Source organism: Falco cherrug, chromosome 2, assembly GCF_023634085.1.
Source record: "Falco cherrug isolate bFalChe1 chromosome 2, bFalChe1.pri, whole genome shotgun sequence".
Taxonomy (NCBI): Eukaryota; Metazoa; Chordata; class Aves; order Falconiformes; family Falconidae; genus Falco; species Falco cherrug.
In genome coordinates this window covers 75022166-75165929 of record NC_073698.1, presented here as the reverse complement: position 1 = coordinate 75165929, position 143764 = coordinate 75022166, and the positions used below count along the sequence as shown (strand labels likewise).

Sequence of the window (143764 nt, the reverse complement as noted above, 5' to 3'; positions counted from 1 at the left end):
AGTAAGGCAAAGTGTTTCTTATTGTGTAAGACTAACAACGAATAAGAACTCTAGTGAACGGATCCTATACGCTCCTCAAATTTGCCTGATGCACAGCACATGCATTTATTGCAAAACAGGGTTCCCCAGAGCACCTCTCCTTCAGGAGCTGAATGGGCATCTTGGGAATTCAAGCATCTGAATGGACTTCTGATGGAGAGCAAAATACTGCTCCTTCATTTCTGAATGAGGGTGAGAGGGGACTGAAGCCTCTCACACACCAGCTCTTTCAGGGGAAAAAAAAAAACAACAAAACAAATCCAACAATAAAACTACAATCACAGATCAGGCGACTTGCCTGAAACATCCATAGTATAATTGGCTGGATTTTTTCTTTTACATATGCACCTCATAAATGAGGAGGTAGGGCTTGAATCACAGCAGCATGTTAGTGTCCAATCTCTATTGGTTTCAGTGACCATAAAATGCCCAAAGTGTTCTCTGAATTGGGCCTAAGTGACACTAATTCCTGGCTTCCGCCAAATGCCTTTACTGGGGTAACAGCATCTGCAGTTCCCAGAGGGCTCTTGTCACAGCACTAACAAAACTACCAGGCTGCAGCAAGGCTTTTACCACCCCACACCAGCCCTCTCATGCCTCAGCACCACTACTAGTCTCACATAAGGTTTCAAAGGTTCATCTACTGTTCATGCTGTTTCTTCATCCTCTCTAGGCCAGTCCACCCTGCTTCTTGCCTTTGCTGTGCCCATATTCTTTCTTCTCCAGGCTCCTCTTCCAGCCAGCCTCTCCTCATCCAACCCCCCTTCCTGTCCCTCCTACATCCAGGATGTTCTCTCTCCTCCCTCTGCTTCTTCCGGCTCTCTCTTCATCTGGAGCTCCTCTTCATAGGGTCCTTAGAGCTATTTAGCTACTTAGCAGGAACCAGCCACAGCTGCACATTATCCACATCAGCCAACCCACCACCCCTGAAGCCAGCCCACAGCTCTATATTATCAATGTTAATTAACCTGCCTTCATTCCTCTATAATTCCTCTACAGGCTCTTGGGCGTGCGAAGGACAGGCACTGTTTTTAAAAAAGCAGCAAATATCTTATCATTTGAATCACAGCAATCCTTACTTGTCGTTCCCCACAGGTGCCCTGCCAGAGTACCTTTGTTCTGCAGCATGTTGTCTCTTTTTTTTTTTTTTTTTTTTTTTAAGATGCTCCTGCTGCATTTCCTTGTGAAGTTGCTTATGACTGGCATGTCCTTACAAAGAATCCCACCAGTTATTCAGGCTAGTTAGTACCAAGCTAGTTGTATTGATTCTAGCTTTCAGCAGGTACTTCCCCCATGGTAACAGTTTGTAAAACATGTCACAAAGATGTTGTTTTCCATGCTGGATCATGGAGAAGCATCCACAGCATTTGAGCCATGGTTGAGAGCCACATTGTGCCTCTGCTAGGTTGTGACTGAAAATTTCCAGATACTCCTTCCAGTTGGGTGAGCAGGCTTTCAAACTGGACATGGGGGTTTCCTGCTTTAAACCTACACACAAACTCCCCGGAAAGTGAGCAGAGCAGAATATGTCCCATGAGGTCAGTCACAGGGCTCCCCATGTGGAAGGCCAGCATGGTGCTGGGAGAGGAGCACAGCCCACGGGAGGTCCGTCTCCCTCCCTGCCCACCAGGCTGCCGTACCCCTGCGAACACGGGTCACCAGCTCGCACTGCTCGACTACACCCCAGCTCCCCTCCTCAAGCAAGCCCGACAGCGTGGGAGCAGAAATGGTAAAGGCAGGTAGGGATCCTGCTGTGGTGGCGTTAATGATAGGGGTAGACCTTGGACTGCTCTCCCAGTTGTCAGGGGAACACGGCATGGGTTGCTGGCCTGCGAAAACATAAAAGAGCAGCAGCGAGTGGGAGAGGAGGCACCGCCGCCTGCCCTGCGGGCTGACCCTGCTCCCAGCTGCAGCTGAGCATCCCTGCCGCTGCAAGCTCGTCCAAGCGGTGACAAACCCATCCACCGGCATCCAGAGAAAGAGTAAGTTGCTGCCTTTGTTTCAGCTCTAAAAAGAGGTGCGTGTGTGTGTAAATAGCAGAGGAACGTTTAATAGCTTGCGTTTTTATGAATGAGGCCGTTTCTCTTCCAGCAGGATTATTTCCTTGCCAGCAGCTCTGTTGCTGGCAGGTATTTATTTTTGGATTTGTTGTTTTGTAATCACAGTTAAAGTAACAGATTCTGCAAAGTTTGCCTTTCATATGTTGCAATTGTTTATACACTGTATCTGTATGTCTTCGGTAATAATTAATAGCTCCATGAATAATAACCACAAAGAATGGTGGAAATTATTTTGCTCCATTTTGCAAATACTTCTTTAGGCAAATCTTTAAAGGTGACAGAAGTGTTGGCGGGAATTACCCCAGCTGACAGGAGTTGAGACATTTTAATCAGTTAAAATTGCCTTGAGAAGAGCACTGCAAGAGGAGGATCAGGGAAGGAGCAGCTAGGATCTCTGTTTTATTTTGCCATTTAATTTAGTTGTGTTTTAGACCTGTGTTTTATTCTGCCATTTAATTTCTATATAAAGCCGGTGATACAGTAAGGACAAACCAAGGTAAATATACTGCCTCTATAAAGCTATGGAGTCTCAATGGCAATGACGGCATTCATTATCCAAGTGAGTGAATTCGCTATCCAAGTGAGTGAACAGGAGCCAAGACACCCCGAACCTGGAGGCCCCACCCCAGGGTTTCAGTCTCCAGCCGCTTAGTGACCATCAACATTTCCATAACAGCTTTCTGTCACGCAGCTTTCTCCTTTTGCTTTTTTTCCTTAATTTAGGATTTCAACAATAGAAAATGAAGTGTTAAAGTATGCTTTTTATACCATTTTCATTCATGAAGTAAGCATTATGGTTTGGGCTTGGCAAATCTTTAATATAGCGTAATGCTTACCTTGAACGTTTGTCCAGGTCGGGTTAGGAAAGGGAGTAATAAGAAAAAGCTGCAGTCAAACTTTCTTCTTTAAAGTTCACTCAGTATTAAAAGCACACTTTTAGTGCTTTAAAGTGCACTCCAGGGAGCAGTTGGCTTGACATAATAAAATGTGAATTTTTAAAAGTGGTTTTAAAATCAATTTTAGTACCTCAGTGTTCAAGTGCTCAGCTTGTACTGATAACTCTGGTTTTCAGGCAGCGCTGACCACCCACCCTTGGGGCACCTGATTTCCCAGAAGGTGTCCCTTTCTGAGGTCAGATGAATAAACAGGGATTTGATTGCTCACACCTAACAATTACAAAAGGACTTACATGAAAATGTGATGGACTTGTGCGTTTGTGAGCATACAATTTCATGCTTTATGCATGTGCATACACTTGGGTTTCTGAATACCCAGACTTTAAATCACAGGAAGAACAAATCCCCCAACATTGTAACGTTTGGTGCATTCAGAGTCAGCACCGGTACTGAAGGAAATTGTATTTGCTAAAGCTTCTCTTCTACCAAAATAAATAAAATTAGCCTACTGGAAGGCAAAAGGTTAGATTGTTCAAGAAGTAAATGAGGAAGTTATTGAAAAGCACTAATTATAATTCAGAGTAGAGGTAGGATCTTTTCAGAGTGTAACATATAACTGTGTGCCCTGGGGTTTCTCTTTAACACAAAACCAGGGCATGATTTTGTATTCCTGACACCTTCTTGGTACAGGGCTCTCTCATAAGCATCAGGACAAGAGCTCAAGTCAGTAGTACTTCCATTATTTGAAAGCTGCAGAAGGCACGGCAGAGAAATATGAAACAGTCAACAGAATGGAATAGCTGCCTGGTTAGACAGGAACAGGAAGAAACTTATTTTTCTATAATGCCATCCCTCTGAGACACAAAGCACTTCACAACCAGTGAATAGAAAACTGGGACTTGTAGTCATAGGTTGTACTAGCAGGCAGGATGGAGACACACTGCCATAATGGCACTGCTATGCCATAACGGCACTGCTAGAAATAAAATTCTGATACGCCATTTCATTAGATCAGATTTATACCGCTGATTTCAATCCAGTTACACAGGTGTAATGGCAAATCCTGCCTATGGGGCTCGGGCGGGTAAGGTGTGTTTGGTCTGCTGCCGCTTTGTAAAGCTGTGCAGAACGGTGCTCTCTTCCCAAGTAGGTAAAGCTTTATACCACTTTTTTCTCACATTTCATTTATGTAAATGCTTATCCTGGTGCAATTCAAAGGTGAATACCCAGATCCATGTGTCAGTCTTCCTGGACACCATGCACTGTGCACACCTCCAAGCTGGAGTAGCTCCAGGTCTCTTCTGGCAAAGCAAATTCTGCCACTCATCTCAGTCCCCTGCTCTTTATTAGGAAAAGCACAGACCGCATGTGTGAAGCTAGGCATGAAAATGAAGGCCTTACACATGCATCCTTTCTGCTTTCTGAGAGCTGGGAATAACCAGGCCGTGACCTGCCAAGGGTGACCTTCATCCGGGGGAAAAAGGAAGGTATCACCACTCCCAATTCTTTCGCAGGACAAGACTTCCTCCCTTGCCTTGAGTTTTCTCCTATTAATCTGCCTCCCTGCAGTAACGTGTCACAACCTTCCCCACTGCAACGTCTGCCTCTGTAATGGACAGCAGCTTCACATGGGATGGGATGGCTAGACCATTTTGCAGAGGCGTTTTTAGATGTATTGTCTGTCCCAGACTCTATGTATACCTGAATAGCAAAATACCCACACGAGAACATTTTCAAGGGTCTCTGTGTTGTTCAAGTTCAATGCAACAGAATTGACTGTTTTATTTTGCATTTTTATCATTGCTGGGGAGGAATTTATTTCGCTATACTTGACAGCACCACTGCTACAGCACTGGCTGCTCAGCCTAATGACAGCAGTCCATGCTTTTGCTGCACAAGTAAACGTAAATACAATTTTCAAGTTACTGACAACAAGCACGCATCACACTGCAGCCTGGAAGTCTGTAGAACATGGGCTTTTAACACAAAGTTACTTTCCTACATTTAGCTATGAAGTAACTAAGTAAGTATGGTAAATGTTTAAACAGAGAGGTGGAAAGCAAAATACCTCCCTCTCTGCCATCACCCCACTTAGGGAACTCCTAAAACTCCCACAGAGTAGAAAGGTCGTATCCAGCATTTTGCTTCCCTCAAGGCTTGAGCCTCTCTAGGGCTTTCTGGTCAGATAATGTAGCTACTCTGCAGTGAAGACTCAAACTAGACTTATAAAGTGACTGACTCTTTGCATTTTATATAACCCTTTACGTTTTCCTGCAATACTGTATTTTAACACTTGTTTAGTTCAGTGGATGTTAAAAACTAACCTCACCCTTTGTCATGTGCATACCTCTCTGCAAACCAGAGATACCATTACTTTTAGTTACAATTTAACAATAAAAGTTTTTTTCCGGAAGATCCCATAGGATTTCAAGCAAATTGTTAGCATTATCTCTGAGGGGGTGGGGGTGGGAGGGAGAGGGAAGAAGAGTTCCATTTACTCTTTCAAATGCCAAAGAAATTGGTCTTCAAAAGCTTCCAGTTAGTCAGGATGCGAACACAGCACAGCCACCCAACGGTAGCCCTGTGCAGTCCTTAAAAACCCCTTTTTCAACAAACATTTTACAGGTTAGACCAGTATTAAATATCACCAAAAGAGTACACAGAGGAGTACGCAAGCCTGGTGCGTGTTTTGTGCCTTCGCATAAGGGGAGCTTGTCTGCGCTCCTCTTCCCCTGCCTCCCTTTTGAGGTTTCTGCATGGCCGGTGAGTAATGCTTCGGCCCGGTGAGATCAGCCCAGCTGCTGCACCTACCACCTGGCTGCCACCTTCGCTCCGAAATGCGATGTATTTTCTTACACTTCCCTCCCATACCTGCATGCAAACAGGAAAAGAAAGAGGCAATCTTTGTAGTTCTTCTAAACGCTTTTGGCATTGTCCAGCCTTTCATGCTATTTTGATCTAAATTGGGTGGTTTTGGTATTCATCCTGTGTACATTACTCAAGCTGCACAAGATTATATGGATTTAAGCTCCTCTTTGCTTAATACAGCACTTTCACATAGGCACATGTTAACACAAGTGATCAATGAGGGGTTTTAATTAGTTTTTTTTCTGAATAGAGAATGGAAGAAAGCACCCTGTGAAGAAATTAATTGTATAGGCTTGAGACTTCCATTGAATAGGATTAACTTTCCTTGAGACAGTAGCATTCTCACACAACAGCCAAAGGCTTTTTATTGCTTTTTTGCAGTTTCCTTAATACACAGATCTGCAATTAGCAAAAAAAAAAATAAAAAAAAAATTAGTGGAATGATCAAAGCAAATTCAGAAACCTTAAATTACACTATTACTAAATAAGCATTGAAAATCTCCTTTAGGTATCAAAACCTGCAAAGAAAAAGGAGTGGGGATGGAATCTTGTGCTAGAAAACTTTTGGGGTAACATGTAATAATACACCAGGGGTTTCAATGTTGGAAAGAGCATATACATCTAACAGCATGCATGGCTGAAGCAGGCAAACAGGAATAATTTTCTGCTGGTATCTGTGTCTAGTCTGATTTTCACTGGAAAGGCCCCCCACTGAGGACAAAAATGAACAAATGATTTGCTAGATTTAGATCACTCAAAACTGTTTCTTAAGAAGCAGATTGTTGCTACTGTAAGCAAGTAAAATTTCCCTAAAATGATTAGGATTTTTGCTTGCTGCTAAGCAGAAAAATGCAGCTTCTCCCCCCCTACCACACAGATCCCAGCTCCAAAGCAGTGGCTGCTGTACCCCTCCCCAGGCCAGCACTGCAGGCTGGAGGGACCCCGAGACAGCTGCTGGCATCTAGTTTTTCTCCAGTTTTTCAGTGGAAGGAAGAACTAGTTACTGACAAATATTGGATTGTATATAAACCACACAAATCAGGAGCCAAAGCAGAAGCAGAATGAGCGGCTCTCCTACAGAAATGTTGTTCCTTTTCTTTTACTTTCTGTCAAGACATGCTTGTGAAGTTAGCAAAAAAACCTGCCCCAGGTCCTCAGTTTTGTGCTCTTTCTGTATGTTCTGCCCTATTAAAATGCTTGCTGATTTGCTGAGGAAGGCTTCTTACTCCTTTCTTCTTCTTCATTCCCCCATCCCATCTCTGGGCTGCACTTGCCTCTCCTCCACCCAGCCCCTTATCACCACCTTTCCCCCTTCTTCTCTCTACAGCTGCCTCCTTCGCCCACAGCTACCTCCTCCTTCCACCATACAGGCTGCTGTGGTTTCCTCCTCATCTACCTGCGCTTGCTGAGCCTGCGCTCTAGGGTTTAGGTACTGTGTTCAGGTACTCCTAGACATGCTTTACTATAGATCTATGTAGTTGTTACAGAGTTGTTCTTGGCACTTAGAGCTGACCTTTCCTTCCTGCTCTCCAAGTATTCAGCTAAACAGATCTGGTGATAACAAAGAGTCCTCCATCTTGGGTTGATGCAAGAGCTTCCCCTCAATGTCAAGGAAGAATTTTCTAAAGGTGTCTACAAGGAAAACTGGATGGTAGCTTTGGACTTCAGGGAGCTTAAATGCCAGATGAAAATCAAGAAGATGACAGCAGTCACCAAAGCCTTCTTCATGATTAACATCTTCAGGCCAATTAAGAATCTCTTGATCTTGAACATATCCCACTTCCACCTCCCCATTTCCCAGAAAGCTCTTGCAGTGGCAGAGTTTCTATCAATATTTGTCTTGTAATCGCTGAATCTTTGCTTTCTGATACCTGAACTGACATGCCTCTTCAATTAATAGAAAATAAAATCCACACCTCAAAACCCTTCTGAGGTGTTTTGATGCTGTAATTGGCAGGTAACCACTGGGGAAACACTGTCAGCTGTTTGGAGGAGAACCGGATCAACCATCAGTGATTCCCATGGGGTAGTGGTACTCCACCACCGCTCAGCAAAGTTGGGTCACTGCTTACCCAGACTTAATAAAAGATCTCTGCAGCAATACAGTCTAATTTCTATTCAAGGCACTGAGTTATTCTCATACACTGATTTAATGTTTCACTTCGTTCTCAAACACTAAATGCTTACCACATGGTGACTCAGGGCAGCAAGGTGGTGGTGGTGGGATATGACTCAGCAGCTATCTATCTACTAGTTTTACTTGTTTCTCGTCTTTTCTACTTCTAATTGTTTTTCCAAAACTGGACTACGTGAAGATGGAAAGGGAAGGCAAGTAGGCTTTACTTCCAACTTACCTATGCAGGGGGTGCATTTGTTGATGGTTGCAGCTCTAACAAAAACTGACCAGTAACTGATAAAAGGAAATGTTGCAATCACGGTGCATAATTTCAAAACACTGCGTAATTGTTAGCTGACTGTGTGAGACCAATTTAGAAAAAGTATCTGCAGCTGTGTGAAGGGCATGTTATTATATCCCACCTATGCCTCATTTGAGACATGGTTGTTTGGGATGTTAGAAATAATACCACCATGAAGAAACCATGTTGTTAGAATAAACCACCATCTGTTTGTACAAATTACTGCTTTGCTGCATTGGACAAAGAAATGAACCCAAAGTGGTATAACTTCTGCTAGGGGTCACCTTGCAGCCTGGTAGAGCTCTAGATTCTTTTACTTGAAAGTTCAAAGTAAACCTCCAGGAATAGCACAAGACTCCTATAGTGTATACCTGGTTTAGGCTACAGAGCCATTCTGTATTTTAATCAAAATGTATTTATCAATCAGTTCACTGCGACTGGTTAATAAACAAGTTCAATTACTTCTGGTATGAAAATATGTTACCATTTTTATTACTCCAGCCATTTTCAGGGACTAATGAACATAGGGTACAAGGCTGGACAAAAAAGATTGTATAAAAAAAATAGCTGATTGAACAATTATATGGAAATAAAATGCAGACCAGCCCCTTCCTAGCTTGAGCTTCTGTAGATAAAGGAGTTATTCTTTGCATCAGAATAGATACATAAAAGCAAGTAGGTTACCCATCTGTGAGGTAAGAGCATTCAGATAATTTACCAAGTTCAGATCTGAAATACCACTCACATTTCTTGAGTTCAGCAATCTTATAGTATGAACTGGAAAGCTGAAAAATGCATATATGATTTTTACAGGACTGCTATGCCTGCTATGCTATGCAAGGAAATGTTAAATGGCTTATGGAAACAAGTTGTAAAATCCACTGTCAGGCAGATGAATCTTTAAATAGCTATAGATTTTAGAAGTTTTAAGCCATAGATGTTTTATTCATAACTGTATGATAACCTTCCTTTTGCCAAAGTTGGTAGTGTAGTTGAAAAGTAAGACATAGACTAGGTCTGTTGAGCTGTTTTAGAACCGGAATGCTGTCTCTTAGCCATAATCAAGGAAGAAGGCTGCAGAACTAGTTCAAGACATGCATGTTAAATGCATATGATGAGGCTTGCTTAGTATCTAAATATGTACTGGTGATATTGGAAGCCTAGCTAAACTTAATTTGAAAATTAGGGAAGAGAAGAAGGCATATCCACCAATTTTCCCTAGAAAATTGTACAGAAATTCTTGATATTTAGCATGATCTGTTGCACTCTTTGGGTTTCTACAGTTTATATATTAAAATATTTCAGTGAACTCAGTAGATAATCATCTGTATTAAGGGGAGTGGGTAATGCTCAGAGACAGCATGGTGGAAAGATTTATCCCACATCCCAAATACTCCAGTTTTCTGACGACGCTCCATTGTTCTTTGCAAATTTGGAGATGATGGAGAATGCAGACCCACAACAGGCAAGAGAATCATCTCAAATTTTCTTTCAGCTTAATGGCAGTATTACAACAAAAGGCCTTTGTGCATCTCCAAGAGCCCTACTGAAAGCAACTTTGCATTACATGCAATCCAAAATATAAGGAATCTCTTCAAAGGAGGAAGATTTTTAAAAATAACTGAAAAAAAGTTAGCTTTTGCAACTTCAAAAGTACTTCCTGAAAGACAAAGTGTTTATTCCTTGTGTAGCTCACCATGACATCAACACACCAATTAAAAAACCCAAACATTAATAGTTCTATGTTTCAGTCCTTTCCATGATTAAACTCGGATCACCTCATTTTGCTTCATAACAACAAGACGTCATCCTGCAGGTGCATACATTCAGGCCCTGGTTTTCAGACCCATGTTCTTCTTTGATCCTCTTTCTTTTCCCCACATTTTCTACCCTGGGAAAGTCCTGCCCCTGAGCTGCCATGTCTGCGACTTTTGCTTCACATTCTTATCTTCCTTACTGAAACTCAGATTCTTCTGAGCCACCTGTAGAGAGGACAAGCTAAAGACCTGTCCCCAGACTTTTAGTAAGGAGAACCTCTTGCTGAGTTGTGACACCCTTCCTCCTAACAGTGCCTTGACAGCAGTAATAACTCAAAAAAGATTCAACTCAGAGTCATCAAGCTACAGTTAAGTTTTATGTATACTTTAACTTGCCTCTTCCTTGCAAGGCAGCTCCCCCCACCCCTAAAAATTAAAGCCAACCTTTTTCCAAGCCTTAACCAGTGCAGCCAGCAAAGTAGTTTGATTAAGAGCTACGTAATGCACATTCTTCTGTAGATAATTGATAGCTTAAGTAAAGGTGCATTGCAGGCGACTTTGACACTTTACACAATCTGCCACATATACTTCACTGCTCGCATATTATTCAACAGAGCCACACAGAAACTAAATAATGAAAACTGAAGTGATGGGAATGTTTCTTCATTGCAGGGAGCAGAAGAGGATAGCAAGTATTTTTGGAGATAACACTTGCTGGAATGTCAAGATTTAGAACCTGTTTGGATCTTGACGAACAGAGCCCAAATGCTATCAGCTAAGCTAAACTTGAAAGAGAATTTTCTTTGGTTGACTGCAGGAAAGTAGAGAACTAAAGGTTCTCTGCTCTTCAGGTACCGAAAAAAATACGAAAATGTATCAAAAGTTAAAATTAATCAGGATGCATCAAAGTATTTTATTCTAATGTTTTATGATTAAGTCCTCACATTATGTGGAAAAAGCAGTATCACCCCTTTTGAAGCAGGTGGGAGTTTGAAATGCAGCACTGCTTAGACTTCAATTAAAATCTTTTTTACTTAGTTCAAACTCATATCTATGTCTAGGAATTATTCTTGAAAATATTATCCCCAAAACAGATAAATCCAAGTAATTTCATTGAGCTGTGAAACAGTGGTAATATTACAGATTTCTGTTCTATCACAACAGTTAGTCATGGTTAAGGGCTGAAAAAATAAGCGTAGTGTGGAGATTTAGTAATAAGTTTTTCACTGTGATGCATGATTAGATGCTTAGATACTGGAGATCAAATTAATCTAGCAGTAATTATAACAGCTACAGCTTGGATGGGTCTGACCTTTGAGGTTAAACATTAGCTAACAGTTGGACTGGTATTTCTGGTATGTTCCACAACACAGATTAAAGATTTTATTTAAGCACTGAAATAACTGTATCCTTCATTTAAGAGAACAACATGCTAAATACAGGGAGTACATACAGAATTAAATCACGTTTGAGTCAGTTTGCATACATTTACACTATATAGGTATGGCCATAATCTGTCAGACCAAAGATCCATCTAGTCAAGCAGCCATCTCCATCTGCAGCTGTAAGAAGGTGCATAGAGGAGATGTCAAGTAGGTGGACAAGAGGACAAGAACAGGTGACACTTACTGCTACAGATTTGTCTCCAAGTACTTTCAGCACAGGGCCTTCTGTAGCCAGGTGTAGTGCCTGTGTGCATGATAACCACAATGGACTTCTCTTTGTGGAGCTTACCCAGTCCTGCCTTGACTTTGTGAAAACTTTTCACATCCCTAACATGCTTTGCTAAGGATCAGCAAGTCAGCTGTGACCCTACTGGTTTTATTTGAAATGTCTTGATCTTGTTCTTGGAAGAAGCAGTGAAAAACTGATCTTTACCCACCATCTCCATGTTGCTTGTGCTGTTATAGGTCTCAACCACAACCTCTTTTCCCACCTACAGTCCTACCTTACCCAGTCCCACCTTACTTAAAGGGAAACCCTTCCATATCTCATCACTCTTGTTGCTCTCCTCTGAACTCTAGTCCTGTGGTATCCTTTCTGAAACGGTGGGATCTGAACTGCACACAACAGGCAAGTGTCAGCAAGCAACTGATTTATGCAGTAGCTCAACAGCACTGCGTCTTCTTCTCCCATCGTTTTTCTACTACATCTTAACAATTTAATTACTTTTTGACTGCTGTTATGCAACGGACAGATGTTTTCATGCAACTGTCTATCAAAAGCTAAAGATCTCATTCCTTGAAGCTTAAACCAGAAGATTCCACTGTCTATTGATGGAAGACTGAATAACAGACAAAACCAATTTGTGTTTTTATTATAAATATTATTTTCCTGTTTACCTGGAATGTTTCTCCACAACTGCAGGTGTATTGCCATGTTTTCTGAGGTGCTGGAGACATGCATTCTGGACATGGATCAATCTTTTCACACGCTAAGGACCAAACTCTGCCCAGTGCATGCCCTACTACTGCCTTCACTAGGACCTGCCACCTCTGGTCAAAGTTTGGCTCTAATGCCTCTTGGTGCTTCAAAACAATTAGTCAAATCAGACAGACTTTCCAGCATCTTATAATCTGCGTTGAGAAATTACATTCTGCATTGTTGCTTATAGCACCATCTAATAATGCACCAGGAGAACCCTGATGCTCCTGGTAAGATCCAATCCTGCTCTGAAAACCAAAGGCTGATAGCTGAGAATCCAAGAGTCCCCACCAAATATGCTCCCAAACCACCTGAGCTGGAGCATGGCTGGGGTGGAAATTTGCTCCATTGTCATAAGCATGCATGGAGATACCAGGGTAAATGAAGGGGGGCAGAGCAACCAACAAAGCCAGGGTCTATCCTATACTAGTTGTTGTGCAGAGACACAGTGAGATGGTCCTTGGTCCCCAAAACTATAAGCTAAGGCTGGAGCAGGCATAGCTTCATATGGATCAAAAGCAGGTTTTATTGGCGTATCACACAGTTCAGAAGGATACGTGCTACATCTAGCACTGCTTCTGCCCGTAACCACCCTTTCTTTCTTTCCCTTTGTCCAGTATATCTCTCACGGTTCAAAAGCAAGGTTATCACAATCCTTACTAACAGACTGACTCACTTGGTGAAGTGGAGAACAGGGTCATTTGTCACCCCTGTCTCTTGAGAAGTGGACAAAGAGACAGCAGAAAGGAGAAATGAGCAGGAGGAGCCCTGCCCTTACCTTCACACTGGGCAGGCTGCCTGGATAGGGAAGAGGGTGTCCAAGCTGTCCCATAGGCAGATGAAATCATTTAGAGGAAAAGAGGGGTGAAAGAAGAATCCTAAACGTGAGTCAAAATTCATTTTTCTGAATCAGTGTAGCTGTGCTTCCCCTCTAATGTAGGGCAACCAGCAAAACTGCAGTGTGGTTCTGAATAGATGAGACAGATAATGAGTGGGAAAAGCAAAGTAATATTAACTGTTGAGTGGTCTTCAGTAAAATAAAGAAATTTTTTTTCCTCAGTAGGTAAAGCCAAGTGATATAATTCACTGACTAAAAGGAGGAGACACTTGGCAGCTTGGCACCAGTACTAATGAAGCCAGTAGCCTTCTCTGCTTTCTCCTTTTGGCTGGCTCTCATTTTGGCTGGCTTCCTCGGCATACACATCACTGGCAGTTTTGTGAGAAGTCAGAAGAACCATACGCTAATTTTCACCAAGGAAAACACAATTCGCAACTGCAGCTGCTCAGCAGATATCCGTGATTGTGATTACTGCTTGGCAAACTTGATGTGCAATTGCAAAACAGTGCTGCTTTCTACCATGGAAAAAACGACCTACAACAGCCACCTGACCATTTGGTTCACAGACACCTCTGTGCTGGAGATGCTCCTCAACTTCACAAGGGTGCGGGATTTGAAGCTGTCCTTCTGTGGCACCACTCCTCTCCCAGCAGAATACTTGGCCATCTGGGGACTTCGAAAGCTCCGGGTAAACAAAATCAAGGGGCGATTTCCAGAGCAGAGTGTAACCATCTACAGCAGCAGCAATAACGAAAAAGAAAACTCACTTGTGGTGCACAGCAAAGACAGGCAAATGCTTGTATATGTTTCTTTTCTGGATACCTCACTGTTCAATGGATATTCTTTGCTGAAGTCATACAGCGTGGAAAATATCTCTAGTATCACAGAGCACTTTCCCAGCCTGCTGTATTCTGATGTTTTCTCAACCTCAGATAACAACAGCTATGTTGTAACATTTATTTACTGAGTTACTTAACACATTCAGTAGTCAGAGGCATGGCAAACTGCTAAGAGAGAGATGGGACTTCTTTAAGTCTGTCTGGTTTGGCCAGGAGGAGCTGTTACAGTATGGGCAGTTCTGACTGTGATAGCACTCTACAGGGAGGTGTTTAAAGACAGGCTCATCAGACTACTTCAGTAAATGCTTTCTTAAAAAAACAAAGAAAATGCGAAACAACTGTTTTTGAAAGCCTCAGTACAAATTCTATATTGTAAGCTAAGAATATAAATCTGCAGACAAATTGTGTTTTAAGGCTGTGCCTCAGACAGAAAAAGACATAATCATCTACCTCCAGTTGTAGAAACTGAGCCTCCTGGAGAATCAGTCGGGTTAGACGGCAGCTCAGGAGGTCTCCAGTCCAACCCCCTGCCCCAAGCAGGGCCACCTCTGGGATCAGACCAGGCAGCTCAGGGTTTTCTACAGTTGGTCCCCAAACCCCTCAAGGACAGAGCGTGCACAATCTCACTGGACAACCTGTGCCACTGCCTGCCCGTCCTCAGGGGGAAAACTTTTTTCCAACCATTAACCCCAGCTTTCCCTTCTCCAGGCTAAGCAAGCCCAGTTCCCTCACACTTTTCTCAGACACATGCGCCAGACAGACCCTGACCATCTTGGTGGCTCTCCACTGGACTACTTCAGTTGATCCATATCCTTCTTGCACTGGGGGCCCAAACCTGCATGCAGTATTCCGTATGCAGTCACTTAGTAAGTGCCGGACAGGGGGAATAATCCCTTCCCTCTATCTACTGGCTGTGCCCAGTAGATACAGCCCACTGCTGTCAGGTTCAAGGGCTGCAAGGTGATTGCAGTCACTCAGACTGGGAGTGCCGAGTTGTCCTTGCCCTCTGGTACTCCGTCAGAGCTGGGACCCCCCTGCCCGGGCTGGGTGACACAGGCTCTTACAAAAGCAGGGATGGGCTACACAAGCAGCCTCCGACCTCAGCGCACAACCAAAGGTGTGTTTGAGGGATGACCAGGAAGCTGTGCTCTGACAAGCCATGGCACACACCATGGGAAAGCATTGGGCAAGAGGCCACCTAACAAGTGAGACAGCATGCTCACAAGGGTGTTTTTCCCAGGGAAAGGTCTGTCTCTTGCACATCAGGTGTGCCAATTCCTGCAGTTTCCCCAAATGCAGGGAACTTGACTTCAACTTTTTTGATAACGGCAAGCTCTGCTCATGTTCTCCTCTATAAGAAAGGAGAAAGGTCCCATCCAACGACTGTCATGTGATAAGGGAGGTGAGACTTCTGGCAGACACGTAGCAAATAATTTTCAGATGTATTGCAGGAGGAAGATTGCCATCCCTTGAAAAACATACATCAAGACTATTTATATAGCCTGAAGTCAGCTCCTTGCCCATGTCTGTAGGATTTGCATTCTATGAGTTATGATTAAGGCCAGGATCCATCCATATAGTACAATAAAGGCTTTGGAATAGCAAGTCCTAACAGTCTTGCATTGACAGCAAAGGATTGCATGAAACCGGGATAAAATATGTGTGCTGAGGGGAATGGCTGTCAAGATTCTGTGGAACCAATGAATTTGCTTCAATAACTTCAAATAAAGACTTTTTCTATAACTGTAATCAATGATGGAGCCGTTTTCCTAGGAAGCAAAACTTGATTCTTCCGAATACTTACATACATGCACACCTTCCATTACTGTGAGCTTTCCCAATGACATGAACAACGCGGTAACTACTGAATTAATGGGGTCTATTTGCAATTGCAAATTAACAGATTTAAGCACACAGGTGTTTGAAGGCTCAACCGGAGAACTATTAAATCATTACTATAAAACATTAAAAATGTTGTGAAGACAACACCTTTGTCAGCACCTTGGCAACAAACCATGAGCCTTCTCCCCAAATCACAAATACTTCTAGTTGTTGGAAGAAGGGTTCGCCGGAGTCAAGAAGATGCTCAATATAAGTTATGCATCTTGCTCTACTTTATTAGTTTCTAACACTACTTATATAGAACCGATACACATGCATATTCGTAAAGCAGAAATATAACTGGTTAGTAGTCTCTAAACACGTGCGGTTCTCACACCCCTAATTATCATGACTAAAATAAGCATTCTATCCATGTAGCTAATTGTGTTGCTGTGCTTCAGCCTTGTAGTTTGTTACTCCCTATTTTCCCATACCGGTCCCTATCTTTCTTGGCCCTGCAACAGCTTTCCCAGCAGCTGTATCTTGTTACAGCCACGGCCTGTTGGCACAACATAATTACTTGGTCTCAGGATGCAAGAATAGCTCAAGGCTACCTTTCTTGTTAACTCCATCACAGCAACTTCAGTACAATTCTGATTACAGACCTATTCTAATACCAGGCCTGGATTGCACAGATCTTCAGAGATTCTAAGGCCATGCTTCTGCAGCCATTCTTCTACATCTACTGATACCTCTCATGGTTGTATCACAGGTTACAAAACACTTAGGCGCTGGAGCTGGGTTGGCAGAGGTTGGGGGTGCAGGGGTGCAGGGTGGTGTTCTGAGCACATTACATGTCTGGTATGTATTACAGACAGGCAAATAATTCATATTGTCTGCCCAGGAATCCCATGCTCCAACTGTCTGTGCAGGAGCACTAACCTTGCCTTCACACACTGGCTAGTCACTAATCCTGCACAGGATAGTGTTGTTAAAAAGATTAGTAAAATAGAGCTGGCACACACAAATATGTTGATTTCTAAATGTTACCAACTCTCTCTTTAAACTGGGAAAATGAAACCTAAATTATACTCGGTGAAATCACTAACCGAGCTTCTGCTGCCCTCTAGTAAAATACGTGCTGAATAACACAGTACTTCCACATCGCCGTGACAGCAGTGGTTGGCTGCTGTTACTGTTCAAAAGCCACACATGCAGCAGGAACTGAGAATGTACGTATTCTGGCCTGTTGGGAAGAAACCATGACATTAATAACTCCATGGGCTTTCTAACACTGCAAATTACACTTTCAGTTACTTTTGCCACTGTATAAGGTTGACATAAGAGACTTTTTATCCCTGTGCCCAAATAACTCATGCAGAGGTGTTACCTGAATCAGGAAAAAGTCTTCCTCTCAAGTACATGTGCAGCAGAAATCCACGGCACCAACACTGCAGCGATCTATTCAACTCCCCTGCAGCTGACACAGAGAACCATAGATTCTCCCAATTTCAGTGTTATATTGCTTTGCCATATGAAAGTACCGCATTAGGAGCTTGCAGAGTTTCTTCAGAGCAATGTATACAAAACACAAATCACGTATGTTGTGAGTCTTTAGTTCTGTTGGTGCTGGTTTGGTTTTTTTTTTGTCTGCATGTAAACTACACACAGTGGTACATCAAGCATCACTGCAGAAATAAGTATGTGGTTTTGTGAATCTCCTTTAAATCCCAGCACAAGATACTCACACTTGACCACACTCAACACCCTATGCTGTTTGATTATGTATTTACAGCAGTTAATATATATGGTAGTTTAATTCTCCATGTATCAGGTTCAACCTGTATGCGTTCACCAGTCTAACCTTGATGCGTGATTATTGAATATGCCAATCAACAAACTGACAGGATTTTTTTGTATCAGAAAAAAACTGAGACAGGAGCTATAAATTTGCAGTTTTCCTTCCTACTAGTAATTCCAGTGCAACAACACAAAAGTAATGGGATGCTTTCTATGGGAGATCTTGCTGTGCAGCAGCAGGATGCTGCAGAGTCCAGTCAGGCCTTTCATACCCTCTGGGGCAGACTCCCAAAGTCGCCTGGCCCTTCTGATACAGCAGGAAGGCTGAAAAGAGGTCTTAGTCCTTAACACACTTGTATGGGACACCGTCTTATAAAAAGTCAGCAATCTTTTGATATCTCCCAGCAAACTCGCAGTTTTTCCTTTAGTCAACATAGCGGCTAGAAGCTCGACTGACTTCTGAGGACGCCCCCAGCCTAGATGAAACCGAATCCCAGAAAGCCCTCCACATGAAACATACCGCGAAGACCACCACACATGATTTCCCCGCTCCACGCCAGAAGCCAAGATTGCTGCAGGGACGGGAGCGGCTGTCCGGGCCTGGCTGCGCAGCGCAGAGGTGCCAGCCCCGGTTGAGGGGCGGACCCCGGTCGCCGAGGAGATGAGGGGGCTGGGCGCGGCGTGGGCGCTCCCCCTCTCCCCGCAGGCCCGCTGCCAGCGGCCCCGCGATGTTTGTGGAGCGGCGGCGGCTCTCCCCTCCCTCGCACACAGCCGCCCCCGGCCGCCCCGACGGCTCTCCCCTCGCACACAGACACACACACACACAGACACACACACAGACACACACACAGACACACACACAGACACACACACAGACACACACACAGACACACACACAGACACACACACAGACACACACGCACCCCACACCCCACTCGCGCCCCGGTGCACTGCCGCCGGGTGGCGCGCGGCTCCTCCCCCGGCCCAGCTCTCCGCTCGCGCGCTGCGCGGCCACGTGACGCGCGGCACTCGCTCGCGCTGCTCGCTCGACACAAGATGGCGGCAGCCGGGAAAGGAAGAGGGGGAGTGGCGGGAGGCGAGGCGGGCCGCTCTAGCCCGGCCTCTCTACGCTCCCCGCCGCGCACGCGCTATCCTCCGTCCCCGCCACCTCTCTATGGTCGGGCGGCCGCTCGCCGTTGGCGGGCGCGCGGCGGCGGGCGGCGGGCGGTAGGGGGCGCTGTGGCCGCCGGCGCGGCGGTTATCATGCTCGGGGAGCCGGGCCTGGGCCGCGGCGCGGGGTGGCGGGAGCGGGCGGTCCCGGAGCGGCGCGGCGCGGCGCGGGGGGTCGGTGTCCGGCGGGATGTTCCGCAAGGCGCGGAGGGTGAACGTGCGGAAGCGGAACGACTCGGAGGAGGAGGACGAGGAGCGCGACGAGGAGCCGCCTCAGGAGCCGGCGCCGGCGGCCGGGGCGGCGGGGGAAGGGCCCGGCGAGGCCGCCATGGCGCTGGCGGCGGGCCCCGGGCTCCTGCCGCTGCCCGCCGGCTGCGTGCCCCTCGCCCTGCCCGGCAGCCCCGCGGCCTTCGCCTGCGCCGCGAGCTACGGCGCGGCCCTCGGCTTGGGGCTGGGCTTGGTGGGGGGTGACAGGGCAGGCCTGGGGGCTCTGCCGGCGCCCGCTCTCCTGCCGCCGCCGCCGCCGCCGCAGCAGGGCAACGGGCTGCCGGGCGCCGGGCGCGCCAAGGAGAAGAAGCGGCCGCGGGAGAACAAAGAGGTGCCGCGGGCCAGCCTGCTCAGCTTCCAGGACGAGGAAGAGGGTGAGGCGGGGGGCTGCCCGCCCGCGGGCACCGGGCCGCGCCGCCTTCGGCTCGCTGCCTGCAGGGGTGGGCCGGGCCGCCTGCACCGGGCCTCCGCCCGTCGTCTGCGCGTCCCCCGGGGGAGCCGGCACCTGTATTTATTTCGCTGGGCAGCCGGCTGGCCCCGTTGTGACACAGGGGTGACGAGGGGTCGTAGAGGAGGGGGAGAGCCCTGGGGGCGCGGCGCGGGGGGGCCAGGGAGTGCCCGGCCGGCAGCCGCCTTGGGCCCCGCTCCCTGTCTGGGCTCCTGCGGGGCCGGTGGGCTCCCAGCACCGGGGGGATGTCCCGCGGGTTTCATTCCGGTTTAGCGGGGTGGATTGCCTGTGCTTCTGTATGGCTGGTGCCTGACTTGCGCGCCTCGCAGCTGGGTGCCGTGCTGCTCCGGGCGCGGGGTGCAGCCTGGCCTGGCTTCGTGCGGCAGCGGGCGCTGGGCCCAGCGCCTGTGCAGCCCCTGCCGCCCCCCAGGACCAGCGCTGCGGGCCGAGGGGCGGCTTTGTGTCCAGATTGTGCTCGTCTGGTGTGGCTGGTGTTCACAGGTCACGTCTGACTGCCTGTTGTCCACGTGAAGCCACTGGTGTTTTGTTCCAGAGTTGATTTGTCTAGCCGTCCGCAAGGTTTATTACATTAACCTTCACAAATAATGGAAAAAGTGGTTGAGGAGTTTCTGGACCTCAACTTTTTGGAAAAACAGAGTAGTTGTGTTTGTGCAGTGCTTCAGCTAGTAATTCTACTGGATTCCAGCAGGTACTGCACTCGTTGGTTCATTCTCACTCAGACAATCTGGTTATGGCTAATAGCTACTATGTATTAAAATTGATCAAAAACACTCCTCATACTCCAGAGGTAGTTGTGTCTGAAAAGTTCAGGGCGAATAAAATGAGAAGCTCACTTTTCTGATACTTTTTGTCAGTAGGGGAGTTAGTATGCATTTTGAATTTCCTTGGAAAGAATTCTCTTGTAATCACTAGAACTTGGATTCTGAGACTAGTGACTTGAAATCTTTGACAAAGATACTGGAAACATGGGATTACACTATAGACTTAAAACGCAAACACAGATTTCCTGCATGAAACTGATTTTGTCTGTCCTATTTAAGTCTGTAACTTACTGCATACTTTGTGGTAGGTTGTAGTGCTGCAGGCATTTGAACTGGTAGTATGACCAAACCCAGCCATTCCCTTACTCATTAATTGTGTATATGTGTGGCTATGAAAAGACTGTTGACCCAAAATGTTGGGGCTTTGTTTTCTTCCAAATTCATGGTCATAGTGAAGGATCAGCTTGTGTGAGTGTTCAAAAAAAAAAAATACTGCAGTCAGATAAAAGCTGGCTATGTGTGTACGCTTTTGTGTAACTTCTGCCTTGCTTTTCTGTGACAGTGCTGTGGGTGGGATGAATACACTTCAAAATGACCACAGAAGGACAAGGTAGACATGAGTCCACATGAAAGGATATGGGACTGGTTTTGTTGCAACAGTGTAAATGTGAAGTCACAGTAAATTATGTTGGTAGTGGCATTTACTAAGTTCTGTGTACAGTATTAAGAAATGTAATAGGTAAATGTACTTCTTGGCAGGTCTAATGTAATGTTTTCCAACTTCTCTTTTAAAGAAACTGAAGAAGTTTTTAAAGTGAAGAAATCAAGTTACAGCAAAAAGATTGTAAAACAATTGAAGAAAGAATACAAAGAAGATCTTGAAAAATCAAAAGTTAGAACAGAGGTCAATTCTCCAACAGATGGTAACTGCAAAACTAACAGTAACTTTTGTAATGGGAAAGATTAAGCATTGTAAATACAAATTACTTTTTTTTCAAGATGAGTTATTAGTCTTCTGGAGGATTTAGCATTTAGAACTGAAGTAAAGCATGCGTTAAATGTTTTCATTTGAACCTTATAAGTGCTGTTCTGAAGCTAGTAGAGAGTTCTTTGATTCTCCCACATGTGGAAATGAATGTAGAAGCATAAAAATTCTCAGCTGTTTATGTAGTTGTCAGTAGACCTCAGTAGTTTCTGTATTTCGATTCCGTTTGTCAGACAAGTTCCTTCCTATTGAATTAGGAAGGAATAAAGTAAGTTTAGGACTCTGGTGCTTATCTGACAGGATGTCTCCTTGTAACACATTTTCTCTCAAAGGAAGATTTTGGGGTGAGCAGGGTGATGTTCTTTGTTATTAAGTAAATTATGCAACAGCTGCCTGTTTCAAGACTTGGACTTTACAGTAGACATGGTGATTAAGATGACAGGATGAAAGTTGGAGCAGAAGGATATTTCAACAATGTACAGTCCTCTAGAGCTTGGAATAGAGCCTGTGATTTCAGTTTCATTGTACTTCTGCTGTTGCATTTTTTGGAAGCTCATTGGTAAAGCATAATGATTCTTTTTCCAGTTAATTTTTTTTTGGTAGAGTAGTAACCTACAGTGCTGTGAGCACAACCTGAGAGGCTTATGATCTAAAGATTGCAATGGTGTAGCTGAAACATATGAGAGTTGAACATGGTCCCATGCAGAAAATTGCCCTTTTTTAAGTTAATTAAATTAGTCTTTTAAACATCTTACAGATTTTTAAAAGGCTTTGTGTCTGTATCTTAAAAATGCACAAGTTCTTTCTTATTAGAATCTTTGTCACCTGTGCAGTGGTGTGGGGCATGAGCAAAACCAGAAATGATCATTTTTTTTTGGTTAACATTCAGGTGATCTGTGCAATCCTGAATCTTAATTCTTGCTTCTGTCACAAAGATCCTTAAGAAATAGCATTTTGCACATGGCTAGTGTGTGCTTATTTTCTATTTGTCTGTTTTGCAGTCTCTGTAGTTGGTTTGGTTGTGGTGCAAAGACCTCGTGGGTGCTACTGAGTCAGTACTCTGGATTCTGTAAACAAACGATAAAGTCTAAAAACTCAGATATGTGCAGCTTGAATTGGACAGCTGGATTTAACATGCATTTTTTTTACATAATATGTGTACCTGCTGCCTGTATCTGTATGTTGCCCTATATTAGGTGGGTTGCACTCAGTTTGAGAGGAAAATGGAAGAATTCTTTTGAAGTGAGTGTTCTGGTGGAAGGATTTGATGTGACACAGGCAATGCTTTCTAATTACATATGTAAAGGCTCCATGAAGGTTGGATGTATGATTTTAATTACTGAGTTCTGACACTGTTTTTTAATACTTGGCAATATCTAGAATGTTTAGTGGTTGTTGGGGTGTTTGCTTTGTCAAATTTGATTTTGAGAGGCTGTCAGTGACTTAATCACAATGAAGAAAGCCTATTCTACTAGATCTCAAGCAATAAAATTATTGTTTCATATTTTAATTTTATTTTTACTTCAGAGTGATCTTTTTTTTTAAAAAAGAGTAAAATATGGGCTTTGTTTTCTTACCAGTCGAGCCACCACTAGAAAAGTCAGGACAGATTAAGGACATAGGTCAAGAAGATGGGACTGCAAACAGTGAGCATGGTGAAGAAGAAATGGAAGTTGAAAGTGAGAAGGAAGAAGAAAAACCAAAAGCTGGTGGGGCTTTTTCAAGTGCTCTGTCATCACTGAATGTTCTCCGCCCAGGTTGGTTTTTATAATGGATCTGATATGTTAACAAATGCTTTAGCCAGCATTTACAGCAGACTAATGTATTTGAGTGATTAGAAAATACTTTCCAGCAATATGTCCAGCATCGGAGCATCAAGAAACTGGTATTTTCCAAAGCTGTTCAATTTTGCAAGTCTTACGACAGAAAATGTTTTACTACAGAATGCTTCATCTTGATGTCAGAAGGAGGAATTTGTCTCTCAAAGTGGTGGCAAACTTTTAAGAAAATCTAGATTTGGAATAGGTGATTTAACATGAATTTTAAATGCTTTCAGGTAAAATTTGTCTTTAATTCGAATGTCTGTTACCTTGCAGACCTGTATCTCAGATGTTTTTGTATCTCATTTTGTCTCATGAGGTTCTGGTCAGTCCCTGAGGCCAAAGAAATCAGTCTGAGAAACTATTTTTGAAACTGGTTTGCTAAGTGTTAGCTCACTCATGGTAGCCTGCTCCCCAAATAGAAGATGGATGCCCTGGGTCCACAGATGGCCGTATTTCAAGGGAAAAAAAATTCCTAGTTGATTAACCAAATAATTTTTCCTTTTAAGGGGTAATTGCAAAGTGGTGCGGTTTGTACATTATTGCATCTCTAAAGATATTGCTGGCTTGAATAGAGTATGTCATGTCAAGTGTAAAGAGAATCTGAACTTTAACCTTCTGTGCATGCCTAATCAAAATAGTGGTAAAAATTATCCATGATTCAAAAAATTAATTTTGCAGGGATCATTCTTTATATGACTTAGTAAGTTGCATTGGTTTTGTGCTGGGCATTTTAGATCTTTTTAATTAGGTCTGCTTTTCTTGTTTCGCCGTGACTGTACAGTCTTCTCATACTAGCTTTATCTGGTTTGGTGTCCCCTTAATCTCTGAGCTGTCACCATCTGTTGAAATGGCCAATCTTTTTTGCTCCCCCAAAATAAGAAGAGCTGGGAGCAATGGCAGGACAGGAGGTGACAGAGTCAAGAGCCTTGGTTTTTTCCTTCCTTTGCACTAGTCCTCTCTTGTAAATGGCGTCCTTTTCTTTATGAATATTTCCCATAGGAACATCATGTTTTTGCCCTTATGGCATGTGAGCTGCTGGAAACAGAGCCAGACATTTTGGGAAGATCCCAGCTTTGAGGATTTCTGGTTAGAAAGTCTGCACAGGCAGCTTATGAGTTGCTTGCAAACATTTCTGTGAGTGTGGATTTTTTTCCCTCTCACATCTTTCTCAGTTTGCCACGCTACCAAATCATCTTTGCAGAGATGAGTAAATAGAAGTCATAATACCTGTTTTGTTATAGTGGTGGTTTAATGGTGCAAACATCTATCTCTAGGAGAAATTCCAGATGCTGCTTTCATTCATGCCGCTAGGAAAAAGCGTCAAATGGCTCGTGAACTTGGAGACTTTACCCCCGTTGACAGTGAACCAGGTAAAAGCCGCCTTGTTCGAGAAGATGAAAATGATGCCAGTGATGATGAAGATGATGACGAGAAGAGGAGGATAGTTTTTACAGTGAAGGAAAAATCCCAAAGGCAAAAGATTGCTGAGGAAATAGGTAAAACCTTTTTAGGACAGCTGATAAACATTCACATTGTTTTCACTGCAAGCGCTCTCATTCAACGTTTTTAAACAACATGTTTTTCAAACAGGCATAAATCTGGAGTTTTGTTCCTTTTCTCAGGAAAAATGCTGCATAATGGAACCTGCGTATAAAATTTTGAGCACAAACTATATTCTTGTGTTTAGAAGCACACAACTCTACTGAATCTGGTAGAAACTTACACTAAGGATCAATTAGTATTGTTCTAGTACTTGTTTTTTAGGAAGTATATCGTTGTGAAAAGGAAAACATTAGTTCTTTGGTACAGCATTCTTGCTGGTGAGCAGGTAAAATAAATGTTGGAAAAGGAGAATTAGTAAGGCATTAATTAGTAAGATTTTAACATTAGAGGGTTTTACCAGCAGTTAATTGCAGATTTATCCATTGGATTTTAAGTGGAACATCTGTGAGAATGATTCACAGGCTAGCATCCTTCATTCCTTGTGAAGAGGAAAGGAGGATGCACTGAGGTGTTCCCACTGAAGCATATTCTCTCATGTTTTTGAACTCGTGGCCCTTACTATGAATACGTTATCTTCTCCTTTTTGTTACCTGTTTGTTTTAACTTGTATTAAGGTATTGAGGGAAGTGATGATGAAGCACTGGTGGCAGGGGAGCAAGATGAAGAACTCAGTAGATGGGAGCAAGAACAGATACGGAAAGGAATCAACATACCTCAGGCATGTATTTAGTTGTGAATGCTTTTTGGTGTGTTTCTGCATGTATTATCTAAATCCATTACGAACATGAGTAGTTTACAGAAGGCTGTTTCATCTGAGAAGTTCAGTGTGTAACTTCTGACCTCTGATTTTTCTTCAAAGAATGTAAGATTTTAAGTATCTGGGGGTATCTCTTTCATTAGTGTCTCTGTTCTGGGTAGATACTGATAGCAGTGCTGTTAACCAGCATTTATTTGCACCCTGAAACAGCTAGAATAATGCCACCTCAGAGAGACCTCTGTTTTTCTTTATCGTTGGGATTGTAGAGTCTATGTAAACAGTACATGTTTCTTTGTTGTTTCTGTATCTTGTGTTGCAGCATAGACTTGGAATTTGTAGCAGGTTGTACCATGTGTTATTTGTGCATTTATAGTGAAGTTGCCACTCAGTTGAAGAGGATAGTTGGTGGTTGATTTGTTTTGTTAAAGAATATTTCAGCAAAATCACAACCAAAAAACACTGGCTCTAAGAACCTATGTCATCCTATTAAAAATAGTCTTAGCAAAATTTAGTATAGTCCCAAGTATAAATATTTATAATGATACTAAGAATCTGTCCATTTAAGAAGATGCTTCTAAGGGAATTTTTCTTCCACCTTACATGTTGGAAGTTCTGCACTTAAATCCACTTGATACACATTTTCTAAATGTACCTGCCAACCTTTTTCACTTTACAACATTTGAGATGTGAAAGAAAGTAAGTTTCTCTTTTCTTTGAAGTCTAATATGCTAACGCTTGTTTCCTCTTTCATTAGGTTCAACCAAGTCAACCTGCTGAAGTGAATAATCTGTACTACCAGAACACTTACCAGACACTGTCTTATGGTTCATCATATGGCATTCCATACACTTATGCTGCATATGGATCATCGGAAAACAAGTCTCAAAAAACAGATAATACAGTTCCTTTCAAAACTCCCAGTAATGAGATGACTCCTGTTACTATTGATTTGGTAAAGAAACAGCTTAAAGACAGGTAGGACAGACCATCTTTTTAGACTTAAAGACCTGTCCCCTAGCTTTCTGTTCCTCAGGTGTCTTTTAGTCTCGGTGAGCAAACAAGAGTTTCATCGCTGGAAAAGTACTGACTGGCACATCCATTAAAAAAAAATAAATGTCAAAACAAAAGTGAAGATGACATTGACACTTGGTTCGAAAGTCTCCTTGGATTGCTTCTCTGGAAGTGAAGCTTTAAATATGAGGCCATTGATCTTGTTGAAGACAGGTCTGAGTTGCATCTTCTGGACACTGCACAGTCTTATAGTCAAGAATTGAAAGGCCAGTGAGGTGTTTAGCTTGTCAAGTTGCATTCTTTTAAACTGTGGATCAGATATTTCCCCTTCAGTAGATAACGAATTTAAATTTTAGTGTATATAGGGGGTTTTTGGTTTAAACGCTGTAATCTGCTTGTCAGGTACACAAAAGGTCCTACTGAATGAACAACCCAATTGCAGTGAGAAATCATTTATAATGAACAATTTGCACTTTACATGTCTTCAAAATTGGTTTGTATGCCATGTCCTTTGTAGTGTCACAGTCTTTGACAGTGAATGAAGTTAGTAGAGGAATAAGACTGCTTTGTATAAGCTGTAGTTCTGGCCCCCCACACCCCTGACTCGCCCACCAAACCTTTCCTTCCAGTTTTACTTAAGAGCCAGCCTTGCACTATTCTAAGTGCAATCAACTCCTGTAAAAGTTTGTGGGAGTGGGCAGTGCAATGCACTCAGAATAGTCTAGCAAATTAATTTAAACCATTACCCTTAATGTTTATGTAGAGAGAGGAGAAAGTGACAAAGTAAAGTTAGAGAATATGTCTTTTCAGTATTTCCCATATATAGACTTGGTACTTGCACTGTCTGTTTAATATCTCAACGGTCTGAAATATACAGACTTCTGGATGTAAATTTGCTATTTATCCATTGCCCTTCAGGTTGGACTCTATGAAAGAATTGCACAAAGCTAATCGGCAGCAATATGAGAAACATCAGCAAAGCCGAGAGGACTCTACCAAGGCAATTGAAAGATTAGAAGGGTCTTCTGGGGGTATTGGTGAACAGTATAAGTTTTTGCAAGAAATGCGAGGGTATGTCCAAGACTTGCTTGAGTGTTTCAGTGAAAAGGTAAGGATGCAAAAACATTCATCTTTTTAACAAAAAAAAAAAAAAAAAAAAATAGGGACTCTTAGTACATGCCAAACACCACATCTCCCTCTGTTCTTGAAAAAAGTCCCCTGAGAACATATTCATCTAAAGGTTTGGTTATTTGAGGGTTGAAAAGATAACTTTTCGTCATGCTAAACTGGTTATCGGAAACCTCTTTCACAGTGTAAAAGACCACTAACTTTAGATTGCCTAAAAACACTTTAAAAAGCTTATATGTCATTTTTAAAAAAATATATGTCTTTAGGATTTTGGTAGATATTCTGGCATTTCAACTCAGATGCTGCTTTTTACTTGTATTGGATATCAGGTTAACAAAAACAAGGGCTGGATTACAGCATTGCTAATTTCTGGAATGCTTTATGAACACAGTAACAAAGAGTTGTATTTTATGTGTTATTGTAAACTTCCTCCTGCCAGTCAGTTTCACATATTTGGTATTGCTCTGGTGTCTGAAAGAGAGAAGTTTTAAAAAACTGGTGTAGCTGTCTGAAGACACCCAAACTTAAAAATACACTTCTTTCATGTGGTTTGATACTTCTGTATATATCTAACTTGAAACTTAATCTTTGTTTCTTAAGTTATTCATTATGCTTTAATTACTTTGTTGTAAATATAACACGAGCTCCTGAATATATATATTTATTTATATATATATTACATACACACAGGAGCTGTAAAATTAAGATAGCAATACATAGGCTATTTCTTCATTGTCTTTTGACTTGAATACAATAGTATAGTGTCTTCTTCTGTCACAGTTACTTGAGTAGTTGAAACTACTGTTTACCTAGCTTGTTAGGTGCGAGAGAGCATTTGGCTTGCTAATCAGACATTAGTTGTCCAGCATTAGTGGTATTGGAAGAGCCCCATCTTCAGTCTTCTAAGTTGAAGAATAGCTATGTCGTGAACAAACCCAGGAGGTGTGGACCAATTAATTCACCCAGCTAATTGATTAGTTAAAACAATACTGTTCACTGAAGAAGCAGTATTCCTGAGTGTGTTGGAATTAGCTGTTGAGGGGCAGTAAAGGTACTTTTCCTTGCAGCTTTGTTGGTGCTGGTTGCCTAGATGCCTAAATTCCTAGTTAAAGATAACTGTTAATACTCCTTCTCTGAGATAAATTTGTATTTCAGAAGACAAGTTAAATACCTGTATCTCTATTCAATGTTTGGTTTCTAAAGACCTCTTGTTAAATTTCTTTTGTGATAACTATAAGCCATGTCTGGAGGTTGTCTTTGATAGTCCATACTGTCTTGTTCAAATATTTTCTTTAAGCACATTGTTTTAAAATGCACCATTCTGAGTATAAACGAAGCCTTTTATTCTCCCAGGTTTTGTATAAATCAGGAAAACTTAGTGTTAAGTGATAGTCAAAAAAGTTCAGTTCAGTTTGTAGGAAGGTTATTGACTTATCTAGCTATATTAGTAAATAAATCATTTCCAGCTGTTACACAGCAAATTACTGCTGATAATTTAACAGAGAGTCTTGTTAAAGTTGCTTTCTTACAATATACCTTTGCTTTCCTGGTGGTTGGTCTTTTAAGGGTTCTACACCTGGATACCTGCCTCCCCCTTCCCACCCTCCCCATACCCCACCTGCCATGCCAGTCCATTGAACTTCTAAGATGTGACTTTTATCATCTCATGCTTCTTAGGGGCCTTCACAGAGTTTTGCTGTTTTCAGTTGGAGGCTGCTGCAGTACCTGTATGTACAATGAGTTGCAAAATTAGGAGGTGACATGGTCAGTTTAACAGGAGCATTTCATTTATTGTAATGTCCTATATATTCGTCAGTTCTTTGGCCAGATAATCCATTTTGGAATTCAGTGCTTTCAGTGTGACAGAAGTACTATCAAATTCCAAAACAGTAGCCCACAGGACACTGCCAAGGTTTTCTGAAAAGGAGGTGGGAGGAGGGGACAAAATCAAGAATAAAATCAGTCGGGTTTTGTTTAAATCAAATGATTAAATGCAACAGAATGATGAATTCTTGAGTGTAGGGGTAAACTACCTTCAGCTTTTTTGTAGAACCTGTGGCCCTGACAACTTCATATTTAAATTGTGTGTTTTTATAATGCATAATGTACGTAGTTGTTATGATTATAATATACATAAGCATATAAAATGTGTATCCACATGCATAATAACAGTATTGTGTGTGTATATATGTATACACACATACATATATGAACACTTATACTAAATACATATATAAAAGCTAGGTCCCTTCCTATCATTTCAAATATGATGCTTTGGTGCTTTATTTTATTAGAACTAGTCATGGTTATTAGTCAAATTCACATTGGTACTGATCTGAATGAGAAAGTGGTTTGGTGAAGAAGCATTAATAGGTTCACAATATATCTGTCCACTCCGAAAGAGTCCATTCCCCTAGAGTTTTCTGGTATGTCTGTTGACTTAGTTTTGGAGAACAAAAAACATCATCATAAATTATACTTTCTTTCCCCTACCATCTTATTTCTGCACCTATTCACCATGCTCCACCCTTTGTGACACCCAGCCAAGCACAATCATTTTGTTTGTATTCTGTTTTGAAGAGATTCTGAATGTTAGAAACACTTTGATCATTGGTAAGGTGCAGTGGAGAGTATAATGAGGCAGCTATTATGCAAATTTTAGAAACAAGCAATAGAAATGTCAAATTCTCTTATGATTTTTTTTCCATAAATGATAAAACCAATGGAGCAGAAGATGCTTGCATGACTTCCTTCACAAGTAATTAGTGTCAAAATTATGCTTTCTGAGAAGGCTAGAAAGTGTTAACTGTGTCTTTGCATTTTGAATGTAGGAGTATGCAAGGGATCCAGGAAGATTAAATTGTTCCAAGCGTATCTTTGGCAGCACAGTTAGATGAACTGTTATGTTACCTGCAAAAGCAAATTATCAAAACGCACTGTGTATGTCAGAGGGGGACTGTAGGTCCCCTTGACATCTAAATATTTGGAGGGCTTTCCACTTTTCCTCTTACACTGTTTACAGCGGAAGTGAAGGAAAATAAACCCCAAACACTGAATTTAAGGTATTGACTAAACAGAATACAGTGAATGAGGGCTGTAACTTTATAGTAGTCAGTGAAATTGTCACTCATCAACCACAATATTGATTATAGAAGAATAACAGCTTGTAAGTCTTTTGTATTTTAAATGGGAAATATTTTGAGTGGATTCATATATCTGAATACATAGCTGGGTTTTTTTTTAATTCTGAGGAAATTATAGAAAGAACTTCTAGGGGTGGTATGGAAAACTTTCATTTAACTTTTCAGTTTTAGAATTCCCTTTATAGACTTAAGAGAAGCAGCTATATTTTCTATGGTAAACTGCAGTAAAGGTAGTATTTTTAAAATTGTTATTTCTGTTTTCAGTATTTGTCTTAAATCCCAAATACACACTTCCAGCACTGGGATATTCCCTCCTCCTGTTTCTCTCTCCTCTTCTTTTCTCCAAAAGAAAGTTGTACATGTTTTGAGTTGGTGCAGTGTTGCTTTAACTTTAGTACCTGTAGCCCAGTTTATAGCACAAAGAGCTAATACTTCTTTCCTTTTAATATCTCCTGGTACGTGTGTGTCATTCTCAGATAGCTGAAATGGCCCTGTAGCTATAATTTCATAGTCTTACATTTTACTGGAGGAGATTCATTAATAGCTGCTGAGTCACATTCTAAATTACATCAGGAAACAATTTCTGATTTTTGTCTTTTGGTTTGACAATCCTGGATGGTAGGCAGCAATGAAATATTTGATTTAAAAGGTTGGAAGACTTGTGGACTAAGCATATGTCTTGGAGGTAAGGAGGATATGGCTTTAAGTGGTTATACCAAAAGGACTTGCCTTTCCTAAGAGATTGTGAAAAAATTCTGTTTTGCATTTGAGTATTTCTAATAATCTACTTGTCCTGGGAAATTAGTTTTTGCAAAAGTGAGCAGTGAATCTGCTATTTAATGTCAGGAAATTCCTAGTCGTTACAACATCATATTTTTGTTACAGTTTCTACTGAAATTTAGTCCACTTAAAAAAAAAAAAAAAAAAAGTGGCAGGTCTGATGTGACTTAGGTCTGTATCATTCAAAGATTATACTTAGTGCATAACTGACACAGATTATACAATTTTAATGATAGACTAGAGTAACTTTTTACTGATACGAGTTACCTGTTGGTATAATGTGCTTATACAGTGTTTTATTGCATTGTAGTAATAATGTTTCAGCATATGCTAATAAGAGTTTTAGGAAAACAAATACCTGCTGGCTTCAGGAGGTTAGATTCATGCTTTGTTTTTTCAGTGTATACAGTCAGGTTATTTTCTCATTAAAACACAGAATACTGCTGCATTCTTGTTTAAATATAGAGGAAGCAATGAGGTCTGAGAATTGTAAGCATTGTCATGCACTTGGTAGGGAAAGCAAAAGTACTTGAAGTAACATTTCACACTCTCTGAAATGGTTGCCTTATTGTGTAGACTCATTCAATCAACAGAAGTTACTTTCAAAATGCTATTGCAATGGTTGAAAGCTGTCAATGTTAAATGCATGCATTTTCTTCACGTTGAAGTTTTTACTGGTCCAAATGATACAAATGGGTAAAAGGAAACAGTTTGTGCTCATAGAAGTACAGTGACAGCATTATGCTTCGGATTAGTACGGTACCCCAGAAACTAAGCACCTGAAGAATTTGATATTACGTAGTGTGTTGTATTTTTACAGGTGCCTCTGATTAACGAACTTGAATCTGCAATGCACCAGCTGTACAAACAGCGAGCTTCCCGCCTTGTCCAAAGACGACAAGATGATATTAAAGATGAATCTTCGGAGTTTTCAAGCCATTCAAGTCAGTCCATCTTGAAGGTTTTTATTATTCATTAAACAACCTTGTTTACTTTGGCTTAATTTAAATGTAAATGTTTATAAAGTATGACTGTGTTAAAGCTTATCCTTATTCGAGATAGGTGGAAGGAAGCTTGGATAAAAGTTCTCTGATCTGTTTTGTTTTAAACTCAAAGCCCCTCTAACTCTGACTTCATCTTTCCATTCTGTTGCTCCTAACTATATTTTCTCTTTCCTAGCACTGAAAATGTGTGCGTGGTGGCAGTGGTAGTAGGGGTAGTATGTGACTCCCAATTTTTCTCTTTATGTTGGGATTATTTTTTTTTTTTTTAAACCTTGAATCTATAGATTTCTTGTAATATCTACAGTTAACTCTGTAAAAGCCATGAAGTGCTAGGCTAGAGTTGACTTCTATCTAATGCTCTGTTTTGTAGGCAGCATGAGTATTTAATTTCAGCCATTTAACTGCTAGAGCTAAAGAAGAAACTGGTGCCATTGTTAAAAATCAGACTAATAAAGTGACCCTGTATAAAACAGAGCTTAAAATTAGCCAGCTAAAATACCTGCTTACTGTGAGTGTCTGGATGTGGGATTCTCATTGAGGAGTTTTCTTGTGGCGGTTACTCTTCAGTATGTAAAACTTTATAAATGTTAAGTTGGTTGGAAATACACGTTCCTTCACGGTTTATTCGGCATGTCAAAGGACAGGTAAAATGTCATGTTAATAGTAGCTGCTGTTCTGCTTTGGAGAGTTTCCTATCTTTAAAAATGGCTTTCTTGTCTGTCCTATTAATGACATAAAATCCTATAATAAAAGCAATTTCCTACTCTGTCAGTGTGTCGAGAGATGAAGTTTTGTTAATACCATTAGATAGAACTTAGGGAAGGTGATAAAGCATTACGGCATCAGAGCTGGTCATCCCTTTATGGAATGTTTAGCATACATATTCACTTTAGGGCTTTATTTGAAGCCCTAGGCATCACGTCTGGGCCTTGCAGTTTTACCATGAAAATGCTGTTGTGAGAACTAGAAACCTAACATACTAGAAACATATTTCCTAAAAGCAGCTTAGAATTATTATTTTAGACTGGAATTTTAATGGTGAGGTGGGAATAGTTGTCATTGTGAAGGCTGGGTTTTAAAGAGAGATCTTACTGAGTACCCAGGAGTCTAGAGATTGAATTTCACTGTGTCTAGAAATAGTTCAGTTCTGTCCCTCAAATTATCACAGAAACTAGGAGTTGATGCCAGCCTTTGATTTGATGTGTGTTGCAGACATAGACAGTCTGCTTTTCTTCATACAGTGTCTGAACACCAAAGGACTAGAAGTGAATATGTTTATCTGCCAACTTTTGCTTTACTTCTGCATAAAGACAAGTAGCTCAGCTTTGAATAATGTGTTAAAAAATTGCACAAATTATGGCTTCATCTGTTTGTTAAGGCTCTTAGTAGTTCTGGAATAGAATTGGAATGCTGACACAGATCATCATTGATATTTTTAATGATGGATTTGTAAATGGATTTAGTTAGAACATGTAAATTTACTCCTAAAAGTTGGGTAGATTTTTGTTTCAATTTTGATGTTTAGTGGGTGAACTTGAGCATGGCTAACATTCAATCCACTTGTAAAAACTTCACTGAAAAGGATGAATTGGAAACACTGTTGGGTCTGCCTACTGGTTCCTGATCAGCCTCACTGGTTAGCTGTGCTGTTTTCTGTAGTCAGGAGCATCTATAATGAATCACAGCTTAAAAAGAGGAGGGGGCATTATTTCTTCTTCTGTAGATTTTGATGTGTTTTAAACTCTGGGCAATCTAAAGCATACAAACTTAGAAAAGACTGTGACTAGAACTCTGAAATACCATATATTCCTGCTCTGATCACTCTTCTCTGGCTTCTTTTTTGTTAATTTTTTTCTTTCTTTCAAAAGATACATGGTGAATGTGTTTGTTTAAGGAGTGCTTTTTGTCTTGGAACATTCAATTTAAGCAATTTCTGTTAAAATTGTTGAACTTTATATAGTTGGGCACCATTGTGAGAGGGACAAGAGTGAAGTATGGTGAAAACTACTTGAAATTTAGGTGGAGGTTTTTCCAGACTCCACTACTTCCTCTTTTAATCTCTACACTTGTGAATTCAGGCTTCTGTGTGCATCTTTATGAAAACTTCGACTTTCTACTTCAAATTACACTTAGTTTAAAGTCGGTAAAAGGCTCTTATGAAACTGCCTGCAATAGTAATCGTAGATAAGCATTTTAATTTTCATCAATGTAATTTTGCAGATAAAGCACTGATGGCACCAAATCTTGAATCTTTTGGACGAGACAGAGTGATCTATCAGGAACAAGTAAAGCGTCGGACTGCGGAAAGAGAGGCTAGAAGGTAGAGTACTGAGACTTTTTGTCTGTTAGGAGTTTTTGCCTACTTGCAGAATACGGTTGTCCTGTGTGACATACTAATGTAAGTAGCAATGTTTGGACCTTTCCTGCAAAGGCAAGAAAACACCTAAGCTGGTGTGCTGAGCAGGGGTATTCTTACGTATCACAGCTTATCATGCAAGTGTACAAAACACAGCACCATTACATGATACCAATTTAAAACCACTAAAAGTATGGTAAACCCATTCCTTATCTAGTTGGTCTCTGCTGGTTTCTCTACTTCCATTGTTTGAGGCAACTACATAGTGTTTATACTGTTGATCCTTTTCAGAGCGCGTCGTAGACAAGCAAGAGAGCAAACTGGGAAGATGGCAGATCACCTTGAAGGCCTTTCCAGTGACGATGAGGAAACTTCAACAGATATCACGAACTTCAACATGGAGCGAGGTTAGGAAACCTACTGAAGCTTTATGTAACAAAATACAGAAGATTTGTCAGGGGGTGGGGGTTGGGGGAACCAACCTGATCTAAATGCAGCCCTGTCCATATATTTCTCCATACTTTGGAGAAAGTTTAGGAACCGTTCCTTGCTGGATCATCACTGTTACCAAAACAGTCTCTTCAACCAACCTGTTGTGCAGCTTGCAGCTAAGTAAATAGCACATCCTTAGTGAGGTCCTTTTTAATTAATTCAAGCATTCTTCTGCTGGCAAGCAGTAAGCTTTTGCTTCTTCAGTGGATACTAAGTCTTCATTCTCATTTGTAATGTGGTTTATTGTTCTTCAAATATCGTTGTTTTAAATGTGAAATTCTGAAAACCTCAGTGCTTTAGAAACCCTTTTTTGCTTGATAAGAAGCATTTTCTGGAGTTTTGCATAAGCCATCTAGAAATGCAGTGACAAAAGTTCTGTAGACTCTTGCCACAGCCTGGAAAACTTTGCAGATGACGGAACAATGTTGAATGCAAACATTGCGGAAAGACATTGTGGTACTGACTTGATTTGAAATTCATCTCCAGTTTTATGACTGTTTGCTCAAAGTAACCATTATTATGCAATTATGCATAACACTAATTATGCAATAAATGGGGTTGTAGGTTAAGCTAATGCCTCTAAAGCACTGTGAGAACTGCAAGAAACCTGAAATTTGGGGAATTATGGATAGTTTGATGGAACAGTTGTCTTTTACAGCAGCAGCAGTTAAAAGGGAAACAATTCCAGGGATTACTGTGAAAGCAATAGCAAAGAAAGTAAAACATGACTGCAGTAATCCTGTTACCTTCTCATTTTGAACCTGAGTACAGTTATCGTTCTGTCTGATTAAAGATAATTTAATCAGATTAGAAGCAGTGTGGAGAGGGGAGCAGTAACGATCACATACATAGAATTGTTTGTGTTGTATGTAAGGAGGGATTAAACAGTTTTGGACTCTTCCACTAGGGGAATGATGTTGACTTCACAGTATGAGAGCTAGGGGGCATGAAATGAACTGATAGGACAGGTTTAAAATAAACACTTCCCACAGACAGTGGGGGGAATAAATATGCCAAAGTAATAAAAATGCCAAAGTCATTGCTGTAGGTGGTATGAAAGTTCCAAGTATGAACAGATTTAAAAAGCAACTGTCTAGCAGTTGGATCCTTCAGAGTTGTGTTTTCCACACCTTTGGTTGCTGGCTGATTTGCCAAAATTGTGAATGCAGGGAGATTTCTGATAAGCAACTATGTGGGGTTGTTAGGTGCTATAGTTAGTTTTGCTAAGTTAAATTATCTAGATTAAAAATTCACTGTGGCTGAATTGCTTTATGTAACTTGGTACTTTGGTGTGTACAAAAGCCTTTTGTAGGATTTTCATGAGTTTCTGAGTAAGCATCGTATTTCTAAAGGGCTTTTTAAATCATTTGTAGCTCTCATGTTAGTCCAGAATCAGCAGTGAGCTATCTGAAACAGAGGGATGCGCTCTGGACCTACGAACTCTTATTTGTAGCTTCTCTTCTTGATCCCAGTGTGAAAAGTGTGTTTATATGACAGTCTCATGTTCCCTCAGCCCTATCTCTACTTGCTGTGTGTACTAGTTGTATACAGGTTACTGTAACTGAACATGTAAGACTCTGGCTGCAGCAAAAGAAAACTGATTAAAGTGGAACTAACCCCGAGAATTAGAAAAGACAAAAGGGTAAATAATACATAGTTTTAGACTGCATAGAATACTAGTACTGTAAATACAAAAAAAATATAAGGAAGGTGCTAAGGGATCTTAATCGTTGCCCAGTGCTAACAGCTGTGTTATGTTCAGCAGTTTAGCATGGTGTCTGCCAGGACCTGCTCTTTTTGAAGTCCTGATTCAGTTGGCTTATCTGTTGCCCTTCTGTACTTCACTTGGATAAGCAAAATTGTGGGATTATTTGGGTTGGAATAGACCTGGAAATCAGCTGTTCCAGACTCCCATGCAGGGCAAGGCCAGCTTTGAAGTTAGTTCTGCACTGAATACAGCCCAATATATCACCAGTCCAGTGTCTGGTAACTGAGTATCATTGTATGGAACATTTAAAAGGAAGACTTATCATAAAAGAGTATATCGGAGAGTACTCATGCTCATGTTCTTATTGCTTTGTATATTTGAGGCAGAAGTAACAGAAGTAACACCTTTTAAAGGTGATGGTTTTTCGGTTTTGTTTATAGGAGTTAATGCCAGTGAGCATCAAAGTCCATCTTGAAAGAGTTATTACAGGGAATAGGTGATTAACTTGCTACTCTTTTTCTCCTGCACCAGATCGTATATTGAAAGAATCCAGCAAAGTTTTTGAAGATGTTTTGGAAAGCTTTTACTCAATTGATTGTATTAAGTCACAGTTTGAAGCTTGGCGGTCAAAGTACTTTGCTTCCTATAAGGATGCTTATATTGGCCTCTGTTTACCAAAGCTGTTTAACCCTTTAATCAGGCTTCAGCTGCTTATCTGGACTCCTTTGGAGGTAAGATCCTTTGTAAGCAACTTCTATGTCTTCTTCTATATAGTGTTCTTTCACGCTTCTGCAGAGCAATGTAAATTGCACTTTTGTATGCTTCTTGTAAATGCGTGTTCTAGGCACGAAATTTAAAATGGGCACCTCTTTTGGGGTGAAGATTTTCTGGGGAGTTTCTTGACTATTGTGTGTGTTCCCAGCAGGCCAGAGTTCAATTCTGCACATGCTGGTACCTTTTCAGTGAGTGGTATAAACCAAAAAGCCAAACAGTTTCTTATTACGTTTAGGTTTTGAAATACTTAAGAGAAAATTGTGATTTGAGAGATGTAGTTTCTTCAGAAGTGGAACCAAGAAGCTTTTTATCTTACCTACACCTTCATACCCTGCAGAACCCTGGCTGGCAACTTCCAGGTCTTTCTCATAGTACTCATTGTCCAGTTATGAATTAGGGAATGTGGAAAGAGCAGGACAGCATTGTTGCAGCCCAGTATCCCTGGCACATGTTCATTTTCCAGCCTGCATATGTGTGGTGACAGGAGTAGCCATCAGGATAAACTGTTTAGGTAACTTTTGAGTCTTCCAACCATTAAGAGCTCTTGAAAGTATTTCTGCTGCAGTCAGGTGCTTATTTTCACTGTACTGGTAGGAATTTAATTTTTCTGCCATGTTGGCTTCTGGGGAGTGGGTCAAGGCACAGAATGAGTGCAAGTGTATAAGCTTGGTGGTTTTTGGTTGGGTTGGGTTTTTTTGGAAACTAGGCTAGTAAGTCATCTTCCCTGTCAAAACTTAGCTCATCTACAGCACCACCTGCAGATGTGTTAATCTATCCTTTTTTCAGAAGTGTTTTTTTCTTAACTACTAAGAGAATATTTGTAGAAGGGGATCTTCTGTCACCTCTGCTGTGATTGCAGAGGAAGGAAGCATGAGCTTTCTTCGGAGAGCATTCAGAGTATTTAATTTGAATAAATGAGGGAAAAATCTATAAAAGGTGTCCTCACTGAATTTAATTAAAACTGGTTTTGTACATTCTTACCCCATGCTATTTCTATGTGAGTTCCCAGGTTGGCAAAACAAAGCTCAAATTAGTTGCAGACATGTTACAGAAGTCTCAAATCTAATTGTTTTCACTGCTGTGTTACTGGTCCTGTTAAGCATTTTGTAAAGTTAGAAAAATCAGAAGGCATTCATAAAAAGAGGGTTTTAATCCCGAAGGCGTAATTTTGTAATGCAGTACAAATGATCTATGCTCCTCACTTTTACCCTAATCTCTGGGCCTTTATTTCATTTGGGTGTAATTAGAAGTTAAAATCTGTAGGACAACAGCTGCCAAAAAAGTCTTACTTCTACCATTTTCTTTCATTTCTCAATCAATTTCTAGTGGTTGTGTGGTTGTAGAGTTAATTGGTTCATTTGGCTGATTTATGGAAAATTGGCCTTGCCTTCCCATCCTCTCTCAGGTTGTGGGTTGGTTGGGTTGTCCGTATACGCTAATCTGGCCTGTGATGGCATGATTAGTAGTGCCCAGGCAAAGAGGCAGAACATGTTCTTTGCTTCTCGGGAGTCGGGCTTGCTTACGTTTCTGAAGGTGGTAGTATCACTGCTTCAGAAGTAGGGGAGCCAAAGCAGGTGAAGTAATTTTCCCATCCTTGCGTCAGATTAAGATACTGTTTGATCTTAAGGCACTATATCTTGGGGTGGGGTTTTCTTATTATTATTTCTAGTGCAGATGGGTACCTGACACATACACAAAAAGGACTGCATTTTTGAGTTGTTGCTGTGCTCAATTGTTGCCTGCTTAGCATACTTGGTAGAGTGTTTTAAAGTAGTTTTGTTCTGTTTTGTGAGCATATCATACTTGCATATATGATATTTCTTTTTTCTTTTAATGTGTTGACTTCAGATATCTGGTTAGGAATCTAACCTCAATTTTTTTACTAGGGCAAGTGTCGAGACTTTGAGACTATGTTGTGGTTTGAATCATTGCTATTTTATGGCTGTGAAGAACAGGAGCAGGTGAAAGATGATGCTGATATTTCACTGTTGCCTACCATTGTAGAGAGAGTTGTTCTTCCTAAATTAACAGGTATAGTCTTAGAAAGAAAATGGGGGAAAAGGGGGAGGTGTGGAAGCTGATGCTTGTTTGCGCTTTCAGATTTTACTGTTTTGTAAATTATTACTTGACTGTCCTCATACCTGTATTTGAGTATTTGCAAAATGGAGTAATTCTGTAATCTCTTACAGTGATTTCTGAAAATATATGGGATCCTTTTTCTACAACACAAACATCTAGAATGGTAGCAATTGTACAGAAACTAGTAGATGGATATCCTTCAGTGGTGAATGCAGAAAACAAAAATACACAAGTAAGTTGTTTTTTCTTAAATACCTTGCATAAGTTAAGGAATTTGGATATATTTTGAATACACTATATTGGAGAATACAGCATACTTAGTGAGAAGCAAGAAATAGAATTTTGCAATTATTTGATGCTCTGCAGCCTGGTTATGGAGAGTCAAGTATGGTGATAAATTAGGAAGAACTCAGTGAAGTCTCCCAAAATAGATGCTAGAGATAAGAGATACCAAATGTACTAGGACTTGTTGGTCTGCAGTTTCACTTTAAAGGGTCAGCTACAAATAGTCAGGCTTGTCTTTTTTCAGATCTTTGTAACCTTTTCAAATGCATTGCCTTGAAATTGGATTGTTTTACTTGCCTTCTATGAGAACCAATGTCATGAGTTCAGGTGCCATAGCATTGCCTTTAGAATAATGGGAGATAGGCCAAAGTGCCCACATATGGGGAAGTTAGCAAAAGATTAAAAATGACAAAAGCCCTGATGTCACAGAAGCTAATCGTGTAGCCAAGCTTAACCATAAAGTAATTCCATTGCCTTCATTTTTTTTTTATTGACAGCATCAAATTTCAGCTCTGTGCTTAAGTCTGTATGCCTTTCACTGTTAGGGTCACAAATGTTCTTTGTCGCTTTGAAAATCAGTTTCTGAATGATTAACTGCTAAGCAGTGCTCTGGACACTTTAAAAAAGAATTTATCTGTTTCAGATGCTTTTAAAGGCATTGTTGCTAAGAATGAGGAGAACACTAGATGATGATGTATTCATGCCCTTATATCCAAAAAAGTAAGTTTGCTTTCAACTATGGTGTTAGAACTTTATTAGCAAGTCGGTGTCTTCTGTCTGTAGTTAACAGGGTTTTTTTCCCAGTATGGTTCACTGGCTGCATACAGGAGATCTTTCTGTTTTTGCGCTGTGAGGATTTAGCAAAACAAGCAGGATGGAAGGGAATATTTATAGAAATGAACTGTGTGTGGGAAGGAGGAAGCCAGCAAACTCCAGACAGAGGTGGTCTTGGTTGCTCATTAAAGAAATCTCTTACTTTCCAGCATCTTAGAAAACAAGAACTCTGGTCCATATTTGTTTTTCCAACGTCAGTTTTGGTCCTCTGTTAAGGTAAGTCAGTAAATCCATCCGGTAAATCTTTGGTCTAAACAGTGTAGCAATAAAATCCTCTTCAAATTTGTGGAAAGTGGTAGATGGAAATTGCATTAACTTTATTTGAAAGAATTTGTATTAGTATTCCTAGTGTTTGATAATGCACTGTGCCTTCCTCAAAAGATTGCCAAGTGAAAGCGCCGTCATTTTAACATGTATGTTGTGGGTTTAGTTAGCATACTCAACCCAGGATTTTTTAAATGTTGTTGTATTTGTCAGAATGAAATATGCTGCTTTTATTTCACTTATGTGGGAATGAGAGAGCTTGGTTTTTACAGGTTTTTTTTTAATATGTAGTGTGAGAACCTTCATGAAAATAGCTTGGCCTTGTTTGGAATTCTTGCTGCTACTTGTAAATTAAGAGCATTTGTAATCTGGGTTTAATTGAGACGATAAAGAGTGTGAAAGAAAAAGTCTGTGTGGAATGTGCGATACAGAGTTTGCAGAGAAGCTATGACTGCTGTGGTCATAGTTTCTTCACAGCCTTTTACTAATTCCCAGCTAAACAGGAAAGTGTTGATTGAACTGCAATCTCCGTGATCATGCAAACAGAACTGTTATGCAGAATTTTCTATTTAAATTGCAGCAGTGAGGGGGGCTGTATTCCAAATAGGTTTGCAATCACTTAATTTACTTAAAATATTTGGCATGGAATTCCATGCCAAAAGGGGAAAAAAGTCAACTTTTTATATGCTGTTTAGAGCAAAAAATGCACAAAGCTAACTTTTTAAAATTCTGTTGTTAAAAGTGAAACAGATCACTTAGGGCTTGTGTCTCTTAAAAAAGTGAAATTCCTGCTTCTGGCAGTATCTGAGCCTGAGCAGTTTAGACGTATTGCATTCTATTACAGCTGTTTTATTTTAGGGAAACTTTAAAAATAAAGGTCTCTTGCACTAGCAAGTCAGTTATAGCATCACAGACAAGCAGAAATAGAAGCTGGGAGGCAAGTGCTCATTTACTGTTTCCTGATGATCTGCCTTAACAATAAACTGGCTGTGTTCATTTGTACGAGGCTGGCAGCAGTTCTTCACAGGCCATATGCCAGTGGGGAGCAACAGCTGTACAGTTGGCTTAGCCAGCATGCCCCTGACACTTTTCTGTGTCTCTTGAGTCACTGTGCCGTGGAAATAAGGGTATGCCGACAGCATAGCTGGGGGTTTTATTGACAAGGGGGCTGTGAATTTGTCCCCGTATGGCATATGCTAGGCTTCACTTTGCTTCACATTGACATCAAATTTTGAGAACAAGATGGCTTAAAAATTTCTTTATTTTCTGATTTCTTTTGCAAAACATGAGCAGAGATGAGGTGGTTGTGGTTGTTGTATGAGTATTTGTAACACTCTAGGCGGATACTTCATGGATTCTGAATAGTTTTGAAACTCACAAGGCGTATTTCCACTGCTTACCTTGGCCATGCTGTTGCATTTGAAGAGGCTGTAGAGTGTTTAATCAACTTCCTGGTTTTGGTGTGTTTTAAAATGCTTATTTTCCCTGTGTTGTATTTTCAGTTACTGGGAAACTTTCTACAGTGGTATGGAATCCTTTCAAACAAAACTCTCCAGGAACTGTCGATAGATGGTCTGCTAAACAGATACATTCTTATGGCTTTTCAAAACTCTGAGTATGGAGAGGACAGCATTAAAAAAGCTCAAAGTGTAAGTAAAATCAAAAATGTTTAAAATCACTTGTAATCCACAGATTTCAACTGAAGGGAATAATCTAGTTAAAACTTCAGATTATCTATGAAATTTGGCTTTGATATCTCGAAGTTGTAATGTCGGTGAAAAATAGATATTTATTTTATTTTATTTTAATACATATTGTGGTTGTTTGACCCTGGCCGAGTGCCAGGTGCCCACCAAAGATGTTCTGTCACTCACCTCCTCAACCAGACAGGGGAGAGAAAACATAACAAAAGGCTCATGGGTCAAGAGAAGGACAGGGAGATCACTGAGCAATTACCATCACTGGCAAAACGGACTAGACTTGGGGAAAATTAGTTTTAATTTATTACCATTCAAATTGGGGGAAAAAAACCACCTTCCCCCCCACCCCTCCCCTCTTCCCAGGCTTAACTTAATTCTCGATTTCTCTACCTTCTGCCCCAAGTGGTGCAGGAGGATTGGGAATGGGGGTTACAGTCAGTTGTTCCCACATTGTTTCTGCTGCTCCTTCCTTCTCGTGCTCTTCCCCTGCTCCAGCATGGGGTCCCTTGCATGGGAGACAGTTCTCCATGAACTTCTCCAGCCTGAGTCCTTCCCACAGGCTGCAGTCCTTCACACACTGCTCCAGCGTGGGTCCCTTCCACAGGGTGTGGTCTTTCAGGAGCCGACTGCTCCAGTGTGGGTCCCCCATGGGGTCACAAGTCCTGCCAGCAAACCTGCTTCAGCGTGGGTTTCCCACAGGTCACAGTCTCCTTTGGGCATCCACCTGCTCTGGCATGGGGTCCTTCATGGGCTGCAGGTGGAGATCTGCTCCACTGTTGACCTCCATGGGCTGAGGGGACAGCCTGCCTCACCATGGTCTTCACCACGGGCTGCCGGGGAATCTCTGCTCCAGCGCCTGAAGCACCTCCTCCCTTCCTGCTTTTCTTCACTGACCTGGGTGTCTGCAGAGTTGTTGCTCTCACGTAATCTCACTCCTCTCTCTGCTGGCACAGATTTTATTTTTTTCCCCTTCTTAATATGCCATCCCAAAGGTGCCACCACTGGCACTGATGGGCTTGGCCTTGGCCAGGGGTGGGTCCATCTTGGAGCCAGCTGGCATTGGCTCCATCAGACATGGGGGAAGCTTCTGGCATCTACTCACTGAAGCCACCCCTGTAGCCCCCTGCCGCTAACAAAACCTTGCCAAGCAAACCGCTACACATACTAGAGAAGAAGCCCTCTCTGGCTCATAACTGTACATAGTTTAGCTGTAGTTTAGGTTTCAATGTTTTACTGCTTGAATTTTGGGTTATTTTTTTCCTTATGTTTCTCACTGTTTCACTCAGTTGGGCCTTGTCACTGCAATCTTACATGGCAGAAGTCACAAAACATGGTAGATAACAAAAATTTAAAAGCTATGTTGTTTTTAACTTTCTCTTTCCTGTTATGTCTAGGTAATTGCTTGCTTTCCTAAACAGTGGTTTGCTAATTTGAAAGGAGACAAGACTATTTCTCAGCTAGAAAACTTCTGTAGATACCTTGTTCATCTGGCTGATACAATTTATAGGAACAGCATTGGTTGCTCCGATGTAGAGAAAAGAAATGCAAGGTAACTTAGAATTAATGCAGTTGAAATTCTTGTGCCTTGTGTTATTTTGCTGATGCATGCAAACGCGAGTAAATACCTCCATACTACCGCATGTCTTTTGAAACTTGCTTGAATCCAAACTTTAAAAATGTTACAGCATGGTAGGTGGAGAGATTTTTAAGGTGTCTGAAAACAGGAACTGCTGGAAATGTGTAAAACATTCATAAATATATTTTGCAATACTGCTTAGTGTCACTGATTCTGGCAGATTTTGTAGCTACTGGGTTTGGACTGTTCCACCTTGTGAACCTGTTGCCGATTGCTGCATAACGGCTTCTAAATTACAAACTGATTTTGTGTACAGTACAAAAGTTCTGACTTATTTACACAACCAACTAGATGAACTTGTTTTCACCTAGATCGAAGAGTCATTTTACTTGTATCTGGTAACCAGCATAATTAAGAGTTTGGATTAGATGCATAAATGTTCCTGCTGGCCAAGTAACCTGAAATGCTGTGGGTGTATAGTTTTAAGCAGTGATAAACTTGAAAAAAAAAATAATTGTTGCACTGATATGTAGGAGTATAACAAGACTGGAGGATTGTGTATTCCTATGCTGTTGCATGAGAAGGAGGGGTTTTGAGGTCAATAGTTTTGTTGTTCCAGCAAACCTGAAACTTGGAAAGATGAACCCCCTTGCTACCTGCGTTAGTCATTCTTGATAGCTGAAGTTCCTTGAGCCATTACTCTTCAATTATTGAAGCTCTCCAGGGGATTAGATCCTTCTCCCTTTTGTTCTTATGCATAGCACTGAAACAGATACAGAAACTTCCCTTAAACCTTGGCAGAAAAATCTTGGTGAAGAGGTTTGTAATTTTTTTCTGGTATAATTTTTTTTCCAGTTACTATGTTGGTTATTGGACACTTTTCTGCCTTTAGAGTCATTTTTGGCTGTAGCATATGAATCCTGTCCTTTTCAGAGAACACCAAGCTTTGTGCCACACTGGGTTGTGCTCAAACAGCTTTTTATCTGGCCTTAGAACTTTGTGTCCAAAGTATAATAGTGGTGTCACATACCAGTTTAAATTTCCCATGATTCATATTGAAAATAATCTGTTACTCCTTCCTTTCTAAAACCAAAATGCCTAGCCTAGCATGATACTGGAATTGAAATGGAGTCGAGAGAGAATCTGGTAGAGATTAAACTTTCTCTATTTTAGTAGCCTGTTTGTAAATTTGAAAGAACTTTCTTCACCTGCTGAAATAATAACCTTTGTAAACTTTTTATTGGAAGAGAAATATCCAATTAATTCTTTTTTTCATAGTGAGTTCTAATTTGATTTCTATCTCTTGTCCTCCTGCTTTTTCCTGGCATTTAACAAATCTGTTGCCAGTGTGCCCATTGAGCAGATAAAATAAGTGTGCAGCCAAAATGCTGCTACTTATAACTGAAGAATGTCCTGTCTTTTTATATGAAAAGTAGTACAGTTGTTTGAAACAAAATGCATTCATTTCTGCCCAGAGGGAAGTGTATCTTTCCCTGTGTCTGTTGGTGCTCATTTTCTAAATGCTGGATGCTTTTTCGCAGATGAGCTAGGTTCATTTTTAAGATTAATTTTGAACTTCTAGTATTATTTTGTGAAGCTGGTCTAAATTTCACATCCATCCTCCTAGCAAGATACCAAAATTGTTCTTGACAGCCAAAGGAGTACATTCCTCCTAGCAGTTTGTTTGCTCTAATCTTTCTAGATTGACCTGAGTTCTAATGCAGTTCATTGGTGGCAAGCTTCATACCTTTTTAAAGCATGCATTAAAGCATACTTGCTGCCTTGATGATTTTTTTTTTTTTTTGGCTTAAACATCAGTTACCAAGGGAGCCGTGACTCATTGCACAGTACCCTATGTAATCCAAGACTTTTTCGTGAGATTATACTGCAGCTATATTAAACCACATTGTATGATTGATTCCTACTCCCAAAATAATCTTTTCAATTTCAGTACAAAGTTGATAACCAACTTACTTTATCAGACTAAGCAAATGGAGGAGACGATTATGAAGTTATCTGAAACTGATTTGCTATATGGAATCATAATGTGGTCTTCTGTTGAAATATTAATACTTGTACCTGGTGGTTCCATTCCTGTATTGACTTCTTCTCCTTCCTCTCTTTTTAGGGAGCACATAAAGCAGATCATAAAGCTTCTAGCAAGTATCCGAGCACTGGACCATGCTGTGACAGTTGCAAATGATCACAACGTAAAAGAGTTAAAGATTTTAATAGAAGGAAAATAGACTTTTCTGGCAACTCATTTTGAGCTTTAAAATCATTCCTGATGTGTAATTTATGTACATATGTAAAGTTTCTTAAACTGTAAAGTATTGATCTTTGTTTTAATACAAAGTGCATTCTTATATACAACATCCTTTAAAAAAATAAAAAAGACGACTTTGAAAACAAAAATGGAATCCCAAGATTGTCATCTTTCCAGAAATCACATTTTCCTTAAAGTTTCTCAAAATCTTGTTTACAAAACTACTTTGTACCCATGATTAGTAATTATATACTCCTGTTAATTGTTCCATGGTTAACTGGAATGTGTATAAGATATTATGTGTAATACAATGTATGCATATATTTATACCACCATGTTGCTTTCACACTGGATATAGAGATCTTGTACTGTTGGAATAAGCTTTTAATTTGCAAAAAAAACCCACCAAACTTATTTTGACAATAAAATGATCATATTATTGGTCAAAAGGGCTGGCAAAACACTCAAATATGTGAAAGTCGTTTGAACTAAAGAGGAGAGAGACTTTCAGATCGATTCTGATCTTAAAAAGCAGCTGTGCTGCACTTAAATTGGAATAGCTAAAAAATTACTTGCATTCGGAACATGGAGCTCTTAAGACTGTTCTTAGAAGCAAAGCAGAAAGGAAAATGGAAAACTGCTTAATTATTGTTTCTAATACAGGCATACAATGAGAAATTGTGATTATTGTGCAAGTATACATGACAGCACTTCCTAAGCCCCAGACACCTTTCATGCTGTAGGAGTAATAGTTTATCCATGAACCCTGGACCCTCGTTACTTGTGTAAGTTGGTTACATTCACCATTTGTGGGGGTTTTGTTTTGTTTGGTTGGTTGGTTTTTTGGTTGGTTTGTTGGGGTTTTTTTCTTTTTTTATAACTTCATACATGGGAACCTCTTTCTTCTGATCAATATGGCTAAAGCTGTCAAGCAAAATGAAGGTGAAGAAAATTTGATATCCTATTGTTCGAAGTGTTTGTTGAGTAAATATTCAGATGTTACACTTCCCACTAAATACCATCTAAGAATAGTCTTGCAAAGCATTTAATTTGAATGTAAAATAAAAAGAAAACACTTTAAAATCTGGTGATTTATATCAGAATGCTAGTGACTTGATCTTGGGGTCCGAGGCATGGGAACAGCTGTAATAGCCTTGGATCAAGAGCTATTTCCACGTGTGCCCTACTTTTTCGGGGAACTGTAGCAATAAATTGGCATACAGAGTAACAAGAAATTGTATTTTATGCTCATGTCATGTGGTATAAATGAGTATTAAAAATGTACAATTTGTAACTTGCACACTTCATTTGGACACTGAACAATTGTTTTTATGATGTTGGGATTGATGGAGTACATTCAGAAATACCTGCTTTTAAAAATTGTTTCAATAAACTCGTCTGTCAAGGAGCTGTTGCAGTGCAACTTGGTAAGCTTTATTCCTTTAGGGAGGTGGTAAAGGAAATAATATGTGTGCTGGCTGACTGCCTCAATCTGTCAGGAAAAAAAAAATGGATTTGTGGAGTGAACGAAAGTTTACTTGGAAAAGCAATGGGATAAATGTTGGAATTCATATACCTATGTAAAGAATAGTTAAAGATATTTTGAAAGATTATTGTGCTGGTAGTTACGTGATTTAATAGTGACAGATTTGACCTTTTCTGTGCTTAAAATTTTACTGATTTTAGCATTTTGGTAGACTGAAGAGGACACAATCCATGCTACCAACATTTTTAAAAGAGTACTTATTTATGCTCTAGTGACTTAATCATCAGAGATTTTCAAAGTTGTAGAATGACAGCTGAAGGAGGGAGAAGGGAGGGGGTAATCCAAAGTATGCAACACTAGAATTTGCGGTTGTTTTCATGAGGAGGAACATTACTGTACAGACTTCTGCATCTTAATGCATGGCTGTTTTCTAGTCATAGGACCTCCGGGCTGAGGATGCCTAGTTCCAACACTTTTTGCACAGTCTAGCTTGGCTGCTCTTTTCTAGCCTGGCCACTGCAGTATAAAGCTTAGCGAAGGGTAATTGCCTGGCTTTAGGATGAAGTCTTTAACCCAGGCTTTTATGGTACAACAGAGCTACTGCCACTGTTCAGAATAGCTGCTACCTCTGCCACTGTATATGGAGGGAGACGGCGTATATTCTGTGGACAGAATAAAATACGCTGAAGCAGTTCTAAGACCTGTGCTGCTAACTGAAGTTGGTATTACTGGGAACAGGTAATATTACTGCAGGGGTGCAAATGTTCTTTATTTCTAATTTGGATATGTTAAACAATGGAATTCCTTCAGCTGAAATGACTGAAAAGGTTACAAAAATTTAGAAGCCTGTCTGCTCTAATTATATCACCATAAGTGCACGTCACGTGCTGTCAAATTCATTCAAAATCACTGAGTGACTCTGGTGTGGCACCTCAAATGCCAAAGCTTTTCACTGGTTTTTCTACAGTCAGAATTTTGACTGCCACCTAATACTGAAGTGGCAAGGTGGCAGATTAAAAGATTTCAACACTGGAAAATAAGGAAAGTACTTGACCAGGAGGTGTCAGAGTGTGGATTTTCAATTACAAAATTTTTCAAATGCTGGGGGCAATAAAGCTGGAGAGTGCAGGATAAAGGTTGCAGTCAACTCTTCTCTTCTGGTGCCAGGTGCCTCTTGAAAAAGGTGGCCTGTTCACAAAAGGTGGTCAACAGTAATCAGTCTGCTCTGAAAGCCCTCTTCAACCACGCTCTGCTGTGGTGGTGCTGGGCTGGGCTAATAAAACAACAGTGGGGTTTGGTTTGGAAATCATGTTTATTCACACCCTCTACTCTCTCTCTGGGAAGAATGCTTGTAATGAGTCATTCACTCTCTCCCTGGCTGTAGTTCAGGGAGGAGAAAAGCTATAGGTTCAAGCCATTGGCTATCAATCTCAGACTTTGCTTTTTTCTGATAGTGGGTGTATATATACATATACATAGCTACAAAATTTAAATGCAGGTTTGTAACTGCAGTTGCAGTAGGTGTTGCACGCTACTAATGGAGGTCCAGACTAGTGGAGCAACAAAGCCCAAGACGTTCATTATTAGAAATACAGGTATTTTGTTCCACTTCAGATTATGACCAGGACTGCAAGGGAGGGAACGAAGAGACTATCTTCCTTGTAACCTCATTATAAATAAGAGCTACAGAGAATCTTTTTTTCAGGATATGCTGTAGTCATTTTCTTAATTAACTGCTGTGGAAGACCAGCAATTCATACGACACTTGGCCAGTCCTCCCTCTACTGCAATGACACGGTGTGGCTGTGGTGCCTAAGCCCTTGCACGCTTGAGGAGTTTCTCCTTCCTATCCCCGTACGGTGTCACAACTGGAGAACGAGAACATGAAGAGACTTGCAGCAAAGTATACTTACGGGTGATAAGTAATCTAACTTCTTGTTTTGGGCAACACAGTGCCTTTCCTATGTATAAATGGTTAGAATTGTATAGGCACATAAAGACTATGTAAATAACATTTTCCATATTTTACTTATAAACAAAATAACCACTTTCACTTCTACCACTTCACCTGTATCTTATTTATTGATGCAACTTAAATGCTAGTAGCAAAATGATCATACTTTATGTAATTATCTTTAAACATAACTGCTGCTTGGTTGAGGTATAATCTGCGGACAAGTGCTTTAACATTGTTCTCCCACAGTTTACCATGTGCATCTCACTGTTCACCGTCCAAATTAACAAATTATAACATGTTAGAGACTGATGTCCTAGATCATGACGAAATCCCATGTGAGAAGGTACTAACACATTAAGTGGCATCGCAATCCTATTTCTGCTCAGAACTCTACAGGGACTCTTGGGAAAGCCTAATAACCTCTTCAGTAGTTAGGTTGTTTAGGAAAAGGTGTAGAACATGTAAGAAAACATTGCTTGTAAAATTGTTGGTCACAGACATTTTTATGAACAGGATAATACATAAGAGAATTATTACAGTTATTTAATTATTGTAATTATTTTAATATACAGTCATGTAAGATTACAGTTACAGAATTACTTTTACCCGAAAGATCACCAATAGCAAAGGGGAAACCTTGTCCTTCACTAGAAAGAAAAACAAAATTAAATCTGAAATGTGAAATGGAGAAGTGAGGAAAAATTGCGCAGATATAGAGAGCCACATGGTTCCTCTTTCTCCTCCTTTTGGATACATCTAATTTTCTGCAAAAGTTTGCTAATCGGTGGTTCTGCTTTCAGTTCTTCCTAAATTACTGTACAAAAAAGGCATTTTTTCAAAGAAAACCCTAAATATATATACTGGGGGAGGGGATAAGCATCTGCAGTTTTGGTGTAGTGCACAGCTTTGGTAGAACAATGTGGTGAGGTTCATTTTAATAGGCTGAACTGTCCTCTTGTGTGTGGTGGTGCTTAAAAGCAGCATCCCTGACATCATAGGTTTATTGTCCACTGAAAATTAAATGTCATGTGATCAGTGCTCTAAAAGGAAATAATACCTGTGATCTGACCGTTAGGCTTTACCTGTGAAACCACAAGCAAACCATTCGTGCAAGAGTTAGTAGTGGCATGTACAGGAAGGAGAACTGTGAGGAGGCTTCAAAAATGATTGCTAAGGAGGGAGGATGGTTGCGGTTTTTTGAGAAACTCTCTTGCGACGAATAGGATGAATCAGAGTTCAGTGGTTTTGCCCTGCGTGTGGTACTCCAAACATAAAACTTTGGTTGCCTTACAATTGTTAGCTGAATGAGCCTGTCTGCACCATGAAATAACGTAGGATCTTTTGTCCAAGAGTACTTAATTTCTGCATACAATTAAAACCCTTGCCCTAAATATGCAGAAATAAATGAATGGGGATAAAATAATTGCACGGAGATAAACTTAGTAATAGAAGGGTCTGCAGTTTAAGGCTCTGCTCCATACAATGACTGAAGCATATGGTTTTGTTCAAATATGTGAACTGTCCCATTGACTCCACTTACATTACTTCTGTGCTTTACGTGCATAGTTAAATGTTTTCATAGACAATAGACCTGGAGTGAAGCACAGATATATCTCTAAGATTTGGTGCAGTATTTTTGTAATATGCTTAAGCCCAAATTTTCATGGCCTAGATTTCATACAAGTTCTTGAGTATCATCTATTTACTGTCTTGAGATTTTTTTGTGATACTTAGCTAGCAGAAAACATAAAGTGGGATGTAGGTTGCATGACTGTGGGCCTCACGCACCCTGGGGACGTTTGGCTTAAAATCATTGTATTGCACTTAAATTACATATTGCCATTTTACCCAAAAGCTCCCATCAGGATAAGACATTCATTGAACTAGATATACTAGAATTATAATGTACACATGTAGTTACTACCTCAAAGAGCTAGCAGTTCAGAGAACCTGCATCTGCAAACAAGTGGTGGATAGAGCAAACTCAGCTTTAAGGATCTAATGAGCGGTAGGAGTCTGCAGGAGTAAGGCCTACAGTAAGGGCTAGGAAGGATATGCAAACTAAGTATAGTTTCAAAACTTTCATATATTTGCTGTTGGTAATTTAGTGACGTAAAGCACCACAGATGTCCCTGAGAAAATGGTGGTTTGAACACCTAGGGGAGTGGGTAAAACTGTCAGTGGGCTCCCTACCAGTGGTGCACAAGCCAGAGCCTGGCAGCCCTGGGCTCCTGCTGCTGCCAAGGGGAGAGGTGGGGTGTGTGAAGCTGCTGATACTGCCGAGGCTGAGGCTCACTCTCGCCCCATTTTTGCCATTGCTTTGGTTTTTTACTCCTCCTCCCAATTTTGCAGCAGAATATGCAGGCTCGGAAACCTTCACCTTCCCCTTTCAGGCATCCTGATTCTGACTTTACATCTGTCTTCCCTGTGACAGATGCAGCATGGACCTGAGCTTCCTCACCTTTTTGATACCAAAGGTATGTTACCTAGGTTGCCAAGAAGCCTTGAGCCAACTCGGCTTTCAGATGGCAAAGTTTTCTGCTCTGAAGCCCAGCGAAATCATGGTGGGTTGACCTTGGACTGCAGCCAGATGCCCACGCAGATTTCTCTCACTCTCCTCCTCGGCGGGACAGGGTGAGAAAATAGGATGAAGAAGCTCATGGGTCAAGACAGAGATGGGGAGATCACTTAATAATTACCATCATGGGAAACAGACTTGACTTGGGGAATTAGTTTAATTTATTGCCAATTAAAATAGATTTGGATCCCAAGAAACAAAGACAATTAACAAAACACCTCTCCCCCCACCCCTCACCCCTTTATCCCAGGCTCAACTTCAATTCATTCTCGATGACTCTACCTGCTCTCTGAGCTCCAGTTACAGAAGTATGTCTCAACATTTCCATAGATTTGTGGTTGGTAAGATTCTGAAATTCAGTTGGCAGGTGGGGGAAAATTACCAAAACCTTTTATCACACAAAACTGAAGAACAAATCAAACTTTGTTTGTAATATGCTTTGCTATATTATGCAGTATATTATACTGGCAATTAGCATAAAATACTCATTCTTATTTTTCATTAACTTATAAACAACAGTATTTTCTGAAGTTAATAATAGCTTTATCAAAGCTCCCACTATTGGCTAGCAATTAATTTTTTACATTCTCAGCTGAGGTAAACTCACACTGGTGGACAAAAAATTGGACAAGAGCCAGCAATGCACCCTTGCAGCCCAGAAAGCCCATTGTACCTGGGGCCACATAACAAGAAGTGTGGCCAGCAGGTCGAAGGAGGTGATTCTACCCTGCTGGTCCACTCTGTAAGACCCCACCTGGAGTACTGCGTTCAGCTCTGGGGTCCACAGCACATGACAGATGTGGACCTGTTGGAGTGGTCCAGAAGAGGGCCACAAAAATTGGGGCCTCCCATTTGGGAAGGCTGGAACACCTCTCCTATGAGAAAAGGCTGAGAGTCTGGGTTGTTCAGTCTGGAGAAAAGAAGGCTCTGGGGAGACCTTATAGCAGCCTTTCAGTACCTAAAGGGGCCTACAAGAAAGCTGGAGAGGGACATTTTACAAAGGCATGCAGTGACAGGACAAGGGGTTATGGCTTTAAGCTGAAAGAGGGTAGATTTAGATTAGATATTAGGAAGAAATTCTTTATTGTGAGGGTGGTGAGGCACTGGCACAGGTCGCCCAGAGAAGCTGTGATGCCCCATCCCTGGAGGTGTTCAAGGCCAGGCTGGATGGCGCTTTAGGCAACCCGGTCTAGTGCAAGGTGCCCTTGCCCATGTCATGGGCTTGGAACTAGATGATGTCTGAAGGTCCCTTCCGACCCAAACCATTCTGTGGATTTGATGATTCTATGGTTACATTTTCAACTGATGCACTTCTCTGATGTTTTGAAAAGTCGCTAAGTAAATAATGAGTAGTCCGTTTTCAACTGCAAAGTAATGATTAGCTACCTCAGGAGGCAGCTATACCTCTCACACTTGCCCTTATGCATACTCTTCAGTTCAGATTTATAGCCTCAGTGAAGAGAATTTCTCCACAGTTTTTCAGGTTTTGTTTTTTCTACTTCAGCTCGCTACTTGGACTGCCATCCTGGCCCCAGCATTATCTAGAAGAGCAGCAAGGTCCACTTCTCTCTTGATTTTAGCACGTAGTTCTCAAACCTGCCGTCTGTAGTCTCCTCAGCAGCTTGCAATGTTATCACCAGCACAATACAGTAAAGCTCCAGTGTAGCAGTACGCCCCCTCCACTTACAGCCTGCACAGGCTGAACGGAAATTTCCAAAGAGGTGCTTTGTCTGTCCCTAAGAATTTTGAAGCCTGGCAGAAAGAAGCCGTGATTCAGTGCTCTCACCTGACCCGAGGCACCTGGTAAGCATTTGTGCTGACAGCTTCTATGCCGTCACAATTTGCTCAGCAAGGTTTTTCAGTTTGCACGGCTATTTGTGAGCCTACCCCCAAGACATCTGTCCCTGCTGCACCTGCAGTAAATACACAACCGGGCCCGGGGCTGACCGTGTGTTGGCACAGCCTCACCGTGCACCCGTAGGGCGTTTTCCAGCTTTGAGGCCTGGAGTCCATGATTGCCGTAAGGCAAGGCCAAAGGAGAACGTCTAAGGGCGCTCTTCGTACTTTTCCCTGAGGGGCCAGGTTTCCTCAGGCCGCTCCGCCCTGACAGCGGAGCTTGCCCGGCGCGCAGCGCTCGGGCTCAGCGTGCCCCTGACAGGGCCTACCCGCGGGTCGCCGCTCACCGGGACCGACTCTGGCACAGCCTCCCCCCGCCCGGTGTCGCTGCTGTCGCTGCCCCCGCACACCCGCCCCGCCCGCTGCCCCGCGCGGCGGCCGCCTCGCGCCGGGCCCGCGCCCCCCGCCCCCACCCCCGCTGCCGCCGCCGGCGCTGCCGCCCCCTCACGTCCTCTACCGACTTCCGGTGGCGGGAGGCGCAATGCGGAAGGGACGGCGGGGCCGGGGCGGAAGTGAGGTCCCGCCGGCTCCCGCGGCACGGAGCGGAGCGGGCGGCCGTTGGTGGCAGGTGGCGCGGCCGGTGAGGGAGGCGCTGGGGCCGCTGCGGCTGGGGGGCTGGGGAGGGGGGCGCCGGCAACCGGGGGGCGCTCGGCGCCTGTCAGTGCGCGGCGGGGCCGGCCCGCCTGTCGCCGTCGCAGGGCTCGGGCCGCGGGGGCGCCGCTGGCGCCAGACAAGATGGAGGCTCTGTCAGCGTCGCGGGCACCGGCGGCACCGGGCTGTGGCGGCCGGCGGTGCGCGCCGCGGGCGGTAGCGGGGCGGGGATCTGCTGGCCCGGTGCCGGCTCCGGCGCTGCCCCTCGGCCGGGCGGCGGGAAACGCGCGGCTGTCTGGAGGCCCCTTCCCTCCTGCCCGGCGAGGGGCCGGACCGGACCGGTGCCGCCGCTCCCCGGGCGGGGCTGCGCTGGGCCGGGGGGGCCGGCGCTGTCCGCACCGGCGGCGCGAAGTCTGTGTCCGCCGTAGAGATTACGGTCACTGAGCTGAGGGGAGGGGAAAGGGCAGAGCCCTGCTCTCAGCTTCCTAGAAAAATCTTCCCTCGCACTGTGTTTCCTGAGGTTAAGCCGGTAATATTTTGCTACTCTTGCATTTGTTTCTAGTTTCTTACTGGGCTTTTAAATATTGTTTTAAAGGAAGATCTTATCTCTGTGGCTTACTAGTACAATACTGCAATGTTTCGGTTGTCGGGCACTGCAGGGGAGGGTTTAAATCCAAACAAAAACCTCCTTTCATTTAGAAAAGAAAAAATAGGTTAACGTAATGTTTTTGTACGATCTTTTAAAGCATATTAACAGCTTTAGTGTTTAAAATATACTGTCCTTTTGTACAAGGTCAGAATCAATAAAACTGATCTCAAAACTGAAGCCTGTCTAGGCTTCTGGTCTTCAGGATTTGTTATTAGTTTACGATTAAGAGAGTTGTCACTCTTGCATATTTGTGGTGGCTAGTGGCTAGAGAACCTTATTTTCGTTCGGTTTTTCTTTTTTTTTTTTTTCCTAAGACGAAAAGAGGAAATCCTATTTATTAAGTATGTGAAAGAAATTCTTGTTGTCTCTGAGAAGCTTTTAAATAAATCCTTTACTTTGAAAGGTAATTGGGTAATTGTGTTTTTAAAACAGTGTTTGTGTTGAGTTTAGTCTCTGTGTTTTGGAACATGAGATAAAAGTCTTCTCATGAGGCAGGAAGAGAGAGCAGGTCTTTTTTTTGTTGTTTATTTTCATTAAACACCTGAATACCTAGAAGGTATGTAAGTCAGACATACTTTGCAGAAGGTATCTGGAAGCACAAGAAGGTTTCGCTAACATCATCTTGTGTTGGACAGGACTGCCTCTGATAAAGGCAAAATGGCTTTCAGTAAAGGATACCGTGTCTATCACAAGCTGGATCCACTTCCATTCAGTGTGATAGTGGAAACCAGAAACAGAGAAGAATGTCTCATGTTTGAATCCGGAGCTGTGGCTGTCCTCTGTAAGTTGATATGTTTTGATAACTACAATGTAAAAAGTTGGCAGGCTTTACATTGTGTAAGCTGATTTTTTTTACAGAATATAAAGAAGCAACTATTCTGTTTTCGTATTTGCTAATGGAGAGGCTTCTGATTTAAATGAGGGTGGGGGGAGAAGACATTTTCATATCTTCATCTGTTGAGAGAGAATTTTACATATTTAATTACATTTCATCATGCATGTATATTTTCATGTATACTAAATTTTCTTCTAATAGCTTCCAACAACATCTGCTTATTTCTTTGGTTCAGAACTACCTTCTTTTGAATACATGGTAATCCATTAAAAGCTAATTCTCTATGTTGTATTTCATAATAAAAATTCTGTGTTCTTAAATGGTATATCATCTTTTTTTTTTCCTCATTTTGTATCATGATTTTGAATGGCTTTTTGATTTTTAGCTTTATTTTGTCCCTGTATTTTTAACCTATCTCGAGACTGTATTGATGTGTCATATAATAAAATGAGTAATACTTGGAGCAAGGTGTCTTGCATTGCAAAGTTATTTTTACATGTTTTCAGTGATAAATGCATTAAGTATTTCCCTTAAATTGTCAACGTCCACCCCTACTCCTCTTTTTAAGTCATAATTGAAGGAGGACGCCAAAATGAGAAGTGCAGAAGAGATCTGTGAAGCCTATGGGTAGGGTTTTAAAGTGTAGTTTGGTTTGTATCCTTCAGCAAGTCTGAGCACCTGGTTGCACAGGGTTTCTAAGCTTGTTTTTGACTCTTGTATAGAAAGCTTTCATACCATGAAAGTATTTTATTTATTTTATTAGTCAATAGCTTTTTGATTAATTCAGTCTAATGCCTATCTGTGGTTTTCTAGCCTAGCTGTTCTGAGCCACTCAATCAGAAAATGGGAGATTTGATTCACTGCCTGAAGTCTGAGTGGACTCAAAAACCTACTTTTCAGGAGGATGCTCTGGCTTTGAGACTGTGGAGTAGGCTGAATGGGGAGTGAGTTAGAAATGTGATTTCCAAAGAAGAGTGGGACTTGAGATACATTACTTCGGTTTTTGCAGTTGGCTTTGCTATATGCGAGTGTGCTCCTTGTCAGTGGCATGGTCTCTTTCTGAGGCACCTGACTGTCCCTGTGTCCTGTGTAAGGTACTTAGAAGTCAAGCCATAGGGTCATCTGTACCAAACAGGTTGTATGAACAAGTGCTCTCTAGCATACAACTTAGTCCACATTTTTAATGTGCGATTAGAGCAAGCTGCCATTAACTGTTCAGAGGCCTAGCAATGGGACATGCCAGCATGATTGACATTACAGCTGCATTTGTATGATGATGCAGGTGAAAAACAATGAGTTCTTTTCTCCTGTTGTTGAGCATTGTAGGGTTTTTTCCTGATACAACTTCTTACTATGTATTTAAGTAATTTCGTTGACTTTGCCAGCAGTATTTAAAAGGCATTGTGTTGTGTGGATTGCATTGGGAATAAGTGTCTGGTCGTAAAGCTAGAGAACAGGTTTAATGAAATGTATAAAATGGAGAAAAATGCTCTAAAGATTTGTGGAAAACTTTATTTTAGCATGTATTTAGTGATTACTGAACATGCTTAAGCTACTTAAAGAGCAATGTATTAAAAACAATTTATTCCTGAAAGTTATGCTCAAAAATGACAGACAGTTGCTTTTTGTGCTATGGTACGCTGCAGGCACCTGGATAAACTTTTTTTCTCTAAAAATTAAAAAAACATATCAAAGTTCTTGCCCTCTTCTATGCCTCCTTGTTGATACCAAACAGAGGAAGTGGAACCCAAAGGAAGTTTGAAAGCCTCTCTCCTCTTGGATTCTGTACTTAGTAGTAGCGTGTTATTAATCTGTAAAGGTTTGCCCTTGGTATTCTAATTGTTACGTTACAACACAGTAAATGTTCATACTTAAGTTGAACTAGTTACTCTGGATATTGTTTTCTGTAATCTTAACCAGTAAACTGCTTACTCTTTTTCTGTCTGGTAAATGGGCATATTTTCCTGATGAATATTTAGCTGTGGCATTTTGCTTTAATTCCCTCTTTGCACCTGAACTCTTTAGGTACTGAAACATGATTCTTTTGTTAATGGTTGAAAGAGCATAATCGTACTCTTGAACTGACAGCAGAAAAAGTGCTCAAGTTCTCTAGCTCAGGATTTTTTCTTTTTTCTTCTTCCTGTTCGCTTCTGGTATCTATTGTTTTTAATACACATTTAAAGGAGTGCAATTATTAGTGCTTGGTAAAGACTGGTAAAGTACTACTTCTCCATCTCTCTAGTCATGTCACAGAAACTAGTCAGAAGATTCTAGTCTGTAACCTTACAGACTTCTGGATATTGATACAAATCTAAAAGCCAAAGGTAATGAAAGACTGGCCCTTGGGGAAGATTCCCCAGATGTTTGTAAAATCTCTGTAAATAGATAGAAAAACAGTCAAATCAAGTATGTATCAAATCCAGAACAACATCACTTCAAACTCTTAAAAACTCCTATTTTTTCCTGATGGTGTTAATGCTTTTTAGACTCTACAAAAATTGGTGTTACTGATCTTAATCTGTTAAACATTTTTTCAAAAGTTTTTAATAAATACTGAAGACAAAATAAGGTGTTCAGCCTTATACCCAGTCATAGCAATGTATAATATAGGCACAGCCTAGTGCTGTACACTTTACCATTAGGAGTGATTCATGTGGTTCAGTTCTGAGAGCCTCAGTGAACTGCGTCTTCTGGAGTATCCATGTATAGAAACTTGGATTTGAAATGGGCTAAGAGAAAGAAATGAAAGCTTACTGATCCTTTAAATGTCATCTTAAAGGAAGTACATCTGTCATTTTGCTGAGCAAAGGATAACAGTACTAACCTTAATCTTCTTTACATGCAATGAAGCATTGCAAGATGATTCAGAGGATTTTGTTAGGCCTCTGTATGAAATGCTATACAACTCATATGTTGTGTGATTTTCAGTGTGTGTTGCATGTGCCACAGAATCAGTTACTTAAGTCAACAAAATAAGATGGAAGAACTGAAGAGGGTCGAAGGGGTAGTTCACTGAGGTGGTTGTTGCATAATCGTTCAGTCTTAATGTGGAAGCAGCCCAAGCCATGCTTCTGCTGGACGTGTTCCATGTACTGCTTGTAACATGGATTAACTGGCGTTACTATGACCAAAACATCTGAGAAATACTTTGCCTGCCTTTAATACCTCTTCTGTCAACTTGCTCCTAGTATTGGGTTAGGCCAAGATACTGAAGTCCAATTGGCTTCTCAAGGCCTTGTAAGAGCACTTAGTTTTAAATATCAGTGACTTCACTGCTGATTTGTTTAGAATTTAGTGGGAGGATGTTATAGATCTATTTTTAATTGTTTGACGTATAAAATAGACAGTATATTTATTCTTTGAAATAGGACTCTTTAATGAGTTACCTTACCTGTAAAGATTTCATTGACTGAGCAGGAGGGTGTTCTCTCTCCCTGTTCCTCTCTGGTGAGTCATAACGAAACGAGTGGGAAGTTGTCTTTACTCCTGTCGCCTGCGATGAGTAAAGGAGAATGTTCTGTCGTCTGGGAAAATACTGAGCCCTGAGTGGAGAGAGCAGGAGCTTTGTGCACACCCTTTGACTTCAGTCTTGCAGTAAAGCTGAGAACAGAGCAGGTGTGAACAGAGAGAGGCACTGTGCCCACCCAGAGCTTTCTGTAGAGTTGAAGTAAGAGCTGTAATAACCTGTCCACAGCGGCATCCTGGTATTCATAGTCATGCTTAGCAATGCTACTCTATCACCCATTCACATTCCGCTTCTTTTTAAAAAGAAGATTTTTCCACTCTGCATTCTTGGTGGAGAGGGTAAAGCAGATATGCTGCTATTTATCCACAGTAGCAGATGGGATATAACAATTTTGCAAGAGATTTTAAGTTGATGCAGTGCTTGAGGAAACTTAGACACTCAGAAAAGAAACATACTGACAGATATATTTGATGAACACCTGCTATGTGTACATAATTATTCATGAGGGTAACATTCTGTATGCTCACAACCAGAGTTCCTTTTTTCTTTGGTGTTTGCTGTCACTAGTAATGAACTGTCCCTGTGTGATTCTCCCCACCCCTCTGATAATGTTTGTACAGCATTTTGAGTGGAACCCCATCCCCTTAACTAGGGCAGGACAATATTTCAGAATAAATTACTATATTCTGTTTTTCATGATGGCATTTTATAAAATAAGCCTAACACAAATATTTTCCTGTTTTGTATACATATATGAAGGTGCAATAATAAGAATTAAAACTCCTCAAGCACTAATTTATCCTCTGGAGGAAGTCTTTATGTTAGAGAGGAAAGGTCAAATACAGGCTGTGGTAGAAACGAGTTTTGAATGTATTTTTATGTAATAGTATAGTCATCTGAAGCCAAATTGAAGGGACTAGGATGCAAAGGCAAACAGCAATTTCACTTTCCTGCTTTTATTACTGTTTTGATTAAGTGTCGTCTTAAGGACTATGCCTTCCTATTAAACAGTATCGTAAAACACTTACAAAGCTGCAGGGAAGCAACAGCTACAGTGGATACTAGGGGCAGCTGTGCTGGCGGAGGAGGCCGTAACCTGGCCTTTTGTCATTAGGTGCCTTTCCTAGCATTCTGCCAGAATTCCCTCTCCTCTCAAATCTATTGGGAAGATGTTCCATTCATTGCTTTCCAGGGATTTCCAACAAAATCACATGGTTTAACAAAGACCATGTATGCTAGCCTAGCCTACTTTGAAAAGTACAAGTAGTACAGTAAGATTCTTCTCAGGGGGTTAGTGGAGGCAGTAACTCTTGCCTGGAGAACTATGACCTCTTTGAATGGCATAATGGATCAGCAAGAATTTGGTCCACGGTTCTGGACCAAAACTATCAAAAAGAAGTTACAAAAGAATCTGATGGCTTTTTGCTTCTTAAGGTAGACTAGCTTTACAACAATAGTAAAGACTATTCTGTACATGTACCACAGCCCTTTGCATGGCTTTAACAAAGGTTATCACTGGCAAAAAATGATCTTCTTTGTGCATGCTCCCTTTACAATTCGGTAAATTTTCATTTCTGTGGTACCACACATGATAAAAGTCTTGGTTTTGCCCTACTGGACATCCAGTGAATGATAGGTCTTGCTAATTAAATATTTTTTAAGAAGCCTAGTTTGCTTACTTCTGGAGTTACTGAGACACAATTCAGAAAAAACTAATCAGTATTTCTGCATTTCAGATAATTTGGTAGCTTTTTTGCATGCTAGCATGTATTTAAATTGAAAATTTTGTAATTTTATGAATTGACTTTTACAGGCAAAAATTGCAACAGTTGGCTTTCATGTAAAAGAATTATATTTTTATCAAAGCATTACGTATTAAAAGAAAATATTTGTAGATTATTGGTGCCATAAAGCTTTGTTTTCAGTGGAGAGCATGTAACTGGGTCAGAAAGCCCTAATCTGATGGAAAAGAAGTGCTTGTAGGCTGTTACATAGGTTAGCTTTGTTTTCACACTTTTAGTTCTGTTCCTTGTTTTCTCCCTCAACAACTAACATCATTGATAATAATCGTTTTGTGAAGTAAATTTGCACAGTGTTGAAAAATAATGTTAAACCAACCAAGCTTTTTATTTGCTTGTCTGTTACAATTATTTTTTTGTTGTTGTTCCAAACAGTGGTGGTTGTTTTTGTTTTTGGTTTTTTTGCTGGTATGTAGTATTTAAATATAATAGCTAACATCTAGAGATGTCTGGGGATTGTTCATTGTTGGGTAGAGGTGATTTGTTAGTTGGGGGATTCTCCCCATAGTCCTAAGATAAGTGTCGATTATGTTAACATATAAATGTCTTTGTGGAGTGAGTAATGGTGCTTCATAATTTGAACTAACAAATAGAGTGGGGGAAAAATTGTCCTATTGATTCAAAGCAAATATCATACGATTTATGACAGATTTAAGTATCAGCTGTTGTCCAGTTTTCTATGCATCTATTCATGTCAGCAAAGTATCAAAAGTAATAAAATGGTAATAAAATGGTTCTTCAATTACTTGATTTATAAGTGAAAGTGGTGACTTCACTCTGATTTTAGTGTCACCTATGTGGTAATATTAAAGTGTTAGCTTTAATTTAAATGCCAAAAGTTTAATTTTGTCCTAATTTGATGAAAAGCTTGAAACCTCAATCTTAAAAACCACAAAACAAACTTTGTAAGAATAGTGTATACATTTTTCAGATTTTAAACTTTTTTAAGTGACAGTGCCAGGAGCTTTTTCTTATGTAGCTTAAATGAGAAGTCTTGTTTCTGAAGGAACTCCATGTAATTTCAGGAGTGTGTCTTTGTTCCCAGCTCAGTGTCCCATGTTCTAGCTGGGAATTGTAGCCACCAACTTATAATGTTTAGTCATGGCACCTTGTGTACCCACCAAGAAGAGAATATAACTGTAGAAAGCCTAAATGATAACTCTTTAACGTAATCTTAGCTTTATAATTGTTAAAATTGCAAAACTGATTTCTAATCTGGAATTAAGCAGATTACGTATTGAACCTAGTTGTCCTGAAGACAGGATTTTTAATGGGGTTCTGTCTGTGTAACAGCAAGAGGGCTGACATAATCCCTTTAAAATATTTAATTAATCACCTTTCTTCAATAAGTCAGTGATTCATAAGGTGTGATTATTACAGATGCACACTCGTGATTTAACTTGAAAAAAATGAGTTGTTAACATTAAAAATTAATAGGTCATAGTATTTTTAAATAAAGATTGACTTTATTTTATTCTTTTTCTCTTGATGCTGCAAATGAGGCTTGCTGCCTTTCTATAAGAATGCATTACAACTTGACCTGAAAACCACACTGGAAGTGTTGTGTTGGTTTTGTGGGGGTTTTTTGTACTGCTAAATAGCAATTGCAAAATGATAACAGTTTTTGATTCTTGGAAAAGTAAGGAGAGGAGTTAGTAAAACTGCTGCCTTGGACTACTGGAGGGCAGACGTTTGCCTGTTTAGGAGACTAGTTGACAGAGTCCCTTGGGAGGCAGGCCTGAAGAGCCACGGGGTCCAGGAGGGCTGGACATTCTTCAAGAAGGAAATCCTAAAGGTGCAGGATCAGGCCGTCCCCATGTGTCAAAAGATCAGCCAGCAGGGAAGATGACCAGCCTGGCTGAACAGAGAGCTTTGGGTGGGACTCAGGGAAGGAAGGAGAGTTTGTGACCTTTGGAGAAGGGGCAGGCAACTCATGAAGACCACAAGGATGTTGTGAGGTTATTGCAGGGAGGAAATTAGAAGGGCCAAAGCCCAGCTAGAAATTAATCTGGCTACTGCTGTAAAAGACAACAAAAAATGCTTCTATAAATACATCAGCAACAGAAGGAGGGCTAAGGAGAATCTATCCTTTATTGATATAAGGTGGGGGAACATGGTGACAAAGACAGAGGAAAAGGCTGAGGTACTTCATGCCTGCTTTGCCTCAGTCTTCATCATAAGACCAGTTGTTCTCCAGGTACCCAGGCCCCTGAGCTGAAAGACAGGGAGCAGAATGAATCTCCCATAATCCAAGGGGAAATGGTTAGCACCCTGCTATACCATGTAGACACACACAAGTCTATGGAGCCAGATAGGATCCACCCGAGAGTACTGGGGGAGCTGGTAGAAGTGCTCACTGAGCCACTTTCAATCATTTATCAGCAGCCCTGGCTCACCGGGGAGGTCCCAGTTGGCTGGAAGTTAGCACATGTGACAGCCATCTACAAGAAGGGCTGGAAGGAGGAGCCGGGGAAGTACAGGTTTGTCAGCCTGACCTCGGTGCCAGGGGAGATTATGGAGCAGATCATCCTGAGTGCCATCACATGACACAAACAGAACAACCAGGTGATCAGGCCCAGCCAGCATGGGTTTATGAAAGGCAGGTCCTGCTTGATGAACCTGATCTCCTTCAATGACAAGATGACCCATCTAGTGGATGAGGGAAAGGCTGTGGATGTTGTCTACCTAGATTTCAGTTAAGCCTTTGACACCATTGACCAGCATTCTGCTGGAGAAACTGGCTGCTCATGGCTTGGATGGGTGCACTCTTCGCTGGGTAAAACACTGGCTGAATGGCCAAGTGGTGGTGAATGGAGTTACATCCAGCTGGCGGCCTGTCACAATTGGTGTTCCCTAGGGCCCAGTACTGGGGCCAGTTCTGTTTAGTATCTTTATCAATGACCTGTATGAGGTGATCAAGTGCATCCTCAGTACGTTTGCAGATGACATCAGGTTGGGCAGGAGCGTTGATCTGCTTGAGGGCAGGAAGGCTCTGCAGAGGGATCTGGACAGGCTGGATCGATGGGCCAAGGCCAGTTGTATGGGTGTCAACAAGGCTCAGTGTTGGGTCTTGCACTTGGGTCACAACAGCCCCACATAGTGCTACAGGCTTGAGGAAGGGTGGGTGGAAAGCCACCTGGTGGAAAAGGACCTGGGGCTGTTGGTCAGCCACCAACATGAGCTGGCAGTGTGGCCAAGAAGGCCAACAGCATCCTGGCTTGAATCTGAAACTGTGTTGCCAGCAGGACTAGGGTAGTGATTGTCTCCCTGTACTTGGCACTGGTGAGGCCGCACCTCGAATGCTGTGTTCAGTGTTGGGCCCTTTACTATGGGAAAGATATTGAGTTGCTGGAGTGTGTCCAAAGAAGGGCAATGAAGCTGGAGAAGGGTCTAGAGAACAAATCTTATGAGGAGTAGCAGGGGTCACCAGGGTTGTTTAGTCTGGAGAAAAGGAGGCTCAGAGGGGACCTTATTGCTTCCTACAACTACCTGGCAGGATGTTGTAGCGGGGTGGGTGTTTGTTGCTTTTCTCAAGTAACAAGCAGCTTGGACTTGGACAAGAGGAAATGGCCTCAAGTTGCTCCAGGGGTGGTTTAGAATGGATATTAGAAAAAATGTCTTCATCAAAAGGGTTGTCACACATTGGACCAGGCTGCCCAGAGAAGTGGTTGAGTCACCATTCCTGGAGGTATTTAAGAGATGTGTAGATGTGGCACTTAGGGTCATGGTTTAGTGGTGGACTTGGCAGTGCTAGGTTAACAGTTGGACTCAATGATCTTAAAAGTCTTTTTCAACCTAAATGATTCTGTAAGTCTATGATTATTTGTGCTTTATAAATTAGTCACCTTGAATCTAATTAATGCAGTGTGTTAACCAGAAGCTGCTCTTAGTTTCCTTTCTACTTAACATCTAAACTCACATGAAGTAATAGAAGAAATACTGCCATGTAATGTTTTGCGTCCATCTTTATACACAGACATATGTATGCTTGTATTGTCTACTGTTTAGCGATCCTCTACAGTATGATTTCAAATCTGTTAAATCCAGTGTTATGGATGAAAGTTGTCATTCCAGCTGGTAATTTCTGTTTTTAGAAGTTGCACGTCTTAATTCATTCTCCTTAGCAAAGTGACAGTGGTTTGTATTTTTTTCAGACAGCCTTAATTGTGTTTACTTCCAGCTATTTAAAGATTAATAAATAAAAAAAGTCAATTTCTCAAGAAGGAGGTTCATTAATTTGTAGGACTTTATGTTTTTCTGAGTGCATATTTCTATTAGCTGCATTTTTTTCAAGATATGGAATTCATAAATCAAAATCAGAAGGGTTCTCATGGCTGCGGGCCAACCTACCATTCGGGGAAGAGATGTTCTCATTCATTAAGAATGTTACAGAGGAAATGCTCTTGGAAATGGTCTCTCCTTCTTTCAGGATTACCTTAGCTTTCCTGTGGTTTAACTTCTAAGCTGCATTCACTCGGTTGGTAATTTCAGCTATTCATAGAGGAAACTGAAATTTCGCTTTGCATACACTGAATGTAAGATATTATGGTGATGGGGTCTTAGCCATGTATTTTCGTAACTTCAGTGGCTCTTGCATATCCAACTGCATCTGATAACTGCATGCTGAATGAAGTGAGACAGCACAGATCTTCAGAAACGTACTGCTTTGGTGAAGAAGGAGTTATTAAATAGGATATTTATGGGAAGAATCTGTATGGTCCCAGAGCACTTATGTTATTCACACTGGTACAGGGTGATAAGAAAACCTGCAGATTTAATTTTGGTATCTTCAAAATGGGAAATGCTATGTGCAGTGGCAGTCAGTAGTAAATTATGCCCTAGCCTGGTTGTTTGCGTTTTTTTCTTTCAGCATCCATAAATGAAAGGCATCCTTCCGGCTAGCACTGGTATAGGTGCTGGATCAGGAAATTCTTGTAAATGTTTGGACTTCTAGTCTAAACGAGCTGTACAACCATTTGCATGTTTTCAGAGCTTTAGTGCTTGTTCATGTCAGGGCCCCGAGGGCACCACCAGCCTTGACTGTCTCTGCCCAGTTCTGCTGGGGTTTCCCCCACCCTGCCCACAGCCCAGGACCCCATTTCAGTCCCCACAGGGCTGTCAGTCCCTGCCCCAGGGATGCTGCAGCAAAGTACTGATCTCCAGCTCCCCACAGCCCCGTTCAGCCTAGACAAGGGCTCTGCTGAGCCAGGCTGATGTCCCATCCCAGCCTTGGCCTGTCGCTGTCCCCACGACCTGCCTGGCCATCCTGGGACTGTATCTGGCCCCAGTTACCCTTGCCCACAGACTGACATCCTGGCCTGGCCTCAGCCCATTCTCATGGAGGTGCCCGGTGTCCCGGGCTGGGGCTGCCCCCAGCCTGCCCTGCCTCCCAGGGGAGGCACCATGGCTACCTGTGCCCTAGCCCCTAGGGAGATGCTGGTCCCCACAGTGTCCCTGCAGTTCAAATGGAAGAAAATGGAAAGGAGGTGGTGTGGCTATGTCTTGTTCCTGATTTTGTCTTGGTTTTCAGAAGACTCAAATGCTTTTCCTTAATACTGTAGCATTCCTGGTTGTGGGAGGTCCCTTACTGGAAAGCAGCCTGAGCACTGCTGCAGTCAACCATCCAAAACAACCCTGCGTAGTGTGGGTTGGTGCTGCTGCAGCAGGGAAGAAGCAGCAGTGTGGTGCTGTGGAGTTGCTCCGTTTTCTGCTATTGGTGCTACTTCTGTGACTGCTTTCTTTTTAGCTCAGTTTCTTAAGGAAAAGGAAGTTTGTATTAACCATTTTTTATGCCTTAGTCATTACCAAATCTCATAATTCTTTCAGGTTTCATGAACATCGATGGCTAGAAGTTCAAACGGGTGCCCTCGGTAAAGGGGAATCTGCCTTAGGAATTTATGTTATAAAGTTGTAACTTGTACTGGGCGTGATATGCCTTATGGAAGGGTGGTAGGAGTGTGCTGCCGGTAAGCTCTTCTGCATCCTGGCTGCCTGCTCTGGGGCCTGTTAAACTTACCTTGTGCTTAGACTTGGGTTCTGTGGAGGCAGTGGCTGAAACCTGGAGGTAGATGAGGATGGGCCAGGGTAGGATGGATTAAGTGATCCTTCTGATGCGTGCGATGTTTGGCATTTTCCCATGTGAATTTTGGCCTTAAAAAAATGTATGGCGAAAGTGCAGGCAATGCGAGATAGAAATACTTGCACGTTCACTGTGGAAAAGCTTTGCTCAGAGTTCATGCTGTGTTAGATCTAATATAGCTGAAGAACATGGCATGAAATGCTTTTGATGGATTCTTGGGTGCTTTGTTAAGAAAATAGTAACTGACTAGCCATGGTAAGTTTTTCTGTTTCCTTTTTTGTTTGTTTGTTTGGTTTTGCAATCTTTGCTGCTTTATAAGCAGTGGCCTTTTATTTTTTGATCTGAATTTGCAAAGCCTGTGTTACTTTATTTGCTTCGGGTATTTACTTATTAAGGCTTATTAAGGATAACAGGCATTCTATGCAATGGAAAAAGGGAATAAATCCGTAGAAAGACAGAAAAGCCATTGTTCTGAAATGTCATTAAATACTGGCAGGCACCTTTAAGAAAAAGCCTGCAAATATTTTGAAATTAAACCTCATCTTTCGTTAATAATTTGCAGTGTGAAGGAAGAACGTGGCAGTTCTCTGGTTACCAAAAGTTGAGTTTAGAAGAATACACTGACATCATTAAGTGCTTGCTGGAAAATTGATTAAAAGAACCAGGTTTTGACGTTTCAAGTTACTCTTTCCAGCCTGCTGGTGATCTGGTTAAGAAAAACATGGTTTGGTGATGCTGACAAAATTGCTGTCTGTACACAATTTGTTTACGTTGACTGCAAGTCTTAACATGTATTAGGGGTGAAGACTTTTGAAATAATCATGCTGCTATAACTCTTATTTTTAGCATCTGGATTACAGGAATACAGCATATCAGTGCAAATAGTTGAAGAAGACTTTTTTTAAATGCACTTAATAAACCAGTGAATGACCTTAGATTTCAGGCTGAAGTTAAATAATCATTTTATCTATATTGGAGATTCTGATCCACTTTAATAATAGAGCTGGTGGACATTTGAACAGAAGCGATAGGCTTGTGCACAGGCAGGGCTATGCTAAGCTGAGGGAATACTAGTTAGGAGGATTCACAACAGCGTTCTAAAGAAAATACAGCTAATTCGAGAGAGCACAGCAGAATGCCAGGGCAGTAGGTGTTTTGATTTGTGCTTTTCTTTAAGTCAGATTCTAATTTTTTTTAGTGTCAAAGTGAAAATTAATTAGCAGATCATTTCTGAGGAGGCAGAAGGTGCTGATTCTTGGTGACCCAGAAATCTCAGTCCCTGTGGATCTAGTGGTACAGATGGAATTGTCAGTCTGTGCTTCAGGTGCAGTCTCAGTCATGAGCAAAAGCTCAGGACAGTTGGCATCTGGTTTCTGCTCTGCAGCATCTCTGTCACCCGGCTCTGCAGTCATGCTTGTGGGCCTGGTTTTACTAGTGCTGATTAAAGTTCTAAATGTACATTAACTCTCAGGTGAATAATGGTAGATATACTTAAATTTCTTCTAAAATATTGCACATTTTTTTATTTAAAAATTTTATTTAAAAGATGTCTGTGAAAATTTTGCTTTCCTAGTCGAAGACATGGCTTTTAAATACCATTATCTAGTGGACCTACAAGAGTGTTGATTTTCTTAGAATATATCTAAAACTAGTTAAAATGCCATTGTGATAATCTTGTTTACTTATCTGGAAATAATACTGCCATATCATGGTTTTATACTTGAAGAGAAAGGATAATTTTTTTCATGGAATAAAGTACAAGATTTAGCACTATTCTAATTTTAAGTAATTACAGGAGTTCATTCTCATGGAACTAATTTGCCTCTTTTTTTTATATTAGGAGATGATGTTAGAAATGCCAGCGTTCTCCTTTAATATCACTTGGCGAGTTTTTGCAAGTCCTTTTTTTGTTGCCTAAAAACAGCATGATCATACTTTGTCATAAAATCAAATACTCATTTTCCATTATAAAATGCCATGTGCTCACCATACATCTTGATTTCTTTCCAGAAGTTCCATGTAAGCACTACTTTTGTAATCTCTTGGATTTTCAGTTTCAGACTCATTCTCCCTGCCATAGTGTATGGTCTTTTACATCGTAAGATCTTATGCTTTCTCTCCATAGCTGCTGCAGAAAAAGACACAATCAAGAATGCCTACTCCAAAGTAATGGATGCATATGGGCTCTTGGGTGTATTAAGATTAAACCTTGGTGAGTAAAATATGTAAAACCTTAATTTTTCATTTGGGAAAGAAAATTTCTGCTGCTCCTGTAAAACTGCACCCCACAGGATCTCTGCAACAAGAACTGGGCTGGGTTTTTTTTTCTCTTTATATTTTGTCTTTGTGGAGTAACTTGCAAGTTTGGAGCACTCCCAGAAGTGGGGGAGTGGACAAAAATAACTTCCGTGTACACAATCCCTGCTAATTGCAGCATGGTTTCTCCTGTTTGTGTTTAGTTTTCTTCTGTACAACTTGAGAGTGCCGCCTTGATCTTTGTTGTTCTACTTTTTTTCAGGCAAACTGGGGTTGGTTGTGTTTATTTAAGCATATAAATACATCAATATCACACGCTACTGAGATTCATTGTTACCTCTGCCTTTTTTTATAGGAGATACATTGTTACACTATCTGGTTCTGGTAACAGGATGCATGTCTGTGGGAAAGATCCAAGACTCTGAAGTTTTTCGAGTTACTTCCACTGAATTTGTATCATTACGCATTGATTCAACAGACGAGGATCGTATTTCAGAAGTTCGCAAAGTTTTGAACTCTGGAAATTTTTATTTTGCGTGGTCTGCAACTGGTGTCAGTTTAGATCTTAGTCTCAATGCTCACCGCAGCATGCAGGAGCACACCACTGACAATAGGTTTTTCTGGTGAGTTCATAATGTACCCTATCAGACATTCTATAGAATAATGCATGCCTGTACAAACTAACCCGTGGCAAGTTTTTATCCTTGTCTTTATCAGCTCTTAAATGTACACCTTTGTCCCACAAACAAAAGAAGTATGTTATTAATGATACAATGTTCCATGGCCACTTAGAGTTTCTTAATTGGAAGACACAGGTTTTAACTGTCTATGATACTATACTTTGATCTTCTGTGATCTGTCGTGATGTGTTTTAGCTTTGGTGTCTCTTAATTCTTCATCAAGTGTGTCAGTTTTGAAAAATCAATCTGGTAATGGAGCTTTAAAGAAAATTTTCAACTTTTGAGCGTTATGGATTCTAAAATGGTGTGGTGCTTATATATAGTTTCAAGTGGGTTTCCAATGTCTGAAAGGGCTTTAAAAGTTTTACTACACAGATAATTGTCATGTTGCTGATTTTGTTGAAACAGAGCAGATAGGATGTGTTATAGTGCACATTGCTTGGCTGCTGAACTCACTATCTTTTTACAGAATAGCTTTGAATAAAGGATAGGTGTTCACACAGAAAATTCCTGGTAAAAGGAATACTGCTGTTTCTGCCAATACGCAGCTTAAATAATGCCAGTGATGCACACTGTCATGTAAGAAATTATGTTTCCATATTTTCAGCCTTTGTTAAAAGTGGCGTGTGTCCATGAACCTTGGAAGGATCCTGAAGACTTGGTAGTATCCTGTTAGAAGAGGTGCAAAGCTACATCTTCCCCTCTCTTCTGTCCAATATACAAGACACCAAACCAGTTCTGGCATATGTGCCAGTGCTCTTCTACTCTTTGCCACTGTTTTGGTCAGATAGAGGAATATGATCAGCTTGCTATATAAGACAGAAAAAAAAGCTCTAGTCTTCAGAAACACATCTATCTTGATGTAGGTTTACAGGGCTTTCAGGAACCTAGCTGTTTGTCTCTTTCTGCCTCTAGAAAAAGACTGGGCTCTCTGCTGGTAAGTCAGTATTTCAGGGCTTGAGAAATGATGCCTGTTGACCCTGTCCAAATAAGCTTGGCTGATTTTGACCCTTGTCATAAAGCTGCTTAAGTTACCTGGCTTTTTTTTTTTCTCAGTAAGAATCAGGCCTCACAGGAGGTAGATGGAATGTCCCAGATTCCAAGATCTAGAAATGTAAACACTAAAAGTCAGTAACAGAAAGTATTCTGCTTATGCACTTCAGTAAGCTTTCTTGGGCTTTTTCTATTCAAAAGTTCCAGTCTCAGATTGCCCGGGGAAAGAATATTGTTTGCTTTTGCAGTCTGCTATTGTAAAGCATCTGACCATTTTTCTGGAAAGTGAATGCATGCTGAGTCACAGTAATGAGAATCATCATTAATGATTGAACTGAGGTGTTTGATAAGTTGCAGATTTCTTTTTTTAATTGGAATTTTAGAATTAAAAGGCTAAAAATAGAGTGTCTTCAACCTTTATATCATATATGTTATTTGCAGTTACGGTGGAATTTTCTTGGCGGTGATAAAACCAGCCATCTTACTGGAGTTTACTTTTCTTTGCTATGCAGAAAATTTTGCTTCCTTTTTATACAAGTGAAGGTTTCCAAAGAAGGTCGAAAGCCAAGCCCCACTAGAGTGAGGTAAAACAAAAAAACCTCACAACCCCCAAACTTTAGTCTTATTTACTTATTACAGTGTTGATTACTACTACTTAAGGCACAGGTATATCCAAACTGTGGATCTGTCTTTCATTTGAGCAGTAATTGGTATTAGAGAATAGTATATACAGTATATAATGTACCAATGCTTAACCCTGAAATCGATATTTATAGAAATCTGAAACTCAGTTGGCTATGAGTGTATTCTTGGAAGCTTGTCTGGGCAAGTGGTGTGCTATGATGAGGTATAATAGATATAATCAGTGCATGTTGACGAGAGTTTTTTCTAGCTTTAATTTGTGGTGGTGTGAAATTGAATGATGCTTTACACATCACAATAAGTAACCTGTAATTGGAGTTCTGTCTTGCTTTTCCCAGAGTCTGTAATCTTTGGCTTCTTGAAGCAAGGCTGAGTGGAGGAATATAAACAAGCTTGGAGTGTTGTGTTTTGCTGGGTGAAGAGCAGAGGCTCTAAGTGTTATTTTTTTAAGGTCATTAAAATGTATGGTTTCACCCCATATTCTTGTACAAACATTTAAGCTGTTCTGTAAACTTTGCTATTTCAGGTATGTTTAAATAAGAGTTATATCATCAAACTATAACACGCATATTTTCCTTTTCTTATTTGTAGTAGTGGATGTAAAATATTAGTAGCTGGCTTGGCAATTTGAACTGTATTTTATTTCCTTCCAGTTACTTTTTTTTTTCCCCCTGATAGGAACCAGTCACTACATTTACATCTGAAGCACTATGGTGTGAACTGTGATGACTGGTTGTTACGTCTCATGTGTGGGGGAGTGGAGATAAGGACAATTTATGCGGCTCACAAGCAGGCAAAGGCTTGTCTGATTTCACGGCTAAGCTGTGAACGGGCTGGCACGAGATTTAATGTCCGGGGAACAAATGATGATGGTCACGTTGCTAATTTTGTTGAAACAGAGCAGGTATGTTACACTACAGTGCACGTTGCTTGGCTGATGAACTCAAGATATGCATATGTGTGGATAGTTTTTTGCCCTAAATCAACAGATCACAAGTCAAGTCTGTAACCAACAGATATTGGAATAGTTCCTTTGCTGCTAAATAAGGAATCTAAGTAGGTTACATAATTTGATGATCTCGCTTTTTAGTGTAGCTTAGGGTAAGGGCATGCATGAGTTTCAGTAGCTTAAGAAGCTGTTATCCATCAGCTAAACCATTGTAGATGGCTGTACTATCTTTTAGCCTCCTGAGTAGGTGAGAGTGTATTTCTTTTGGCCTGAGCAAATAGTAAATTAATCGACCTTAGAAACAAGCAGAAAGAAGATATTTTTGGCAAATAAATGATACCTTGTGATTCAGGAAAGATAAAAGCATTCCTATGGTTACTTAACACAGCTCCTCTGAAAGGTACATTTTAAAGCCACTGTAATTCCACTGCATTTGTTTGCGTGTCTTTGCCCGTATTATACACAAATGCAAGAAGCTATTGAATCATTCTTTGCTGCCTTTTCTGTGCTCTCTTCTTATGATAACCTAGTTACCAAGATATTGGCTCCTGCAGCTGTATTCATGTGAGCAGGTATCTTTGGTTGACTCACTGGGTCTTTGCAAAGCCTAGGTGAGTTCAGTAGGACTTTATCCACGAAGGGCTGTGCTTGTACATATCCAATTTCAGGATTTTAGTCAGAACACTGTTGTTACAGTTTCTCTGTTCAAGTTTCCTGGCAGGCTAATGTCACTAGATGAGGTGGCATATCATTCCACAGGAAGTTTCCTTTCCTGTATACTGCATAGATCATGGTATTTTGGATTCTGATGTACAAAATCTGTGCAGGTGTTCTGAGTAGGTTGCATTGTTATTTTCTGTGCATTGGTATACATTTTAACTGTTCCTACAGGAAGGTCTTACAAAGTTTTTTTTAAACAAGTTACTCTTAGCACAGAAGTCATTCAGGCCCACATAATAAAAGCTTGCTTTGTTAAACGTGAATCAAGATTCTTCAAGGAAGCATGAGAGTGCCAGAACTTCTTTTATTAGTTGTTCAGAGGTGATAGAGAGAAAAGTCTAAGGAACACAGTATTTTAGCTTGTGGCGTGGAATATGTAATACATACATGTTTTATTTACTCTATGTTTAGCTAAGGCTAAGAAACCTAAAACCTTACACTTTGTAACACTTATTAATACTATGCTTTTTTTTCCTTACCAGGTGATATTTTTAGATGATTCTGTGTCATCTTTCATACAGATTCGAGGGTCTGTTCCATTATTTTGGGAACAGCCAGGCCTGCAGGTAAGCAGGAGACAGATTTAATTATAGAGATAATTCTTATTCAGGTCTTTTTAAACATCTTACAGTAGTGTTTAGGCTCTTCTGCACAGTTACTTGTCAGGATGAGATTATCCTTTGGGAGCAAGTTGGTGCTATTTAATTCACCAAGCCTGCCACTCTAGAGTCTCTAAATGCTGTTTTGCACAAGATTTGAATGTCCATTGCTTTTTAGATGTTTTCTTTTTGAAGATGAATTTTTCTGTTTTAATTTAAATTGGTATTTTAAAATAGGTTATAATGGAGCATCCAAAGAGACTGTTTTCTTCTGAATTGTTCTTGAGGATAGGTCTTTTCAAGAAGTAAATATGGATCAAGAGTTACTATAATATAATTTCATGCCAATTTTCTTGAAAGAGGGATTGTGTCAGTAGCTACTACTGTGATACAGTTTTTACAGAGAAGATTAAAAAGGTTCATGCCTTACTGTGATTCTAGGTTCTTTAAACTAGACATTTTGCAGTAGAATTGCTGAAACATTTACATGCCTTTTACTCAAAACAAGAAGTAATTAGATGACATGACTAAACATATTAAATAAAAAAGTGTTTTTTAGAAAAAAGAGTAGGAATTCAAGATAAATTTATAAAAAGAATGCACACCGTAGTAAGAAGAATATATTTTGGAGATTTCATTTAGAAACTGAAATGAATTTTCAGGCTGTATTTAGGATCAAAGTAGGTCTTTGAAGAACAATTAATCAAATGTGTAAAGACAGATAATTTAATGTAATCTTCATGTTATAGGTGGGATCCCATCGTGTCAGAATGTCAAGGGGTTTTGAGGCAAATGCACCAGCTTTTGACAGGTGAAAGAATGTCTTATATTTTTGTTAATGCACTATAAACCTCTGATAAGTGATGCATCAGAGGGATGGAATGTTATTCCAAATGGGAGGCTTTGTCTATACAAATGTGTGATTCAGAAGAACAGCAAACTGCCTGGGCAGCTTTTTCAGACTTCTACAAGATTGCTTGTACCTTTGAGTGCTTAGCTGAAAAGTCTGCAGAAAATTTAGTACAGTGAAATACTTTGTTAAATTGAAAATAAAAATTATAGCAAGTTTACATTGAATAATCCATATTTGTCAGCTGCTGTATAAAAGTAAAAGTTTATATTTTGATTTTAGTCCTGCCATGGCACTTCAGCTTCACAACTGAATGGTTTTACATTGCTGTTACAATGTTGTCGCATCGATACTATTACCCTAATTACACAGCAGTCATTGGTTGTCTGCTATTATTGACTTATATTGGTTTGTTTGGACATGACGTAATAAAAGGCTTGTGGCAGTTACTAGAGTAGCCAGGATGTTTCTGCAGCATCTCAAGTCAGTGTTGCAGGTGTTTGTGTTAATTTTCTACATGCCAGAAGATGACTGGAATTTTTCTTCTGTTAACAGGCATTTCCAAACTCTTAAAAATTTATATGGCAAGCAAATTATTGTAAATTTACTTGGGGCAAAAGAAGGGGAGCACATGCTCAGCAAAGCTTTTCAGGTGGGTATGACAATTCTCTCACTGTGCATATCCTTGGAATTTGCCTGTTTGTGATGAAGCTTTTATATAGCCTTCAAAAAATGAAACAGTTATGCTCTGGAGCAACTGTCACTTGTGGTTAAAATTGTATTTATCATGAAAGCAGTTCTTAAGATACACAATGTGAAATAAATTTTTAAAAGCTCTCTATATAATTAGTATTCAATTATGTTCAGATTGGTTACTGAAAAATTCTAGCAGCAACATAGACAATGTTGAGGGATTTTCAGTTATTTTCATATTTCATGCTTATTAGTGGCTAATTGAAAAAATAAATCTTCTTTTCACTATGGAATTCATGAATAAATAAATGATACTTTGTGGTATTTAATACTGTGATGTTTCTTTTAAAAATCTTTCCCTTGGAATTCCTGGATATATTCCTTAATACTTAAAAAAAATCACAATTTAATTTATCATAATATAAATATGCTTTATAATTTAGTAGAAATATTTGTTCAGAAGATGTTAACTGCAAGTGGCCATTTTCATGAGTTCCTACTAGTTAGGTTAAAAATAACTATTACATTGTAGTCCATAAATACTGACAATTTGAGAAGTTCTCTGTGAAGCCAGAGCACATTTTGAGAGCCATCTGTTATTTCCCTTTCCTTTTTTCCTTTTCCCTTTGTATTATAATGGTTGAATGTCTTGAGCCATTCACTAGTATCTTCTCTGTATCCAGCTATCCCGATAGGAGACTTTAGTGTTCCCAGATGCATATCAATGTCCAATGCAGATCATAGCTTTGCCAACAAAGATTGTGTGAGCACTTCAAGACTTTTCAGGGAGGGAATATTAGGAAAAATTTTGCTCAAAGCCAGCCTCCACAGCAACCTGAATAATTTGTGCATTTTTTTCAGTAATAGTTTATGGAGTGTTTACTCAGTCCCTGTTGCTGGCAGGCACGTCTAAAATGGTGACCATTAGTGAAAGGGATTTCCACTGAAAGAATTCTTTGCAAATGGAAGCATTTTAACAGTAGAAGAGGTTGTAGACTGTCTTGGTGACCACTAGTATAGTAAGGAAAAAACTGACTTCAATTGTGACAAGAAAAAGAAAAACCATAGTCAAAATATTAATCGGTTCAGAGTGATTTGTTGAACAAGAGTGATAAAAATGGTTTTATTTTACCTAAGAGAAAGCTTGTAATAAACAAGATAGCTAATAAACAGCTTTAAAAATATTTTTATCCTCTTATTTACCTTCTACTACTATATGTTTGGGTATTAGTATATTTATACCTTTTTCTTCTCTTTTTACAATGTCAGAGCCATTTGAAAGCTTCTGAACATTCAGCTGATATCAAAATGGTGAACTTCGATTATCATCAAATGGTTAAAGGTGGAAAGGCAGAAAAACTACACAGCGTGCTTAAACCTCAAGTCCAGAAATTCTTAGAATGTGGATTTTTTTATTTTGATGGAAAGGAAGTTAAAAGGTTCGTGTGTGTAACTTCTGTAAATTTCTTCAATCAAATTATGGTTCCAAGATGCTTTTCACCCCTTTGCAAGAAGTTAAGAGAAAAAACTTTACTTCTGTTGTGTTTTTATTATATCGAAGATGATGTGCACTAAGTGAAATACGAGTCACTTCAGTCTATTAATATTTTGTCTCATTCTGAATGTTCTCTAAAAATCTTAATGGAAAATATCTCAGAGATGTTGATGGGGCATGACTTAATTTCAGGCCTTTGACCTCATGATTTTGGTGCAAATGGGCAATTGTTCTTTTTCTTGGGTGCACCCATGTGGGATTAAAGAATGAATATTTTTCTATCTTCCTGTATAATGTTTGTATTTTCCTCAGCAATAGAACATACCATTTTCTGTTTGTTGTAAATGCTGATGTAGAGTGCAATCTTTTTCTAAGTCTGTTTGCACCTGGATCCCCCATTTGAGAGATTCAGTTCTCCACAAATTATGAATGGGATGCATGTTTTCTGCCCTGCTGTGTACTTCTCAGTCCTGCTGTACTTCTATTCCTATTTCCCCACCCCTCTTCCTAGAGCAAAGGCTGTGCTTATCTCAGCAGGAAAAGGGTAGCAGGGCCAGAAATAGGCAGCATTCCTGCTCTTCTCCCTTCCACACCCTTCCTCCTTTTAATTAATACCAGAGCAAACTGCTGACAGAGGTTCTCCGTGAGAAAGAGAAATGTTGAGTGAGGGGATTGTCACGTACAGTGGGGTTTCATCTTCTAGTGCAGTGGGAGAGGAGAAGAGGGTTCCAGTGCCACTCTGTCCTCTAACCTGGCTGTATGATTAAATGCTCCAGGGGCATTTTTTTGTAGGCCTGAATAAGATTACGTTTAGTGGAATAGTACTTAGGTCCCATCTCCACCTCAAAATGTCACTGACCATTCTCCAAAAAACTTTAAAAGTGGTGTGACACTTTGTGGTGGGAGAACACCATTTTGTCTTGATGGAGATTCAAATGATATTACTCATACAAAAGACAGACAACAGAACAAAAGCAAAATAGGCTGTGGCTTGTGATAGCTTGAAGAATTGCATTAATAAAAGATAACGGTGATGATTTTTCTAAGTTCACAGACCATCTCCTTTAGACAATGTCAGGTTTTTTTCTAACACAGCAAACTGTTTTGTATTTCATATCAAATACAGAGATAGTAATGAAAAAATAATCTTGGAGAAAGTTTTTCAAAACTTTCTACAGTTTATGGTTAGATCTCCAAGTAAATGTGATGAAGCCTTACTGACTGAATTGGATAAAGTGTATAGTGGGAATGATGAAAGTAAGGAGTAAGTGTGTATCCCTGGGACAGCCATCAGAATTTTGTACTCATAGCCAGACGAGAAGAACATGGATGTTGCCTAATGTGATCCTTCTAAGACCTTTACAGCACAAGTTAATGGACTTCTCTCAAAGAAAGGGGAGCAGTTTAGAGCATCTGAGGGCCTCAAGCATCTGTCAGACTAAAGAGGAAGGCTTATTTTCATTTTTATTTGGGGAGGAAAGAGAAAATAATGAGGGGTTGAAATTGGCTTTAATTTTATCACAATTTCTTGTTACTTTTAATTTAGTTAAATCCAAGAGCTGTCCTAATATTTTTTTTTCCATTTTTGTTTTAACTGAGTTATTTCCCTCTGAGATTCTTGTGAAGTGTGTTAGTTGGATTGTTTGAAAAGAAAACTTTATCCTGCATAACACTAACTGAGCAAGCAAGGGGAACTGGGGAAAAACTGAAGAAGAAAGGGTCATGTTATTTGCAGGAAAAAAATTAGTTTTGTGTAGTGAGTACTGCTGCAAAATTCGCTGCTGTTACTGGAGCTAATTTCTATTGCTGAGGTATTTATAAACATACTTGCTTTGACAGTAACATTGCACTGACAATACCCTGATTTACTATTCTGGTTCAGATCTTGATGTCCCTGTCTTTGTTGATGATACGTGTGTTAAATGAGTTATTTCAGTTGTTTTCTCTCTCTGTCTTTCATTGTCCTTGGCACAGATCTCAAAGTGGTACTGTCAGAACAAACTGCTTGGACTGTCTGGATAGAACAAACAGCGTGCAGGCTTTCTTTGGCTTGGAGGTAGGAAAAACAGTATCCAGATACACAACTACTGCTGATACTTCTGTAACAATTAGGCTGTAAAAGTAACGTTACCTTCCCGATGAAAGATGAATTAAAATGTTTCATAGATGGCAGTCTGAGTTACAGCATGATACTTGTTTTGTTCTGGGGCAACCAGACATAGTAGTTACAGAAGCAGTAGTTATGTGGTAATTGTTAATTTAACAGTAGTCATGCAGCATTATGAAAAACATTTGTTCTTTTTTAGGTGTCAGTTTCATATGTCTGTTAAGGTTCAGACCTGCAGTTCTAGAAGAGGTAGTAGTTTTGTAGTCCTTCACAAAAACACTGGCATTCACAGTTACTGTATTAGATTAAATTCTTCAGCATATAGGGTTACTGTTCTTAGCATCCACAGTGCTGCGTGTTCATATTTTCATAGCATGTGCTGTGAATTCTTCATGGGACAGTGTCACGGTTGAGGCTTTGGCCATGCTCAGACTGAGTAGCTGGAAATTAATTGTGGGATTCAGTCCTCCTGCAGGGGTGTGCTTCAACATATTGGCTTGCTATATGAAACAAAGGTTATACCCTACAGGCTTTATACATGGAAGCTTGAACGCATGAACCTGACAGGAGCTGATGGAGTAAAATAGTACTGATTGAGCTAAAAGAGTAGCTGTGAAAAACTTCTGACAGCTCCGCTCAGTAAACTGTTTGACTCCTAAAGATAAAGTTCTTAGCATATTTAAAAATTAAAAATCATGGGTGCTGTAACATCAAACCAGAGAAAAGGATTATTCTTTTGTTTTCTGAATTTTATTTAATTAAAATACTCTTGGTTTAGCATCTGTAGGAGGATTTTCTGTGAGAACTGCAAAATCCATGGGCTGTAGAACAAACATTTCTAATTCTGGAATATGTAGTGCTTTGCTGCTGCGTTTACCAAATGAACACTGTTGCCAGTTCATTGGTGTTTTAGTCCAATGGAATACTGGACTGTTTACCCTCATACAAATACTATGAAGATTTTTCTTTTAACATTCGACATCAGTACATATGGTAGCAGATAAGACTCTTTTAGAGATCTCATGCCTTTTTTCTGTATTGTTTCAGCTCTGCACGTGCCATACAGGGTCATACCTTTCAATTACTAAAATTAAGAAAAGTAGTTCTTTAGTCCACTGGGTGTTGAAGAGTAGTGGCATGCTTTGAAAATCCCACAGCATTGTAGTGCATTATGTAGTTTGTTTATCTGTCCATCCTGTATTGACTTTGCCATGGGAGAGACAAATTATTACCTTAAAGCCTTTCCTGGTCCTAAATCTGTTTGCTGGAGTTTAACAGTTCACTGTAGATAGAAATGCAAGCTTGAAGTAACCAGTTAGTTTACCTTAAATGAGCCATGAGAAATATTGCCTATTGAATTTTACAGATAATAGAGTAGTTTTCTATGGCCTAAGAACAAATCTTTATACTCTTGATGCATATAGTTGCTTACATGGCAAACTTAGCTTTGCAGCTCTATTTTTTCCTTTCTTGTCCTTTTAAGAACTGGATTAAATATTTTTTTAGACCAGGTGTGCTGAATTTTCATTGGTGAGAGCTAAATTACAATTTCAGTTAAATATGTGAGCTAAAATTACAGAACTAATCAATAAGAAGAAAAATGGTAAATCCTCATGAGCTGCTTGCTTAATTTTAAAATTCTATTTAAATTAGATATTTAAATTCTTACCTGTTTTAATATGATACATACTTCATTTATCAAGTGCTGGCCTCTGAAAGACCACCTAAAATTACAAGATACAGGACCCAATTTCTGAAGTTTCTTTTCTTGTCTATTTCTACTTAATTTTGTCTGCAAGTTCCTTTTTGTAACTTATGTTAATTCCTGCCCAACCTTCAGAATTTTGCCTTTATGCCATTTTATGTTCATCATTTTAGATTCCTTCTTGCCATTGGACACCTCAAGGTTTAAAAGATTTTTAAAAGCTCTTGAAAATAGCTTTTTTATTTTGTTTTTTTATATTTATGTTTGGTATTATGTTGGTAGCCACAAACAGGAGAAAATTACTTGACTTTAAAAAAATAATTATGGTTCCACAAACCACAATTTCAGACAAGGTACAATGTCCCCATTCTATATCCATGAGCATTATGCTACATTTAAGTAATGTATTTAAAGTAAAACAATACATTTATATCTATTATATATATACAATTTAGATGCATTTAATGTAGACTGTGCATCGTGGAAAATTACTTCAGGTATATTGATTGTAAGGGTAAACATTGCAGTGTTATGCATGAAAACAGTGACTGACAGAAGCCCTTGGTATTTTACTGATGACAGTACTCTGTTGCTGCTGCACTTGATAATACAGGTCAGTGTGTTTGGTATTACACTTTTTTGGGAATAACATTAATTGCTCTAATTCTAAATTATGTAAGTAGAGAGACTTGTGAACTGAAAATAGCTTACTTTGTAATTAGAGAATTTTTGGATGAAAATATTTACAAATCAAGCACATAATTCTTTTCCTATATTACTACTTGCCTTTAAAAGAAAATGAAGTGCTGGTGCTAAAGTTACATGTATGATGCGGCCTTTCAAACAGGACATGGTGTCAGTTTTTTCAGAATGATATATGGAAACAAGGATTTTTTTCATGCATGTGTGCTGAAAAAGTATGATGTACCTTTTAATAAATGCATTTAAAGATTTTTCTTTTGCAAATGTTGTCTTCAACTGTTGCAGATGCTAACAAAACAACTGGAGGTATTAGGATTAGCTGAGAAGCCTCAACTGGTTACTCGCTTTCAGGAAGTTTTCAGATCCATGTGGTCTGTGAATGGTGATTCCGTCAGTAAAATCTATGCTGGAACTGGAGCCCTTGAAGGAAAAGCTAAGGTAAAGTACATGTTATTAAAAAAATTTACCAGTATTCAGTATGGATTTTAAAAAAATCTGTCATTAACATAACAACTATGAGATTTTCTTTTAAAAAATATGCTTTTGTTGTAATCCTAAAAAAACTAACCACCCCCCAAAAATTAACATAAAAAGTTGGTTATGTTGATAACCAAGTCTTGTTTCAGTACATCCTTTCTCAGCCATGCTCATGCCTCCGAGATAACACCATTGTGTAGGAAAGGATGAGGCTCAAACCTTTTTTATTTCTTTAGATCATAGTTCAGAAAAATGTATATACAAATCAGCTTTAGTTTCTTTGAATAATTTCATTTTTCTCTGTGTATCTCTGCCTGCTGCTGTTTCAGTTTCATTCACTGTATCTCCTTTCTTTTAAAATGTGTTTCACTGGACATCGTTGTTCATGCTTTTAGGGTTTATTAACAGCATTAAAATTAAACGGGTTGCAGCAGAGTGGTTTTTGTTTGCATGTTCCTGCAGCTATTTCTTCTTAATTTTGCAATTACTGAAAAAAACCCCAAATTCTGTTTCTACCTTGCTTTCTAATGTTGTGATAACAGTTCTGTACTACACAACAATGTAATTCTCTGTTTCTCTTCAACTTGTTTTGTCTTTGTTTATGCCTGAGTTGTTCAGATTTTCTAATGCTGTCTTTTATTTTTCTTCTAACAATGTTGCTTTTTTTTGTTTCCATAATTCTCTCTCTCATTAAGTGATACCTGTCAAAACAGATGTTGAACCACAGAAATTTTTGCCCTTAGTTCCTATAGGAATTTGTTTTCATACTGTTCTTTTTATTCAAGAATGCACTGCTGCTCATTCCATGTTATATACTATGTACTCATAGTCAACTGTTTTGTTTGTCCATCACTCGTTCATTCAGACTATATCAGAGTCCTTCTCTGCCCATGTACAAGGCATGTAGTAAAGTACATAAAAAGAAAATAAAGGAAATAGAGTTGTTGCTTATTTTACTCTTAATTGTTGCACACAGGACTTTTTCATTTGGGAACTGTTTGTATTTTAGCATAGAATCAAGTTTGGTTAAAGATGTTTAGTTTTATTTTCTTACAAAAATGTCACCCAGACTGTCAGGAAAACTACAGTAAGTATTTTATGGGGTGTTTCCCCTTCTCCTGAACCTTACGTGTTTCTTTTCCTAAAATAATAGTTTTCTGCTATTAGTTTGGCTGCTTAAATTTTTTACTTGGTGAAATGCGTTTACTGTATTTACACTTCCATTTTTAATGTTTAAAACACAGAGTACATTTACTCTGCTGTCTTCGTAATAACATAGGATCCCTGCCCTGGTACAACTGTTAATGAGTACCACACCTCATAAAACAAACACAGCATCCCTGATGGAAGTCCATCTATTTGAAGACGATCTTCAATACTTGCAAAGCCATACAGTACTGGCCATTGTTTCACTGAACCCTGGCCAGGTCACTACTCCTTATGTTCTTGAGTACTCTATAATATGTTTTAAAACACAGTTTTTACATTGTTTTATTCTCATTTCTCAAATTAAAAGTTTGATGTTTGAAATTCTGCTATTTCTTGCTCGTCAGTTTGATTCTTCAAAGTCCAAGAGTACTTAGAAGTAAAAATGTAGAAATTTAGGATAGGAGAAAAAATATTTTAACCTTAAATGTGTTAATATGCATTTCTGTACTGAAAAAGAGTCCTTTTTAAAGTATTATAATACTCATTACATCTAACTCCTTACCTACTCTTTCTTTTGCTTTCTCTGGGTTCCTTTCAATTATTTGCCTGGTATGTGAATGGTGAGTGTGCTTTTTGGATCATGTCATAAATTATACATTGTCTGACAGAAAGGGAGCAGCATCCTATTAAACTCCTGTTGCAATAGTATGCTCCCCAACACCTCATCCACGTTGTCTTCCAAAAATCATGGTGCCAATTTACTACTCCTTATCTTGACAAGAGAGTAGTTTCTTTCTTGTTGTCTAGTACGATTCATAGAACTAAATGATGGGTTAGCTTTTTAGTTTTCTTAAGCTTTTGTCTTTTTTTCTTACGCATTTAAGAGACCTTCATGAACAATGCCAGCTGCAAACTTGGAGTATTTTTAATAATAATATAATACCATGCAGCATCCCGGATGGAGTACGGTCTATATTTCATATACGTGCAATAGCATGTGTTCACACACACCTCACAGGCAAAATACACTTAGATGCATAAGGCACAATAAACCATGTAATCAAGAAATGTCTTTGTGCCTGTCATTGTCGGTGCTGTGTACACAGAATAAATAACACTGCTGTTTTTTGAGTCAAATATGAGACTGCATGGCATGTTGATTACATCATCCTCTAGATGTCTGAACCACAGAGAATATCTAGTAGCAGTACATCTCTTGAAGATTCTTGTTTAAATTTAGTTAAACTTGTTTAGTTCAGGTAGTTGGACACTGTTCTTTTGGAGCAGTGTTCCAGTCATGCCACGTGTGTGATGTGAGCAGCGACTGTCTTCCTATGTATGTAGCTATAGATGGGTGTGTATGTTCCTTCTGGGATACTGCATGAGACTTGCACGTTATTTTAAAAAGTTAAGGGGTCTTAGTAAGCTGAAGCTCTCTCTTTTTTTAACACTGATATTTCAGAATGTGAATTCTGAACTAATATGCTCATAGGTGTATATACATACATATTCATGTATCATGGCATTTGGACTTAAGTGCTTGCTCATCTCTCACTATTTGGGGAAAAGCCCAAAATCTTGTATCATGGTCTAAACATGGCACTATATCAATTTGATTTTGAAAACCAAGTGTTTAGGGAAAAAAATAACATTCCCCTCCCTGCAGTATTTTGCTTAAATAATTTAAACTGGAATTATCTGCTTGTTAGATATGCCTTGAAAGTATTACTCTGGTGTTTAGCATTTGGAGGGGGGGAAGCACACAGTAGGCTCAGAAGACTTTATTCAATACTTTAAGAAGGGAATTGCCTTAGATTTTAAAATCATTAATGAAGTTTACAAATATGTTACTGAATATTGCCAATGTTATTGTGAGCAGTGTCCAACATAAAATATTTTATACATGTTCCTCCCTAACAGGCTGGAAAGCTGAAGGATGGTGCTCGTTCTGTGACCAGAACGATTCAAAATAACTTTTTTGATAGCTCCAAGCAGGAGGCCATTGATGTTTTGTTATTGGGAAATACCCTAAATAGTGATTTAGCAGATAAAGCACGGGCTCTCTTAACCACCAGCAGTTTACGCGGTATGTGTCTTTCAGGATTTTAATCTGTCTGATAACTATTTGGTGTAAAAAAGCTGTATGGAGTCTGTTTTCAAAGCAATATTGGAAAGTATAAATGCTATTTATGTTCTGTTGGATATTAAAAGATGAAAGTTACTTCTGCTTTACTAATATTACCAAACTAACATGCTTGCAGTAGTTTGTTGTTTGTATTTTGTTGATGTCCGGTGGTATAATAGGTAAATATTTGTGGAGCATGTTTGTCTGAACTTTACTGTAGATGCATGTTAGATATGTTCTGTTCAGTTCTTAAAATCCATTTATAGCAAGTGTTAATCATAACAATTACCTGCTGAATTTGGGGGAAAAATCCTGATTTATTAAAATACTAGGGTGTTTTATTGTTTTTTAAATGTCTTAATTTGATCCATTGTGTCAGTGAAGAAATTCTCACCATAGTGTTAAACTAGATAGAAAGCATTTATTCTTTTCATAGTCCTAAGAACGCTGGTATTTATCTTAATTTTGGTTTCTAAGGTACTGAGGAACAAAAGGGGTATGGGTAATGGAAGAATATTTAAGGTAACAGGAGCTATCAGAAAATTCCTGATGAATTATTTTCCATCACAGAATGTCTTTTTGTGAGAAGTCGTCTTTCCCAGGAATGTCTGCACCACAAAAGCTTGTCAGGCTTTGTGGGTGAAATTCTACTTCAGAATCAGAGAGATTTCAGTGAGAAACTCTGCGTAGGCAGCATAGCCGTGTGGGGCTTGGGTGGTCTGGGTACAGGAAGGTCGTTCACCTAATCAGAACAAGGAGTTGAACCACAGCAGCCTGTATCCCCAGACAGAGGTGTAGCCTACATGATCCCCAGGACTACAGTCATGTCCCATCCTTCTGCAGACTTGATGGGCAGGGAAATAGTAAGTGGGCCAGGTGTAGGGCTGTGATTACTCTCCTGAGATACAAAAAATAGAGGGGCTAATTCCTGGGCAAAGGAGTTTAGATTTGAGTCTTTCTTTCCAAGGTGCCAGGTAAGAGTGTCCTAAATGGTGGGTTGTTCCTGGTTTCAGGGATTAACAACATTCTTAATTTTTCCTTTTCTTCCCCCCCCCCCCCCCCCCTTTCTTCTCGACACTTCTCAACCTAGAGTGAGAAAAATGTGTCAAAACTTCAGTGCAAATCTGTGACATGAGAAAAAAATTATTGCCCAATTGTAGTCTTCATCTTGTGGGTATTTATGTATTTCCAATGTGTAACCTGAAAGGCTGTTTTCCTCTTATTTCTTTACCACAGGTTTTCATATTATTGTACCTTTTCCTGTATCTGAAACCTGCTTAATTGGCCTTGCCTCAAAAGTAGTTGAAAGTCATTTTTATTTCTTTTCACTTTCTCTGTGAATGCAAGCTGTCCTTTCAACATTTGCAGCTTCTGTCAGCTGAGGAACATTAATGCCTCTTTACTGAACATAATGTCTTCATGTTGTCTGCTAGGTGGTGCATTAACCAGAGAGACTTCATTTTTATTATCCATTATTAATTAAGCAAGGAAAGAGAATTTGGTAATACTGTTGTGGAACTTTTTAGATTTTGCAGCATAAAAGATGTCCTTTCACTGATGCAGGTGGTTATGTGTAATAAATTGTATATCACAGCATGTTCTCTCACATATTTTTGGAACAGAAATGGAAGATTTTAAAAAACAATTACTTATTTGACTAATTTTTTTCTTGTTTCCTTCTTACTGCATCCGTAGTTTCAGAGCAATCATTACAATCAGGTATAGTATAGTAAATTAAGCTGTAAATATCTGAGCAGCTCTTGTGCTTCTCTGGCTTTTTTTTTTTGTGCCTATTTGCATAATATTTGGTTGTGGGCTCATTTTCCTAGTAGTGTTTGGATCTGGCATTCCTGTGCCCCAAAATCCCTTAATCCAAGAAAAACTCTTCAGTATGAGAGAAGTGAAAATACAAGGGGTGAAAAATGTTTCAGTTGTGCTTGGCTGTGAGTTACAAAAAGAGACAGTCAATTCTTTGGATTTTATTTTTGCAAATGCTTTATTCTAGCTTGTAGAGGAATTTGCTTTTTTTTCTTGTTTGGGAGCTTCTGTGTTTTTGTTTTGGGTAAGAGGTAAAATTCTTCAGCATGATTTGTAACTTCATCTTATTTGCTATTAGAAGCTCTACTTGCTTGTGTTCTTGCATGAGACAGACTGATTTTGTAGTATCTCCCAGCAAAGATTAACGTTGTACTGGAATGGTCTGAAATAACATGTTGACACTTGTGTTTTGTGGAGCAAAAGTACAGTCAAAACCACTGAGATATGGTTACCTCTGCACGTGACACAAAATGAAAGTATTAGAGCATCTATTTAGGTAAAAGTCTTTAAAAACTCTTTTAAGTGAAGAGAAGGCTCAAAGAGGGAATTTCGTAGTTAACTCCTAATCTTCTACTTTGAGACACTTCAGTAATATCTTGTCCAATGTTTGTGATGTTGGGTTTAAAATAAGAGAGATTGGCTTCAGAGGATTCAGCAACACTGTGAACATGAAAAAGTGATAAGTAATAATAAGAATGTGTAGGGATGAGCCAGATAAAGAAAAAGGAGATAAAAGGTATCTTCAATTTAAGAAGCTTCTGAAAACTCCTGGTTGTTACCATTGTAAGTTAACAACATAAGCAATATAATGCCTTTGAGCTTTGTTTTCAGACTTTTCTAATTCTTAGTGGAAATCCTTTGTGTTGTAATTTAAGTTGTTTACATTAAGCTGCTCCATTTGGGGAGATGTGATATACACATATTCCATATTTTTAAGGGAGGGCTGCGAGTACTTGTCAGCTGGGCCACACTTCATCATTTCATTGTTCCCAGAAACTATTATTTAAAATAAAATATTCCTAGTGCTCACATGTTCAGATTTTAGTATGTGTTGAGAAAATTTAATCAGCTGTTTCTGAGCTATTGCCTTGATAGGGTTTATTGTGCTACCTCTCGGAAGTAGGTTCACTGAAACCAGATCAGATTGCTTAGTTTCTGGGTGAGAGGAGAAAAGTATATGCTTAATACCCAGGAATATGAAGGGAGGAGAGGAGGGAAAGAAGCAAGGAAGCTCTTAATAATTGTTCAGGCAAATCTGCTATTTTAAGAGAATAGTGAAGTTGTGCACGGTATCCCCTGAACCTGTGTGCTTGGGTCATAGCTGCTAGCCCTGGGTACTGAAGATTGACAGGGAGGATCCTTGGAAGAAAGCATGAGGATTTGTTGTTGGCTAGATTGTTGTTCAAATACATCTGAAGTGTTTAGAGCTTTTTTTTTTTTTTGCCTTCCCCCCCCTCCTTAGAAAACCACTTAAACCATATTCTGTATTTTTGAACGTTAAATGTTTGTCGCCTTTACATTCTTCTCAGCTTCACTTTTTCTATTAGTGTTTTACTGTATCTACTTAAATAATGAGATCTGAGTCACAGGTAATACACACCTGAAATTAACTGATTCATTGGCATTTTGTCAGTGTTAAAAACTGTTTATCAGTATAAACCGTCACATTGTCATTTATGGTGTTACCATCTATACTATAGCAGCCTAGTTTATAACTCATGAAGAGTCATACATGTCAACTATTTTTTAACTTACTGATGTGACGTTTCACTGTGGGTTTCATCTGGGTACAAATTGCATATATTGAAACGTATCTGCAGTAATTTGGATGTGTAGTAAAATAGTTCAGTCCGGTTCAGTTGCACAGAATATCCCACCAAGAATTCTAAATTAATACTCCCTTTGTAGAACTGATTTCTAAACATCGCCTGCCTAGTATGAACAGCACTTAAAAGTATTTTTGCTGCAAAATAACAGAAAACGTAATGGATTGGATTTTTAACATTGTAGAGAGAGTGATACAACTTTGTTGAAAAGGTAAATAGCTAGAAATGTGTAGGAGAAAAATGTATGCAGGAGGCTCAGGGGCTCTGAAAAACAATTTGCCCACTCAGTATTTTGGAAAACAGATGAAAGCTTCATCTTTTATTTATTTTTATTCTAATGTAGAAAAAAAGAGTCATTCTACAATTTAGAAAGCTTGCTAGTTTTAAGATATGAATTTCTGGTTTGTAATAAGCATGTTGTCAGTTCACTTCTAAAGTTCTGTCCTGGTAAGATTTTTCACATTAGAGGTTCATGACAGTGTCAGGAGTTAATTAGGTAATAATTCAATGATCCCAAGCATGATTTCCCCAAGGAGACACTGGTCAGTTTGTTGTCTTCTGTATGATTACCCCATATATGAATATATGATTTGTTCACAATGAAAGAGTTCACAAACAATAAATACAATGTATTATTTTCTTTCTATTGTTTCCAGCTTGTTGCAAAACCAAGAGAGTTGGAGATTACCTGATTTTTGCTTTAATCGAGTAGCCAAGATTCTGTAGCATGTTAAAGGTGGTAAACTTAAAAAGAATAACTAAAAAGACCAATCATCTCACTAATTGTCCCATTTTGGGGATATGAATGGAAATACTGTGCCCAGTAGCTGACCATTTTGCAGAACAGCACACAGTGAAGGGAAGAATTCCATCTAATGTTGTTTATAAGATTCTCACTGGCTCTCATAACGATGACTATTCCAAATAGGTAAATTAATATTACTTAGGTAAAGTAAAATGTAAACAATACTGTTTACACCTGATGCGTTTTTTATTCCACTGACATTGAAGAAAAAAAGGAGCATAATTTTAGAAAACATTCATATCTGTTCATTTGCATTAGGAAATGTATCTGTGTGAGTTATTATGCAGCTGATTTACGAAGGGACTTTTAAAATCTCTGTAACTCTAGTGTCTGACTATTGAATAATCTTTTTTGTTTGCTGGTTTCTCACAATGCCCTTTACAGATGGGTCATTCCTCTCTCTCCCATCTGGCAGATAGAAACAAGGCACAGAGAAAAACTGGTGTGAAAGAGAAATTAGTTTAATTGTTTTGAATCCTAGCCTACTTTCCTCACTAAAGCAGAATTTTAGGAATTCTGCTGACCTAAAAAATAATTCAGATTTGTGGTTTAAATAGGCATACTTTAAAATGATAAAATTATGTACCTTAAATCTGTTTTAGTAGTCTAACAGTTGTTCTTACACTTCTAGAAATTAACATATCTCTAAGGGTTTTTTTGTAATGGAGATTGAATTTCATGTATGTAATCTGTGAAAACGAGGTAGATACCCATGTTGGCATGTATGAAAAGTAATGGTTTCTGTAGAGAGTCACAGGTAGGGTGAAAGACTGACAGGTATTTCTAAAACATAGAAATTATGTTTCTTTTATATATATATATATATATGCATTTAAACAAATTACTACTGTCTTTCATTCAGTCAGTATCCTACCCAGACAAGTAATATATCTGCAAATGTAACTTCCCTTGTGAAAAGCTGCATTCATCTTGCTTTCACAGTTTAACTTTCTGTATGTCTGTGCATGGATTTGCTGCCATTTTGTTAAGGGAAAGATCTCATTGCCAGATTTTCTAAAGAAACATTCTGTATAAAAATAATGTCTTTTCAAATGTTTTTGCAGCATCTGTAAAAGTGCTAAAGAGTATGTGTGAAAACTTTTATAAGTATGCAAAACCGAAAAAAATTAGAGTCTGCGTTGGGACGTGGAATGTCAACGGAGGGAAGCAGTTTCGAAGTATTGCCTTTAGAAATCAGACCCTCACTGACTGGCTTCTAGATGCACCGAAGTTAGCTGGTATTCATGAGTTCCAAGGTAAGGTTTGTGTTCTGTCAATTTGTTCTGCTGATTTTCATAATTAGACCATAAACATTAAAATAGATATGTGAGGTTTTGGTTCTTAAATTCTTTATGAATGACTAACAGCTTTTTAACCTTTAAATGCAGATCGCAAAAGCAAGCCTGTAGACATATTTGCCATTGGATTTGAAGAAATGGTGGAGTTAAATGCAGGAAACATTGTGAATGCCAGGTAGGTGATACTATCTACACAGTACTAGGTTGGTTGCTAATCACATTTTTTTGAGTAAAATGCTATTTACATTTTCTGCTGTTTTGTAGTGGTTGGGATTAGTCTGGATTAATTTTTGACTATTCGAGTTCTCTCTGCCAGTTTCTGTGCCAGGATTGCAGACTTCATCTCAGCTTTCCCTAGCAAAGCTGTGATCATTTAGATCACATTTAATATAATCTCAATGATGAAAACAGTCAGTACTTGACCATATTTTGGATTGCGCCTCCAGTAGCCCCTCAACTTTTTACCTCATTTAACACTGTGAAGAAATTTACCTCTAATGCTTGTAGTGTTCTGCAGTCTCTGTGCCTTCCTACTGCTGGGAACAGCGACGCCTGTGAAATTCCTTCCAAAAGCATGTATTGTTGTTATGCCTTTATATAGTGTCTTGCATCAGATTTTGATCTGTATAAAGCAAGACTTGCTCCCATACTGTCAGTTTTTGTTGTCATTCTATGTATTACATGTATATATATTATTGTGGAGTTCAGATTTTTCACCCCTAGCAGAGTGGGTTATGAAAATACATTTTTACTAGTGGTGGGTGGTACCAGTGATGAAGTCTCTATGTCTGGTCCTAGGGTCGTATTCACTTTGTCCATTGTTTTGTCTGCTTGTTTTGCATGTTTTCTGGTGTTCAGCAAGCTTTAACTCATTGGAAAAAGTATCTAAAGCCAGTAACACTGTTGGCCTTTGCACAGGATGTTGTCTTGAGGACAAAGTGACAGTTTGTCATCCCCTAATTTCAAACTGTGTCTAGCTAATGCTGTTCCTAGGTCTGATATTTTTCATTTACACCCAATGCTAGCTCTGAAAACCATGTTCTGTTAGGTCTCTAAGGAAGTTTCTTCTTGATCTAAGACTGTGGACATCTCTGTTTTCCAGTATTGACTGAGCTCTAGGCTAGGAAGTAACTCTGTGGAAAGATTCTCAAGTTTTGCTCCTCTAGCCTAGCTTCAGAAATACAGGAAAGATAACCCTGGCTTCTAACACAGTCTGTGGTGTTGAGAAAAGCGAGGCAGGAGTTTTGTGAGGCTGAATTTGAAATGTGATGTCGTGACAGTCTATAGCCTGTGTCTCTGCTAGGAGGCATTTGAGCACCATTCACAGCTTGGCTTTGGCTTGCTACCCCAAAGTTGAGTTAAGGTTATTGTACAAACTTTATTCAACTAGATCAACAGTTTAGATACCTGCTTAATTTGATTTAGTTTACAACTGGCATTTTTAATCTCACTGCTAGCACAACCAATCAGAAGCTCTGGGCTGCTGAACTACAGAAGACTATATCAAGAGATTACAAGTATGTGCTGCTGGCTTCTGAGCAACTGGTGGGCGTCTGCCTTTTTGTGTTCATCAGGCCCCAGCATGCTCCTTTTATCAGGTCAGTGAACACACAGCTGTGCCTGGGTTGGGTCACCTTCAGTTTGCTTTGTATTGCAAGCAAACATACTAGTGTACTAAGTAGCATATGGGGCTCTAAATAGCTGTTAAACCTTCTGGGGAGCTAGTTGCTTGAACTCTTTTTACCTTAGTATTTAAATGCCTCATCAGTTGCCAAGAAAGCTTGAAAAGCTGAAGTATTAGGTTGTTACCTGCTCAATAGCTGTTGACATTTTTTTAAAAGTAGCCCAATGGCCTTGCTGCTGAAAAAAACAATGTGAAAATGTTCTCTTACCAAAATAATGTCATACTCAGACATATTTAAAGCTGTTATTTTCTGTGTCATTGTATTTTAGGTTTAATACTTGATTAACTCTTTTAGGGATGTTGCTGTTGATACCGTAAAGACTGGCATGGGAGGAGCCACTGGTAATAAAGGTGCAGTAGCAATTCGGATGTTGTTTCATACATCCAGTCTTTGCTTTGTCTGCAGTCATTTTGCTGCAGGACAATCACAAGTTAAAGAGAGAAATGAAGACTTCATAGAAATAGCTCGCAAGCTCAGTTTTCCAATGGTAAGCAACACTGTTCAAATTCCATAATGAATGAGAAGTTAAACCCTTTGACCTCCAGCAGTGTCATCCAAAAGCTCTATTTATTTTTTCCCATCCACAGATTCCTGTGGAAATCAAATTTCCTTGGGTTAGAGGTCTCAGAGATAATTTAAGTTCCCACAAGTTTTATTAAAATAGATGACTTCAGAAAGAATAGACCTTTCCGGTGCAATGACTGATAGAGATGGTGAAGCATGAATTCACTTGCATTAGGCATCAAGGATTAGCATAGGAAAGAGACCTTACAGATTCCTGACATGCAGTACAACTTTTGTAGGCATCGGAGTTCAACAACTACAAGCAAAAAATCTATGCGAAACAGCACTATTTTCAGTACACGAGAATGATTTTTGCTAACCCATTTTTGTCAGGCTGGATTCTACAGTTTTGTACCAGAATCTCATAAAGAATTAACACTGAGTAAATACTTGATAATTTTATCAGTGCGACAAAATGCTTCCTTGAGACTTAAATTTTGACAGTAGTCAAACTGTCCTTAGTTAGTTTCTATGGCCCTGGGCAGGAGTCTGACATCTTATTTTACAGGGTTTTTTAATTTCTACATTTGTCCATATGGTCATGTTTCATTTTTTCTTGACAGTACTATATTCTTATGGTCCTTAGAAAGAGTTTCCTAAATGATGCTGGTTTAATCTGCTTTGATTTACTTAAGGGCAATGGAAAAATCAAAACCAAGAGGGAAGTAGAAGTTCTTATTTAAACTCTAGGCTTTGTTTAAACTAACAGAGCCCTTCTGTCTCTTCCTAGCTATGAAAATTGTACATAATTGAAAAGTCTTCAGTTAAATCTGAATAATAAAGGCCTTGATTTGCAGTTTGTCAGGGTATTGTACCACAAGATCCCAGGGTAGTGTTTTGTTCTCCTTTGTAACCTTTTTGTGACACAAGTAGCAGTCATCACCTTAGAGCAGACTTCTAAAACAGGAGTAGAAAGATAAAGAATTTTAGAATCCAATTCAGATGATTGATGATTCTTTAGAAATGCTAACTATGTAAGAAATGTTACTTCTTTCATATTCTGTATGTGTGAATACCATACATTTGGCTATGTTGTTCCAACCATACGAACACTAAATACTAACGTGTATTTCAATTATCCTCATCAGCTAGACATTATGTCTGTTTTACAGTTAATAACTGAACTCCTGCACCTGGAAGTAATAAATTTGTCACTTGGTTTTTAACTTAATTGTGTGCTTCTGTTTTACAGGGAAGGATGCTCTTTTCCCATGATTATATCTTTTGGTGTGGTGACTTTAATTATCGAATCGATATTCCAAATGAGGAGGTTAAGGAGCTAATACGACAACAGAACTGGGATCCCCTTATAGCAGGAGACCAGCTTATCAATCAGAAAAATTCTGGACAGGTATCTTAAAAGTGTTAGCACACTTAAGAATATTTTTATTTTTAGCTTTAGCAGTTTTCTGTGGCACTTCTGTAAATCCATATCCTCGGCATGTTTTACTTCTCACTTTTGTCCAGGCAGTGGTATGGAAGGGTGGGACATAGCAACATTTATTAACGTATTTGTAGTAACAGTCTTGAAGAGGCAGTGCTAGAAATACAGCGACTAGCTGTAGGAGTGAGGTTTTTCTTTCTCTCCTGAAAGAAAAAAAAAAAAGGACACTGTATCATCTTTTCAGAACTTTGTGTTGGAGTTTACTTCTTACAATATTTTTCTTTTTATCAGGTAAAACCATTTAAAACATATTTATAAAAGTTCTTTTAGTAATGTTACTGTTTACTTTAAATTGCTGCAGTAACAGGTCTAATGCTGTTACTGTCATTCTGTAGGAAAAAGCAATAGTCCAAGTGGCAGTCTTTTTGCTTACAAAGAAAAAGAGCATGGAATAACAAAGCCTGAAGAAAGTTTCAGATTTTAGAATTCTAGGGTTTCTTGGGAGGCAGCAGGTAGCAATTAAAGGAATATTTGTAATGAATCAAATTTTGTGTGAAAGTGTGTATTCTTTCTTTCCAGCTTTATGTGGGAATGCTGTATATGGTAAAATGAGAGATAATACTCTTGTTAGTTTTGTCTGTCTGCCAGCATTTTGATCATAAAGAGTGCTTTTTCTGAATTAGAGTTCTCTTCCATTTGTGTTGGTGTCTTGTGCACCAGAACAGGAGGAAAAAAGCTCAATAATTTTTAATTATTTCTTTTTATAGCCCAGTTCCTAGAGAAAAAGAGGCATACATTCAGATGGGCAGGGAGCATCGTTGTCTGTTAATTTAATAAAAAACAAGAGAGGTGTAGAGGTTTGGGAGATGCTTACGGCATTTATAAAGCTGGAAAGATCTATGGAAAGTACCGGAATATGTAAAAGACTCAAGATAGCCTCCTCACTGGGGAGAAGGAGGAGGAGTAGTATTACACTGTTGGGGGTAATATTCTGTTATTTGAAAGTGGCTGGCTGGGTGGCACAGGGTGTCAGCTGGCTGCAGAGGGTAGCTCCATGGTTGTTAACTGGTGTATCTGCTGTTCAGGAAGGGCATTTACGTAGCAACTTTCTTCATAAAAGTAGGTTAAGAAATAATTACCAAAGGCAAATAAACTAATAAATTGCCTCAGAAGTTGTGGATCTTTTGACATTCTGACATTGATCTCTTAACATTGATTTTAGATTGACTAAATTGTAATTTATTTTTCCAACAAGAAAAGCAGGCTACCCTGACATTTGATGCAGACTTGACTGTAAGATCTAAGTTAGTTTACAGATCTCTGATGTGAAGTAAAACTGCCCATAGAGTATTAAACTCAAGAGCGGAGCTGGTTAACTATAAAGGGCTTTAGCATATATCTAATTTAAACAGTTAAGGAGTGAGGAAAACCCCTGACCTTCTAGGGTCTTGTGTCAGTTTGCTCTATCTATTTATGTTGCAAAGTACCTAACGGGTTTTTTGATTCCTTTCAGTTGGCACTGTATCTCTAAGTAACATACGTACTCTTGGCAGATGATTTCACATTATTGTTCTCATTCATTCTGTTTTCCTATTTGCTTGAGAATAAATTGTGATATTATCTCACTAATCTTTCAGTTCATATTGAATGTATTAAGGACTCTTTCTTTTTCTTTTTTTTTTCCTTAGCTCCTGTTTATTGGTGGGGCATCTTATGTCAGTTTGGGGCAATGCTTTTTGTGTGTTCAGATAGGTACAGAAAATATAAACCTTAATCCCCAACTTTTGCTAACACATGAGCAGCTGTGTTAACTGAACAGCTGATTAAAGTGCTACGGACAGCATCTGTGTTCTGGATGACCTCAAGATCTGAACAACATTGGAGGGAATAGTAGGTTGCTTATAAGCCTGGCTTTAAAGATATAAATGTTGACATGCTTCTGTTTAATGATAATCTGTTTAGGTTACTATTTAGTCTTAGTAGCAAATGTAGAATGTTTTCAGCAGGTAAAATTTAGAGAAGGATTCATATGATCAAATGACTTTTAAGATGTGTATACAGGTTTTCACTGCTAGAAAAGAGAATCCTGATTAGTTTCAAGCTGTTTCCCATCTGTTCTGGCATGACACATAACTGCTTTGTTTCTTACAGATTTTTAGGGGGTTTTTGGAAGGGAAAATAAATTTTGCTCCTACATACAAATATGATCTTTTTTCTGATGACTATGACACCAGTGAAAAATGTCGTACACCAGCATGGACAGATCGTATCCTTTGGAGAAGAAGAAAATGGCCTTTTGACCGATCAGGTTTGAGTGCTTCCTGAAATTGTTTAAAATATTCTTTTAACTGGCTTATAGAGTCCATTTAGTGACATTCACAGTGTCAGTGATTCTGAGCTTCTATCCCTGACATTGTATGAGACAGAAAGCTTATAATAGCATCTGCAATAAATACAGTGATGCTAAACAGGAGGATCAAGAATCAGATACCAGTTACTGATATTTCAGTAATGCAAAAGGAACTTCTGTTTTTTTCTGTAAAACACTTGGTTTTGGTTTACTTTGCTTTTTCTCTTTTTACAAATAGCTTATTTTTTTAAAGCATATTCATGCAATCACTGTGTTTTTCCCCTTGTGTTTTCAATGAATGCAGCTGAAGACCTCGATCTTCTGAATGCTAGTTTTCATGATGACAGCAATGTCCCCTATACATGGAATCCTGGTACTTTGTTGCACTACGGAAGAGCAGAGTTGAAAACATCTGATCATAGGTTTTAGTTTTATTTTGTATATTACTTCCTAATTGCTGAAGATTGAATATTCATGTTACATCTTTTGCTGCTGGGGTAATCTGCTTACAGGTTTTTCTCATGTATTTTTTTTCCAAGGCCTGTGGTTGCACTGATTGACATTGACATATTTGAAATTGAAGCAGAAGAGAGACAAAAAGTTTATAAGGAGGTGATTGCAATGCAAGGACCACCTGATGGTACTGTAATGGTCTCCATCAGAAGTTCTTCAGCGGAAGAAAACTATTTTGATGATAACTTGATTGATGATCTTCTTCAAAAATTTGCAAACTATGGTGAAGTTATACTTATAAGGTTAAAAAAATTTTTTACTTCTAATCTCTGTTTCTCCTCATTGTTCCCACCTATTTCCTGAACAAAGTTACCTTCTTAGCAGGCATTGCAGTTATGATCTGCTTTATTTTTAACATTTAGATTTGCACTTTAATGTCTTTACAGTTGAAAATCAGTTTTACATACCTGTATGTGTCTCAGTTTTCAGACTTAATTTTTGCATATAGTCTTTATTTCTGAGATAGTATCATCTGACTTAGAAATCAGTCAGAGTTAAGATTTGTTATTTATGTCATTTTATACAATTTTTGTATTCTGAAATTAGGTTAGTAGTTTTAAATGAACTGCAATGAGAGGATCCCTTTGAATATTGCATTTTCACTAAGCTGTTAATTGAACTATAAGTGGTGTGGTTTCTTGTTTGGGATTTTTGTGGGCTTATTTTGTTGGGGGGTTTTTTTGTTGTATTTTTGGGGGGTTTTTTTCCAGAAGACTACACTGTGGACTGGGGACTATGCTCCTAATGTAACATGGGACACCGAATACAAAGATCTAACCTGTAGCTACACAATTACTATTGAATGTGTAACTGTAGTCACGTAATTTTTAAGAGGACAGTGCTTTTGCAGTGTGATATTTACCTGGTTTTCTTTTGCTTTATGGTTTGGGTTTTTTTTGTTGCAAGGATTCATTCAGTTGAAGCTTATTAACCAATTATATGTATTTTAATGAACTTAAAAAAATAATTAATCAAGTGAAACATTGAAAAACCTTTATGATAAAAGTCTTCAAAATCTAAGAGCTGTGATAAAGCATTTTAATTATTGTTTCCAATGGACTTTGCAGGTTTGTGGAAGACAAGATGTGGGTAACATTTCTGGAAGGAAGCTCTGCTTTGAATGTTATGAATTTGAATGGTACTGAGGTAATGTAAGAATTACTAAGCTTTCATATACCAGCAAAAGATCCAACTTTTTAAAGACTCTTGGGTGGATTAGGGTTTTTGTTTGTTTCTTTGCTTTTAATTCTTAAAAGTTTTTCATGTTCTGTATAGACTGTTTTATTTAATCATTTCTTTTTCACTTTTGATAGCCACATAACATTATGTTGAGTTTCAAAAGCCAGCTGAGAGAAGTACCAAACAACTTATTTTTAGGAGGAGGACTGTTAGAGAAATGAAGATCCCATATTGAGGGGCATCTTCATCAAATGAGACATTTTAAATTATTTTTTTAAATTATATAAAAAGCAGAGTTCTTGCCTTGAGTTTGTAGTATGAACCAGATTATATTAATGGCCTGCAATTATTTTATATTCAGCACTCCTGTACTGCAATCACTTAGAAGTGTCAAAATTTCAGCTGTCATTGACTTCTGTAAAATGTAAAAATATTAATTTTCATATTAAAGTTTTTTCCTGGTCTATGTTCCTGTTAAGACTTAGATTCTGTAATGAGGTGTTTGCAGATGGATCCCTGCATCTCCTGAGAGCTTCACTGACAGTCCATGCAGGATAGGAGCTCAGTGTCATGTGTCAGTTTGCAGCCTTCAGTTTTATCAGTCTCCAAAAATAACTTCACTAATGTAGTTTATAAGCAAGTCTGTTTTTCTTTACAAAGAATAGTGTTTCTATTGGAATAAAGAAACCAGAAGCTTTTGTGTTAACTGAAAAGGAAAATCTTGTGAGACAAGTGGTTACTTTTTTTTTTTTAGAAAAGTACAAAATAGTTGTAATTAACAGTTCAAACTACATAAATGTACTTAATTACCAAGATGAAGCGAAAACATAATTATTTTTGTGACCTGTTACTGTTACTATTTAGTCCCAGAAATTCTGATAATCTTATTTGTGGTATTTTCAGTAATTATTTTTTTTCTTTTTAAATCTGGAGTGCTGAACTTTGATGTTTCTACTCTTACCAATTTCTGTTTTTTGCATACCTTTTTGGCAATTCAGCTGCTAGGAAGGGTTATAAACATAAGCTTGAAAAATCCAGATTGGATCAGAAGTTTGGAAGATGAGATGAATCTAGAGAAGATTAACATTGGGCTGCCTTCATCGACAAGTTCCACTCTGCTTTGTGAAGATGCTGAGGTTACTGCAGACTATGATATGGAAGGTTTGTTGAAGTAAAACATTCTTCATTTTTAAATGCTTATAGTTCTAAATAATGTGGTTGATTTAATGCATATATCGGTACTTTAACAAGCTTCTGCCTACCTGAACCACATAAATTAGAAATCTCATTATTTCCAACAGTATCTTGAGAATTTGTTGAGCAATGTCAGTTTGCACTGTATCTCTAGGTTTTACTCATTTGCTGACATTCTTTTTATTCTTTTCACTTTATCACGTGACCTACCATCTCAGGGTCAGTTTATTCAGGCAGCTTCTACTGTTCATGGAGACACTCTATAAGCAGGATACACACAAGTTCAGAGTGCAAAACAATTATTTTTTTGCCAATACACGTAATAGATTAGTAGGACTAATGAGCTCCCATGCTAAGCATTGATATGTTTACCACCCCCAAGAAGACACATGTTGCGCCTTTGACAGGCAGGCAAATATGAGTCAGGCAAGGAAACCTTCAGCCTCTGTTGCTCCTTGGAACAGGCTGATCTTTGGCATTGATGAGTTGCTGTTCTCTGGTTCCCTGGGTTTTGCTGGTTTTGTTTTTTCCCTGAAGGTTTTTTATCTTTTCATGTCATACTTTTCTAGCAGAATCCTCAAGCTGCTGAATATCACTGTTGCAGCAATTGTGCCTCTGCATTTTTGCTTTACTTTACTTACATTTTTCTAATCTATGTGCTTTGTTAAAGCTTATTTTTTAATCAATTAATTTTTATGAAAGGTCTGCTTCACTTTCTTTTCTACATTAAAAAATGTAGACGTACTTTTGGCTTCTTGGCCAGTAAAATAGCTGGTTTTTGAACAGCAGCAAAAAAGCGCACACACCTCTTACCTGCTTACACTTCCTGTGCGTATTGCATTTCCATATGTATTTTACAGGGTGTGTTTTTTTAAATTTTTGAACAGATATACTTTCTAGATTTAGTCAGTGTGTCTATATTGATTTATTCCATGTTTAAGTAGCTTATTTGCTTTGAATTTCTATCCAAGCTTCTTAGTGGCAAGCATTATGTTGCACAAGTTTCAAGAAAAGGGATGTACTTGCAAGAGTAGAGTAAGGTTTTTTTGTATAGGTATTTCTTAAAGGAATATACGTGTTGGTAAGGGTACAGATATGGGAAACCTGTGTGAAAAGTTGGAATTTGCATTAGTCTGTGTCATAAGATACTTCATCTGTTTGCAATGCAGGTAGGAAACAGGACTCTTAAGAGTTTAGATGCCTGTATGATTGGGGTTTTTTATTAATAATCCTATGTAAAATGGTATGATTCCTTTAAAGTGTGAGATCTCAAATCCCACAAGACTCTTAAATGAGGAGCTAGTATGTAATTAGGAGCCTTGTTACTCTTTATTGCCAAGCAGTGCAGAGTTAAAGCTGGAACCTAGTTCCTGTAGCTGAAGAGAGAGAAGCCTAGAACTTATGGAAGAAAGGATCACTATGATCTTACTGGACTGTGGTGGGATATTTATCTATTTTTGGCATTTTTAATATTAACATACCAATATCAGAAATTGACAGTTTACTTTTCAAAGACACATCCATATTGAACCTTTTTTTTTAAACATCATTCCACCTTTTCAAACAGAAGGTATTACAAATAGCAGGTATCTTGAAATCCCCTGCCCAGCCTTCTGAAGAATGGTAAGTGAAGCTTGCCATCTGTTGCAAACCAGGAAAATAATTTCTGCAAAGGTAATTCTTGGTAAAGCTAATTGTTTCTTAAATTAAGCAACGTTACAGTTGCCACATTATTATAATTACCTGTAATAGATACTGTGCATCTGGAGTATTTTCAACTGGTTTGAGTACACACGTGTTCTTCATGTTTGATTTTTATGATGCAAGAATCGTACTTTGGTTGTTGAGCTAATTCCTTGGAACTTGAGGGCTTTTGGCAGAAAATCCCATGCCCAGAATCAGTTTATAATTTCTCCACTTTCAGTAATTATTGTTCCCTTTATTTTACATGCTTTTTCTTTTTTGGGGTGGGGTTTGTTATTTAGGAGACATTGATGACTACAGTGCTGAAGTAGAAGAAATCCTTCCTCAGCATCTACAGCCAACTTCAAGCTCTGGTCTTGGAACCTCCCCAGGCTCTTCACCACGTTCCAGTCCTTGTCAATCCCCTACGCTGTCAGATGGACCTACGCTCCCAGTGAGACCGAGCCGAGCACCAGCAAAAACTCCTGGACCACCTGTTTCCACACACAGTGTGTATTACATTGCTTGACTGCCTGTATTACTACTATGCAATTTGGCAGCTGTATAGCCCAGTGGTAAAATACAAGCTTATAGATTATTTTTATTAGTGTCTTTAGGTTAATATAAAAGGCTGGTCTTGATATCATCTAGCATTTTACACATAAGTGGCCTTGGGTAAATCACCTCATTCTTTGTGTCTCTGTTTTCCTAATGGGCAGTGGAAGAGCTTTGTTTCCTGAGTCTTAATTTGGTACACCATCCACTGATCTATGCTGCTGTAAGCTACCTAACTTGCTTTAGTTCTTTAGCATTTCATCATGAAAGTGGCATCTCAAAAAGTTATGTGATTGATAGGCTTTCTAAGTTGATTAGTTTGAAACCTCTGTTCAAAAATTCTGTTGCAATGTGTCAGTATAATCCTAGGTCACTTTAGTCATATTCTTCAAATACAGCCCATTTCAAGTAATGCTCCTGTCAGCTGAAATATGTAAGTTGTAATCAATAGATTTGTGAAGTGGGTGTATAATATGAAAGCTTCTGTTTAAACACAGCTTTATTTTAGCAACAAAGTGGACATTCAGAATTACAGTGTTTGGAATGGCTTTTAGAACACTTCCTTTCAATATACTTTGGAGTAATTTTGCAAAGACTGCTAAAATGCCTTCTGCATTCTCCTTGTAACATTCTTTCCAGAGCACTTAGTTCACAGATAAGGGCCAAAATACAAATTTGGAACTCTGCAATTTGTAAGAATGTTCAGGATTCCATGAAAAGCATATACTGATAAAAGCACGTAAAACAAAAATCTTGTTTTAGGCGATCTGCTTATTTTCACCATTGGTTTATTTCTCTTGTTTTCCCTCTCTCAAAAACTTCTGTATCTTTGTTGCCAGGGCTGGGAACGGAATGTTCTCTCTGTGAAAATAACTTTCTATTAGAAAATCTTTACAGTGATTAGAATGTACAAGTGATTAATTTTTGCATTGTTTTCTGTCATGTTCTTCAGCTGAATTGCAGCTTGGTACCCAGCAGAAAGAGTCTTCGCAGAGCTTGGAGCCTAAGCGTCCTCCACCACCTCGCCCTGTTGCTCCCCCTGCACGCCCTGCTCCTCCACAGAGGCCACCTCCACCATCAGGTAATGCGGTGACTTATATCAGGTGATCAGGAATATTTTGTTTCAAGTCTGTGGGATGAACTTTGAAGTCTGCACCCAAACTACATGTTATATTGTTGGTTTGGGGCTCAGTGGAACATACCGTTTTTTCACTGAAGTATTTAGTTGGTACATTTAATATCAATAATGGCATGGGAAATAACAGCATTTTCCAGTACCATTTAAATATTATTGTCTTTGCCTAGTGAAGAAGTTTTAAAGTTTTTATAAACTTATTTTTACAGTTTAAATATGTGGGCTTCCTACAGCAGTATTTACTCAACATTTTCATTTTTGTAGCATCTTAATTTTTAAAATAAAATGTAAATAATCTTGTGCATTCATTGGTTTTATATTCCTTTAATTTTGGCATCAGTATGTATGCATTTTGCCATGTCCAGGTTCTTAATGTAGAGTTCATCTGGATCATCTGAAAATGTAAGCAATTGAGCACTAAAAGAAACTGGATGTTCAGAAGCATATGGGCAACGTAGTTAATAACAAACTGACCCTTGTCATTTTTAACTTTCTCATTCTTTTTCTTCCCTCTTTACTGTACTGATATTTTTCATTATTGCTGCACTCATTTCTTAAATACTGTAAGGCGGTAGGAGTCCTGCACCTGCTAGAAAGGAATTTGGAGGTAATGATTTTAATTGTTTTCGGATATGACTACATAGCAAAACTACTATGGTGGTCTGTTGTGACAGTACTTAACATGATGATGTCCAAAGGTATAAAACTGGGTAATTTTTGAATGTCAATGTAATTTCTTTCTCTGGGTTTCTATCCCCCTCTGAATTACATTTGACTTTTTAGTGAAAAAATATTTATCCAGAAGTTGGTACAATATAGTCAGAAAGATTAAAGTTGTTCCAGGTTTTTATTACTTTGTCCTGGTCAAAATACACCCAGCTAACTGTTGTGTGAAAGCAGAAACTTGTCTTTAGTTGTGAAAAGGCTAGCTTTTTTCCTCACAGGCCATGAAAAGGAGCATTGTAAAATGGATTGTGATTGCAGCTACTTGCAGTGATTATCCATTAATTAATTGTTCAAGTTGAAACGACTGCTGATCTGGCCCAGTTTCCCCTGGATGATCACCAGTTAACACAGAGCTCCAAATCACTGAGCTGTATTTGTCTCTAAGCTGAACACTAACATATGGGTAGTTTATTTTCTCTTTCCAAGTCTGAAATGTGCTCCCAAGCCCTTCCCAGAGACATGAAACACCCTCCATAGTTCTCGGAATCAATGTGTAAGTGTACTTCAGAAACACAAACTTAGCAAAGGAATTTATTCAGTTACTTTGTAGGCACTCGAGAGCTACAGGTCTTTACAAAGTAACAAAATCCTGAAATAATTCTCCCCTAATTCCTTCCCCTTTGGTAATGCTGAGGGCCTTATCCAACCCTTCAGGCTAGTTTCATTTTTTCCAGCTTGATCTGGTTTTGCATGTAATAACAACTCACATGTTCTCAGAAGTGCTGCTTCTTGAAACTAATCTTTGTCCTTTGTCACATGTTTCATAGATGAGCTGTCCTGCCTGGACTTAAATCAACTCATTAATACATGGGATAGAGTGAGAATACTTAGTGGCTCTGAAATACTTTCTTAATGGCTTTTCAGACACTGCCACTCAGTTGGTAGGAAAGAGAGATTTTTGAGAAAATAATTCAAAAGCTTTGAGCAATCTCAGAAAATAAGTAAACTATATTGCGTAATGTATAAGTATCAGCTAACTTATTCTGACATCAGGTGGAGAGAGGGAGGAGGTAATGCCAAAGGCTTAGAAAATAGCCAATTTATACTTAATGTGCAACATACGTGAGATTTAATACATTGTACTACTTCAGTCCTATAGTTTTGTGTGCACTGACACAATCCTGTTTGCCTAGTTTTGTCTCAATTGTGCAAAGACTAGCCTTCTTTTTTTACCCTCTTTCCCAACATAGCTTTCCATAAAGAATTGTAACTTGCATAAAGCTTGCTTTTTATGCAATCTTTTAAAAGAGATTGTGTTTTGTTTTCTTTCATCTATTATCCTGACCTAATGCTCATCCCACTTTTTCTGTCCTCTTCATTTTCCACTCATGGCACACATTTATAAGACATAATACTTTGTTTTTCAGTGGTACCTGAGCTCAGCTGTGAGCAAGCTAGCACAGGACTGGAAGCAGTATAAATGTCAGTGTGTTACTATGCTTGGGGAAATGGTGTCTGTTTCTCCTGCCTTGAATGAGGCTTCTAAAGCACTGAGAAGATATCCCTGTGTACTGTATAAGTGTTATCAAACTTTGGTTTTAGACTTCTGTAGCACATACAAAGTGATATTGATCATATCTTTAAAATTGTGCATTAGCAGTGGTTTTTTGCTCATGTGTTTTAACCTTTTTGCCCTGGAGTGCTTCACTCCCTTCAATGCCCATAACATTTATTCAAATGGCTCAATATGCTTTGAAATGGGACGGGATTTAGGCATCTAAATTGGGGTTTTTTGAGAGTCTGGTCATATTTTACATCAGAAGTAACTTAGAATACAAGGAAACAAAGCTATGTACTCATTGCAGGGGTTTGCAAAGTGTAGAGGTTTTGCCTGCTAATACAAAAGAGTTCCACTGAGGATTTAATAAGGTCTCAGATATTTATAGTCGCACTCTGGTCACCCAAGATTTTTTGAAATAAATTACAGGGTAAATTCTTACAGAACATGAAAAGTTATGAAGGCTGATAATTTTCAATTACTTGAAGTTTTTAAAATAAAATTTTGGGTTTTTTTCTCCTTAATAGTATTAGTCAGACTTTTCCTGATTAATGCATGAAAAGCTTATAGTTGTCTTTTATCATTGGTTTAAACTGTTAAAATGGGGTTAAGATTGAGAGAATGGACAGTATTTTCAGTATATACAATAATTTGGATAAAATGCATTACATTTTCATGTGATTATCCTCCAAATTAAAAAAATAAACCTAGAAAATACAGTAATAAAGTGGACATTAAAAAAATGCAAGTACGTTAAGCTATGAAAATACATGCACCCAAGCAGCAAGTACTTATTGATGTACACTGATATTGACAGTCACTCATTAAACTTAGCCTTGCAAGAACCATTCAACATCTTTTTCCCCTGTAGCTGGGTGTTTGGTTTTTTTTTTCAGAGCAGAGTTCAGATTGTTTGGGTGCCTTAGGATATGGCAGTCATTTTGAAAAAAACTTTTTTTGTTGTTTTGTTTTTTTAAATATGGGGAAGAGCACCTTTCTTCTTTTCTTGCTGAAGATGGAATGTTCAGTAATGGAGGAGACAAGAAGCCTTAATGCTAAGATAGTAAAAGCATTGTTCAAATGCAGACAAATGGCCTAGATTTCATATATATACACACACACGCGTGCATGCACATATATGCACATTTTATGTTGTGAAACGTAGGGGTTGTTTTATTTTCCGTTGAGCTAATGTGTAAATGTAATCTTTGCAAAACATGCAGTTCTGTCTAAAAGATGTCAGGGCATAAATTACAGGTTGTTTCTGTGTAAATCCAACCCCTTTCCTGAAAATACTATTTAAAACAAATATTTGATAACTTTACTTGCAAAATACTGTTTAAAACTGCAATAAAGAATCCAAGCTATATACAGACTACAGTAACAGTTTAACATGATACCAAAAAATGTGAGATTAAAATCTTACTATAATGCCAATTGTGATTACATTATCACAGCACCAAAATTTTGCTTTATCACTGTTGAAGAGTATTATTACTAAGTGAAAATTGGGATATTTGACCTTTATGCCCTTTCTCTTCCATATAATGAATATTTTTACATTTGCAAAATCTTTTAAAATCCTTATGGGTAGAAGACTTTCTACGTGTGGTGCACCACTATAGGAATATATTGGTCAAAGAGGTTCTCTGCCTTCCTTCTCTGGAAAGGAGTTTACTTTATTAATCATCTTGCATAAACCAAGATTTGCTTAACAAGAGCATCCTGAAAATACCTATTCAAAGTATGGACTGAGTTGAGCTTTGGGAGAGGAAATTACAGAAGATCTGTGAAATGAACATGCTGGTTCCCTGCTCTTGGAGAGGTTTTATTGTGTCCATTTCCGTTAATACTCTAATTTGAATTTAGCTTTATGTCTCTGTATACCACAGAGGGTTCAGAGTTGTGTCCTGTACTCTGCTGGGCTGCTCTCCATCTCCCTTTATTTTCTTCCAGTTAGCAGGTAGGCTTCTCATAGCCTATGGATTACCACTTTCTTTTCTCCCCCCAGGATTCCTCTGGGTTACATAGGATAAGGGCAGAGCTAGTACCTGAAAGCAACAAAATGTTCTCAGGCAGTGCTGTCCTCCTTACAAACGCTCTCTGTTCACCGCTCCTCAGTGCCGCTTCTCTTACGGAGAAGTTCACTGTCAGGAACTTTTGCAATGGAAATCTAATGTTACTTGGCAGAGCCCAGAATTCACCCAGAATATATGACATATGCTAGTATTTAACATCTTTGAACCAGATGTTCAGCAAAACCAGAGAGCTGACATCTCTGGAAATAATCACATACCAGCCTCATCTGCAGTCTTCACTCTTCCTACTCTGAGTGACACCTCCACCCATATCTGACAAAATTCACAGCACTCTTTCCAGATCATAGAGAACTCCTGAGCAGATACCACACATTGGCACATGATGAGAAAGCATGAGGCTGTGTCATCGCTAAGGCAAAAGTTGCTTTTAAGGTAGGCTTCATGAACACTGGCTCCCTTTCCTTCCTCTATACTTGAGCCACTCCAGAGTTGCCAGATATTACTGTTACTTTTTCCTATGCGCATGCCTTAAGGATTTCTCCTTGCATACCATCTAGTGTCATCTATGTCCTGCCATGTTTTTACCATACAATTTTATGGACCCAGTATATGCTTGATCATATTGCAGAAATAAAATGATTCAGCATGGTTATGCATGATTGAAAATCTTCTTTCTCTCAATCTGAACTGTAACATCTATTATGCACCAGGTGATACAGCTTTCCCAAGTACAGAGTGCTGCTTGGAGATAACTTAATGATACAAATCTGTAGGATACAATGCATTATATAAAGTGGGAAACTTATTTCTTCCATAAAATTGCTTATTCAAATGTAGTCTTGACAGAAACATACTACATAGTATTCTCCTAAATTGCAGGAAGCGGGCTTAATGTAGCAAGATGTAACTGATGATGTACCTGTTTATTTTCAAGTGTTTGAGTGTAGGTATGTGCTCTGCTTTAGGAGAGTTTCAAGACTGACATTTAATACCATTCTGAATTGACAAAAGTTTGTGGAGAGTGAATACTGAAGAAATTAAATTCTCTTTCAACTGTAATGTAAAATCGAAATAATAGCATGTTTCTAAACATGATCGTACTTGCTGATCTCTAATTTGTATCAGTCTGGTTTCCCCATGCCATTACAAACAGTTATCTCCTACAAGTAACTATAATCTAGCAAGGCCATTTTTACATTATGTAAAGCTGTCTTGTGGCAGTGTTCTTTCTGGTTTTACTTTCTCAATCTACTGCTTTTCTTATGCAATGTACAGCTTCTCTTCTTTCTCTGAAAAGGTCTTGGAGCTCCTCCCAGTCCTGGGGTAGCTAGGAGAGAAGTAGAAGGTAACATAACAATTTTTGTATTCTAGAAACGGATTTCTAATTTAATACCTGAGCAATGTTATTTCCCTTGTGATACTAAAGGTGGTTTCATGAAGGTTTTTATTGTGTAGGATCTTTCTTCTTTTATGTAACATAGTTTTCAGACAGCCAAGTTGCTTCCTGTTTTTCAGTGGTGTGAATTGTTATAGAAGGCAGTCTTCATTATGAAAAATGAAGTGAAAATTTAGAATGTACTAATCAAGAAGAATGCTTTCAAGGCTGGCTCTCAAAATAAGTTATAGCTGACTGATTGCTAGAGAAATACTATACCTGTAACTAATAAGGAATCTAGGAAGCCTAATTTTTCACGAAGAACAACATATGTTCATATATTTTGGGGAGAGAAACTTCCATTTAACTAATTTAGCCTGTAAATTAATATTTTGTCTCTTTCCAGATAGCACAGTGTAGATATTTTGGTTCTGATGCCTATATGTGTGACATACATTTATGAAAAGCATTTCTCTTGCATTACTCTAGCTGGAGTATGTTTGTATAGTGCTGAATGGGTCCCGTTTTAGCAGTGCCAGCAGAGTCAAGTTTTTGGGTTTCTTCCTATACCCTCAGGAATGTGTCCCTTTGTAGCAAATACAGGTACAGCTATAGAAGTCCTAATACAGTCACGATCAAGATGTCCTCCTGTATACTGCAATTAATTTTGGCTATATCACTGGTTCATTTTTTTAAATTGGCAAAATCACTATATGCATAGAATAGTTCAGGTTGGAAGGGACCTCTGGTGGTTATCTAGCCCAACCTCCTGCTCAGAACAGGGTAAACTGGTGCCACGTTGCTCAGGGTACAAGTTGCATTACTGAGAACTGTACCCAGAAACCCATTCTAACTGATTCTAAGAAAGCAGGGTTGTCTGACAACTGGAAGCCAATTTGATAAACTGTCTTATGTACCACAGAGTATTCCTTCCAGTTACTGTAACTGACATGGTGATTTTACCTTCCTGGGAAATAGGCAACAGAAACACAAGCCAGAATCCTAAACCTCTTTGCCTGTTAGAAATTGTGCACTTGTCTGAGGTAAAGGTAATTTTTTCATATCTTGCACTTCACAACTTGAATGTTGCATACAAGGTTGTCATTAGCATCAGCATGTAAATGGTGAGGTTGGTGCTGTAATATATTTATCCCGTAAACAAAGAGAGTAGGTTCAGGAAGTTTGGTGTAGACCCTGTAGATTGCTGAACCATGTGTAACTACAGATGCTCTTCTGATCGCATGATTTTTTGAATCAGCATGTTACATAAGTTCTTTTTGTTTTAAAGACTGCTGCTAGAATATTGGCAGAATATACTACAAAAGAAAACAACTACTTCTAGCACCATTGAGAACACAGGGTACCTGTACAAGTGGGTGCCTTTTGCTTGCAACAAATAGGAGGTGATTTGACTTAATTTGTAATTAAAAGGGTCAAATTACTTCACGTGTGCTGGGGGTTAAGAGTGTGCTAGAGTAACAGCTTAGTTGATGGATAGACTTTAGTATGTAACAGCTTTAAAAAAAAAAATCACTAATGTCTTTTTGCTCCCATTTCCATTAGTGATAATGTACTGTTGCCATATGATACCTGTTTTTAGCTTATCTAACAAAGATAATCTAATTTTTTTCCATGCTTCAAAGCACAAAAAAGTCCTGGAACACAAAGAAAAGATAACTTAGGTAATAGAAATACATGCTTTGTACTAATTATAATACAGAAAGAAGTTGATTTTGAAATATGTTCTAAGTCAGCAATCTCTGATATCTGTTCCAGTTCGTAATCAGCCTCCACCTTCAACTGGAATTTCAAGTGCAGGAACTGCTGGATATGGTGCAACCAGACCGGTAGGTATTCTGTCTTAAAATAATTCCCCCCTAGGTTTCTACAGTTTATGATGCTGGCAGTGGGGTTTTGTAAGTCATAACAGATGTAAGAGAACTGTGAAATTAACTAGTCATTTTACAGCTTATATGAGTTAATTCCCTCAGCAGTTCTTTTCTTTTGACTAAAAATACTCTAGAATATATGTACTGGACATGACTTTATTGTATTGCACTCTATGCAGTCATGTCATAGGCTCCCAAATAATACTGCATTTTACATCCACTTTCAAATAACTGCAAAGTGCAAAGTTATTCTTTGTATTGTGTGTTCCTGTTGACTACGTTGCTGATCTGGTATGATAAATTGTATCATCTGTGCTGATGCTGAGATGTATATCCTGATGGCAGTTAATTGCTTGCAGGCGGCTAATGTATTCTATAGGCAGTTGATGTATTATATTGCTGATTGCTTAATGTATAATGAAATTTTGTGCCTTGTAAAAATTAATTTTGATGAAGGTCTTCAGGTAAAAATGAAACATTCGACTTTTGACAAAACATTCAACAAACATTAGTACTGCATTTCATTCTTTTATGTGTGGAACTGAAGTAAGTGAATGAAGGAATTATGGGCGCTTGAATGCTTCACTACAAGCAAGAAATCAAGCAGTGGAAGACATCTGCCTTAGTTCTCTTCACAGCAGCAAGTAGGAACCTTGTGTTAGGGAAGGAGAAAGTGTTTTAATAGCTACAGGTCTTCTTAAAGAATTACTAAGAAATGGTATTGTTTGTTGATAATTCTTTAGAACTGCACAGTATTGCAGATAGAATTTTTGCAGCAGCTTGAAGGACTTTTTTTTCTATATCTACATCAGCCACAGTGTTTGTGCTTACTTTGTTTCCTCTGTTGTGGTGGTTCCAGGCTCTTTGACTTAGATCATACGTCTTTATACCTAGATGTTTTATAGACTAAAAAGCAGCAAAAGTTGGCTCTTTCCTACCAGTTTCTTGGTCATTAGAGAACTTTTGTTTTCCTTCCCTAAGGCATTTTGTTCTTCTCATTGGGATAATGTTCACAATGACACTGACAGGAGAGAGAGCACACATATGAGTCTTTAGTAAGGCTAAAAAAGCATTCTGTTTCCATAAATGTCAGTGGGATGGACACTGATGAGGCTTTTCACCTATCTACAAATACAACACCCTTTCTTTAATTCTTTATCTTTCCTTCAGGTAAAGTGATAGACCAGTTGTCAGGGATGAGAGAGAGAGTGAAGAAGCCATTAAAATAAAGATGCAACTAATCACAAGAGTTTAAGTTAAATCCATGTAAATTTGTTTTAGAAAAGGTTGTAGAGTCCTTTTCTACCTTTTAAATGTGCAGGGAACAGAAGAACGCTGCCAGCTGTGCAGAGATATCAGTGTTCTTGTAGAACTTAAAGGAGCTGTAGCTTACTGGTATTGCCATTTCTATTGTACTCTTGTACAGCATTGAAACCACTGAAAATGACTGTTGAAAGCCACCAGTGAAATCGCTTTTTGCTAATTCATTTTTCTCAAAGAGGTTGATTCTCACAGTGAACAGTTCTTGATCTTTGCACTTTTTGTTGTTTTCCCAGAAATGTAAAATGCCCTCTTCTAAAATTTGGGTAAAGAAAACCTGGTATACACAGGAGATAACGCACTAATTTATCACCATGTGCCTCTTTTTTTTTTTTTTTTTTTTTTTTAATCTAGGGCCAGCACAGGATTTGCAGTTTCTAAATCCAAATAATTCAACAACAAAAAAAAAAAATCTGGTGTACAGAAGAGACTCTACCAATATCTTGGAATTAACATAAGTGCAAGAATTTTTGTTCCTATTGTCAAGGCAGAAAAAAAATGTAGTACTGTTCTCTTGTGCTATGCTTCTCAACACCCAGGCTGGATTGCAATTAGAGCTTCTTGCCAGGTTCTAGGAAGAGCCATGGTGCTGCAGTCACCAACATAATTTAATAGACAAAGCTGACTGCATCTCTTCTTTTGCAAACATTGAGATTTTTTTTTTTAAAAACCCAAGCAAACCAAACCAACCAAACAAACAAACCCCCCCCACAACAAACCAACCAAACAAATGTACTAGAAGGTATGAACAAACACCTTAAGATCTGCCTGGCTTTTCAAGCCTTATCTCAGTCCTTGTTTGGATTCCTAGTTGACGTGGCTTCCTTCCTTTCCCCCAGGTATTTTTTGGGCAGCATTTCATGGCAAGGACTCCAGGACCGGGGACAGCAGCTTCCCACCCTGTGGTCCTGAGGGATATTTCAGACTGCCTTTCTGTTTCTTTTCTGTTCCTTTTTGATGTATGTTTTTTAAAATGTGCTTTGGCATTTAATCCAATCATCCTTCTGCCTACTTTCAGAGTATTCAAAAAAATGATAACATGCATCTTGGCAACTAAAAGGAAGACAAATATTTCAGAGGTTAGGTAGTTTAAAGCATTTAGAAAGTTGTTAAATGGACTCAGCCAAGCATAATGAATCAGATGTTATACAAAGGCTTGGAAGTACAGTGCATACATTTAGTAAATGTAAGATCAAGGATGATACTTGTTTTGTAGTAGTGAATTTTCTTTGCTTGTTTTTAAATCATGTTTGTTTAGAGAGTTGTGTAACAGGGTTTGCTGCGAAAACCATTTCTAGAACATGTACTGTTACTAAGATTTTGTCAGAATATACCAAGTACACAAAATTTTAGAGGAAACAAATCTTACAAACTGTCTTGCCTCATGATCTTCCCACCCCCCCCACCCCTCTGAAATCTAGCATTTTTATTCTAATGTTTTACATTCACCTTTCAAGTGTGGTGCTTGTAATACACTTGGCTTCAGTTATAATCTGGAATAATTTTCATATTTCTCTGTAAATAATGATGTAGACTTTTAGATTTTGTTTTATGAGAGCATTTCTGTTCCCAGCATATTAACTTCTATTCCAACAAGTTTGGGAAGACTCCAGCCTTCAAATGAGGCCAAATGTATGTTTCATTAATACTGTTTGCTGAGGAACAGGAGTAACTGCCTTACAGTTAGCAAACATAAGTTTCAGAAAAAAGAACTAACCATTTTTTTTATGCATATCTTGGACTTCCACTATATAAAATTGACTGTAACTACTATTTGCAAATGGCAGGCTGTAATTATAGCCTAAAAAGTAGATGGCGTCTACAATCTGCATTGACGGTGGGTTGTCAATGTGACCTTACAAGATCTCCAAATAGATTAGTTACTGTTGGTTTTGTTGCTTACAACAATTTACAGACTTAGGTAGAATTAACTTATTAATACTAGCAAACTAATAAGGGTTTCTAGCATTGCTGCACAGGTAAATATTTATATAAAGTTGAAGACTTGTAAATATCCTTTGCTTTGAATTGAACGCTCATAATGTTTTGAGAATATATTATTTGCTTTTGTTTGAGTGTAAGAAGTTTATTCAGCAACTCTTATCAAATAATTTATTTTTCACAGAGTCCTAATTATCCTGAATCGTTCAGCAGTAGATGGCTACAGATCCAAAGTAGAACTAAAATACTTTCTTTTTACCAATTATTATGGCAGACTGTTCCACCTCGAGCTGGAGTTATTAGTGCACCACAAAGCCATGTCCGTCCCTCTGGGGGAAGACCAGCTCCTGAACCTCAGACCAAACCAGCTGAACCACCAAGGGGTAAGTTTACTTTAGAAGTTAAATATAAAGTTAAAAAGTACAAGCTCTGGTTTGAATGCTTTTCAACATCTGTTTTCAGCAGATGTCTTTGTTTTTCTCTATAGAAATTAAGATTCTTGAACATAGTAACATTTGGCAGTTTCTGCTAATCATCCACAAGTATTGTAAACCCTTATCAGATAATAGGCAGCAGTCAGGTGAGTTCTGGACCCATAGATTTCATCTTTTCAAGAGAAACTTCGATCAGATTGCTGTGGTTTGGTGTGAGCATATTGGTGTGTCCTGTCATGTGTGTTGATCACTGGACCATTCTCTGCACTGGTTGCTCTGTAATCATAATACCTGGAATAGTGTTTATGTTTGACTCTCAAAGCCACTTCCTAAACTTAAAGGGTTTTTAAAGTTGTATTAATATCAAAGTATGCATTTATAACAGTGACTTCCAAAATACTTTTAAATACAACTGAAGAACTGTTGTGGTTTAACCCTGGCCGGCAACCTGGCACCACGCATCAGCTCGCTCACTCCCCTCTCACCCAGAGGGAGGGGGAGGAGAAGTGGAAAGGTATGTAAAACTCGAGGGTTGAGAAGAACAATTTAATAACTGAAATAGAATAAAAATGAAAAAACAATAATAACAACGATGACAGTAACAGTTGTAATGAAAAGGGGGGAGGGAAAGAATAAAATCCAGAGGGAAAGGAAGAAAGGAACATGCGGTGCACAATGCTCACCGCCCACCAACCGATGCCCAGCCAGTCCCCCAGCAATGACCTGCCCACCCCGGCCACTCCGCAGGTAGATATACCAGGCATGGCATCCCACGGCATGGAATACCTCTGGCTAGTTCGGGTCAGCTGCCCTGGCTGTGTCCTCTCCTGATTGCTTGTGCCCCTCCAGCCTTTTCGCTAACATGGCCTGAGAAACTTACATCTCACACCAAAGCCAAAGTCTTACACCAAAGCCAAAACACAGCACCGCACTAGCTCCTGAGAAGATAATTAACTCCATCGCAGCTGAAACCAGGACAAGTACATTTAAGAATGACATGAGTTCTGATTCTCTATTTTGTATCTATAGTAATAATTTTTAATGCAGATATGCTGAGCTTTTGATGATTTCTAATCTAGTTGCCATGATCACTTGCTGTTCTTACAGCCCGTTCTGCAGTTCTGTCTGCTGCTTCCATAGCCACATGTTCTCCTTCATGCTATTCTTAAGATTTCTGTTCGGTTCTTTGCAATGAAAAACACCCCAAATATACTTGCAGGCTCACCATTGCTTCCTGAACCACTAAAGCCTCAGGCTGCTGGACCTGCTCAGCCTACCACTCAGCCACCACCTGTGCTAAGGATGCAGGAGCCTCTGATACCTGTGGCATCGCATCCATCTCAGACAAGTGCCCCACCAAGTCTGGAACCCCCACAACCACCTCCTCGCAGCCGATCATCTCACAGTTTGCCTTCTGATTCAGCTCCTTCACAGCAGCAGGTAAGCAAAAAAAACCCTTGTATACATGTGTTTTCATTATGTAAATTAACACAGCTTGAACTGAATGCTGTAGATTTGTGAGAAACTCCTAGAGCAAGCAAAGAAACAAAAATAAAGGTCAAAAGATTGGATTCAAAGATTATCAGGCTCTAGTAGTATAATACTTAATTGCTTATGTATTGTCCATGAGTAAATAACATCTTAAATACTAAATGTTTAACTTAAGATTTCTTATGACAGACTTACAACTTATGGACAGCTTGTTCTTAAAATTATGCTGCTGTTTGACGACTTTGAATGGAAAAATACTCAGTCTAAGAAATTTAATTTTATAATGACACATGCATGACAACTGTATGTTAACTAGCTAACGCAGGTTTTGATTATAAATCTTTATAGATTGCATGATGTGGTGCTTTATGTTGATGATTATTCATTGCAGGAAGATGATACTGATAAGATACTCAATAGAAATACATTTCTTCCCATTCCGCAATGTCAATTAAAATACAGAAACATATAAAACTTATCTGTGGGACGATTTAGTGTTATTTAAAAAAAACCCACCTTTTCTAGGATAAGCCATAGTTTCTTACTGCTGCTTAAAAATGCAGAAATAGATTTTCAGTGTTGTTTATATATACATAAGGCTAAACTTCTTCATTAAAGGCCAGTGCTTTTAGTTTTTACAGCCTCAGATGCTAGGCCAGATAACACACTATGTGAATAAAAGCATAAATTTATTGAAGCAATGGATTTGTGCCTACTTCTTACCAAGAGTAAATTTGTGCTTTTGTTTTTTGGTGTTTTTTTTTTTTTTTTAAACATAAACCTAGCTGTGGCTATTTATGACTACCTAAACTCTCATCAGTATTTTAGATTTTACTTTATCTCCACATCTGAAGCCCACTTTCACTAAAGGAGTTAGTTAATACCTAGTTTGTACCACAATGAAGGGGCCAAATGCAGTCCTCAGGGAGTTGATTTTGAGTTTGAATTGAAAAAATCTTTAAATGTTCTTCCTTTCTTTCTGCTGAACTTCTCTCTCTGCCTGTTAGCTTTTTTTCATTTTGGAAGCTTAGGCCAAAAAATGGAGGATATTTGCAGATAGAATATCAGGACTTTTTGTAGTTTGTTGTGAAGTATGAAGTGTTGCCAGCAGAGAATATACATGGAGGCATAAGGTACTTGAGAAGGTACCAATTTTGTGAACAGAAACAGATTGCATTGTGTCACTTTTGAGAGCCTCACACCTTCTAAATGTAGTTTTACCACTAATCATTCTTTGAAAGAGGTGCAAGCAGTTCTTTCAAAATTGTTATGAAAGTTATGTTTACCTGTGTGTATACACAGCAATAAAAAATATGCTTAAGAACACTGTAAACAGGTTTTTGAGCTGTGTAATGCTGTGGCTATATTGTTAACAATATCCAACTATCTGAGTTTAAGTTATAGTGTAAGACTATTCTAGACTAATTTTCTCTTTGATAAATGCAGGCTGCGCAATCACAAGGAAGGCCCACTTTGAGCTTCATTTGTTGTCTCCAACTTAGATTTTTTTATTTCCCTTTTCTTTTTCTTTCTTTTTTTTAAACTTAAATTATGTTTATTTCCTTTCCTGATTATCATTTGTAAATATGAAGTTTTCTAATGAAAGATCTTTAAATAAATCCAAAGTCTTTTGAGAGGTAGTGGATTCCAAGCCCATCCTTTGATTCAAAGCTTGATTGTGTATTTAAGAGCCTAAATATCTCCTTTTATAAATAATTGCTTTTATACAGTGTGAATATTCAGGACTCTATAGATTACCAAGCAATACATTAAGGAAGAAAATTAGTTATTGTAAATAGATTTTATTTATTATAAATTAGGGAGAGTTTGGTTTTTGATTGAATGAGAAGTCTTACGTTTTTTTTCAGCTTGAAAAGCTGTTACTATAGATGAGTGATTATACCAACACAGTTCCCAGAATGAGGGCTATAGTGCTTTTCATGGTAATGGATGGTTAGAATTAGACTGTCTATAACTGGTCCTCAAAAAATAGCACAATCAGCTGCACAATGAATGTCTGCGTGAAAATAACAGAATTGGCTTGAGCTGGGTTTTTTTACATTTGCAAGTCTCAGAATACAACAGAAATTTACAGTTTAGTATAGCATGTAATAAATATTTTTTGTTTGTATTCATATCTCAAAAAACAGTTTTATGAAAACTTAAAAGTATTTTTAACATGAGGTTGCTTTGTTACTTGGATTTTCTTCCTAATTTTCTTTCCTTTGATGTCTGTTCTTTCACAAGCAGGAGCAACCATCAGGGTAACAGGTATCTGACTATTTACCAATCTTGTATGTGGTCTCCATCTATTTAAGCAGAAAAGATGTATGAATCTTGTTTTCATACATCTGCAGTTTCATCCACATTAAAAATCACCTGTCCACGTTAATGAATTGACTGTCATACCATAGTTTGCTTTTTCCTTTGATAATGCAATTGGAATTGATACTGTTAACTGTATTTATTAGCACCATAGCAAATATTTTGCTTCATCATCTTTTATGAAACAATTGGAACCTCACGTATGTTGCTTAGTCACTGCTGAATCTCCTGGTCTCAGTCTATTTGGAAAAAAATTAGTAGGTGTTGGAGTTAATGTTTCTCTTTAATACAAATAAATCCTGATGCAATTGCACTGCCAAAATTTTTTCAAAGTAAAAAAAGTAAAACTCGTATTTCACATTTCTCAAAGAACGGAGAACTTAATATTACTCAAAGCAAAACATGCTACTGTTTGTTACAATTTTAAAAGCATTTGGTTCCAGAATTATTCTGAGAAATTTTTAACTTATGATAAAGAGCAATTGGGATTCATAATATCTTTGGGATCTTGTAGTTTTTGATTACTTGGTTAACGAACACAGGACTTAACCAGCTGGTGCCAAGCTGCATATGATTTATATTCTTTCTACAGTTCAGTTATTCACATTTCCCCACTCAGTCACTTGGTGCCTTTGTTTTAATATTGTTTTCCAAAACACTTACTATATACATATAAAAATACCAATATTGAACTACTCTATTTATAGTTTGGTAGCATTAGGCCTCATCTATTTTAGAAACACTCTGAGGTAGCAGTACCAGGGATGCATGTAACTGATACTGTTGGTTGAAAAAACCACCAGAAGAGCAAATACATTGTTGCCAGCATACTTTGTTTCTCCTACCAACCAATTCAAGCTACAACTGTAATTTTTAAAAAGAAATTGCTATGCTGGATTCACTGGGGAAAATGTACGATATTCTTACTATTCTATTCCTGAGAGTCTCTGAAGCCTGTAGACTAATTCTGCATAGATGCTTAGGCTTCAAAATATTCACAATCAGTGCGGTAAAACCAAGATGTTTAAAGACTGAGGTTAAGCTGTAATAATGTCACATTGTAGTTGATAGTTTTAGTTAGCATCCTAGTTCAACAAAACATTAGTTAACAGAATTTTTATGCTAAAGATCCAAACTATTTGGGTATATTAAATTTTTCCTTTTAACACATCACCTTGTTTGTGAAATTTAATTCACAGAAGCTGTCTTAAGTTAAGCTTAATTCTTTGCATTCATTTAATAAGCAGAAGCTCCAAACTCTGTTCTGTCAGTGTGATGACTTGAACAAAGGTAGATATTTAACCTTTTTGGACAGCTGTTACAAGGTATAAAAGTTGCATTGCTGTTTGAAGAAATTTATAAGAGACGGAATATTTTGTTTTTAAAAGATGAGAAGTTCTGTGGAAAAAAAATCTGTCTTCTCCATTTGGTATTATTCTAAACAATGATAACTTGCCATTTTAAAATATTACAAACTGGTGATCATACCTTCACCTGTCAAGAAGCACTGGAGATGCCTACAGATGCATATGTCTACATGGAAATATCTGAAGTGCATATACTAATAACACTAATTTTTCCTTCCATTGTGATGCTTAAAGATTGCTTGTAACATCAGTGTTATAAACTCTCAAACAGTCAAACCTAGAGCTTTTTATTTCATATTTGTGCTGGGTTATCACTTGTTTAGAATACAATGTCACTTCCCAAGTTTCTTAAAGGTGGTCTTACACAATGTCCACTAGTGCTTTTGGCTAGGATTCTGACCTGCATGAAGGGAATTCAAGCTGCATCGACCGACAAGGGGGGGAAATGGTGTTTAACGACTAGTAGGCCCTTCTTCAGAGAAGGGGTTAAGAGTTACTCTTTTTCAGAAAAGAAGCAATAATTCCACTACAAGTGCATTGTGCAAGTTACAACCAAATTGTATGGAAGTTTCCGTTTAAGCCCCCAAGAGCTTCTTTTCTTCTCATAGAAGAGTGAGAAATGGGGAGTTAGTGATAATTTAAAACAGCCAGCCATGTGATTACTAAGCACCTTGTTTTCTTTCCAGATCAAAACAAATGGAACGTACGGCTCTAAACTTGAAACACAGTTAAATAGTGACCCTTTTGAAGATTTGTCGTTTAAGCTGCTTGTGTCAAAGATGCAGACGTCTGTTCAAACATCACCTGTTCCCACTTTGAACCAAAAGGAGTTGATGCAGTTGCCTTCCACAACACAAAGAGATGCTGATATTTTGAATCCTGTAAATTGCATGCCAGCAACACCTCCTATTCCAACCTTTAACATATCCCAGGAACATAAGCGTAGCTCTCCAAATCCATTTACTACTGGACTGAACTGCACAAATCCGTTCACTGAAAGAACTCCTACTGCTGGAAACCCATTTAGAACAGAAACACGAGAGTCTGAAATAACTTCACGTTTACTAGAAGGACGTGCTGCTTGCAATCCTTTCCCTTCTCTAAATCCCCCCAGCTGTAATACAAGCAAGCCTGCATTTTCTGTCATTGCATCTGAAAACACTTTTTGCTTGCGAAGTAAATCTCTCATGGTAAAAAATGTACAGCCAAAAGGATGGGTAACGTTTGATGATGAGGAGGAAAATTTCAACATAAAGCTAAAGCCATCTAACAGTGTTCCAGATCTTAAGCGAATCAGTTCCAGGAAGTCAGCTGGATCTCCAGAGTTGCTGGGCACTGAACAAAATACTTTTCTTGGTTCAGACTTCAACTTTGATGATGACTGGAGTAAAAGTTCTACCGATTGCTTCTATACAATGCCAGCAAGAAGACTACCTGCACCTCCTATACCGTCACGACTAACCAGCAACAGATCCCCCGCAGATCCTTTCACTTCTTCGGCACCTAAGGTGTCACCAACACAAGATTTTACAGAAAGATAGGTGTTAAAAAATATAAGAGGTTATATTTGTTGATACATTTATCCAGTAGAATAATTGGGCATTTGAGATTATTCTGTGTGCAATAATTAATTGTCAAATGCACTGAAACTTAACTATTCATAAACAGCCACTATTGTTTGTGTGTAAATTTTGGATATGTATATATGGTAGAGCACAAAAAATTGTCTGAAATTTAATAAAATCCCGATGTAATAGTATTTGCATAGACAGAGAAAAGAAGGATGAACTACTAATCTCATTAAAATATACCAATCTTGGATATAGTTTTTGCTTAGGGAGCTCTCTCATTTCGATTCCCCTTTGTGGAATTTCAAAAAAAGAGGCTCCCTGCTGGTAGCCTCCCCACTCCCTTTTTACTGTTTTGTTAATTGATATTTATAAGTATTTACCAAAGAGCTGCCAAAGTTTGAGATTTGAATGTTGACAAGTATTGTTTAGAAGTTGTTTAATTTATAAGAGGCTATGGATATTTGTAAGGCGTATATTTGAACTTGAGGCACAACAAAAATGGTCTAATTTCAAAATAGAAACAAAACTTTGCATATTAATATATTCAATATTTCACTTTAATCTTCTGTGTCAGTACATTTCAGCTATTAAATCTTATTGTGACATATACTCACTATCATTACTTCAGAGTAATTGTTCCATATCATCCATTTATTCATCACTATTTTAAAGATACCTTCTTCAACAAATTGTAAACAACTGATACAACAATTTTCTCCTCAACCTCTGGAAAAAAATTCCCCTTGGGTTTTGAGATACAAGCCAGTCTTTTCCAGTTGCAGACAACATGGTGGAGTTGGCTTGTCCCTCCTCTTTTGCCCTCTTAGAAGAGCTTTCTCGTCCTCCAGAAAGATCTGAGCGAAAGAACCAGCAGCTGTGTTGCAACATCAGAGAAGGAGAAGGTCATCTTATGTGATGGGGCTGTCTGTTTGCTACCATCCCCATCTACCAGACTTACTGCTGTATTTTTTAAAATTGTACTTTGCAACAGGAGAGCAGTAAGTCTCTGAGCTGAATAATATCATTCTGTCACTTCTGCAGTTAAAGCGAAGTAAGTGTCCTTGCCCAGAGGTGCTGGTGCTGTTTTGAGGCTAGTGAAGGCTAAGTCGCAGTTCTCCATATTATGCTATAAAAACGCAACTCTGTGCTTTTATGATTTTCTAAAGCTCATGTGAAATTACCTAAAATATGGTATGCTGTTATCTTGAGGCAATTTAAAATAACTGATTTCCTTAGCTTCACTTACATATGCTACAAAACCCTGCAGTTCTCCTCACAGTGTCTTAGGCCATAACTGGTATCCGCAGCTTCGTGCTTTTATCCGGAGCTGAAGGTGTCACATTGTCGTCTCTTGGGGGACTGCAAATCCACGCCTACACGCACTGGCTTACTTGCAAACAAACCGTACTGGTTCTGCAGAACCAGGGACTGAAACACAACATACTACTAGCATTATATTTATAGTAGCAAAATACACGATGACAGTACTAGGTTGTTTTTTTTTTTAATTCTCAAATGCTATCAAAACATTATTTACGAAATAATTCACTCTTCCTTTAAAGCAGTATATGCATAGCCATGAGCTGCAGTTGGATAGAGGAGTGATGATAGTGAGTTTTCTATTGTGCTTTTTTCCGTTCCCGTCATTCAGCAGTACTTGTACATGTTACGCAGCAGTGGTACTATGCGCTTTGTCCTCTGGTGTGTGATTGACCTTGGTTTAAACTGTTGCTATAAACATCTGTGTGATCGGTGTTTTGGTATATTCTTACATTAGCAAAACAATTGGGGAGGGGACACACTTTTTGCTAGTGGGAGTTACATGATAAATATGTTCTTTGTTGAATATTTAATTACAGTGACTAAAACCTACTGTCTAAAGTGTACCTGGTAGGCAGCACTCCTGCACCTTACAGGATTACGGAGATGGACAGCCGAGTACTGCAAAGATGGCAAGAGATGCTCCAAGCCCACATATGTATATATGTATAGCTAATCGCTGTAACGTGTATTGACGGAAGCAACGACTAGCAGAAGCTCTGAAAAGACTTAAGAATCATAACTGAGACGCTCAACGCATCCTGGCGACCGCTGTGGCCGTGGCCCTGCCGGCCGGGGCGCCCCCGCTTGCGACACGCTGCTCGTGGCTGTCACCTCCCGGCGCCGCGCTGTGCCGCCGCCGCGGCGGGCAGCGTGCCCTGCCGACCCTGCGGCGGGCGGCCGTGTATTCGTGAAATAAACAGACCTGTCCTCGAGAAACGCGCTTTTCCTCTCTTTGTGCCGCGGGTGCTGTCCCGGGGCGCGCCGTGCCGCGGCACCGCTGGGCGCAATGGGGGGCGCGGGCTCTTTAAGCGTCTCCCATGACAGCAGCGGCGGGGCCGGAAGCGGAAGTGCCCGCGGGCCGGAGGGCGGGGCCGGCGGGCGGGGCCGTTGCTGGCGGCTCAGGTGGGCGCTCGGGCGGGTAAGAGGGAGCCGGGCCGGGCCGAGCTGAGCCAAGCCGGGCCGGGCCGGGCCGGCTGAGGCCGAGGCCAGCCGGGCGGCGCCGCGCCCTTAGGCTGGCTGGGGAGCGCCGGGCCCGCCGGTATCCAGGGACGCGGAGCCGTTGCTGGGGGGAGGGCAGAGGGGCAGCGGCTGCGCGGGCCTGACGGCCGCCTCCTCTCGCCGTGCGGGCGCGGAGCGGCCCCGGCCTCAGCCCCGCCATGGTCCGGCTACACGTGAAGCGCTGCAACGAGAGCCAGTTCCTGCTGGAGGCGGCCGGCAGCACCCGCCTCGCCGACCTGGTCCCCCTCGTCGCCCGCATCTACAACGGGAGGCTGAAGGTGCAGCGCCTCTGCTCAGGTACAGGCCCCCCGCCGCGGCGGTGGGCTCCCCGCCGGCCCGGGCCCGGCCGCACCTCCGGCAGGTGTGGGGCGCTGGGGCGGGGGTTCGAGGTCGCCTCCGAGGGCGCGGGAGCCCGGCTGCCCTGGGCTCGGCCGCTGCTCGGCCGCCGGGTGCTTGTGCCCCGCTGTCCCGGACCGGGGCTGGCGGCGGAGGGGCGGGCGGGGAGTTCCTGGGCTCGCAGTTCTCTGCCAGCAGGAGTTCAGAAGTACCTCTCAGCTCCCAGCCCAGGCAGACAAGCCATCCTTCCCTAAATTTACGAGAACAGTGCGTACCCACTGGAAACGCCGAAGCATGTATAAATGCTCACCTGCTGGTACTTTAATAATCCTTATTTTTTGGAAACCGTATGGCTCTGAGTTTCCCACTGTACGTGGCTGAAAAGTCATCCGTTGCATGACTGAACTGCAGCATGTCCTGTCCCAGGAAGACCGTGTATATACTCCATGACCAGCGGTGTACCCTCCATGTGAATAGACTTCTCGTGTTGGCGCCAGGCATCCACTTGCCGTGCGATAGACTCACTGGATGTACCTAAATTAATGCTTGAGTTCAACTGAGGAGGCAGCTTTTGAAAAACACTTACTGTTTGTCCCTGCTGCCCCACTTTGGTTTGCATTGTGGATCAGCCTGGGAGTACGTGAAGAGATTCAGATGACACTGAGCTGAAAAGTGCAGCCCATTTACACTTGATGTGCTCCAGCCACAAATATGTATGTAGTGTATGAGGCCATACTGAGGCTAATCTGAAATTTTAAAAAATCCTGAACCCAGGTGCTGTGGTTACAATGTTTCTAGCACTCACTCACTCCACAGATCTGCTGCTGTCACTCCACAGTACTCACTTACTGAGCCTTGGCCTTTCTGTTTTCATGAGGGTGCCTATATTCCCAAGCCATGGGAACAAAATTACTGTTTCTTGAGACCTGGGGTACTTCTCGTGTGCCTGTTGTGAGATGGATATGCTTTAATTAACATGATGATGGGAAAGAGGCTGGAGGGCCTTCAAGGAAAGGATGCTGTGAGGTGGGCTGACAGCTGCGTAAGTTGTTCTGAGGGGGAAGTGGTGAGGAACCTTGTAGGCTGAGGATCAGATGCTGTAGGCTAGATAACAGAGTTAGGAAATGACATCCACACCCTGCCCGTTCTCACTGCGTGAGGCTGTACCTTGTGCATGTACACCTCTCTGTTTCAGCTAGAATTGCTTCTCGATTAGACATAAATTACCATAGAGACATTTGTTTACTTTTTATTTTGTGCTGGGTGTGAATCCGACTCTTTGGGTCTGTTGTATAGCCAAAGCTGTAGATAGTCCAGTTACATATTTTCTCAACTGCAAAGACATTGATTACTGTATAACAATAAAATATGTTTCTATTTTGAAAAAACTTGCTTTCCCAAAAGTACTTGGAAAACGGAATATCCAGTCAGCTAAAGCTAAGGAAGTACCAAAAAGAAAAAGCTTATGGCCAGCCAGTAACATGTAGGTTTGCATAACTGCAACTGTGTCATTTGTTACATTGCTTCATATATATGTGAAATGTATGAATTGTAATATAATTACAGCTTACATATTTATATATGTGTATTTATGTACCTTATTATTTATTCCATATACTTAAGCTCTTTAAAAACTGAATTATAGGAATAAGGTTTGTCTTCATGTACATAATATGAAAGGCTTTTTTAAATGGTATGTTCTCAATAACAGAATTTTAATCTTGTTCTCTAAACACTTTAAAGAGATGGAGGAGCTGGCAGAGCATGGTGTTTTCTTGCCTTATAATATGCAAGGACTGACAGATGAGCAAATCGAAGAACTGAAGTTAAAGGATGAGTGGGCAGAAAAGTGTGTACCAAGTGGTGGAAGTGTCTTCAAAAAGGATGAAATTGGGCGAAGAAATGGACATGGTAAATCAGATGTAAATGTTTGCTTCTTTCCCTGCACATAATCTGTAATATAATGAGGAACATAAACCCCATAATTCTGGACCTTTCACTTTTACCTTGCTGTCCTGGAAGCACTAGAAAATGAGTAGATACTAAGTAGACATCTGATTTCAGGCCAGCGTGTTAGCCAGCTTATATTAGTTACAAAAATTGTCCTATAAATAAATTCTTGTAAAGGCAGTTGTAGATTTGTTAAGTGCTAGCTATTTCAGGAGCCAGTTTTCACAATAGGTTAGGTAAACTATCAGTTAGATACTTAAGTCTTCTGTCTTGGGTTAGGACCTGGTATAGTATTGGTTTAAAAGCGTAAACAGTAGTATGTCTCTTCAGCACCTATGCTGTTTAACTTTACAACAGTAGTCTTTGCAAGTAAACTCCAAAGATAAGGAAACAATTATCAGAAGCAAGTTGATTCTTCCTCTTTGATTTATTCTCCCATTTGTAAATGTATATATAAGTACTGTTTTTCTCCAGAGGCTCCAAGATACATTAACTGGTGGTTTTTCTAGTGTTTCTCCTTTTTTCTCATTGACTGTGACTCAGACTTACAGAACACAGTCACATCACTTTTTTTTTTCTGCAGCTCCAGCCAAGTGGTTTTGCCTTAGCACTTGGTATGTGTTTTGAGCACTGCTTTACCATCAAGAGCATGAGAACCAATTGCACAGAAGAGACCACAGTTGTTGTCTTGCTGTCTGTCCCTGTACTTTTGACACCCACAACAGCCCTTGTTGGGTCAGCAGCCCTTTAGACGTTGGTTGCAGGGCAGCTCCGTTAAAGAGGAATCTTTGAGTAGAATAACTTGGTCTTAACTTGTCATACGCAAACAGCTTACTCCCAGTGTCTTATTTTGGGGAAGATAATTCTTCTAACGCATTGTCCAATTGAATTTAAGCTTCTGCTGAACTTTATTAAGAGCTTATATCATAGCTAAAAGTTTTCCCTCCTAACTGTATTCTCGGAAATGGCTGTCTCATACGTAGTAGGCATGCAGACAAAGACTGTCTTGTTTGTTGTGGTTGTTAGCAGTGTTGGGCCTTACACTGAAAGTCTGCAAGCAGCTTTAGCGTAAGGACAGTACCACTTGTAGTAGTTCTCTGGCATTTGTTTGTTAGTGGGAGAACAGCTTTGTAATATTAACGAAGTTATGACATTGAATTGTGTCTAAATGTGGGCCAAAGCAAATACCATCAAATGATGTATTTAATCAGCTGTGAACATGATTTAATTGGATTTTTGTGTTTGTTTTAAAAAACTTCTCCTCAATTAAAGTAGATAACTATGTATTTGCAAAACTGCAGTTGATGTCAGATTGTGATTTTACTTAGAAAAAGGTCAGAAAACTCCAAGCTGTTGTCCCTGGTTAAAGCACATCTGCTGGTACAGCCCCCAATAGTTGTGAGTACATCATGGGAGAGATGTTTTTGATTGTGGAGGGTATGAGATTATGGCTGTTGCTTTCAACTTGGTACTTTTGCCCCACATGAAGTTCCAAATACCAGTCAAATGTCTGTGGAAAAGTAAGTTTGGCGCTGTCATGAGGAATACTGTTTTGTTTCTTAAATTAGTAAGAAATAACAGCAATGAACTATCAAACTGGTAAATAGACTGCAACTCAGTAGTGTCTGTCTTGCTTTGTGATTTAACAACATTTCATTTGCTTACAGTAGAGAACAACCTGGACAGGTTGTTTGCTTGGTTTCTTTATAATAAGTCTAGGCTATTAAATACGTGTCTCTTATTTTTAGCTCCAAATGAAAAAATGCAGCAAGTTATAAAGAAGACAATAGAGGAAGCCAAGGCATTAGTCTCTAGGGTAAGTTTCCTAAAGTAGCCTGTGGTCTGTGGGACCTCCTTAATAGGTGCTGTCTAGTTGTGCAGCAGCTTAAGAAAAAATAGACTTTTTCCAGTGCAAGGGCTGACAGTTTTCGAGTAATATCATGGAAGTGATGTGTATAGTGTAATAAAACCTGACATTTCTGTTAATGATTTTCCTAATGGCTTTTGGCAAGCTGGTTCAACAAGTTAAGGAATCAGATATTAAACTCCAAGTGATCGCTGGCAGCCAAGACCACATTGAATGATTAAATCACATTTAATTTTATCCACACGCTCTTGATTTGCTATTGATGCATTCTTTGGGCGAATGCTTGTCATGTTTTCTGGTGAAAAATTAACTGCATTCTGCGGTGTTCATGGAATAAACCAGGTTTTGCTCGTTAACGTAGTCTTTTGAGTTTTATGTGTAATTAATTGAAAAATGTGTTCTAATATCTTAGATTAGGCCTTGGTTTTACAAGCACTTGGACGCGTGCTCAGTCCCAACAAGTTTGGGTATTTAAAGATAAGTGTGAGGGTATGCCCCTATGTCCCAATCTGTAGATGCTCTGCATTCTGTCTCAGCTTTTGTATGACTTTGAAATGCAAATTAAATAGTATTTATTACCAGATTTCTTTTTTGTAAACATCTGTAAGCAATTTTCTTCTCCCCACCCTTACAGTTCTGGGAACTGGTATGTGTGGAACTTTAAAACAGCCTTAAACCAGTTATGGAAATGGATAATGTTACTGAACTTTTGGTGTTGCCTGTGCACTCAAATTGGACTTGCTGGCTGTTTTGTTGCTGATAACGGTGTCATATCAGTCATTTGGAGTGAGCAGCTCAGTGTTTCCAAGGGCCCCGTGGAGGCAAGCTGAGGAGCTGTCCTGTCACCTGGCAGCACTCAGTGTGTTGAGGTGCAGCAGACTTCCTGAACTGAGGCATGATTTCAGCCAAACTGTTCTTAGTCATAGCAAAATTACACAAAATGAGAGATGTTTCAGACTAAAGCTTCTGGACTATAAAGATTTTCTCGATAGGCTTTTTTTTTTTTTTTTTTCCTGTTGGATTGCCTGTCATCAGCTCTGTTTCTAAACAGGGAGGAAATCAATAATGCGAAATTTTACTTGTTGAGTCAAAAATATCTGCAGATCTGGTCTCCACTTTGCAGGTCTTCCTGGGTCAAACCTCTAACTATATACCCTGTTGTCAGTTACAATAAAAAGTTGCAAAATTGATGCCCTGCATGCTGACTTACTCCCAAAATTACTGCCCTTCATTGGTGAATGAAGTTAAGGATAGTTTGGGAAGTGGTTTGTTAGGTTCGTCACTTTACAATGATGGAAGTGAAGAAATATGCCAGTGTATTTTTTAAAAAAAATAAAAGTTGATAATCTGAGATTGAGAAACCAATTGTACTTGCCAGACAATTAGTTTTAAAATGTCCACAAGGAGGCAACATTCTCTTACTCGCTTTATGAACCTTGTTCCATAAAATATTGGAACTGGTAAATCTATAAGCACAAACTTGATTTCTGCGCTTCCAGATGCATCTTGGTTTTCCTCTATCTGTTGTGATAGGGTTTGGAATGATCTCAAGTATTTGAGGTTACAGATCTCTGCATAAGCTGTGCAATATGCCAAGCTTTACTCTTCTGCTCATATTGTGTTCTATTTTTTTGCTCAAGTTTTAAGACCCCTTCTCTAACCTTCACTTGAATTCTGCTGGTTTGAATCTTGTTCATGGATCACAAGTACTCAGAACAAAAGACTCCCCCATGCAGTTTCTGTGGTCACGTGTACTTGTTCAAATGCCTGTATCCCAAAGACATTTGTTACTAAATACCTCCTGCACAATTTAGTGACGATCTCTTCCCACCACCACCCCCTGTGTAAGCAAGCTAAATGGAAGGGGCAAAAGTGGAGTGCTGTGTTCAGAAGTCAACATTCAAATGCGAAAATTTGTGGCTCTGATATCTTTGTGCAGCCAGTTACCTTTGCTCAAATACCCACTATTGAACCTTTGAACTGACTACAAAGCAAAGGCTTTCTGCATGTTTTTTTAAATTACCAATGATCCCTGTCTGTATTTCAGAAACAAGTTCAGGCCAATGTGTGTGTTAATATGGAGATGGTGAAAGATGCATTGGACCAGCTCCGAGGGGCTGTAATGATTGTGTATCCAATGGGATTGCCTCCACATGATCCAGTTAGGATGGAGATTGAAGACAGAGAAGACTTGTCTGGAACTCATGTATGCAGTAAAGTATTTGGATTATATGTAGTGCCTGGGTTAACTATGTTCTATGTTCTCCATTTTATCAGCGAAGGTTGTTTTTATTTGCATAACAAATTCTGTTTAGTATTTTTTCTGGTAGTTTATGTAAAAGCACACCAATAGCTTAACTGGAAGGAAGAATGAAATTGATTTCAAATGTTACATACAAAGTTCAGGTAAATCTGGGACTCATTTTAAATAGCTTGTCATGTCTGTCTTATGCCAGTATTGAGAATTTATTGCCCTAAGTGTTCATGTTAGATCAGGATTGAATGGAATATGAGCAAAAATGCTGTCAATTAGTATGAGGACAGAGATGTAGCAGAAGTGTAGTCTGAAATTACACTGGCCTTTCTGTTAGGAATTCCAGAAAGATTTTCCCAGAAAATGTTTCTGCATTTGAAAAAAGGCAAAAAACACACTCACACACCACTTCACCTTGTTTGGTTTTTTGTTTATCAAAGGCTGGACTTGAAGTTATACCAGAATCAGAAGCACAATTGTGGTGGGCAGGAAAGGAGTTGAAAGAGACAAAGTTGCTCTCCGACTATGTAGGCAAAAATGAGAAAACAACCATCATTGTCAAGATACAGAAAGTAAGTGTCGCTGGGAGTTTTCTTTACAAGTTACTCACCTTTGGCTGTCTAATTCTCTGTGGGGGAGAATTTTCCATAGGTGTATAAAATGGATTAGATTAGTTCCGGCTTGAGTGTCAAAACTGTACAACTATTTTAAGGTTTTAGTTTATTATATGCTAAGTTTTTCTTTAGTAATCTCTTTGCCTGTCAGTTAAATACTGTAGATGCTATTACTTGCTTCATAGCACTTTTAAAAAGTACAGCAAGGAGGTATTTAAAAATAGATGAAGTGCAAATTGAAAAGTTAAAAAACCTCAAGTGGCTCTCAGTTTCATCTCGGTGCAAGAGCACTGAACAGACCCAGTCATTCAGTCTGCCCGGTTTTTCTAATTGTACTTGTGAATGTTTTTCTCTCCATCACCATTTTTTTCTGGCCCTTAAAAAACATTTTTAATGTTTTGTGCATATGTGGTGTGGATACCTTTCATTTCTGTTTTAGTCTGTTCTGTGTCTGAAAGGCAGTGTCTGTAACTCAGTAATTTTCTGCCAGTGATGTCCTGAGTTTCTTGATGGCAGGTCCTCAGTCTGTTTCAATTGCCTTGGAAATGTGGACATGTCTCTCTTTTTTTGAGAGGACACAGGTTGTGCAAGAGCCTGACCTTCCGCTTCTCCAAAGTGTTAAGTGAGCGTTCGCTCGGTGCTAGAAGGAAGAACGAGCTGCTGGGCCCGTACCACCCAGTTGTGCTGTTGGCAGCAGCTTACTGAAAGCTTCCAGCTGAACTTTTTTTAAAGAAATGAGACTTTCCAGTTGTGAGATGTGATGAAGCAGATGAGGCCTTCTGTATTAATTTGAACACAGGTCTGAGTCATCCTCCGGAGTAATTAGCTAAAATGAGGCAAAGTTGTCCTGCTGCTTCTCAGTTTATAGACCTGATGCTTCAGCAAAAGCCAGTCGTTAAGCGTATACTGGTGTCTGACACAATGGTCATATTCTTGCAGTATCATAATTAGTACCAAGCTACTGGGACTGTTCATTATTTTTTGGACAAAATGATTGTGTACTAACTGTGCAGTTGTGTTCATCGGTGGTGACAATGCCATACTCAAGGAAAGAATGTTTGAGGTTTCAGTTCATTTTCAGAGCTTTGGCAGAAGATGCTCACACTGTTCGTGTGTCTGTCTGTCTCTCTATAAAACCACATTCAAAGGGTGCTTTTGTGAATGTCAAATGTCTTTGAGTACTTGCCCATAGCTCAGAATTACTCTGGAGCTGCATTTCACTTCCATGTCAGTGAGAGCTTCTCTGCCACAGAAAGTATTGAGGTTTATGGCAGATCTTATTATCTGCAGGTGTCTGTAATAGGATTCCTGAAAAATAAGTCAAGTGATTTATGTGTTTGTCATTTAGAAGAACAGAATTGCTTTCTTTTTCCTATCAGGGTGACTGAAAAATTGTTTGACAAATCAACAGCCGTTGAGGTGTTAGGCTCCCAGGAAAGTTGTCTTACTGTTTAATTAGTTGATGGGCCTCTTCAGAGAATGCAGAGTAGTATGGTGGTTTTCAATCTGACAAGAGATGCCTGCATTTTTGGGTTAGAGAGCTAAATTAAACCACCTTCGACCCTTTTTGTTCCAGAGAGGATTCACCATCTCCTTTCAAATTGTTCTGTTTGCTATTGCTGACAATAGCTGTCGTCAGCTATTTTCTGCTGTGTGCATTATTTCTTCCATAAGGACAGTTGCCTGGGGGGGGGGAGGGAAATATTTGTAGTAACAAAATTTCTTTTATCTGTAGTGTTTTGTAACTACCTTCCTTCCCTGCTTTACTTAAGTCATGTGCCATCTTGAGTTTGTATTAGCAGGGGAGCTGAAGATGGATGGACCCATCCCAAGACATCTGGAACGACCTTAAACCAGAGATTTATTATGTCTTTTAGAGGAGTATAAGTAAAATAAACTCAATCCTATTGCAACTTCCATTGATGTTCACAAAATTGACAGCGTGATTCAGATGCTGAGATGAAAAAATAATTCTTACTTGAATGCTGCAGAAGTTTTTCAACTTTTATTTTCCTGTTCTGAGGGACTTCATTAAATTTCAGAAATCCTATTGTCTGAAAAAAGATTTTGCTATCTTTGCATAGCAACTTCTCTTCTGTATCGCAGATGCCATCATAAATAAAATTTATGATTTCCCTTTCAGAAAGGACAAGGAGCTCCAGGGCGTGAACCTCTGATTAGTCATGAAGAGCAAAAACAGATGATGCTGTATTACTACAAAAAGCAGGAGGAACTTAAGGTAACAGTGTCTTTTTACTGCGTGTGAGCTGTGCTGTTGCAGACACTAACTGGAGGTTATGTTATTTACTGCCTTCTTCACCTGTCCGTTCTGTTTACAGAAACTAGAAGAGGATGACGATGACTCATATCTAAATGCTGAGTGGGCAGACAGCCATGCTCTGAAAAGGCAATTTCATGGTGTAAAAGACATCAAATGGGGTCCAAGATGAAGCTTGGCAAACACCTTTTTGCCACTTTAAGCTGTTCGGTTGATACATTTATTTGCAACAAGGAGTTGTGTTGTGTGCCGTAGATCCTTCTGACAAAAGAAAGCTGACGTTGTCACTTGTGTAGCAGGTGCCAGTTTTAGCCTTAGGTTTTCAATAAACATTTACATTTCTGTGTAACTGTAACAGCACTTGTCCCTGCAAAGGAAACAATCAATCCTGTTGAAGTTTGTTATTTTATTAGAAACTTGTAATTTGAAATACTAAACTATTTTATAGATAATACATCTCATAGATGAGCACTAGAATGTTTGGTATTGTTTTGAGTGGTCTTTGTACTTTCTTCCTGATTCTTGCATTTCTTTTAGATGGTATGGTCTGTAGAAGATAATTTATTTTGTAAGAAATCAGTTTTCCCAGGCAAATCCAGTGAAAGTTAGTTATTTTAATAAACGTACTTGTTTGCATTTCAACATAGCTAATCCCAAATTATCATTTTTAAATGAGTTGACCTCTTAACAGTTGTTTAAAGGAAGTATTTTTATATAAACACAAATAACACGAAAAATCCTTGTGGAATGCTTCATTTTCGTTCTTCTGGTTTAGTTTTCATTGACACTGGAAGCCAACCTGTTGATCTCATTCAGTTTAACAAGCTGTTAGCCATGATACTTTATGTAAAGACTGACAGAAATCTGCTTATGAAAATATTCATCATTTGCAAGTAGCTTGGATACAATAAGCCCAAGTTTAATAGGGCAAGATCTCTAACACGGAAGTACTTCTACGATTACAACTGGATTAGAAGCATTTAGTTTCTAACAAATCAGCATTTTAAAATGAGAATTCATGAAATTTATCAGAGAGTGTTTCCACTATATGCTTGATGTTTAGGATCCTTTACCGTTTCTAAAATGTACCATCAGTCAGTTCTGGGTTCAAGACCAACAAAGCAAATGCTAGTAGACTTGAAGTAAATGTTGTGTCTGTTTTTGAAGGAAGGATTCTGATTCAGGATACTGTATGACTAATGGATAATTAAATCTCCAGATTTCTCTGTGTTTAGAAACAAGTTGCTTGAGTTTTACATGTTTAAACTTCTGTGTCCTTAAAGGAGATGCTTTTCTATGGAGGCAGATGTGCATCTTCATCAGGTTGCTGAGCTGATAAGCCAGGGTGCTCTGAAAATTCTGCATGAGGATCAATGGAGTGTTTTAAAAAGAGGTGAACTGACACCTCTTGTGGGCACTCACAGGCGACAACTGAAGTGGCATGTTCATTCACACCCCAGAGCAGTTGTCCCTAGGGCAGCAGGGAGCTGAGAACACCCACCTTTTCAGTTCTGCAGCACAGAAGGGACAGCCAGCTGTGGATGTTGGGTTTGTTGCTTGCAGTAGACTTCAGGATACCAGGTTGCCCCTGCATGCATCTGCTTCCTTTCCACCTGAACCAAACTAGATCATGTTCACAAACTACATCAGTCTTGAGAACAGGCAGTTGCTCATCAGCACCTAGTTGAAGTCAAATTTTAATGTGAGATCTCTTTTGCAAATGCCACATTATGGCACTGTGGTGCTAGGGCTGCTCAGCAGCTCTGGAAGTCAGATGGGTTATGTTTGCTCTCTGAACTTACACCCGTATTTGACATTTTTCGTTGATAGGTTTTTTTGGTCTTATTCACGTCCTAATCCTCATGTCAGGAGGGCTTAGAGAGAGAGACACTTGAAAACATAAACATCTGAGATGTTAACAACTAGAAGCTTCCTGCCTTGCCAAACCTGCCAGTGCAACAAGGTGGAAGTGAATTCTGTGGTCATTGACTGTCCCCTAAAAATACTCTGTGGCTCTCCGGATTCACAGATCTCAATACTTCTGACTTAAATCTCTCTGCTTGCTTGAGTCATTGTAAAATAACAACAAGAAAGCATTTTGCTTGTCATTTTCTAATGATGAAAAAACCCCATTATCTCTAAATATTAGTATGGTTGAAGAGATACTGGTCAAATGAAACTGAAGTGTTTTCTGAACTCGCAGCTGGAAGATTGAATACAGAAAAGAGAATTAATGCCATTCAGTGAACTATTAACGGTGCTTTTACTTAAATCACTGATTCTTTTAGGAAAGCTTGGTGTTAGTTTTTCTGGACTATCAACTTTTAACTTTTTTCTTAGAACAAAATTGGTATTTGGGATTTTTTTAAGTTGCGAAACTTCAAGTATTTTTTCATTTCAAACCTACTTGGACTTATTTCTATGCAGCAAGAAAATAGATTATGTTTTAATAGAACACTTTGTTCTACCACTTCGTCAGATGGAAACTGGTATCCTGTACAACTCTGGAGATTTTCAGCCCTTCCCAAATATGAAGGCTTTTTTCCTAATGTGATCCTTCGCTGTCATTGGGTGGAGTAAAGAAAATCTGGAAGTACTTAATTTCATAATATCACTGGCATTGTAACCCATGGTGGTATGGCAGATGTTCTTGATCCATAACTGGATTTGGGAGCACTTGGTGAAATCATTATAAAATGATAAAATTCATTGATATATTATAAAGGTGGTTAGTTACCTCGCTCCAGCTCCTCATAGTCCTACTGGCTGTAAGAGGCCCAGGCTGCCGGAGGTGTTGCTGTGGCCTTTAAAGGGGCTTCTACAGACAGACCACCTCTCCCCTGCAATGCTCTCCTCAGCGCTTTCACAGGGGTGTGTATGAATGTTGCCTGAAGGGCCAAATTTCAAAAGAAGTTCTGCCTTGAAAGTAATTCTTTTGGGCAATTATATACATATATATACACACTCCTCAAAAAATCGAATTACTATTTGTAGATTAATAACTTAGGATTGTTGCACATTTGTTTTCCTCTTTTCCAGCAATGTTCTAAAATGTTTAGGTCCTTTTGGCAGACAGAAAAAATGTCACCCTGTTTATAAGCTTTTTAAAGCAAGTTGTGTGGCAGTCTGGCACGTTTTGTGTCCAGGGGGCAAGTTACAACCTGGTGGTTCCCAAACTGAATTCCTCCAGGAATCATATTGTTTGCTCTGCTGCTTGTGACAGCGCTTCCCCTCCCCAAAATCTCACCTCTTCTGTTTAACAAGCTGGCCAAGGACAGCGAGTGTTGGTTGCTGTGTGGTTTTCATCCACCAACCTGGGAGCGAGATTCCTGACAGATGGACTTGCTCATAAGCTACCTGAGGTGGAGATCCACTGCAGGATTGGGGGTTGCAATGTGACCTTACCTCGCGGTGCTTGTTTATCAGCATTTATGCACCCTGGAACAATCTTGTAGCAGGAGTACTTATTTGCCTGCTCCTTAATGTTTGAAAGTAGCTTTTTTTAGTTAGTTAGTCATAACTGCATCAGCCTTTGCAGGATGCTTCCCAGATGTTTTGGATCAGTTATAATGAACGCTTGAAAATATCCAACTGAATCCTCTTACAAACAGAGCTTTCATCTTAGATTAGTTTTATTCTGAGGAGTTTATTCTGTGGGCTCCCGGTCCTGTAAATAACTGAAATCATCATTGGCTTTTGGCCATTTCATTTAATTTTCTTGATACCAGGAAAGTTCAATAGCAGAGGAGGCAAACTGAAAATAGCATAAGCAGTGACGTATTTATACTCCCTTGATCTCGCTCGTTAAACCCTGCTGCATATCCACGGCCGCAGGTAACTGGTTTTCCATGACAAAACCCTGACGCTTTGCTAGTGCCTTCCCAGCAGAGCTCTTTCTGCAACTGGCGTAGGAGGAGGAGGACAAGTCATAGGAGCACAAGTTCTACTATCTTTCCAGGACTTGTTGAGAGTTATTGTCTCAGTGAAAAAGAAAGTTTTAAATTACCATTATACGGAGGATTCTGAGGCGGGGAGAGTTTGAACAGGCCCTTTGATTACGGTGCTTGTAACATTGTCGTTTCCTCTCTAAAAATGAGGGAAAAGCAGGTGTAGGAAGGAACACAGAAAAAACCTTTGACTGCTGCTCTCTGCTGTAATTGGCCCTGTGTTCTTTCGCTGAGAAAACTGTCTGTAGGATCAATGCTCTTCTGAGTTCTCATGACAGCATCTGTAGATCTGCTGGATTCATTTATTTGGCTGAAATTGAATGAAGCTACTGGAAAAAGATGAAAGAATACAGGAACAAAGCAAAGCCTATAGATATTTAAATATCTAAAGAATGTGAGAATTGTAAGATAGGAATACCACACGTAGGTTTGCAAATTTGCAAAAGCATTTTATCTTTCTTCTAAACTGTTTTATTTCTGGAAGTTTGATAGCAGACTTGCCATTCCAGGGGGAAAATTCATTCTCTATCAAAGGATACACACAGCGGAACATTGCTAAAATGTTTGTTTTGTGACCATATCACTATCTTGATTAATGGAAATCTGCATTATGTGTTGGTGAGGGTTGCTAATGCTGTTACAGTCCTTAATGTGCTATTGAGGTTTCCTTGAACAGGAGCGTGGGAGGAGGCAAGGCATGGGCGTTTTGCTCTGTGTGGACGTGGCTCCTGTGTTGCTTCCCCCGCCCCAGAGGTCGGCTGGCTCCTGAGCTGCAGGGCAGGTGCTGTCCCTCAGGCCACTGCTCTGCCCCGGCACGCTGCCACCGCTCCAGGCTTGCCCCATGCCTGCCGGGGGTGGTGGTGTCTGATATCTGCATTCTGATATATTGTCCTATATCATTTTACCACGTGAGGGTCACAGGCAAAAGCCACCGGGGAAGTGGAACTTGGCTCTTGTACTGGAAGGTCTTAGAGCAGGGTGAGCCCAGTATACACAACATGTTTTAAAACACTCTGGTGATGTTTCTTGGTTATTTTCCCTCTCTGTTCCCCCCTCCTCTGCCCACAGACCCTTGTGCTCTGTTGCGGGTTTTCTGAATGGCAGGAGGGGGCCGCTGTCTGTGGCTGTGGGATAGGGTGGCTGTGGTGGGCTGCCATTGCAGTGGGGTGACCCGGTCCCCAACTCCATGCCCAAGGTGGGGGTCCAGTATGTGGAGAGAGCTGGAGCCACCGCTTTTGGCAGCTCTGACATCTCACCAGGGTGCAGCTCTTGTTCCTGCTCAGCACTGACAACCACGGGAGCCTGCCAAGGTCTGGCATGATGGGGCCAGAAAGAGGAGGACACCCGCCACCGCTGACAGCAAGGTCTCCCTGCCAGCAGACGTGAGGATTTCCCAGCTGCCAGTGACCTCCTGAGCCTGTGCGCTCTTGCACGCTGGTGTTGGAGGAAGGTGCAACAAATTGCATCTGCCCGCCTGGCTGTCGTCAGTGTGCGAGCCGGGAGACACCACCAAGAGCACGAGCTGGCACCTTTCCTCCGGCTGTTCCCATCCTCAGCTGCCATCTCTGTGCACGGGGTGACAGGGTGGTGGTGGCCCGAGGCACCCGTGGGCTGCCCCCACCTTGTCACCCAGCCCCAACTGTGCACCTGTGCTTCACCCAAACCCACCCGCCTGCCCGCGTGGGGGGCTGTGCGTGTCCCCAAGCCACGCTGTGGTGAGTACGGGCTGTACAGCAGCTACAGCAGGGTTGTGTTGAGAATGAGGAAGTTTATAGCAAAAATAGGAAATCTGGCACTTCCTCAAGGGAAAAGAAAAGGTAATTATTGTTTTATTCCAAGGGTTGTGTTTGTGAGAACAGCTCTCAGCAAAGGCTGAGTAATACAACCAAGTACTTACGATGTTGCGGTTAAAAATTGGTGTGTGGGGACTTGTTTGCCCTGAGAATCAACATAGAGCTGTCACTCACGTTATCATGTACGGGTCTGCAGGCACCGCTGCAGAAGTGGTGTGATATTTCATACCACCTCTGCTTCGCTCTCACCCAAGCGACAGCCCCTGCTATTTAAGGGTTCAACCCATAATGGTCCCCAGCGCAGCGGTCAGTTATGAGTTTGCAGCTCTGTTTTTTTCCTGCATCTCCCTCCCTCAGAAATGTCTTGCAGCCTCATTCAGAAAAGGACATTTCACCTCCGTCCTGATGAGGGATTTTTTTGGAAACCTGGTTTTAAATTCTTTCAGCAGATGGGCAGGGTGCTTGGAGCTGTAATGCAACCAAAAGGGTGGAGAGTGGCATTGTTGCAGCTTCAAAGGCTGGCTTCCAGGTGTGGGGAGACCTGGTCACAGGCCTGTAAAACAATGCAGGGTGGGAGATCTCCGGAGGGGTGCTGGTCCTACCGTGCACTTGGAATGGGGCTTCGATCTAACCTGGATCCAGCCTCAAAACTAGATCATGTTGCTCAGGGTCCTGATATTTTCAAAAGAAAAACTCCTCCATTGTGACTGGACCTGCCAAGGTTTCTGATGGATTTTTATCTCCTGTCTGGTTTACTGCATGAAGAAGGTGTGAACTCTGCCTGATGCTTTCAAGCTCTTGCTATGCCAGCAGAAGAGTGACTGGGCACTACCGTCATGTCCTTGGGTCTTAAAAATGCACGGTCTTAGAGAAATGCAAGGGTCTTAAAGAGCGTGGGGAGTTGTATAGGGCTGGGTCAGAGCTTGCCCAGTGGCTAGCACTCCAGTGAACCTCTACAGCTGTAATTACTCTGCAACAGGGTTTATTAATGGATAGTCACTAATGTACCCTGCCCACTGCCGCTGGACACGTATTACTGAGGTGCCCTGTGCATCTGAGGGCATGTTCCCACCCAGGCTGTAACTGGGATGTCACCAGAGCTGCTTGTAACATCAAGCTGGGATTTGCAGCTTTCTCCATGAGAAGCTGCAAGTCTGCCATTTCCTACAGTGCTGAAAAAGGAGTTTTTTGCTACAGTTCTGGGCTGACTACATGTTGAGGCTGGGCTGGGTTTTTTCCCTCCAGAAATGAGAACATAAGAAAACAAGTCAGTCCCCTAATGCTGAAAGCAATCCTTGGAGGACTTGGTTTGCCAGCGGCATCTCAGGGTGCCTGGCCAAGGGTGACCACTGTGGGGCTGCCACCCTGAGAGCAGGGGGGTGTCTGTTACGGCAGACATGTTTGGGGGCTGGCAGGAGCCCCGTTTTCTCTTCTAAAAGTGATGCCTGGCAGCAGAGCAGGAGCACCCCCAGCACCACTGAAACCGCGCTGGGCAGCCCTGGGCATACGAGGTGCTGGCGTGGGGCTCTGCAGGCTGCACACGTGGCGGGGCCTGCTCCTTGGCAGAGGAATGCTGTTGGCTGTGCTGCTTTCATGCTGCAGGAATCTGGTGCTCTGGCACTCAGATCCGCGTCTCCTCTGAGGACAACAGCTCTGCCGCCTCGCTGCTGCTTTGCAGGGTTCGCTCCAAAACTCACTGGAGAGTGACCCCCATTTGCTTCCCGGGGTCTGAGTGGGCTTTGGGAGGCCAAGAGAACCCACCACAGACAACATCACAGGCTACGTGAAATCCCCTGCCTTGGCCTGTGCCTGAATGCTCCGTCGCTCAGCCACGCCCCTTGCAAAAAAGGCCCTTTGTGGTCATTTATCCCTCAGGCTTCCCAGCGTGCAGGTGAAGCCAACTGGATGGCTTCCACACCTGGTTTCGCTCCTTTGCTCCTTGCTTGCACACCTACAGTTTTGCCTTCCCAGGTTGCCGCAGGCTCTGCCCCCACCCCAGCCCTGCCTGCACCCTCCTCCCCTGCTGCCCCGGGCACCCCCTCGCTGCCCACCCACCACAGGTGCCTCCCGAAAAAGGGCTGGGGTGGCGCCGGGGATTTTTGGCCACAACGTTGCACAAGCGTCAGCTGCCACACCTGAGTGGCTGCCGATAAAGGTACCAGTTTCGGAAGGATTTATTTACTGCTTCCTGCAACCTCACCCAGGGGTTCCTGGAGGTAAACTCTGGGTTATTTTAAAGGCAGGAGTTAAACCAGCCACACCAGGACTGCATGTTGCCTTGCAGCAAGTTTAGGTGTTAATGCTAGGTCATGTAATTTCCAAATGCACGTCACTCCCCTAGCTGTGAACGTAGCATGAACCTAATAGTTACGGCCAAACAACTTGCAAGCTCCCCTTTGTAATGTTTTCCTCTTATGCTGCTCTTCTGGGCGGTCGCAGGGATTTTACTGCTGAAACTCCCTCCTGCTGCCAGCCCTGAACACCCTCCCCGCCTGCTGCTGCTGCCCTGGGGCAGCCTCCTCAATGATGTTTCTGCCATTAGCCTGGAAATGAAGTAGGTACCAGCTGCAGCATTGCTGCTTCTTGTTTTTCCAGTGCACGCATCCCACTAATAATCAGCCAAATCCAATTGCTTCTTACCATTGCTCCTGTTCCAGTAAAGCAGGAACTGCCACTGGCACGAGCTGGGCTCGGTGTAGCCGCTGTTTCTCTTTAATGGACACAGTCTTTTCCCATAAAATCGTGCTCTGTGTGGGCTTGGGTCAGGTAAGTATGTTCCACATTACTTTTCTGGTTTCTATGCTGGATGCTTTTTCCGCAGAGGGTGTTATTTCAGAAAGATCAAAATAATTCGGTGTCCGTTTCTCAGGTTTTAACTTGTCTGTTTTCACTCTAACTTTCAGACCTGTGAACAGTGAACACCTGTGAACAAGGTGAACTGCTAATTGATAGCTTTCCCCAATTAGACTGGGAAAGTTTGTGAAAAAGAATAAAATAGCAATGCAAACTCAGACTTTAAACAACTCAGTCAAGGGAACACTTCCTGAGTGAAGCTCAACCTCCTGGTCTGGAGCAAAAGCTGCTTTCCCCATCCTGCCGAGTAACTCCTCATGCTGGGGTGCACGATCAGGCTTTGTCACCATGTTTGACGATACATTTAAACAGGCGCACACTATTAAGCACTTTTTTTTTTTTCTCAAAACATATTCCCAGAGGCTGCGAAATGCTCCATATTGGGAAGCAGGCTCTTCTCTGGCACCCATGGAAATCTTTTACTGCCTGCCTACAGCCTGTGGTGGCAAGCAGGGAGGAAAACCAGGAGGGAATCAGATCTGTTAAGTCATTTACAGGCAGCTATGCAAAGGTAATGGAAAAACAAATTGCTAATCTTCACTTGAATACAAAGGATTTTTTTCCTCCAAATTTGCAAAAGTAGATGAGAGAACTAGGAGTTGGGAAAAGTAGACCATCTTGCAGTTTTACTCCAATGAAGGGACTAACCCCTTAAGTTACAGACTGGTTTCCGCTGGTCTGCTGCCACTTCCGTTGCTTCATCACCAGGAATAAACACCCCTGTTTTCAGCTGGGAACCCCAAAGCTGGGCTATCGGATGGAAGACGTGCATGGATGAACAAAACAAGAGGGAAAGGACCTGTGGTGCCCAGTGGCAGGACCAGAGGCAATGGGCACAAAGTGAAACGCGGGAGGTTGATTCCCTCTGAACATCAGGACACACTTTTTCACTGTGAGGTTGACCAAGCACCGGCACAGGCTGCCCAGGGAGGCTGTGGAGCCTCCATCCCCAGAGATACTCAAAAGCCGCTGGGACATGGCCATGGGCAACCTG

General features: G+C 39.8%; 4 protein-coding genes across 21 annotated transcripts; all 4 read left to right on the top strand.

Annotated features, from left to right (window-relative positions):
- Positions 1-12654: 12654 nt before the first annotated feature.
- C2H21orf62 (chromosome 2 C21orf62 homolog) lies at positions 12655-18720 on the top strand. The gene has a single exon (XM_055702986.1). It carries the CDS (start codon positions 13592-13594, stop codon positions 14264-14266), a length of 675 nt encoding a protein of 224 aa, XP_055558961.1. The 5' UTR covers positions 12655-13591; the 3' UTR covers positions 14267-18720.
- A 294-nt stretch (positions 18721-19014) lies between these two features.
- On the top strand, positions 19015-48302 carry PAXBP1 (PAX3 and PAX7 binding protein 1). 2 transcript variants are annotated; one of them, XM_055701448.1, is made up of 18 exons: positions 19015-19570; positions 21221-21349; positions 22992-23168; positions 24509-24604; positions 25352-25455; positions 26249-26469; positions 27424-27613; positions 32377-32500; positions 34781-34880; positions 35208-35323; positions 37648-37847; positions 39777-39921; positions 40080-40201; positions 40898-40974; positions 41238-41304; positions 42855-43001; positions 44447-44601; positions 46757-48302. In XM_055701448.1, the coding sequence occupies exons 1-18, from the start codon at positions 19120-19122 to the stop codon at positions 46872-46874; spliced, it is 2739 nt and encodes a 912-aa protein (XP_055557423.1). In that variant the 5' UTR covers positions 19015-19119; the 3' UTR covers positions 46875-48302. The 2 variants fall into 2 exon arrangements, with proteins under 2 accessions (XP_055557423.1, XP_055557422.1); XM_055701447.1 differs by having other exon boundaries at positions 24509-24730.
- Positions 48303-55288: 6986 nt separating this feature from the next.
- SYNJ1 (synaptojanin 1) lies at positions 55289-124091 on the top strand. 17 transcript variants are annotated; one of them, XM_055701327.1, is made up of 34 exons: positions 55289-55391; positions 56687-56832; positions 70356-70442; positions 70842-71109; positions 73480-73705; positions 74953-75036; positions 75819-75880; positions 76475-76571; positions 77882-78051; positions 80082-80163; positions 82907-83059; positions 86168-86333; positions 88068-88091; positions 91886-92077; positions 92210-92294; positions 93577-93717; positions 94099-94291; positions 95561-95719; positions 97904-98060; positions 98407-98524; positions 98642-98857; positions 99683-99761; positions 100793-100955; positions 102974-103180; positions 104179-104307; positions 104930-104968; positions 109922-109969; positions 111643-111681; positions 111776-111846; positions 115424-115532; positions 115969-116097; positions 116803-117023; positions 119325-119345; positions 121453-121565. In XM_055701327.1, exons 2-33 carry the CDS (start codon positions 56709-56711, stop codon positions 119340-119342), a joined length of 4056 nt encoding a protein of 1351 aa, XP_055557302.1. In that variant the 5' UTR covers positions 55289-55391; positions 56687-56708; the 3' UTR covers positions 119343-119345; positions 121453-121565. The 17 variants fall into 17 exon arrangements, with proteins under 17 accessions (XP_055557302.1, XP_055557301.1, XP_055557291.1 ...); XM_055701326.1 differs by having other exon boundaries at positions 119322-119345; XM_055701316.1 differs by lacking the exon at positions 119325-119345 and having other exon boundaries at positions 121453-124091.
- A 667-nt stretch (positions 124092-124758) lies between these two features.
- CFAP298 (cilia and flagella associated protein 298) lies at positions 124759-134823 on the top strand. Its single transcript, XM_055702553.1, has 7 exons — positions 124759-125175; positions 126958-127125; positions 128913-128980; positions 131079-131237; positions 131726-131857; positions 134043-134138; positions 134239-134823. The coding sequence occupies exons 1-7, from the start codon at positions 125037-125039 to the stop codon at positions 134347-134349; spliced, it is 873 nt and encodes a 290-aa protein (XP_055558528.1). The 5' UTR covers positions 124759-125036; the 3' UTR covers positions 134350-134823.
- The last annotated feature ends 8941 nt before the right edge of the window (positions 134824-143764 follow it).

Coding starts and splice junctions, on each gene's coding strand:
- C2H21orf62 (XM_055702986.1), top strand. CDS start 13,592: ATGAAGCCAGTAGCCTTCTCTGCTTTCTCCTTTTGGCTGGCTCTCATT.
- PAXBP1 (XM_055701447.1), top strand. CDS start 19,120: ATGTTCCGCAAGGCGCGGAGGGTGAACGTGCGGAAGCGGAACGACTCG. Junction 25,456..26,248: donor AAGGAATCAACATACCTCAG/GCATGTATTTAG, acceptor CTCTTTCATTAG/GTTCAACCAAGTCAACCTGC. Junction 26,470..27,423: donor AAGAAACAGCTTAAAGACAG/GTAGGACAGACC, acceptor ATTGCCCTTCAG/GTTGGACTCTATGAAAGAAT.
- SYNJ1 (XM_055701316.1), top strand. CDS start 56,709: ATGGCTTTCAGTAAAGGATACCGTGTCTATCACAAGCTGGATCCACTT. Junction 71,110..73,479: donor ACTGACAATAGGTTTTTCTG/GTGAGTTCATAA, acceptor TCCCCCTGATAG/GAACCAGTCACTACATTTAC. Junction 75,881..76,474: donor AATGCACCAGCTTTTGACAG/GTGAAAGAATGT, acceptor TTCTGTTAACAG/GCATTTCCAAACTCTTAAAA.
- CFAP298 (XM_055702553.1), top strand. CDS start 125,037: ATGGTCCGGCTACACGTGAAGCGCTGCAACGAGAGCCAGTTCCTGCTG. Junction 128,981..131,078: donor CCAAGGCATTAGTCTCTAGG/GTAAGTTTCCTA, acceptor TCTGTATTTCAG/AAACAAGTTCAGGCCAATGT. Junction 131,858..134,042: donor TCATTGTCAAGATACAGAAA/GTAAGTGTCGCT, acceptor TTTCCCTTTCAG/AAAGGACAAGGAGCTCCAGG.